The sequence below is a fragment of the Pan paniscus genome, chromosome 1 (genome assembly GCF_029289425.2).
Source record: "Pan paniscus chromosome 1, NHGRI_mPanPan1-v2.0_pri, whole genome shotgun sequence".
Taxonomy (NCBI): Eukaryota; Metazoa; Chordata; class Mammalia; order Primates; family Hominidae; genus Pan; species Pan paniscus.
The window spans coordinates 198996242-199140420 of NC_073249.2; the positions used below are offsets into that span (position 1 = coordinate 198996242).

At 43.5% G+C, this 144179-nt stretch overlaps 3 protein-coding genes, 2 non-coding genes and 1 pseudogene across 8 annotated transcripts; all 6 read right to left on the reverse strand.

Moving 5' to 3' along the window:
- Positions 1 to 4126: 4126 nt before the first annotated feature.
- Positions 4127 to 24936, reverse strand: PPP1R8 (protein phosphatase 1 regulatory subunit 8). Its single transcript, XM_034959331.3, has 7 exons — positions 24781 to 24936; positions 22854 to 22914; positions 16816 to 16969; positions 14430 to 14650; positions 12334 to 12478; positions 8581 to 8645; positions 4127 to 5562 (listed from the first exon to the last, which is right to left on the reverse strand). The coding sequence occupies exons 1-7, from the start codon at positions 24834 to 24836 to the stop codon at positions 5209 to 5211; spliced, it is 1056 nt and encodes a 351-aa protein (XP_034815222.1). The 5' UTR covers positions 24837 to 24936; the 3' UTR covers positions 4127 to 5208.
- LOC112438485 (small Cajal body-specific RNA 1) lies at positions 21104 to 21269 on the reverse strand. Its single transcript, XR_003026906.1, has one exon. It is a non-coding gene; the product is annotated as a small Cajal body-specific RNA 1 (non-coding RNA).
- A 5419-nt stretch (positions 24937 to 30355) lies between the features above and the next one.
- LOC112438335 (U6 spliceosomal RNA) lies at positions 30356 to 30461 on the reverse strand. The gene has a single exon (XR_003026782.1). It is a non-coding gene; the product is annotated as a U6 spliceosomal RNA (small nuclear RNA).
- A 232-nt stretch (positions 30462 to 30693) lies between these two features.
- STX12 (syntaxin 12) lies at positions 30694 to 81758 on the reverse strand. The gene is made up of 9 exons (XM_003828077.6): positions 81460 to 81758; positions 65252 to 65321; positions 61411 to 61510; positions 53198 to 53335; positions 44732 to 44775; positions 42739 to 42844; positions 37074 to 37146; positions 35264 to 35346; positions 30694 to 32760 (listed from the first exon to the last, which is right to left on the reverse strand). The coding sequence occupies exons 1-9, from the start codon at positions 81575 to 81577 to the stop codon at positions 32662 to 32664; spliced, it is 831 nt and encodes a 276-aa protein (XP_003828125.1). The 5' UTR covers positions 81578 to 81758; the 3' UTR covers positions 30694 to 32661.
- Positions 81759 to 91762: 10004 nt separating this feature from the next.
- Positions 91763 to 130246, reverse strand: FAM76A (family with sequence similarity 76 member A). Of its 4 annotated transcripts, XM_055096183.2 has the most exons (10): positions 128715 to 128930; positions 127331 to 127395; positions 124546 to 124647; positions 122225 to 122279; positions 120706 to 120858; positions 110095 to 110252; positions 105734 to 105820; positions 99558 to 99693; positions 95250 to 95351; positions 91763 to 94374 (listed from the first exon to the last, which is right to left on the reverse strand). In XM_055096183.2, the coding sequence occupies exons 1-10, from the start codon at positions 128793 to 128795 to the stop codon at positions 94288 to 94290; spliced, it is 1026 nt and encodes a 341-aa protein (XP_054952158.1). In that variant the 5' UTR covers positions 128796 to 128930; the 3' UTR covers positions 91763 to 94287. The 4 variants fall into 4 exon arrangements, with proteins under 4 accessions (XP_054952158.1, XP_034815204.1, XP_054952159.1 ...); XM_034959313.3 differs by lacking the exon at positions 124546 to 124647 and having other exon boundaries at positions 128715 to 130246; XM_055096184.2 differs by lacking the exon at positions 105734 to 105820.
- Positions 112344 to 118926, reverse strand: LOC129393549 (ribulose-phosphate 3-epimerase-like; annotated as a pseudogene).
- Positions 130247 to 144179: the final 13933 nt, after the last annotated feature.

Sequence of the window (144179 nt, forward strand, 5' to 3'; positions counted from 1 at the left end):
AGTAGTATTTGAAGCCCCACATACCACAAAGGGGACAGAGATAGAGACAGAGGGGACAGGAACTCGAGAAGGAAAAAAACTCAGGGAACAAAATCCAGAGCCTGTCACAGATGTGGAAAGAGCAGGGGAGGAGCCTGGGCTGGAGACTCCCCTGCACCGTCCCTGCTCCAAAACCTCAGGGCCGGGCTAGAATCCCCACTGCATGGCTTGCCAGGGCTGTGACCTGGGTCTGTGTACCCTGAGCCTCAAGTTCCCCATCTGTAAAATGTGGACACTGCCAACCTCCTCTCAGGGCTGTGCCCGGGGGAATTAAGGAGGTAAGTCACATAAAGTGCCCGGCAGTGAGCCAGATTATCTTCCCTCCCTCTCTCATCTCATGCCTCACAGCCCTGAAGGTCTTTCAAAAGTGGGCACAGGGCCCAGCCTGCTGGCAGAGGCTGGAACTGCACCCATGCCCCTGTTAAAGGTAGAAGCTTCAGCATCCAATTCCCTCCAGGGAACAGGCAATGGTTTTATTCCCTCTCCACAGAGAACATCCAAACTCCACAGGCATTCAAGGACCTTCCCTCCACCCCAGCATATGCCAGACTTTAGTCCACTCTGCCCCATCTGTGCTCCCACAGTAGCCCCTGCGTGGAGCACCCTCCCCTCCACCATGTGGAGACATCCAATGTCATGCTCTTTGAAGCCCCCCCTCCCCTCCCACAGGCAGAACTAACGGAGAACTCTCTTCAGTCTTTTTTTTTTTTTTTTTTTTTTTGTGATAGAGTCTCGCAGTGTCACCCAGGCTGGAGTGCAGTGGCACGATCTTGCTCACTGCAACCTCTGCCTCCCGAGTAGCTGGCATTACAGGTGTGCGCCACCATGCCTGGGTAATTTTTGTATTTTTAGTAGAGATGGGGGTTTCGCCATGTTGGCCAGGCTAGTCTCGAACTCCTAACCTCAGGTGATCCGCCCGCCTTGGCCTCCCAAAGTGCTGGCATTACAGGTGTGAGCCACTGAGCCCAGCCATCTTCAGTCTTCTTGAAACACCTGGACTTTTCTCTAGATCTGCTAAGCTGTGAGAAAGAGAGCACTAGAACACCTGCTTGTCTCCCTGCGTGGAGAGATTCATGAGAGGCCAGGGACCCCCTTATTCACCTGCTACCCCATGGATTTTCTATCATCTGAACCTGACCATTCACTGCCCGGGCTGAGACCTTCCCAAGGAAGCCTCCCCTGCTCTAGGTGAGGGTGTGTGTGATGTCAGTTTCTCTGCATTTTCCAAAATATCTACCTGAGCATGTCTTTTTTTTTTTTTTTTTTTTTTTTAAGAAAAATATCCTTCAGTGCCTTCCTGGTAATTCCCTAGCAAAGCTTACAGGGTAGGCTCTCCTCCCCGCTCCCACTCACCAGCCACCCCCATCCCATGTCCTCTTTCCACACCCCTCTCATGGTGGCCCCTCTGCTGGGAAAACCATGGTCCACATGCCTCAGGTAATAAATTCCTATTGCTATTCTCGCCGGCTCCATCCTTCCACTCGAGCTGTCAAGGGTCTAGACAGCATCTGAGTGCATGGCTGTCTCCCTCTAGGTGAGCCTCTTGTAGTAGCTGGGGTAGCAGGGGTGGTGCACTTCCATAGGCCCAAGTCATAGACGTCTGATCCATCCAAGTTGAATGAAGCAAGTCCTCACTGCCATAGTTTGCTCATTTGCAAAATGAAGGGTCTAGACAGAACCTCCCAGGTCTCTTTTGACTCTGAAATTCTGACCTATATTTAGTAGTGAGCATATTTTAGGCAAACGGTCATCAAACAGCTGATCCTGGGCCAGGATCCCCTGGGGAACGGGCTGTTCAGTCAGTAGATGTCTTTCTCCACAGGATTTACCACCGTCTCCCACCCTGGGGAGGGGAACATGGGTCTACCTTCCCTTCTTAGCAGGTGGCCCATCAGTGGGCACAGGATTTCGGGGAAACCAGCAGTCAATTCTCATCCGGGCTGGGCCTGTGTCCCAAGATAGGGACAGGCTGTGTCCCTCAGCAGCACTGTGCTCACATGAGTATGAGGCCACTGCTGATCCTGGTAGTGAACAGAAGGGGCTCATCCATCTGTATTGTCATCCAGAGCTAATTAGGGTAAGAGGCAGTTGAGCCCCATCTTGGAGTGCTTATCTCTGAGGGCACCTAAAACATAATTGGAATCAGAAGTATGGCGCCAGCTAAGCCAGGTTTCCACACATACATGCCTCCCCAGTTCTGCTTCCGCTTAACTGGGCCCTTAAAGTACATGAAATATCAGCCGGGGGCCGTGGCTCACGCCTGTAATCCCAGCACTTTGGGAGGCTGAGGCAGGCAGATCACCTGAGGTCAGGAGTTTGAGACCAGCCTGGCCAACATGGCAAAACCCCACCTCTACTAAAAACACAAAAATTAGCTGGGCATGGTGGCTGGTGCCTGTAGTCCCAGCTACTTGGGAGGTTGAGGCAGGAGAATCGCTTGAACCAGGAAGCGGAGGTTGCAGTGAGCCGAGATCGCACCACTGCACTTCAGCCTGGGGGACACAGTGAGACTTTTGTCTCAAAAAAAAAAAAAAATCCTTGCAGGTATGTATATTCTGTTGTGCCTTCTTTGAAATGCCAATCCAAGTTTCACTCTGCAACTCAGATTCTGAAAGCAAGAATGCATGGTGGCTCAGTGGCTCACGTCTGTAATCCCAGCACTTTGGGAGGCCGACGCAGGTGGATCACGAGGTCAGGAGTTTAAGACCAGCCTGGCCAATACAGTGAAACCCCACCTCTACTAAAAATACAAAAATTAGCCAGATGTGGTGGTGCGTACCTGTAATCCCAGGTACTTAGGAGGCCGAGGCAGGAGAATTGCTTGAACCTGGGAGGCGGAGGTTGCAGTGAGTCGAGACCGTGCCACTGTGCTCCAGCCTGGGTGACAGAGCAAGACTCTGTCTCAAAAAAAAAAAAAAAAGAAAAAGAAAAAAAAAATGCATGGCATAACCTTCTCATCAGGAAGGACTTTATCTCAGCTATATCTAACATACTTTAACACACTTCCAGTAAGTTGTTCAGTTTGGACATCTTTTAAAGAACTACAAAACAGGCCAGACTCGGTGGCTCACGCCTGTAATCCCAGCACTCTGGGAGGCCAAGGCAGTTGGATCACCTGAGGTCCGAAGTTCGAGACCAGCCCGGCCAACATGGTGAAACCCCGTCTCCACTAAAAATACAAAAACTAAAGGGTGTGCCACCTATGGACCAAGCATGTCCCCACCTTAAACTCTGGATTCAGACTAGAGTTTCAATCCTGTCTTCAGTACAGGGGGCTCATAGGGAAGTTTGTTTAGTCTCAGTCTCAGTTTTCTCATCTATAAAATGGGGATAAAAACAGAATTCCTCCTGGGGCTATGAGAACTAGATGACGTGCTGTAAATGGATACATGGTAGGTAGGTAGGCAGGTGCTTAGTGATTGTTCACCACTACCAACAGTACCATCTTCACTAAAACGAGAGGAAGGTATTGTCCTGATGAGGACACTCATTTTTACAGACCCTGTGGGGAACTCAACTCTTTGCACAGCTGATGTTATGAATTTCTGTTCTTCGGAAGGTTGCTCCTCCTCCGAGTCTGCACTTGACCCAAGGATCTGGAACCTAGCTGGCATCTTCATCTCAAAGCCACATGCAAGTCTCACAAACACAGTATACTTACCGCAAATAAGATTCTGTATGCAGGCATATTCCTTCAATTCAAATTCTTGCTGAAATCCCTCCTAAACTTACTTACCTTTAGCTTCCGTTTGCTCCTGTGTCACCAAGCTATGGCTCAAATGCACAGAGCTCTAACCGCAGGGTGGGTGATAGGGCTTATGCAAACGCCCTAAAGCCCCGTCTCCCGTTATGAGGTCTCCTGATGAAGGGCACCAAGCACTTCCGAACCAACGCTGCTTTGTGAGGCTTCAGTCTGGGGACTAGATTCTCTCATTAGAATTTCCACACTCATTTAGGGCATCTTTATTTGTAATATAATGGGGATGGAGCATTGCCTCCCAAGCCCAGTGACTGTGCCTTTAGCAAACATTTCCAGATGGCAGTGGCAATCAGTGACTGAGAGACAAATTCACAGCCTGCACCCAAATGACAAAAGTTACGTTTAATTTACAATGTAATAAAGGTTACAGGTAAAAAGCTACACATAAAGCATGAAAAGGCCTATTACACAAATGTACAAATCTCTGTACAAAGCTTGTATCAATGTTTCCTAACTTTGTCTCCTATGTTTGTTAGCCAGGTCTAGTCTTGGAGCTCTAAATAACAAGAGCTCTCAATTGAGGGGGGAAAGAGCCTCCAAACTGACATCTAAAAATTCCTCTTAGAGACACCAGTTACTTCCAAACAAATCTTTTCCTTTTTCATTTGAATTACCCCAACTGGTCATATCCTTTGAAAACTGCCGTCATAATACACTTAAAAGTAATGCCTTGGAGTAGAGGACAGTACTCTGGAATTAAATAAGAAACTTCAGCAGGAGGAGTGCTCAGGTTTGACAAGAAAAACAGGTAAATTTCAAACAATACTGTAAGTTAAAACTATAAACCTGTGTCTATGGCACCAGTCACAGATGAAGGAAAATCGAAATGTTTTCATTCCAACAGGAAGGACAAAAGAGAAAAGCCTAACTACTGGACCTCAAAACCACTGACCCAAGGAAACATTTTTTAGTTTAAACCTCAGCTTAACTGCAGAATTCTAAGCCTTCTTTTTGATCGAACTGAGATCTATGGCAACCCTTCTGCTACCCGGGACTTGGAAGGATAGTGAATATAAATTAGGCTCTGGACCCCCAAGGCTGGTGATGCTACTGTAACCTCTACAGCTCTGGATTCAACCTGAGGGCCTGGGATATGTGACTTTACATAAAAATGATCCTAGAAAGCGGGAGAAAGAAAGGAGGTAGTGGAAGGCCTAGGAAAGAGCCAGGGCAGTCTATTGAAAAGGATATAAGAAGCCTTTCTCTACACTGCAAGTGTTGTGAAGACAGGTCTTTATGGGCTATTTCAACCCCACCCCCAACTGTCATATTACATGGTTAGGGTGCCAGGAGGCATTCTGAAAGACGATACCGCACACATGGAAAGTTTTTCTCCCTAGTTCATCAGCTCCCCATCACCCTTCCACCCCATTCCCACCCAACCCCACCCTTCTCCATGACCAAAAATATCAAATCAGCAAGGAAGGTGTGGGCTTCTTGCCTGGCCAAGCCTCTTTTGCATATTTCTTCTTCTTGGGTTCATTTACAGCTTCAGGGTTATAGACTGCAGGGTTTGGTGCAGGGTTCATGTTCACTGCTGATGGCACAACAGGAGTCAAGTCCACATCAGGGGCAAGGTTTGGGTATGGCATGGGCAAGCCACCGATGAGTGCTGTCCCATGGATGCCATGCGGCTGGGAGCCTGCTTCACTGTGTGTGGGGGGCAGGCCCCCGTAGAGTCCTCCGCTGAAGGCAAAGTTCTGCATGCGCCTGCTCCCTGATTCCTCCAGGCCCAGGGAGCCAGGGCCCTCCACACGCTTCTTCTACAGTTCACGATGAGGAGAGGGGAGAGATTGGAGAGAGAAGACAAGAGGTGAGGCCCAAGAGTGGTTAGCTTTTTCTATTCCAGCCTTAAAAAAATGGCTTTTGGGAAAGCTTCCTAACTTCTAGCCTGTTCTCCTTTCCAGACAACCTATTTCATGATGTTGAAATCTTACGGTTTGAAGAGACCTTTCCAGTCATCTACGATGGTTCCCAAACACTGCTCCATAACAAAGTTTTCACCATCCTACGTCAGCCAAGAAGGATGGTGTTGTGAGTTTTACATAAAGTAAAACATATCAATTTTAATGACCATTCTTTATCCTAAAGTTACATAGCTCACTTTCTTATTTCATATTAAAATGCCCTTTTAGGAGGAACACATGAGATCAGGAGTCTGAGACCAGCCTGGCCAACATGGCAAAACCCCATCTCTACTAAAAATACAAAAACTAGCCAGGCGTGGTGGCAGGTGCCTGTAATCACAGCTACTCGGGAGGCTGAGGCACAAGAATCACTTGAGGCAGAGTTTGCAATGAGCTGAGATGGTGCCACTGCACTGCAGCCTGGGTGACAGAGTAAGACTCTGTCTCAAAAATAAAAAACATTAAAAAAAAATTCCTTTTAGGAAATGGAAATGATAAAAGATGGCAATAGATATTTTACCCTTTTTTGAGGGGGAAAAATGTGGTATGTCCGTGTTTGGTGTGCAATTTTTTTTTTTTTTTTTTTTTTTTTGAGACAGAGTTTCGCTCTTGTTGCCCAGGCTGGAGTGTAATGGCTCGATCTCAGCTCACACCAACTTCTGCCTCCTGGGTTCAAGCCATTCTCCTGCCTCAGCCTCCGGAGTAGCTGGGATTACAGGCATGCACCACCACGCCTGGCTAATTTTGCATTTTTAGTAGAGACAGGGTTTCTCCATGTTGGTCAGGCTGGTCTTGAACTCCGGACCTCAGGTGATCAGCCCGCCTCGGCCTCCCAAAGTGCTGGGATTACAGGCGTGAGCCAGCACACCCGACCTGGTGTCCAATTTTTAAACATTAATCTGAGAGCAAAACCAATCTACAGTGAAGAAAATATTTACTGGCTGCCTGGGCCTGGGAGTGGGCTGCTGCAAAGGGCTACGAGGCAACTTTTTGGAGTGAGAGAAATCTTCTCTATCTTGATTATGGTGGTGGTTACACATATATTTGCCAAAACTATACACGTAAATATGTAGATTTTATTATATGTAAATTATACTGCAATAAAATTGACATAAAACTATACACCTGTTGATTTTGTACTTTAATGACAAGAAAACATTCCAAAGGAATAACAAACAAAAGAAAAAGCTCAAGGGGCATTATGGAGTCCCACAGAAAAACATCTACTTTTCCATACTAGACTAAAGCTCATGAAACATCCTGCTCACTCCTATACTCCTTTTGGATTAAACAAAGTCTAAGCAGGAACTCTGACAGATCTTACTTAGTCTAATATATTTTAGAGATTTTTTTTTTATAAAAAGTAAAACTTTCTATATCATCTCTAACCAGCATTTTCTAATCACCTTCTGAATATTAACAGGGATCTCACTACTCTTAAGGGGAAGTTTGTTGCTGTTTGGACAGTTCTAGCTATCTGATAGTTCTTCCACATGCTGAACGATCGGAGCATCTCTGTAACTTCTACCCCTTGGTTCTTCAACATACAATCTTTTTTATTTAGATGGAGTCTCGCTGACGACCAGGCTGGAGTGCAGTGGTGTGATCTCGGCTCACTGCAAGCTCTGCCCCCCGGGTTCACGCCATTCTCCTGCCTCAGCCTCCTGAGTAGCTGGGACTATAGGCGCCCACCACCACGCCCAACTAATTTTTTTTTGTATTTTCAGTAGAGACGGGGTTTCACCATGTTCACCAGGATGGTCTCGATCTCCTGACCTTGTAATCTGCCCACCTCGGCCTCCCAAAGTGCTGGGATTACAGGCGTGAGCCACCGCACCCAGCCAACATACTTATCTTTAAACTTAATCCACACCTGGGCTGACATTCCTATCTGTGCCATTGCCACTCATAAAATAAAGGCATGGCAAACTGTGTGGTATTGCAATAATGCATCTCCTCCACCTAATAGCTTACTTTGAGTCCGAAGAGAAAGGCCAAAAGAAGGTGGGCCTCTCTCTGCACCCCTCTGGAAAATGAATTTACAGATTCACATTGCACATTATTTACATGAAACATCAAGCTGGCTAGTTATCTACAGCCTTTCTGTGGTACTCCAGGATTCCCTAAACATAGATTTCATTTCCACAGAATGAGAAATGGGAGAGGAGCATGTTATGTATTTTAAAATTAAGCACTCACTCAACAGCACATAAAGAGCAGGTTTTTTTTTTTTGAGATGGAGTCTTGCTCTGTCACCAGGCTGGAGTGCAGTGGCACCATCTCAGCTCACTGCAACTTCCACCTCCCCGGTTCCAGCGATTCTCCCACCTCAACCTCCCAATTAGCTGAGACTACAGGAATGCGCCACCACACCCAGCTAATTTTTGTATGTTTAGTAGAGACAGGGTTTCAACATGTTGGCCAGGATGGTCTCAATCTCTTCTTTTTTTTTTTTTTTTGAGACAGAGTCTTGCTCTGTTGCCCAGGCTGTAGTGCAATGGTGCGATCTCAGCTCACTGCAACCTCCGCCTCCCAGGTTCAAGCGATTCTCCTGCCTCAGCCTCCCGAGTAGCTGGGATTACAGAGACCTACCACCACGCCTGGCTAATTTTTGTATTTTTAGTAGAGACAGGGTTTCACCATGTTGGCCAGGTTGGTCTCGAACTCCTGACCTCAGGTGATCTGCCTGCCTTGGCCTCCCAAAGTGCTGGGATTACAAGTGTGAGCCACTGTGCCTGGCCTCGATTTCTTGACCCTCTTGATCTGCCTGCCTCAGCCTCCCAAAGTGCTTGGATTACAGGCAAAAGCCAACGCGCCTGGCCTAAAGAGCAGGTTTTAAAACACAGACTGTATGGCATTTCATGTGCTTCCTACCTTGACTGGGACCACTGCAGTTTGCACCATGTTCCTGAATCGACCAACTGAGGGATCCACATCCTCTGCAAAAAGAGAAGAGGGCAGGGTTGGGTTGGTACTTTACTGGGAGGAATAAGGGTACAGGAGTCACTGCAAACAAACCATCACAACAACTCATATTAAAATTGTAAAACACAGAGAGTGCTTCCTGGGTGCTGGGCATTGTGCTAAATCCTCACAAAGACCCTGTGATGTAGGTACTACCACAATCAACATTTAGTAGATGAGAAAGCAAACTGAGGCTTGGAGGAGCAAAGTGACTGGCCCAGTTGCTCTGGTGGAGAGTACAGGAGCCAGGACTTGAGTCCAAGTAGTTCAAAACAGGCCTGTGATCTGCACCACTGTGCTGTGCTGCCCTCCCCCAAGTTCTTTCCCATTCTGTATAACTCCCTCTTTTGAGGGGAAAGAAAAGAAGAGTAGACATTATCAGTTCCATATCAGTGACAAAACAATGACATGTCAAGAGGTCACATATCAAATGCCTTGCTAATGCCTGCTTATTAGCAAAAAAACGGATTTTGGTTTCAAAGCCAGGGCTTCAAACTGAACCTGGCCTTTTGACTTGAACGGCCTGAACTGTATATAAGCAAGACTTGCACTAAAGGCTCTGATGCCCCCGTCTACACAGGAAATGAAGAGCAAGATACTGTCCCACCCTTGAATTCACAGTCACAGAGCCAGATAGGCTACAACACAGAGGTGCTTCAAGAGAAGTGCACAACAGTGTTTCTGGAGCACAGAGGGGATGACTGGGCTGGATCACCAAGGATGGTGGAGTTTTCTCACTGAAGGTTGAATGTGACTGGAAACAGGCAGAGGCACCAACTTATGTACCACTACTAGAGAAAACTACTCCAAGCCCCAGTTAACTTAATATAGTGATAGAGAAGGAATCATTTCCCTAACAGATGTTGTCATCTTATTTTCAATGAGGTTGCTTGTTATTGAAAGAAACACTCCTGGCCGGGCGCGGTGGCTCACGCCTGGAATCCCAGCACTTTGGGAGGCCGAGGTGGGCAGATCATGAGGTCAGGAGGTCGACACCATCCTGGCTAACATGGTGAAACTCCGTCTCTACTAAAAAATACAAAAAATTAGCCGGGTGTGGTGGCGTGCACCTGTAGTCCCAGCTACTCGGGACGCTGAGGCAGGAGAATGGCGTGAACCCGGGAGGTGGAGCTTGCAGTGAGCCGAGATCGCGCCACTGCACTCCAGCCTGGGCGACAGAAGGAGACTCCGTCTCAAAAAAAAAAAAAAAAGAAAGAAAGAAAGAAAGAAAGAAAGAAAAACTCCCAGAAATCCCTTTGGAAAACAAAGAATCACTATTTAATTTGAGTAATTATAATTAGCCCCTGGTTTATTTGCTTTAAGTCTGGATTTTCACATATTAGGATCCATGTCTTTAAAGAGGACACTCTGGTATTATATTCACCATCAATCTATGCTCAATGAACAAATGGCTTCTATATAGACGAGAAAGGACAAAAATATCCAAGCTGATTAAGAAAGAGACAATGTCTCTAAAAAGGTATCCCAAACTTCTCTCATGGCCCCTCTGGTTTCAGAGCCTGTGCTTTTAACCACTATGCTATACTGCCTGAACACATTTCCCTAAGAAAGCTCGAGGGCACTAATTTTCTTTCTTTCTTTTTTTTTTTTGAAACGGAGTCTTGCTCTGTCGCCCAGGCTGGAGTGCAGTGGCACCATCTCGGCTCACTGCAAGCTCCGCTTCCCAGGTTCACGCCATTCTCCTGCCTCAGCCTCCCAAGTAGCTGGGACTACATGCGCCCGCCACCACACCCAGCTAATTTTTTGTATTTTTAGTAGAGATGGGGTTTCACCGTGTTAGCCAGCATGGTCTTGATCTCCTGACCTCGTGATCCGCCCACCTCGGCCTCCCAAAGTGCTGGGATTATAGGGGTGAGCCACCGTGCCCGGCCGAGGGCACTAATTTTCAGTGAGAAAAACAGTCTGATCAGATCCTCGCTCCTGAAAGAGACTTAAGAAATTTGTCAGTCCGGGCATGGTGGCTCACGCCTGTAATCCCAGCACTTTGGGAGGCCAAGGCAGGCGGATCACGAGGGCAGGAGATCGAGACCATCCTGCCTAACACGGTGAAACCCCGTCTCTACTAAAGAAAATACAAAAAAAAAAAAAAAAATTAGTCGGGCATGGTGGCTGGCACCTGTAGTCCCAGCTACTCGGGAGGCTGAGGCAGGAGAATGGCGTGAACCCAGGAGGCGGAGGTTGCAGTGAACTGAGATCGTGCCACTGCACTCCAGCACTCCAGCCTGGGCGACAGAGCGAGACTCTGTCTCAAAAAAAAAAAAAAGAAAGAAATTTGTCTAGTCCAGTGGTTCCCAAATTGCTGGCTGTTGTACAAACAGGAGCTCATTAAAAAATATAAATTTTGGGCTGGGCGCGGTAGCTCACGCCTGTAATCCTAGCACTTTGGGAGGTTGAGGGCAGATCACCTGAGGTCAGGAGTTCAAAACCAGCCTGGCCAACATGGTGAAACCCCGTCTCTACTAAAAATACAAAAAAATTAGCCAGGTGTGGTGGCAGAAGCCTATAATCCCAGCTACTTGGGAGGCTGAGGCAGGAGAATCACTTGAACCCAGGAGGCAGAGGTTGCATGAGCCGAAGTTGCGTCACTGCACTCCAGCCTGGGTGACAGAATGAGACTCCGTCTCAAAAAATAAATAAATAAAAATAAAAAATAAAAAATAAAAATTTCAGCCAGGCATGGGGACTCATGCCTGTAATCCCAGTGCTTTGGGAGACTGAGGCAGGAGGATCGCTTAAGCCCAGGAGGTCAAGACCAGCCTGGGCAACATGATGAAACCCCATTTCTACAAAACATATGACAATTAGCTGAGCGTGGTGACGTGCACCTGTTGTCCCAGATACTCAGGAGGTTGAGGTGGGAGGATCACCTGAGCCTGGGTGGTCAAGGCTGTAGTGAGCCGTGACTGTGCCACTGCACTCTAGCCTGGGCGACAGAATGAGATCGTGTCTCACACACGCACAAAAAAGAAAAATTAAAAAATATATAAATTTCTAGGTCCAACCCTGGAAACTCTTTTTTGGAGACAGTCTCACTCTGTCACCCAGGTGGGAGTGCAGTGGCACAATCTCGGCTCACTGCAACCTCTGCCTCCCAGGTTTAAGCGATTCTCCTGCCTCAGCTTCCCGAGTAGCTGGGACTGCAGGTGTGTGCCACCATGCCTGGCTGATTTTTGTATTTTTTGTAGAGACAGGGTTCTGCCATGTTGGCCACCCTGGTCTTGAAATCCTGGCCTCAAGCAATCCACCAACTTCAACCTTCCAAAGTGCTGGGATTATAGGCATGAGCCACTATGCCTGACCAACCACAGCTTTTTCTTTCTTTTTTTTTGTCACCTAGGCAGGAGTGCAATGGCGCAATCCCGGCTCACTGCAGCTTCTGCCTCCTGGGTTCAAGCAATTCTCCTGCCTTAACCTCCCAAGTAGCTGGGACTACAGGCGAGCACCACCATGCCCAGCTAATTTTTGTATTTTTTTTTTTAATAGAGATGGGGTTTCACCTTGTTGGCCAGGCTAGTCTTGAACTCTTGACCTTAAGTGATCCACCCTCCTCGGCCTCCCAAATTGCTAGGACTACAGGCGTGAGCCACCGCGCCCGGGCCAACCACAGCTTTTTCATCAGAATAAACTAGCAAGATACCTCACCTGGGTTGATGATCTCATCATCCTCACTGAATGTCACCCGTGAGTTCTTCCTCTTCCTCTTTGGTCTTTGAATGTCCAGATTTCCCTCCTCAATGGTAAGGGTAGAAATCCGCTTGTTGTGGGCAGTGTTGAACTCTGTTAGGTTCTAGGCCAGGGTTCATACAGAAAAGACAGGAGTCAGTACAAAGGGAATCTGATGGAGAAAATCATACTAAATAAAGGTCAGGAAGGCATGAGGGGCTAATCTTGACCTCCAAAGGGAGTTGAGACGCTTCTGCATTTAGAGAAGATTCATACTGTCCCGAGACTACGAATACTAACAAGTCTCAAGTCTCATTAGAAAGAATGTGGAACATCCTCATTGACTAGCGGGGCAGTGATATTTAAGAGGTAAAGGGCCTTGAGCTGACAACAGGTCATCTGTGCAAATATCCTTGAGTTGTGTTTTTTGTTGTTGCTGAAGAAAGGCTATCATGTCTTCATGCCCACAATAAGCTGAGAATTAAAAGGAAATGTGGCTGGAAGAAATGCCAAGAATTGTTTTTAAGTAACAAAATTGAGATGAAAAAGGACAACTGGCTGCTTCCTTCCTAGTAGCTTTCTCCTTCAAAATTAAGGACACTGCTAGTGCACTTAATTTTTGGCGTTAATATTTTGTCATGCCCCATCCTGTGTCTGGCCCCAATTCTATTCATAACTATCTCAATAATTAACTTGGCCTTAGCTCAGTTGCTTGCCTCTTCCCAATCCACTGAAATTATTCCTTTCTGGTACAAACCACAAGTTTGAGATATTCTAAATGTCTTAAGAATGAAGATCCAGGGAGTACCTAACATACTGAACTAAAAGCCATGGAAGTATAGCAGCAGCCTGGATAAGGTGGCCTAAAGGGGAAATGGGCAACAGCAAGGTCCCTGGCTATGAAGCCACTTCTTCAAAACAAAACGACTTCTTAATTGTACAATTTCTCTTTTTTTTTTTTTTTTTTGAGACGGAGTTTCGCTCTTGTTGCCCAGGCTGGAGTGCAACTGCGCGATCTTGGCTCACCACAACCTCCACCTCCCGGGTTCAAGTGACTCTCCTGCCTCAGCCTCCTGAGTAGCTGGGATTACAGGCATGCACCACCACACCCAGCTAATTTTTTGTATTTTTAGTAGAGATGGGGTTTCTCCATGTTGGCCAGGCTGGTCTCGAACTCCTGACCTCAGGTGATCCGCCCACCTCGGCCTCCCGAAGTGCTGGGGTTACAAACATGAGCCACTGTGCCCGGCCTAAATTGTACAATTTCAATCGTGCTTTTCTTCCTAAGAGCCAGGAAACTGCCTTGGTGTACAGGAATAGTAAATGCAGGTGGGTGGTTAAGGACATGATTGCATTTGGTCTATTTGAACAGACCAATCACACCAGTGCAGTGACAGCTATGTAAAGGACTATAGCCACACCAAACTACTGGGGTCAGCTTCAAAAAAGGAAAACTTCTAGCACCTTCAAATTAAATCTTATAAAATTCATGGCCCTCAGGACAGCGAGGCCCATGGAAGAACAAAAGCAGTCTGGCTCTATTCAGAAGATTCCTGGGCTGTTCAGATAGCACCAAAAAAAGCTACATGAATGAATGAAAATGTCAGTCTCTCTAAGCCAGTGCTGTCTGACAGAACTTTCTGTGAGGATGAAAACATTCTCTCTTTGCACTAGCCAACATAGCAGCCACTAGCCATATGTGACTACATAATACTTGATATATTGTTAGTGGCTACCATATTGGACAGCATTAGCTCTAAGCAGTCAAGGGACAGAGAAATGTAGCTTCCAGTCTTAGCTTCTAACAGCCAGTGAAGGTGCACAAAACAGCTCAAGGAGACTAGTGGCTGGGACTCAGCCTCCTTGTTAGGCCTGGTGATACACAACCAAATCCATACAATGTGGCTCTCCGAGAGCTGTCACAGCTGGCCACACCAGATTGCCAAAGGCCCATTACTGGACTCAAGAGAACCCCCTGCTGCTAAGTCACTGGCATTTCCAGCTACATAGAACAGCTATATACTCCAAAAACCAAGGTCCCCAAAGACAAAACAATGACACAAACAGGGAATTACATCAAGCTCAGTTTCCTCCTCTGGAAGCCCCAGTAAGCCCTTGAGTTCATCATCCTCTCCACCCATCTTCTCATCTCCTTTCACAGCCGATGGCAATGTCTGAGGCTTCTCGCGCAGAGTGTATGCCCTTGTGGATGCGCCAAATGAGACCGTGGAATCGATGGGAATTTGCTGAGGCTTGTGAGGTTCCAACCGAATGTGACCCAAGAAAGTGCCGTGTGCTGGGAATAACCAAATCAGGAACGTAAGGGGGAAAACAAAAACAACCTGAGTTTTAGAAGGAAGAGTATCATCGCCAACTCTCTTATCAGGTCAGCTTCCCCCCAGCACATCAGTTTTGCTTTTTTGTCTGTTTTTAATTTATTTAAAAAATGCCATAGTCAGGATCATGGTCAGAAACTCCAGCTTTTTAAAAAATGAAAATGGCACTGGGTCCACCACATCCATCATGTGTTACAGTGAGAAGGAAACTCCCTCACTGAGCCTTGAATCTCCTCGGTGGGTTTCTTATATCCTCAGACCTGTTGTTCCCCCAGATAACAAATACCACTGCCCGTTCTCTGCTGCCATACAGGCTTGGCTCCATTCTGGGTCAAATAAGAATGGCTCCAACCCAGCAGAAGCCACGCCTCCCAAAGCAGGAGCTGGACATCACTGTAGTTTTCCCTCTCCAGCTCCAAGTCAAAAGAATATAGAAATTGCTGGCCTGGTGGCAGTTATGCTTAGGTTTTCCCCAGGACAAGAAAGAGCTTGGCTGAAACAGGTGCAATATCAATGCCAAAGCAAGCCAAAATCCTACTACAGATTCTGAATATTTTCCCCTGTTGGCATTCTGCATGTTATAAAATGGGAGAGAAAAGATAAGTATTTGCGAGACAAAGCTCTCCAAGACCCTTATATAAGCAGATTAGGGTGATGTGTGAGTGTATGTTTCTGCGTATGGTAGTAGGAGAGTGGTGGAGTCCAACATGATATGCCCAGGAAGCAGGACCCTTTACATTTTACACTGTATTCACACATGGGCAAAATGAACAAACTTCAGGGCCCCATGCAGTTAAATCTCAATTGCATTTCTGTGGATTATCTTAGGCGAAGTTTAAACTCTTATTAATTGGTGTATGCTTATGGATACTTCAATTAATTAATACTTATGGAGTATTTTATTTTTATTTTTTTGAGGTACAGCTTGCTTCGTCACCCAGACTGGAGTACAGTCATGCGATAATGGCTCGCTGCAACCTCCACCTCCTGGGCCCAAATGATCCTCCCACTTAAGCCTCCCAAGCAGCTGGGACCATAGCGCACTCCACAATACAGGGCTACTTTTTATATTTTTTTGTAGAGACGCGGGTCTCATTACATTGCTCATGCTGGTCTTGAACTCCTGGGCTTGAGAGATTCACTGACATCGGCCTCCCAAAGTGCTGGGATTACAGGTGTGAGTCACCATGCCTGGCCTTGCTTATGGAATTAAAACTGGTATTATTCATAGTCAAAGCAAAACAGAGATGGGATAAAGAACCAGAATAATGAAATTTTCCTCAAGACAATCATTCTTAAAATGCCCTATATTGCTGCTCTATTACATCAATGGAGCTAATCATGGCTTCTGCTGAAACAGAATCACAATTTATTATGGTCCTATAAACACTTGAACACACATGGTCCCTAGTTCCTGGGTGCCTTTTTCCTTGTCTTTATTTTTTTGAGACAGAATCTTGCTGTGTTGCCCAGGCTAGAGTGCAGTGGCACCATCTCAGCTCACTGAATCCTTCCACTCCTGGGTTCAAGCGATTCTCCTGCCTCAGCCTCCCGAGAAGCTGGAATTACAGGCGCCCGCGGCCACACCCAGCTAATTTTTGTATTTTTGGTAGAGGCGAGGTTTCACCATATTGGCCAGGCTGGTCTCAAACTCCTGGCCTCAAATGATTCGCCCACCTCGGCCTCCCAAAGTGCTGGGATTACAGGAGTGAGCCACTGCACCAAGCTCTTTTTTGTTTGTTTGTTTGTTTTTAAGAAATGGGGTCTTGTTCTGTCACCTGGACTGGAGTGCAGTGGTGTGATCATAGCTCACTGCAGTCTTGAACTCCTGGGCTCAAGTGATCCTCCCGCCTCAGCTTCCTGAGTAGCTACAGATGTGAGCCCCCACATCCAGCTTATGTTTGCTTATTGATTCCTCCAGGACAGTGCTCCCCAAACCCCTCTTCTCTCCACAGTCAGTTAGCAATTATCTCAGGAAAATAGAAAAATCACAGAAATAGAGAAGGGTGGATTTAAAAACCAAACATTAACTTTTTCCATAAAACGTAATTTCCAAACTAAAGAACCCAAAGAGTATTTTCATACTGCCTAAAGGTAACATGTGAATTGGGAGGGAGTTACTTACTACTGTTGAGATCTATCAGGAAAACTCTCTTCAGATGCTTGTGGTAGACAAGTGCAGCATGGACCCGAGAGCAAGACTGGTGGTCAATGGTAAAGTCACACAAATCGGGGTTTCTCCCAAATAAGTAATACTTCTTCTCATCAATAATCAGTTTCTAAATAAATATTAAATTAAATATTACTTAAATCTTGTTTCAACAGCATTTACCAAAAACTCTCCCAAATAGAGAATCTTGAGTAGATAAAATTCCTTTCCATTAGATTGAGTAAAAACTCCATCTCCTTGCATCAAAAAAAGAAAAATAAATCCTTTCCAAGGAGAAAAAAATATCTCCCATTATTCTTCAACATAAAGTACTCAGAATAATTTACTAAAATAACATTTTTTGGAGAATGGATGGTAATTCATCTCCTCAATGTAGTGTTTGTCTAGTGTTGGTATGAAAATAACTTTTCTTTCTCTTTTTTGTTTCTGAGATGGAGTCTCGCTCTGTTGCCCAGGCTGGAGTACAGTTGCATGATCTTGGCTCACTGCAACCTCCGCCTCCTGGGTTCAAACAATTCTCCTGCCTCAGCCTCCTGAGGAGCTGGGACTACAGGCGTGCACCACCACATTCAGCTAATTTTTTTTTTTTTTTTTTTGAGACGGAGTCCCACACTGTCACCCAGGTTGGAGTGCAATGGTGCAATCTTGGCTCACTGCAACCTCCACCTCCTGCATTCAAGCAATTCTCCTGCCTCAGCCTCCCAAGTAGCTGGGATTACAGGCACGCACCACCATGCCCGGCTAATTTTTTGTATCTTTAGTAGAGACGGGGTTTTACCATGTTGGCCAGGCTGGTCTCGAACTCCTGACCTTATGATCCGCCCATCTCGGCCTCCCAAAGTGCTGGGATTACAGGCGTGAGCCACCGAGCCCGGCCTACTTTTTGTACTTTTTAGTAAAGACAGGGTTTCATCATACTGGCCAGGTTGGTCTTGAACTCCTGACCTCATGATCTGCCCACCTCAGCCTCCTAAAGTGCTGGGATTACAGGTGTGAGCCACCACGGCTGGCCAACTTCTTTTTTTTTTTTTTGAGACTAAGTCTCGCTCTGTCGCCCAGTCTGGAGTGCAGTGGTGCGATCTCGGCTCACTGCAACCTCCGCCTCCCGTGTTCAAGAGATTCTCCTGTCTCAGCCTCCCAAGTAGCTGGGATTACAGGCGCCCGCCACCACGCCCAGCTAATTTTTTGTATTTTTGGTAGGGTTTCACCGTGTTAGCCAGGATGGTTTCGTTCTCCTGACCTCGTGATCTGCCCTCCTCAGCCTCCCAAAGTGCTGGGATTACAAGCGTGAGCCACCCGCTGCGCCCGGCCCAACTTTTCTTAATTCTATTAGATATAAGTGGCCTGCCCTCAAGACAGTAACAATTCTTTTTTTTTTTTTTTTGAGACGAGTCTCTGTCACCCAGGCTGGAGTGCAGTGGCGTGATCTCGGCTCACTACAAGCTCTGCCTCCCGGGTTCAAACCATTCTCCTGCCTCAGCCTCCCCAGTAGCTGGGACTACAGGCGTGTGCCACCACGCCCAGCTAATTTTTTGTATTTTTAGAAGAGACAGGGTTTCACCGTGTTAGCCAGGATGGTCTTGATCTCCTGACCTCATGATCCACCCACCTCGGACTCCCAAAGTGCTGGGATTACAGGGGTGAGCCACCGTGCCTGGCCTGAGATCAACAATTGTATGAAGAGTGGCTGTCTTCTGAAAAAAGGTTCTGCTGGATCTTAATTTTAGATCAATTAGGAAACAAGAAGCACAATGCATGTCTATAAAGTAACAAGATTGCTTTTAGCCTAGTGAAACCGAAAAAAATTGTAATAAGATTGCTTCTCAGAAAATAAACATTCAAATGTATATTTGGGAAAGGAATTAAGTGTAAACACCTATTTCTATTCTAATCATGCTGCCATAGTCCCAAAGTATTTTTGTTTGTTTTTGAGACAGTCTCAAAACAAACAAGTTTCACCATGTTGCCCAGGCTGGTCTCGAACTCCTGACCTCAGGTGAATGGCCAGCCTCAACCTCCCAAAGTGCTGGGATTACCGGTGTTAGCCACCGTGCTAGACCTGAGCTAAATTTAGCTTTATAAAAAACTTGCTGGCGGGGTGCAGTGGCTCACACCTGTAATCCCAGCACTTTGGGAGGCCGAGGCAGGCAGATCACAAGGTCAGGAGATCAAAACCATCCTGGCTAACACAGTGAAACCCCGTCTCTACTAAAAATACAAAAAAGAAATTAGCCGGGCGTGGTGGCAGGTGCCTGTAGTCCCAGCTACTCGGGAGGCTGAGGCAGGAGAATGGCATGAGCCCAGGAGGCAGAGCTTGCAGTGAGCTGAGATCGGCCACTGCACTCCAGCCTGGGCGACAGAGCAAGACTCTATCTCGAAAACAAAAACAAACAAAAAAATAAAAATAAAAAACTTGCTATACCTGTCCTTATATTTCTTTTAATCCTGGATCAGTAAAGCCTTTGCCACAGATCAGTTATAAACTGGACTGTTATAGATGAAGGACTCTAGATGAATTATTGCTAAAGCTTCTTCCAGTGCTAGTGGTCTAGTAATCTAGTGGGAGCACTTGAGGAATAACTCTCATTTGGGTATGTTGTGTTTTTCCTTTAAACATGAGGTCTCATTAAACTCTAGTTCACATTTCACACTATACTCCTAAAATCCCTGAGAAAATATAGCATAAAGCTGAGTAGAGTATAGTCAAGTTAGTACCCGGCTGGGAATCAAGAAGCTTATATTTCATTCCTGGCTAAGTCCTTTAACTCACAATGGGCTACTATTCTCCCCTTACAAAACCAAAAGTTACACCTCATGCAAGCACACTTTCAGCACTGATTACAGTAACAACTGCTAGGCGCTTCTATGCCACACACTATGCTATGAGTTTTACGTTATATCATTTCATCCTCACAACCACCCTATGAGGTGGGTAATACTATTCTCTTCCTATTTTTATAAATGACAAAATTGAGGCATAAAGAAATTAACATACTCAAGTTCACACAGTTAGATACTTGTGGGCCGGGTTAGAAATTCAGATTTGTCTGGCTTCAGAGTCTAAGCTGTTTTAACCACATTATATATTTTCTTCATTCTAGTTACATCAAAAAATGCACCATATGGCAAGGAATATTTTAAGGAGAGAATAAGTACTGTGGGTCACACTCTTTTCCTTAAACAATCACTTAGCCAGTTTCTTTCAAGCTCAGCCTTAAGGTTCAATTAATTCAGGCTAGCTTGGATATGTGGGTCACCTCTGGGAAACCCTATCTGGCAGTGCCCATCTGCTGCTGGAAGAGCTTGTTCTGGGCCCACACTACTATGGAGAACCAAGATTCAACAACAGCCTGACAGCTCAGTCAGTCACCTTCATGTCTGCTTTGACCCAAGGTTTTTAAGACTTGAGTTAAAAATAAGACATTATTTCAGGATTAAGAGAGAGCCCAGAAATTTCAACAACTTGTTCTCTCTAGGTAATAGCTATTTGGGCTGAATCTCATTGCACTTCTCATTCATATTTATGTGCACATGGATTATGCTGTCACAAACTTAAATTTGCTAACCACAGTGCTCACAGATTGTGCTGAACGAACATGAAAGACCACCAGCTCTTGGGTTCTAAAATAACAATGACTAAATTTCTATGAATCTAGGGTGCCAAAAGACATACTAGAGATTTAGGGATTTCTTTGAGAGGAAAAAAAAAGAGGGCCTCCAAATTAAATGTACACATTCAGTATTAAAGGCACCCCAATTACAGAAATGTTAAAATTAATGAATTTTTTTTTTGAGATGGAGTCTTGCTTTGTTGCCCAGGCTGCAGTGCAGTGGTGCAATCTCCACTCACTGCAAACTCTGCCTCCTGGGTTCAAGCGATTCTCCTGCCTCAGCCTCCCAAGTAGCTGGGATTATAGGCGTGTGCCACTGCACCTGGCTAATTTTTTTACTTTTAGTAGAGACGGGGTTTTGCCATGCTGGCCAGCCTGGTCTTGAACTCCTGACCTCAGGTGATCTGCCCGCCTCGGCCTCCCAAAGTGGTGGGAGGCCAGGTGCGAGCCGCCACCGCGCCTGGCCAAAATGTATGGAATTTTAACAGAAAACAGTATGTCTTAGAACCAAGGAAATGTGTTAGATGTTGAACAATGTGCTGCTTCTGTCCAAGTGAATGAAATAATGCACTGGCTTTCAACAGTCACTAAAGCCGTAGCTTCTTGACTAGCTATGGCCAGTACCGCTATCCAGTTGTGCCTCTGAGTTATAACTCAGAGTGTATCTTTACACACTGGGCTTAAAAGACTCATGGCTTTTGTTTTAATATTGCACTTCTTAAACCCAGCTATCACAACACATCACAAGCCTTTGTCACAAGGCTAGGATATAGACAGCTCGGTTAGTATCAAGTGCTGATCAAGTTTAAATCTAAAAATAAGCACATCTCAGGTCTACGCCTCTCAAGAATACAGTGATGTCTAAGGATTGTAACTTGACAACTTTGTGGCAACTCAGCACACTTAACAACATCGAAAGAGAACGTTATCAGCTAATAGACACCAATGATCAGAGGAGTGTCTGGCAAGTTAGAGTGTTTTGAAAACGTAATACCAATTATTCCACAAAGGAATGTGATGTTATCATTAAGACTAGGCAACCCTGTCTGTTTCTTCCTGTTGCAAACTAAAGATTTGCTAAATTCTAGTAATAAAACAGATCCCTATATGTCTTCAAGCTTTGTGCTATTTAGCAACAAATATTTTGTAACTGTGGAACAATCTATAGCAAAAAAGGTTTTACAGATATTTTAGCTAAATTATTTCTTTGAATAATCTTGAGGTTTTAAATCTTTAAGAGAGAAGAACCCATGACAAAGGGGCTCTCTGTGACTGGCTGAGTCCATGACGTATTCATAACAGGAGAAATCATTAAAACTCGTGCATGCCTTAATACTTTGCAAAATACCTGGTTATCTCTACAACATCTCAAAAGTGACAACAATATATTTACAGAGTAACCTTCAAAAGATCTCAGATAGCTTTTCAATCTAGCAACCATGGAACTGCAACATTTTTATTAAATACCAAAAAACCACAATGAAAAAACTGCATTCAACAATGGGGCCTTGAACCTAAATTCTAGCTGAGCAAGCAAATATAAAATTGGTCTAATACAGGGAGACTCACAGCTACATGGTCATAGTGGGCTTAATATCCATCTCTTGGTAAATAAATAATACCGTAAGGATTATAAAAAATTTACGCAAACTAATAGCTAATAAAAACTCATGTTCTCTTGAACTCCTATGTGGTGTTCTCTCTAGAGGCTTGTATAAAAGCTGGAATTCTGCTAAACTTTTATAGTACTTAATTCAAGTATAATTATGTAATTTTTTGGTGTGATTCTGTCTCTCCCACTGGATGATTTGAGGAGAGAAATCATGTTGGTTTTGCTTACTGCTGCAATCTGTATGCCAAGCACAGTAACTGGCACATAGTAAACACTCAATACATGTTTTGAAAGAATCAATTAATGAATTTCACCACAATTCCATTATCTTTTTGAGTAAATGTCTTAGTTTACCATACTTCTTATAAGGAGTTGGGCTTGAATCTCTTAAAATTAACTTAGAAGTTAAACTCAATATATATCATTCACTTTCTTCAGTTACTGCATACCTTGCACGGTTTACACAACTCCATGTACTCAGGGAGAGGGAATTAACCAAACTAACAGGGCTTCCAGTTTGACTGGGGCCCACAGGACCCATGACCTATTAAAACCCTTCATTTGAGAGAAGTCACAAAAAATTGAGTGTCTGTGGTAGACATAAGCTTTAAATGTGTGATGTCACCATGTGCTTTTAACAGAAAAAAAAATCAGGATGAAAGAAAGTAGCATTGCTGGAAAACAAAGCACAGGAGAGGGGGTGGAAAAGTGAGTCACTGGCAAAAATCTTTAGTGTGGTGGGCAAAAAAGTAAGACATGTATTTCCATACCTCAATTAGTTTGTCTCCTTTGACTACATCCAGATGTAAACCGGGAGGGGGCTTACCTGCCCTGAAAAATAAAAATAGAAAAAAGCATTTTCAGGATGAGTTTATAAATGCTATTTACAACCATTGTCCCATTCAACACTGCAGCTCTCCTACCAGCCTATAATTAGTTCATGTTCAAGCAGAAATGTCATCCACTTCACTGTTATTACAGCTCCATTCTACGTTTGACACTTACTTCCCTAGTGATTCAATTGCTCTGCAACAGATTTTAGTAGATCTGTATTTAGAGCAGCACCAAGAAACCTATATTTTAACACTGGATCTTCACCTCAGAGAAAGAACTGCATACAGAGTGCAAGTACGATAGCTGGGGTGGTCTAGTCACCTGGAGTTTGAATCTGAAATCTACCCCTACTCCAATATCATATAAAGATCGAATAAATTAGTTGCTGTTTGGGGCTGATCAAGATTAGTCTCATCACAGAGTAAGCAAAGAGTACTGTCCTGAGCTCTGAAACCAAATCAGAGGTGCATAATTAGGGAACTAGGGCAATTCAAAATCATGCCCCATGAAACCAGGTACCAAATGAATATGTTACCCTTGAAACAGGTCTTTCTACAACAGCATGATTAGGGGACGTTTCCTATATATCCTACAGCCATACCATTCAAGGGAGACTCACATATGTCAAAGCACCTAACGGTGCCTGGTACCTACCAGATCCTAAGGAAAGGGTAGGTGATCTCAAAAACAGTGCTTTCTAACTATGTTTGCTGTCTCGGCCCAAATTTGAAATCAATACAGCGAGGGATCAAAATGGATACAGAATTTGTAGACTGAAGCAACTATTACAAAAGTGCAAAGCGATCCAGAAAATAGCCACACATTTGCTTGCTTTTTGGGTTTGCTAATTTGAAGTTAGAAAAAAGAACCACCTCACTAGAACCTTTAGATTTGCACATGAAAAAACGTATCCTTGTCTAGCTAACTGAAGATGCAACACAGTCATCTCACAATCCTGCCCCAACCCCTCCTCTATGGAAAGGACAATGCACCGGACAAAAGGCCATTTTGTCCAGGAAAAAGGAGGAATGTTACATCCAAAACATACTTTCTGAATTCCTACTATGTGCCTGACTCAGGCCTAGGAGCTGGGAATACAAAGATGCAGTCTTTGCCCTTGAGGATGGCAATACAACGGGAGACAGAGACAAGCAACAAACAATACAATGCGATGAGCTACAGCAGAAAAAAACTCTTCATTCAGAAGCGTTTCCTTGTAAGATAATTCATATTTATTCAACTTGTACCCTACTCAAAGACCAAATTAAATTATTTCATTATTCCCAAGAACTTTCGAAGGGATAAAAAGGGTTCATGCCAACCATTACTAATGCCTACTAGTGCCACAGACTGGGAGCTCCCTGAGGGCAGGGATGGCGCTAACCTACCCTCGTGTTCTCTGTGGCAGACAGACAAGTGCCGCACGAGGGATGCAGCAACCACAGAGGGATGCCGGGCTTGGAGGTAGGGTTGGGGCCGGGGCTGGCTCGAGCGCGCTCGGGACGTACAGGAAGGGGCCAGATGCGATGCTCCACGAGAGCACCAGGCACTCAGTCAAGAGTTGGGCGTAAGTTCGGGCCAAGGCCTCGAAGCGCTCCGGCAACTGGCTAATCGCTCAAAGGGGCTGCCTAAGTGAGCGCCTTTGAGCCCCCAACCCCGGGTTTCTTCAGTTCCTGGGCCTGGGCTCCAGGCTCTCGGTTCTTCAACACGTCGCCCGGCCCGGTGCAGCAAACAGTTTTTCCTCAACCATTCCAGGGTTTCTGAGCCGTTCGGCTCGCAGCAGAAAAGTAAAAAAAGAGCCGCCCTTCCAGCCCAGGATAGCTCCGGCCGGGCCACTCTAGCCCTGGCCGCCCCGCCACTCACCAGGTTGGGCAGTCGAACAGCGGGAGGCTAGAGCCGGAGTTCGCGGCTGCCGCCATCTTGCGTCTCCCCCTCCCATTTGGCGCGCCCGAAGCACGACGGGAAACTGGAAGACCGAGACGGGAAAAGCGGCATCCCAGCAGCCTGTGCGTACGCACGCTCACGCACGCCCGTACGGGGGGCGGTGCCTCTAGTGGGGACAGAGGAGCTTTGGGGATTTTTTTTTTCAGCGTTTGTGCGAGTTGGCCGTCTCTGGAAGTCTCCAGTGGTCAGGGTTTTCCTTGGCCAGGAGGTGTCAAAGGAAAAGGGGCTTTGTAGGGGGGGAGTCAGTCTTTCCCTACGTCCTCCTGCAAACGCTTCTTGGCTCTAAAATCTTGGGACTAAGCCGTGCGCGATGGCTCACGTCTGTAATCCCAGCACTTTCGGAGGCTGAGGCGGGCGGATCACTTGAGGTCGGTAGTTTGAGACCAGCCTGACCAACATGGTGAAACCCCGTCTCTACTAAAAATACAAAAATTAGTCGAGCGTAGTGGCACATGCCTGTAATCCCAGCTACTTGGGAAGCTAAGGCAGGAGAATCGCTTGCACCCAGGAGGCAGAGGTTGCAGTGAGCCGAGATCGCGCCATTGCACTCCAGCCTGGGCAACAGAGTGAGACTCCGCCTCAAAAAAAAAAAAGGAAAGAAAGAAAAAATCTGGGGACTACATCCTCCTCCAGAGTTTAGGTTAAGACCGTCAGCCTTTTGCCCTCAAAGCGGAGAAGCTAAAGGGCAAAACTCGGAGATTGGAGTGATTGTTGTTTCTCCTCATCCAGCCCTTCTCCAAAAAGTGGCACCCTACTCACTTTTTTCTAATTCACGTTTAGGCCTGTAGATTATCAGGGAATCTGCATTAGGGGTCACCTAGTCTGTTTATGAAAACTCTGGACAAGCAGGAGCCAGGAGCAGGTCCAGTCAGAAAGCAGGGGTCCAAATCATCACTGTGCTTGGCTCAAACGGTTAATTTTTTTAAAAAGGATTTTTTGCTTTTGGTTATAGTGCAAGGAAGCATAAGGATTGCTCGCTTGCCCTAGATCACCAGCTGGCTTTAAGAGACCATTAGCAGGGCCTCTGGTTTTAATGGCATTGTCTGTTCAGCAGTTACCTGGGCAAGTATGTATTTTATATGGATCATCTCACTTAATCCTGACAACACTCTTGAGTTAGGTATTATTATAATTCCAGAGGAGAGGCTCAGAGAGATTGAGTTGCCCAGCTTCACCCTAGAACAAGTGGTGAGTGGGATCAAAAACCTAAACCTATATGATGCTGAAGGCCATGCTCATGAATCACTATTCTCTCTTACACTTTGATGTTGGTATAATTATATTTATTATTAGCATGCAACTGATGCCCCCTTTTTCACTTTTGTAGACGCGTTGGGAGGATTATCTGACCAGTTTTTCCTTTTTTAAATAAATCAATTGCGAAGTTCCTGTTCATCCAGAAAGAGGCACTGCTCAGCAAGTTGAGGAATCTATGACGAAAGTAGTTCTTTTCTTGCTTCCATGCTACTGGTTCTGTAGAAAATCAGCCTATTCAAAAGATTTTTGCCCTTGATGAAGTCTCCAGCCCTCAAGATTTAACTGCAATAATAACTTAGAAGGAGTGAGAAGATCAAAAAAGTAACTGCAATATAACATTAACTTGGATTTTAAGATTATCAACTCTTAGGTAGACTGGAGAAACACCTTTTCCTCTGGCCTTTAAAGCACGATAAACTTATCCAGCAAGGATGGCGACTAATCAGATCACTTATCAAATGGCCTGTTAATATCTTCCTTTTCAGCCTTGTGATTCCAAAGTAAGACTAGGCTGATTGGAAAAATTCAAATTCTAAACTTGGTTTCAAGAAAACAGAAATAATCCTATGTCCCTCTCTTCTGAATACAGGGCATAATTTTTTAGAAGGAATTAGTCCCAAAAGTTTTTGAGTCTAACAGAAAAGAAGAAGATACTTTTACCTACAGAAATTGTGTGGGCCTTTGAGGTTCTATGCTCCTTTTAGGCATAACGTGGTGTTGAAGCCATTTCCAGTTAGCAGTGACCTGATAGCATCTTATGGCAACTTTGTATTTCAACTTCTCAGCTTGTGTGATCCTTCTATTGCTGACTATAGACCCAGGAAATCTAAAAGCTACATCTTACCTTTCTAATTCTTTACTCCTTGGCCATGTTCTGTTTCTAGCACAGTAGATATTCACACGTGGCACCTTATGCTTACCTAGGCCCTCATAAAGCAAAATGCTCTTTGTTTGGGCACCAATGATGTCAGTATAGACCAGCAAACTAGAGGGCAGCAATCTAGGTCCTTAACCTTTTAAAATAGACTGATGTACTAGCTGCCTTTGGATTTTGGTATCTCAATAAAGAGATTATTAGTATGTTGGCCTTTGATAGATTTCCTTAGAATAAGATCTAAAGACATTAGGAGCATATTGAGGTCAGAAAACTTTAAAAAGTTTTTAAATTATTATGTTTTGAGACGAATCTTACTCTGTCACCTAGGCTGGAGTGCAGTGGCAGGATTTCGGCTCACTGCAGCCTCCACCTCCCAGGTCCAAGCAATTCTCCTGTCTCACCTTCCCAAGTAGCTGGGATTACAGGCATGTGCCACCATACACGGGGTTGCACCATGTTGGTGAGGCTGGTCTCGAACTCCCGACTTCAGGTGATCCGCCTGCCTCAGCTTCCCAAAGTGCTGGGATTACAGGTGTGAGCCACTGTGCCCTGCCAGAAAAAGTCTTGCTTTTGTCTCCCAGGCTGGAATGCAATGGTGTGATTTCAGCTTACTGCAACCTCCACCCGCCAGGTTCAAGTGATTCTCCTGCCTCAGCCTCCCGAGTAGCTGGGATTACAGGCACACACCACCACACCTGACTGATTTTTGTATTCTTATTTATTATTTTATCATTTTTTTCTTTTTGAGATGGAGTTTCGCTCTTGTCGCCCAGGCTGGAGTGCAATGACACAAACTTGGCTCACTGCAACCTCCACCTCTCAGGTGTAAGCGATTCTCCTGCCTCAGCCTCCCGAGTAACTCGGATTCCAGGTGCCTGCTATCATGCCCAGCTAATTTTTCTATTTTTAGTGGAGACAGGGTTTCATCATGTTGGCCAGGCTGGTCTCAAACTCCTGACCTCAGATGATCCACCTGCCTCGGCCTCCCAAAGTGCTAGGATTATGCTGGGATTACAGGCACGAACCACCATATCCGGCCTAGTTTTTGTATTGTTAGTAGAGACAGGGTTTCACCACGTTGGCCAGGCTGGTCTCGAACTCCTGACCTCAGGTGATCCACCCGCCTCAGTCTCCCAAAGTGCTGGGATTACAGGCATGAGTCACTGTGCCCGGCCCTAACTATGCTTTGAAAAGCGGGGAAGCAGCAGGTGATTCCCAGACTTAGGGAACAGGATGGACTGAGATCTGAGGTGGGCTCTGGTCTGCAATTAGTGACCAAAAGCAAAAGCTACGTTCCCATGACGAGGACAGTCTCTGAATAGAAAAAAAAAACAAAAAAAAAAAACAAAAAACTTAATAGAGGTGGCTCAGAATGTTTTACTTTGCGTAGACTGAACAGTAATTTCATTTTGATATTTTGCACTGCGGTGGGTGAACCCTCCCATCCCTACCCCTTAGCAAAACACACACACACACACTCCCCTGGGAGTATCTGTCTAGCATCTAGCAAGTTCTTATTCTGGAACATTCCCAGATTAAGTAGCCACAGTAACATTTCTACTTTACCTTATACCTTATACAGTATCATAGTTTTTTATTTTTCCTTTTTTTTTTTTTTTTTTTTTTGAGACAGAGCCTCTGTTGCCCAGGCTGGAGTGCAGTGGTGCTATCTTGGCTCAATGCAACCCCCCATCTCCTGGGTTCAAGCAAAGCTCATGCCTCAGCCTCCTGAGTAGCTGAGATTAACAGGCGTGCGCCACCATGCCTGGCTAATTTTTATAATTTTAGTAGAGGCAGAGTTTCACCATGTTGTCCAGGCTGGTCTTGAACTCCTGGCCTCAAGTGATCCACCCGCCTCGGCCTCTCAAAGTGCTGGGATTATAGCCGTGAGCCACTGCGCCCAGCCCATAGTTTTATTAATAACTCATTGGAAGAGAGAATGCTAGATCTACCCAGTACTCCTAGGATATTTCATAAAGGAAGTAGAAAAGGGGATGATGGCTCACGCCTGTAATCCCAGCACTTTGGGAGGCCGAGGCAGGTGGATTACGAGGCCAGGAGATCAAGACCATCCTAACAAACACAGTGAAACCCTGTCTCTACTAAAAATACAAAAAATTAGCTAGGCATGGTGGCGGGCGCCTGTAGTCCCAGCTACTCGGGAGGCTGAGGCAGGAGAATGGCGTGAACCCAGGAGGTGGAGCTTGCAGTGAGCCGAGTCACGCCACTGCACTCCAGCCTGGGCAACAGAGCGAGACTCCATCTCAAAAAACAAAAAAAAAAAAAAGAAAAGGGGATGAGAAAATGAAAGGAAGATAGAGGTAAAAATACAATTTGTATGTTCACACTAAACTGCCGTGGGTCCTTATAATCAAAAAATTTCGTAGCTGGAAAAGAGCTACCAAGAAAACTTGGGGCCTAAAGGTTAAGTTACTTTTTCTTTTTTCCCCTGAGACAGAGTCTTGCTCTGTTGCCCAGACTTAGAGTGCAGTGGCATGATCTTGGCTTACTGCAACCTCCACCTCCTGGGTTCAAGCAATTCTCTTGCCTCAGCCTCCCAAGTAGCTGGGATTACAGGTGTGTGCCACCACGCCTGGCTAATTTTTGTATTTTTAGTAGAGATGGGGTTTCACCATGTTGGCCAGACTGGTCTTTAACTTCTGACCTCGTGATTCACCCGCCTCAGCCTCCCAAAGTGCTGGGATTACAGGCATGAGCCACCGCGCCCGGCCATAAGTGACTTTTTCAAATACCCTCAGCAAGTTAACGGCAGAGCTAAGGTCTTTTGTACCCCAGTCTAGTTTCTGACATCCAAACCAATGCTTCTCAACCACAGTTACAGGTAAGAATTACCTGGGGCCTTTAAAAATCCCTATGCCCAAGCTATACTCCAGACTAAATTAAAATCTTGGAGTTGTGGGACTGAGGTATCAGTATTTATTTTTTATTTTTTAGCAAGAAGAGGAGCACAGAGAATATTTTTTTTAAAATATAGAGCACTTCGGCCAGGCGCCAGTGGCTCAGGCCTGTAATTGCAGCACTTTGGGAAGCCGAGGTGGGCGGATCACTTGAGGTCAGGAGTTCCAGACCAGCCTGGCTAACATGGTGAAACCCCATCTCTACTAAAAATATATTTTAAAAAATGAGTCAGGCATCGTGGTGAGCACCTGTAATCCCAGATACTTGGGAGGCTGAAGCATGAGAATTGCTTGAACCCAGGAGGTGGAGGTTGCAGTGAGCTGAGATTGTGCCACTGCACTCCAGCCTGGGCGACAGCGTGAGACCCTGTCTCCAAAAAAAAAAAAAAAAAAAAAAAAGTATATATATACATACACACAGAGAGAGAGACAGAGAGAGAGAGAGAGAGAGAGAGAATTCATGAATTTGCAAGTCATCCTGGTGCAGGGGCCATGCTAATCTTCTCTCTATTGTTCCCATTTTATATACGTGCTGCCAAAGTGGGCACTGTATTTTTTTAGTTTCTAATGTGAAGCCATGTTAAAAACTGCTGTCCTAGATTGTGATGCTCTCAATGATAATCAAGGCACAGATAAGGAGAATTCTGTGAATAGGTTTATTAAGACCACCTAGGAGAACCTCTTTGGCAACTACCACAAATTCTAGGCCATTTAAAATCCAGGCCAAGTTCATATTTGCTCTCCATGATCACCATTACAACAACCACAGGTCACACAGTATTACAGAACAAAAGCATGGTCACTTTATTTTACCCAAATGCAAATCGTTTTTCACAACCAAGACTTTTTTCTTTCCTACAATGTTACAAATGATGTATCCGAGTCCGACTGTAATTTGGAGTTAAATAGGGATCATAGAACCAAGGAATTATCTCTGAAGCTGCTCTTTGGGCCACTGTGCCACCCCAACAGCTCTATCCTGTTGTTCTTTTTTTAAATTAAAAAATCATTAAAAAAAAATGGAGATGGGGTCTTGCTATACTGCCCAGGCTGATCTTGAACTCTTGGGCTCAGACATACCGATATACTGATCCTCCCGCCTCAGCCTTCCAAAGTGTTGGGATTACAAGTGTGAGCCATTGCACTCAGCCATCTCTACACACTGTTTTTCAAGGAAAGGCAGCTACACCTATTCCGTCTCCAAACCAACCCTCACCTGGTGTCCAGTTTTCTTGGAAGTCTCAATTTTTCTCATGACAGCACATTACCTATACCTACCACATTAGGATGTTAACTCATAAAAACATACTACAAAAGCTTTAAAAAACATTTATTTGTATTAAGTAAGTACAATAGTGCAAAGAAACTTATGCATTTGGGCCCTTGTTTCCCTACTGTTCACATTAGTTTAGTTTAGAAGATTAAGTATAATAACAGAAGGAGAACAGAAGAAATGAATATAAATATACTCAGGGTAGCCAAATCCTCTAATTCACTAAAGGATGAAACAAAGTTGTTGGCCAGATTCACATTTATGTGGGAGCCTAAACAAATTATGTTCCCTTTAACTGTTCTAGGCCTGTGGAAAAGGGAAGTGGACAACATTTATATTACAAGACAGTAATTTTATTGAAACATCTTTTTTTGTCTAAAACTATGCATGGAGATATTAATCTCTTGTTTATAAATTAGGTTAAGTCTAACATCACTATTTGAAACCAGTGTTATTTACAAAAATGAACCTCTTCTTTGCTTTATTGTTGGTTCACAGGAATAATTTTAAACCAACCTCAATCTATCTTTAAAAATCTTCCTGCCTTCAAATGCCCAGCAACCCTTATAAGGTAGGGGGCAGCCCTTTGACAGCAACATTCATCATTCACCAGGAATGTAGAACCACAAGTGAACAACAACAACAACAAGATTAAATCATTCCCAACAATTCCTATTTGCTTTTCCAAAGCATGCTATGTCTAATTCTGCCTTTCTATGCAGACAGGTGGGAGAGGGAGCCCATAGAGTATATTAATGTTAATTAAATTAACTTCCTTTAAAAGCTAACAGGATGGCTTAGTGTGGATGAGGATGAACTGCTGTGGATGACACTAGCAGATAATGAAGTAAACTTTAAACCCAGATTAGTAACATGTACTCCAGTAACTGACCAGCTCAGATAGAGACTTCTCATTTACTCTGGATCACATGTACAATATTTTACCTTCCAATTAAATATAGTGCCAAAATCTTTCAAAATAGATAGAGAATAGGCTTCTTAGAAATTCAAATAAAAATGTTAAATAATAAAAACTGGTGGCCTATTATAGAGTTTCTGACAGACTCCAATATACTGGGTACCAGAAAGTAACTCTATCTCAGATGCTAGTGAAAAGGTAAATTTTGTATATACATAAAAGACAATATTACGAGACTGTAGTGTCATTTGTCAAAACAAGAATATCTAGAATGGAATTTTCAGTAAACACTTGGGATGAAGGGCAATCAGAATACAAGAGGAAGCAAAATCCACATAAGTTAATTCCTAATTTGAGAAATCAATAGAATCAATAAATTGATAAATACTGTCTCCATCGGTCACGAATTCCAAAGACTAGTTAGTAGTTAGTTTCTAACTAAATGATTACAGGATGTTCTGGTATATGCTGTCTTCTTGTGATCAGTTTGTTCTGGCAAGACTTCAACAAGCACTTGCCCTTGAAAACAGCTCAGCGGGAGAACGATCGGAGGCAATCACTTCGTTTTATAAACTAGCCAGATAATAAGTCCCAAGATTAGAATAATCACTGACAGGACAAGCACCAGGATACACATCTTCTTGCGAGATTTTTTCTGAGGAAAGAAATATGTAAACAAGACACTCATGAAACAAGTAAAATTTGTATGTGTAAGACTCTAAGAATGCTTCATAAATCTGCCTCCTTGTAATTAAAGATTAACTCTATCCATGCAAAATTATGCAGAGACTTTCCCAGAAATCTTAAGTCGGCAGCACTAGGTAGTAGTGCAAGTGTTTTTTGTTTGTTTGGTGTTTTTTTTTTTCTTGAGACAGAGAGTCTCACTCCGTCACCCAGGCTGGAGTGCCGTGGTGCGATCTTGGCTAACTGAAACCTCCACCTTCCAGGTTCAAGTGATTCTAATGTCTCAGCCTCCTGAGCAGCTGGAATTACAGGCGTGTGCCACTATGCCCAGCTAGTTTTTGTATTTTTAGTAGAGACGGGGTTTCACCAGTGTTGGCCAGGCTGATCTCGAACTCCTGACCTCAAGTGATCTACCTGCCTCGGCTTCCCAAAGGGCTGGGATTACAGGCGTGGGCCACCGCACCCAGCCGAGTAGTATAGGTTTCAAAGTTTTAATTCCAAGTCCCCACATACAATTTTGCAAAGGAGCTATACCTGTGCTGCCAGGCATTATTTGCAATAAAATAAGTTATTTGTGCATGTGTATTTTAATAACATTTTATAATACGTATAAAACTGTTATGTTCATTGTAAAAAAAAATACAGCAAGCGGAGGGAGAAAAAAAAATCACCCATAGATAATACCGTCAACATTTTTGTATTTCTTTCTGATTTGTTATCTATGTATATTATTTGACATAACTGGGATCACATTGTATGATGTTTGATGTTTTTCCTCACTTAATGTTTAGTATAAACATTTTTCTGTTTAAACTCTTCAGAAACATCTCTTAATTCCCATATGCAACAATGAGTGGATGTATATAATTTACTTAATTATTCCTTTACTGTTGGACACGAAATTAATCACCTAGTTTTTAAAGGAAACACTATTATTAAATACGAATTTCTTTACGAGCACTCCCAGGTAAAATACAGCTATCCCAGGAACACGGAAAACAACTGAAATGCTATTTCTTTCTTTCTTTTTTTTTTTTAATTATACTTTAAGTTTTAGGGTACATGTGCACAATGTGCAGGTTAGTTACATATGTATACATGTGCCATGCTGGTGCGCTGCACCCACTAACTCGTCATCTAGCATTAGGTATATCTCCCAATGCTATCCCTCCCCCCACCACACAACAGTCCCCAGAGTGTGATGTTCCCCTTCCTGTGTCCATGTGTTCTCATTGTTCAATTCCCACCTATGAGTGAGAATATGCGGTGTTTGGTTTTTTGTTCTTGCAATAGTTTACTGAGAATGATGATTTCCAATTTCATCCATGTCCCTACAAAGGACATGAACTCATCGTTTTTTATGGCTGCATAGTATTCCATGGTGTATATGTGCCACATTTTCTTAATCCAGTCTATCACTGTTGGACATTTGGGTTGGTTCCAAGTCTTTGCTATTGTGAATAATGCCGCAATAAACATACGTGTGCATGTGTCTTTATAGCAGCACGATTTATAGTCCTTTGGGTATATACCCAGTAATGGGATGGCTGGGTCAAATGGTATTTCTAGTTCTAGATCCCTGAGGAATCGCCACACTGATTACCATTCAGGACATAGGCATGGGCAAGGACTTCATGTCTGAAACACCAAAAGCAATGGCAACAAAAGCCAAAACTGACAAATGGGATCTAATTAAACTAAAGAGCTTCTGCACAGCAAAAGAAACTACCATCAGAGTGAACAGGCAACCTACAAAATGGGAGAAAATTTTCGCAACCTGCTCATCTGACAAAGGGCTAATATCCAGAATCTACAATGAACTCAAACAAATTTACAAGAAAAAAACAAACAACCCCATCAAAAAGTGGGCGAAGGACATGAAATGCTATTTATTTCTAAAAAGCCATGCAACACCAAATTGAAGGGAAGTGAGAAAGACTTCATTCACATTATTTGTACACTGAGATAAAGACTTGGATAAGTAAAAAAACCAGAGTTTCAACTAACATGTAGAAGGATTTCACTTTACAGGAACAGTTCCAGAATGATTATCCTTATTTATTCATATATAAATAGCAGTCGAAGTTGATTCTATGTCCATCCTCTATGGCAACACTCAACATAAAGTATCTATGAAGTCTTCTACTTTAACTATACTTCTTACTATCCTAATTGAAATACATTCAGCTGTTCAGGATATAAAACAGCCTCATAGCAGATTTAGGTATCACATTAGTGTATAGGGTTAGCTTTGCAGTTACTAGCCTTCTGATAAGTTTATTCAAGGTGTGACTATTTTTTGTAGATCTATCTGCAAAGGAAAATAATAAAAATGGAACTGGGACTGCAATTATGACTACTTTCTTTTAGCTTAAACCTAAGCAAAGGCTGTAGCTGTTCTCAATATGTCAATGTACTCTGATGGCCTAAAAAGTCTGCAACACAGAGTGACTTTCTTTGGTACCCGCTTTTACCTGATAGTAAGCAGCTCGCTGTAACTGTTCAGTGGCTCTTTCGACGTGCACCTCTGAGCTTTCCACATTGGCTTCTATGCTATCTGCAAAAGGAAGGACAGAGGATGTTTTAACACACTCAGATGTTTTAAGACTGCAAATTGAACAGATTTCTGATGTTACACGTCCTGGTTTCACTACCACTATCCAAACTATCCAGCCATGAAATCGAGTTACTACCTTGGTAAGAGACTAGCCCTATTCTTTGGAGAAAAAACAATGAATTTTTGAGGGCTATGAAGTATTTAACTTACCCATAAATGATTCATAAAAAATTATGTAGATACACATAGAGAAAGAGAGAAAGAATACATAATAAAGCAAATGGGGTAGAATGTTAACAAGAGGTAAATCTGGGTAAAGGGTATAAAGAAGGTCCTTGTAATATTTTTATTTTTGCTACTTTTTTTTTTTTTTTTTTTTTTTAAGAGACGGGATCTCACTCTGTCACCTAGACTGGAGTGCAGTGGTACAATAATAGTTCACTGTAGCCTCCAACTCCTGGGCTCAAGTGATCTTCCCACCTCAGCCTCCTGAGTAGCTAGGACTACAGGTGCATGTTACTATGCCTGGCTAATTTTTTGGTAAAGACAGGGTCTTACTATGTTGCCTAGGCTAGTCTTGAACTCCTGGCTTCAAGTGATCCTCCCACCTCAGCCTCCCAAAGTGCTGGGATTACAGGCGTGAGCAACCATGCCCAGCCTATTTTTGCAACTTTTAATAAACTTGAAATTATTTCCACATAGAAAGCTTTAAAAAAAGAGTTACTGGCCAGGCGTGGTGGCTCACGCCTGTAATCCCACCACCTGGGAGGCCAAGGCGGGCAGATCACCTGAGGTCGAGAGTTCAAGACCAGCCTGACCAACATGGAGAAACCCCGTCTCTACTAAAACTACAAAATTAGCGGGCGTGGTGGCACATGCTTGTAATCCCAGCTACTCAGGAGGCTGAGGCAGCAGAATTGTTTGAACCCAGGAGGCGGAGGTTGTGGTGAGCCAAGATCGCACCATCGCACTCCAGCCTGGGCAACAACAGCAAAACTCCATCTCAAAAAAAAAAAAAGGGTTACTAACCCCATAATTTTGCAAGTTTGTTGAGATAAAAGCTGGGAAGCTGAGAGCTATTTCTCTAAACAAAGATGTACAAAGAAGTCAATGGGACTGAGTATTCATGAGGCCTCATTTAACTTCTACATTTGATAACATAAGAAAATTGCTATGAAAAATAAATTTGGTAATTTTTAAAATGGCATTCCTAAACATACTTTAACTCTATAGCTGATATGACTAACTCCATTTTTTTTTTTTTTTAATTGAGACGAAGTCTCATTCTGTCACCCAGGCTGGAATACAGTGGCACAATCTCGGCTCACTGCAACCTCCACCTCCTGGGTTCAAGGGATTCTCCTGCCTCAGCCTCCCGAGTAGCTGGGACTACAGGTGCGTGCCACCAGGCCTAGCTAATTTTTTGTATTTTTAGTAGAGACGGGTTTCACCATGTTAGCCAGGATGGTCTCCATCTCCTGACCTCATGATCTGCCCGCTTGGGCTTCCCAAAGTGCTGGGATTACAGGCCTGAGCCACCACGCCTAGCCTAACTCCTTTTTCTTTCTTTCTTTCTTTTTTAAGAGACAAATTCTCATTATGTTGCCCAGGTTGGCTTCAAACTCCTAGATGGTGCTTCAGCCTCAGCCTTCTGAGTAGCTGGGATTACAGATGCATGCCAAATACTATCAACTCACCTTGAGGTTAAAGGTATCAATAATACATACCAATCAGATCACCCTGGTCATGGATCATCATGGCCAAATCTTTAAATATCTGATTGACATCCAAAATGTCAGCCTAAGGAAGACAAAAAACAATTAACTAACATTAAGCAACATGTTAGAAGATTTGTTTCCCTCACGTACCTAAAGTTTTAGCTATTAACACGTGTGTTTTTAAGGCTCTATAAAGCATGCTTTCTCCATGCATAAACAGAAAATAATCTATTGCTGCCTACCCAATATTGTAAAACAGAAGGCACATAAACTCACCCTTCAAGCAACATTAATGGGACATGCTACACGAGAACCAGTAAGAGCGCCCAAGTCCAAACAGTACAGCAGAAGGCTGGAGTGCTGATATAGACAAATTCTTGGTGTGATAGCCCTATGTGGAGACTGCTAGGCCTTGTGACAAAAGCCTGTTGAGTTCCTCCCGATGACAACCACTGGGACTTTGGACTACAGAATTTAAATGTTTATACAAGATCATGCTATCTGAGGAATGCAAGGAGGAGCTACAAGTAAGGAGCCTCTTTTCCCCTGGGATTGACTCTGGAACTGTGTGAGGAGTTGCTGGATTCTGTCATCACTGGACAATGCCCTATGGTAACTCCCAACTGACTGACAAAAAGCTGATGGTCTGTGGATAGCAGTTCCAAAGTGAATGGACTACAACCTATTTACTGCTCTGATCAAAGAAGGTAAACACAAATCAGCTCAGTGGGCTGAACTGCAGCTTGTTTTCCTAACAGCAGTGGAAGAATTTAACACTGGCAAAATCCCCTATATTTGGGTCTTTCTCCCTCCCTCCCTCCTTCTCTCCCTCCCTTTCTTTTTTCTTCCTTTTCTTTCCTTCCTTCTTTCCTTCCTTCCTTCCTCCCTCCCTCTCTTTCCTTCCTTCTCTCCCTCTCCCTTCCCTTCCCTTTCCTTCCCTCCCTCCCTTCCTTCTTTCTCCTCTCTCTTTCCTTCCTTCTTTCTCCTCTTTCCTTCCTTCTTTCTCCTCTCTCTTTCTTTTTTTTTTGAGACAGAGTCTTGCTCTGTCACCCAGGCTGGAGTGCAGTGGCACAATCTCATCTCACTGCAACCTCCACCTCCCGGATTCAAGCAATTCACCTGCCTCAGCCTCCTGAGTAGCTGGGATTACAGGCCCGTGCCACCACGCCCGGATAATTTTTGTATTTTTAGTAGAGACGGGGTTTCACCATGTTGGCCAGGCTGGTCTTGAACTCCTGACATCGTGATCCACCACCTTGGCCTCCCAAAGTGCTGGGATTACAGGCGTGAGTCACTGTGCCTGGCCTCCCTCCCTCCCTCCCTTCTCTCTCTATCCCTCCCTCCCTCCCTTCCTTCCTGATCCGCCTGCCTCGGCCTCCCAAAATGCTGGGATTACAGGCATGATCCACCGCGCCCAGCCTCCCTCCCTTCTTTCTTTTTATTTATTTTTATTTATTACTGGTTTTTTTGAGACAGAGTCTTGCTCTGTCATCCAGGCTGGAGTGCAGTGGCACAATCTCAACTCCCTGCAACCTCCATCCCCTGGGTTTGAGTGATTCTCCTGCTTCATCCTCCCCAGTAGATGGGATTACAGTCGTGCACCACCACACCCGGCTATTTTTTTTTTTCTGAGGTGGAGTTTCGCTCTTGTTGCTAGGCTGGAGTGCAATGGTGCAATCTCAGCTCACTGCAACTTCTGCCTCCTGGGTTCAAGCAATTCTCCTGCCTCAGCCTCCCAGGTACCTGGGATTACAGGATGTACCACCATGCCTGGCTAATTCTTTATATTTAGTAGAGATGGGGTTTCACCATGTTGGTCAGGCTGGTCTCGAACTCCTGACCTCAGGTGATCCACCCACTTTGGCCTCCCAAAGTGCTGGGATTACAGGCGTGAGCTTGTACTGTGCCCGGCCCTAATTTTTGTATTTTTAGTAGAGACAGAGTTTCACCACATTGGCCAGGCTGGTCTCGAACTCCTGACCTCAACTGATCCGCCTGCCTCGGCCTCCCAAAGTGCTGGGATTACAGGTGTGAACCACCATGTCTGGCCTATATTTGAGTCTTTCTGACTCATGATCAGGCAGAAGAAAGACAATGGAAACCTGTCTTATTAAAGGGGTGCTCATATGGGGCATGACCCTATGGAAATTTGAGGGCAATTCCCTTCCAGGTTTGAAGGGTTATTGGAATCATAACCTGGCAAGCATTTCAATCACTTGCTAAGAGTCTACTATAGTGGACTATCTGCTAAAGCAAGTCTTGTCAGCATTTCAATTACTTGCTAAGAGTCTACCATAGTTGGGGTAGTCTGCTAGTTGCTGTGAATACAGCTAACTGGGGTGGACGTGGGGAATAAGTGCACAATAAAATAAATAAGAAGGAAGAGTACTATATAGGAAATGACTGAATTAATGGTATAGAAAGGTGTGGAGGAAAGGAAGACTCTGCAGAAGAGGTAAGACATGAGTTGTGCCTTAAAGCAAAGGAGAGGTCATATAAACAGAAAGGCAACTCAGTTAAAGAGCAAATAACCTAGCTTTGCCATAACATAGAATGTGTATGTCAGAGTTTGGAAATTACTAGATATGAAAATTGAACCTAGGCTAAGGAATTTGGACTCTCCTCTGTTGAATATGAAATGATCCATTATACCCTGGCATCCATTACATTTCTTTCCTTAGCTCCATATGTCTCACTCCACTTTGCTATAACAGTACCTTCGTCCCTTGGTATCCGTGGGGGATTGGTTCCAGGACTCCCTCCGTCTAAGTCACTGATATAAAATGGCATAGTATTTGCATATAACTTGTGCCCATTCTCTCCTATATTCTAAATCATCTCTATCTTACTTATATAATGTTACATTACTATTTTATACTACATTACTATTTTACATAGCACTTACATTGTATTAGTAATGTACTGAACTAATACAATGTGTTATATAAAATACTGTTACACTGTATTGGTTTTTACATTTGTATTATTTTTTATTGTTGTATTATTTTTTAGTTTTTTTTTAAATATTTTCAATCCACGGTTGCTTGAGTCTGAGGATGTGAAACCTAAATATATCGAGGGCCAACTGTATTTTTTTTTTTTTTTTTGAGACAGAGTCTCGCTCTGTTGCCAGGCTGGAGTGCAATTGCTCACTGCAACCTCCGCCTCCCAGGTTCAAGCATTTCTCCTGCCTCAGCCTCCCCAGTAGCTGGGATTATAGGCATGCACCACCACACCCGGCTAATTTTTTGTGTTTTTAGTAGACACGGGGTTTCACCATGTTGGTCAGGCTGGTCTTGAACTCCCGACCTCAGGTGAGCCACTCGCCTCAGCCTCCCAAAGTGCTGGGATTACAGGCATGAGCCACCGCGCCCGGCTAGTAATTTTTCTTTGAAGGAAGGATTATTATTATTATTTGAGACAGAGTCTTGCTCTGTTGCCCAGGCTGGATTGCAGTGGCACGATCATGGCTCACTGCAGCCTTGATCTCCTGGGCTCAAGTGATCCTTCTGCCTCAGGCTTCTGAGTAGCTGGGACCACAGGTACATGTTACAGCACCCGGTTAATTTTTTATTTTTTGTAGAGGTAAGGTCTTGCTACACTGCCCAGGCTGTCTTGAATTCCTGGGCTCAAGCAATCATCCTGCCTCAGCCTCCAACTTGCCGGGATTACAGGCATGAGCCATTGCACTTAGCCATATTTCTAATGTTAGACAATTAATTCAATTAGTAGTAGCAGTAGGTGAAAAAGAGTAAAGATATGACATTTTTGAAGGCAATAAAATAATCATAACTTAAGGATAAACTATCCCATCTAAAAACAGACAAGACCAGCCTGGCCAAAATGGCAAAACCTCGTCTCTACTAAAAATACAAAAATTAGCCAGGAGTGGTGGCAGGCACCTATAATCCTTGCTACTCAGGAGGCTGAGGCAGGAGAATTGCTTGAACCCAGGAGGTAGAGGTTGCAGTGAGCCAAGAACACGCCACTGCACTCCTGCCTGGGCGACAGAGTAAGACTCTGACTCAAAAAATAAATAATAAATAGATAAAAACAGACATTGATGGCCGTTAGGGCAGTGGGTCTCAACCCTGGCTGCATATTATAATCACCTGGGGGAACTTTTTAAAAAAATACCCATGCCCAGGGCCTCACGCCCAGAAATTATGATTTATTAGTTTGAACCATATAAAATAATGGATATTTGCCCATTTTTAACATATAATAAACAGGAATTTCACATTATCCCATCAAGTAATTAGTGGTGGATGAGAGCTGGGGCATTAAAAAAAAATCTTCTCCAGGTGATCCTCATGTGCACTCACAGTTCAGAACCACTGCTACAGATGGAGGCCAAGGAAGAGCTCAAAATTTCCCTCTCTCCTTTTCTCCTCCCCCGATCCCAGCAATGGCAGCCTTCTACCTTCGGAGAAAACTAAACTGGAGAAAACTCAGGTTTAAGGACATTTTAGCTGGGCACAGTGGTTCATGCCTGTAATCCCAGCACTTTGGGAGGCTGAAGCAGGCAGATCACTTGAGGTCAGAAGTTCAAGACCAGCCTGGCCAAAATGGCAAAACCCTGTCTGTACTAAAAATACAAAAATTAGCTGGGTGTGGTGGTGCGTACTTGTAGTCTCGGCTATTCAGGAGGCTGAGGCAGGAGAATCACTTGAACCCGGGAGAGGGAGGCTGCAGTAAGCTGAGATAGTGTCATTGCACTCCTGCCTGGGCGACAGAGCAAGACTTAGTCTCGGGAAAAAAAAAAAAAAAAAAAAGGGATATTTTATTAGTCACTGTGCAAAATTAAAGTTGAAAGCTCAGTTAGGTAAGAAAGGCCTACAGACTTCTCCCTCAACCTCCACCTCAAAAACTGTTCCTATTTCTCTGACTCACTGAAGGGATAAGATGTACAACTTGGGATTAGACTTTAGGATATACAAAAATGGAGCAAGACTTTTGGCCTGCCTTTATTCTGGGCTCTTCAGACTAAGCAAAGGGGCTCTCCATGGAGTCCTGCCTAACCCGGAGGTTGGCATTGAGATTTGAGGTCAAAGTTCTAATGAGCAATAAAATATCTGTCTGCCTTGTTCTGTTCTCCATGTACATTTCTCCAGGAGAAATAAGATGTGGTGATCCGTATAAGATGTGGTGATTGAGGAAAGGATTTGAGTACTCCTGGGCACCAAGGCCAATGCCATTATAACAGTAGTTCATGCCAGGAGCGGTGACTCATGCCTGTAATCCCAGCACTTTGGGAGGCCGATGAGGGTGGATCACCTGAGGTCGTGAGTTCAAGACCAGCCTGACCAACATGGAGAAACCCCGTCTCTACTAAAAATACAAAATTAGCTGGGCGTGGTGGCACATGCCTGTAATCCCAGCTACTCGAGAGTCTGAGGCAGGAGAATCGCTCGAACCCAGGAGGCAGAGGTTGCAGTGAGCCAAGATCGCACCATTGCACTCCAGCCTGGGCAACAAGAGCGAAATTCCATCCAAGAAAAAAAAAAACCGGTAGTTCAAACCCACCATGATTACACTGAGACAGAAAAAATACAAATCACACAATGACACATTTTATGCCTTTTCATAATCACTAAGAGAATTAAAGTGAACTAAGGAGTTCAGATACCTGCAGACACACTGAGTCAAACAAAAAACATGACCTGGCTCTCACCTCCAGCTGCCGAATTGCCGTTTCTCTTTCTTTAATAAGTTCCAAATCCTGCTCAGTGATGGCCACCTCATCCTCCTGGCTCTGCATCTGGTTCCACTCCTCATGGCTGCAGGGAAACAGGCACACTAGGTGATTTCTCCTCTCAAAGGCATAATGAGACATATCTCCAACATCTCTACTGCCAGCAGAACCTATGCAAAGACATTACCAGGGCTCCAGTCCTCTGCTATCAATAAAGTCTTGGAGGGCCACATTCTTCATATCCAGAAGCAAAGAGCTGATGATATCAGGAAAACAAAGACTCAGCTTCCATGGGCAAAGCTGACATGTGGCAGAATTATGACGGATGGGACTCCTGGCTGTTTCCATTTAGAGGTATACGCTGTAATCTCACTGGGGCTTGCCAGACAAGGAAAGTAGCCAGAGATTTGAACTCATTGAATTATGTTGCACCATCATCTTCCAGGGCACTCTCAAAGTGCAAGCTGCATTGGTACCTTCAGTACTAAGTGGGTGGAGAAGAGCAAGCTAAGTGACCTATCAGTGCTTTGCCAGTTAGTTCAACAGAATCACATCTCCTAGTTTTCCGAAATTTCCTTGGGGTTATGCTTTGGGTTAAATACCTCTTAACAGGCCAGGCGCGGTGGCTCATGCCTGTAATCCTAGCACTTTGGGAGGCTGAGGCAGGAGGACTGCTTGAGGCCAGGAGTTCAAGACCAACCTGGCTAACACAGCAAAATCCTCATCTCTATTAAAAAACAATCCATAAAAAACCCTCTTAACAGAAAGCTAGTGAAATGTTATAACACTTTAAAAAAAATTTTTTTTAGAAATGGGGGTCTTGCTTTGTTGCCCAGGCTGGTCTCAAACTCCTGGCTTTAAGCTATCCTCCTGCCTCAACCTGCCAAAGTGCTATGATTACAGGCTTGAGCCACCATGCCTGGCTTTTTTCTTTTTCTTTTTTTTTTTTTTTGAGACGGAGTTTCGCTCTTTCATCCAGGCCGGAGTGAAGTGGCGCTTACTTCACTCCGCCCCCCGGGTTCAAGAGATTCTCCTGCCTCAGCCTCGAGAGTAGCGGGGATTATAGGCGCCTGCCTGCCTCTACACTCAGCTCATTTTTGTATTTTAGTAGAGATGGGGTTTCACCATGTTGGCCAGGCTGGTCTCGAACTCCTGACCTCAGGTGATCCACCCGCCTCGGCCTCCCAAAGTGCTGGGATTACAGGCTTGAGCCACCATGCCCCACCGCCTCTTTATTTTCAAGCATTTAAAAGGAAAACATATTACTTATTATACGAGATATAAAACACTTTAAAATTCCATTATTATGTGTTTTCCCATCAGTATCATAAATCATACTTCACCTCTACAAAGTTTAAATAACGTCCTCTTCATGCTAGAGATACAAAACTAAGTAAGACAGAGTCCCCAAGCCTTTGAGGTGCTCATAGTGTAGTGGGGAGGGATGGATGTGTATCTATGCTAAAACATATCAAGTTCTGAACTAATACCACAAATACACTTCCATGCGATTAGTTTGGAGAAGTTAAGAACATCATTCAGATACAAATTGTCTGGTTTCCCTCTTAATACTCCTAGAAGGATGAGTTGCTTCCATTTTATAAATGAGTAGAGACCCAAGAACTCTGATGGGTTTAAATCTGCATTAGAGGTAAGATGACTTAGACTTCCTAATCTGTAGACATGTAGGTTCATACTTATTCCTAGGGAGTCAAGCTCTCTGCTTAACACATAGACATCAATGGTTTCTTGGAAGTTTTTATTCACCTTGAAATTACTCCTTCCAATAACTCAAAGAGCTTGGAAAAGCCCACGGTTTTGCCTTTTTAATTTTATTCTGTGGATTATGTTATCCACTCCAGGTGCCCCCTTATTTTTGCCCTCTATTTTTTCATTGATTTTTAAAATTAAAATATAACGAGATAGATTCCCATCTCAACTATCCAGCAGGTTGTATGAATAATTCTATTACCTGTCAAATGAGACCAGCTGCTCCTCTCTTTGCCTCTCTTCTGCCTAGAAAGTAGATGGTATTATTGCTGCTGTCATCCAGAAACACATCACAGACACACAAAACAAGGGCTTCCTTAGCACAGTATAAAGAAGCAACATCCTTTGACACCCACAGAATCTGTAAGATTACATAGGACTCTGGCAATCTGTCTCAACTAAGAAGTGGGTGTAAAGTGGTTGAAGAAAATCTGCATTCCAGTTTGAGTCCTGAACAGAAACCATACTGAACAGGGTGGAGAATAATATGCGTAGGAGAAAGGGCTAAAAATAAAAATAACAACAATAAAATATTTTAAAATTTAGGGGGAGGTAGATAAACTTGCAAGAATACAAAATTTCAGAACATGTAAACATTTTTTAAATGGACATAGCACAGTAGGCACTAAAGCAGATTCACTTCAAAAATCAGTCTAATGTAAATGGTGTTACCTTTTTTTCTCCTAAGGTTTTTTTGATTTTTACTGATGTGTGGTCAAAAGTATATGAGATCTGGCCGGGCGCAGTGGCTCACGCCTGTAATCCCAGCACTTTGGGAGGCTGAGGTGGGCAGATCACAAGGTCAGGAGTTCAAGACCAGCCTGGCCAATATGGTGAAACCCCGTCTCTACTAAAAATACAAAAAAAATTAGCTGGACGTGGTGGCGGGCACCTGTAGTCCCAGCTACTCAGGAGGCTAAGGTAGGAGAATTGAATCTGGGAGGCGGAGGCTGCAGTAAGCTGAGATTGCGCCACTGCACTCCAGCCTGGACAACAGAGCAAGACTCCATCTCAAAAAAAAAAAAAAAAAAAAAGAGTATATGAGATCTTTGAGAACGTTGCTAATCAATCTATTATCAATATATATTAAACTCTGGAGAGATGGGATTTGGCATAAATACACATAAACTAACCTTTCCTTTTTTTTTTTGAGATGGAATCTTACTCTGTCGCTGAGGCTGGAGTGCAGTGGAACGATCTCAGCTCACTACCACCTCTGCCTCCCAGGTTCAAGCGATTCCTCTGCCTCAGCCTCCTGAGTAGCTGGGACTACAGGTGCACGCCACCACGCCCGGCTAATTTTTGTATTTTTAGTAGAGACGGGGTTTCACCATATTGGCCAGGCTGCTCTCAAACTCCTGACCTCGTGATCCGCCTGCCTCGGCCTCCCAAAGTGTTGGGATTACAGGCGTGAGCCACAGCGCCCAGCCCACTAACCTTTATTTTCAAGAAGGCTGCTTCAAATCGTGGCAGATTTTGATCTAACAGAACTTACTGGGAATCTATTATTCTGTATATTATTTTGTTTAATTCTTACAATAACTCTGATTTATCATAGTCTCCTCTTTGGCATATAATAACGTTTTTGAAAAATAGTCTTTCCAATGGTAATTTATCTAATACTATTGAATTAAGAAAGTTAGGCAAGCATATAGTGTTACTTTAAAAGGGAATTTACCAGGATTTTTGGCATTTGGTGAAAGACTAGCAATCGAATCTTTCAGGTGTTACTGTTTGATGAGGAAAAAGTATGCTTTGTAATCAAGCTGTAAGAATAAATATCATTATTATTAAAAAATCAGTCTAATGGATGTATTACTTTTATAATTTAAAAACAGGCTGGGTGCGGTGGCTCACGCCTGTAATCCCAATCCCAGCACTTTGAGAGGCCGAGGTGGGCAGATCACTTTGAGGTCAGGAGTTTGTGACCAGCCTGGCCAACATGGTGAAACCCCGTCTCTACTAAAATACAAAAATTAGCCAGGCATGGTGGTGGGTGCCTGTAATCCCAGCTACTCGAGAGGCTAAGGCAGGAGAATTGCTTGAACCTAGAAGGCAGAGGTTGCAGTGAGCCAAGATCGTGCCACTGCACTACAGCCTGAGTGACAGAGTGAGACTCCCTCTCAGAATAAATAAATAAATAAATAAATAAATAAATAAATAAATAAATAACAAAGCAAAAATGGTAAAAATCAATGTATTTTCATTTTTAAAAAGCTTATCCTTTTTATAATAGCAATACAGGACAAGCAAAATGAAAAGAATTTCAAATTTCTTCTATCCACTCAGAGGAACACTGTGGGTTTTTGGTTTTTTTTTCTTTTTACTTTATCTTTTTCCCCAGATCAAGAAATAACATTGCCAGAGTCCCAAAAGCCTACTCATGTGCCCTTCTCCAATCACAACTCCATCCCTCCCTTTTAAAGTATCTATTATCTTGACTTTGTGAAAATCATTTTCTTGCATTTTAAGAACAGTGAGCTATATTCTTATTCAATATAATTTTGCCTGTTTTTGAACTTTACATAAATGGAATTATACTGTTTATATTCTTTAGTGCTTTTTTTGAATCATTCCAGATTATGCCAGATCCATCTCTGATACTGAATGTAACTGTGGTTCAATCATTTTCTTTGCTGTATGATATTATAGTATATGAACATAACACAATTTATCCATTCTACTGTTGACAGACATCTGGATGTTTCCAATTTTTGACTACTACAAACAATGCTGCTATGCACATTCTTGTACATACATCCTGGTATAACACATACAGGTTTCTCTAGGGTAGAATTGCTGGATCACAAGGTCTGCATGTGTTCTGAAGATACAGCCAAAATGTTTTCCAAAGTAGTTGTTCTAACTTATACCACCGGCCAGATAAAAAAGTTCCTGTTGCATCATATCCATAATGACAACTCCCAGTGTTCACAGAATTTTAAACTTCTGCCCTCCTGGTGGGCATGAAATAGTATTTCATTGTTATTTTAATCTGTAATTTCACCATTACTAAAGAAGCTGAGTACCTTTTCACTTGTTTGACCATTACTCAAAATAATACTAACGTGTTTATTTGCTCCATGAGTGTAAATATCAACAGGATGGAGCAAAAGCAATGGTGGGGGACTGGTGGCGGGGAAGTGGGGATGGTTAATGGGCACAAAAAATAGGAAGAATGAATAGGACCTAGTATTTGATAGCACAAATGGGTGACTATAGTCAATAATAATTTAATTACATATTCAAAAATAACTAAAAGAGTATAATTGAATTGTCTGTAACATAAAGGATAAATGCTTGAGGGGACAGACACCCCATTTACCATGGTGTAATTATTACACATTACATGACTGTGTGAAAGTATCTCATGTACCTCATAAATATATACACCTACCATGTGCCCACAAAAATTAAAAATTAAAAAAAGGCAATGGTAGTGATATGGTTTGGCTCTATGTCCCCACTCAAATCTCGTCTCGAATTGTAATCCCCACGTGCGAAGGGAGGGACCTGGTGGGAAGTGATTGGATCATGGGGGTGTTAGTGTTCACGTGTTAGTGAGGGAGTTCTCATGAGATCCGGTTGTTTGGTAAGTGTCTGGTATTTCCCCTGCACTCTCTTTCTCTCTCTCCTGCCACCATGTAAGACATGCCTTGCTTCCCCTTAGCTTTCTACCACGGTTGTAAGTTTCCTGAGGCCTATCCAGCCATGCAGAACTGTGAGTCAATTAAACCTCTTTTATTTATAAAGTATCCAGTCTCAGGTAGTATCTTTATAGCAGTGTGAAAACGGACTAATACAGATAGATAAAATGGCTCAAGGCAGTGGCACCGAATTGCACTAGTATTATTGTATTCTTCATCACCACACACTCACCGTATTTTAAAAGCCAATGTATTCTTGAAGCCATACAAATTATTAATTAAACCTTGACCCCTCAATACATATCTTTCTACTATTCTGTATTGTGAAATGGGAAGTGCACATAAAGTACTTCTGCTGCATAAAGAAATACAATGTCTGTCTCTAGGAAAAGCACTTGTGTAATGGAACTGCAGGCTGAACTAGCCACTTTTTTTAGGGAATACCATTTTTACTTATTCAATATAGTTTTATAAGAACTTACTAAAAACTTATTTAAAAGCTTTAAAACTTTCATAAACTTATACATATAAACTTTTCAGATGGGTATTTGGCAGACAACTTGTTGAAAATAAGTATGAGCCTGTCACTTCAAGGAAAACAACAGAGGGTGTTTGTTGCCAATGACAAAAATGTAGCTTTCAAGTAAAAATAAAAATAAAATTTCGGAAGACTTGTATCTACCATTGTAAGAGTTTTCCAATATTTAAATACTTTTCTGGTGAAACTGATGGAAATATGTATTTTTTTATATTGTAAAATGAAATGTATCGACATTTGGAAGAGCTGCATAACTCAGGGAACAAATACTATCCAAATGATAAATACATGATGCTATAAAAATCATGCATGGATAAAAGATCCAATCAAAGTATAATATAGACCAACAGATGTTAATGTAACAGAGTATGAAGTCATTATAATGGTTTTAGATTGTACAATGCAACTAACTTTTGTCAAGTTTTGATGTAGTATCAAAGAAGAGTATCAACAAGGTTATAAAAATATTCCTTTTCCAATTGTATATTTCTGCTAGCTTGGATTTTCTTCAGATACTTCAACCAGAACAATCTATCATAATAGACTGAATACAGAAGCAGATATAATCCTAGACAAAAAAAGCTGAGAGAGTTCATCACCACTAGACCTGCCTCACAAGAAGTGCTAAAGGGAGTTCTTCAAGCTGAATGAAAAGCATAATAATTAGTAACATGAAAACATATGAAAGTATAACATTCACTGGTAAAAGTAAGTAAATAGTCAAATTCAGAATATTCTAATACTGTAATGGTGTTATATAAATCACTTACATCTTTAGTATGGAGGTTAAAAAACAAAAGCAGCTATGAAAATCTAGCTGCCTTCTGGTAAGCCAGACATTAAAATAAAAAAAATTTGCAAAAATGAAAATAATGCTACTCTGCCCACTAATTTTTTTTCTTGGAAACACAATTTTTTAAAATGAAAAATCTAATTTAATTCCTTCTTTCCCCATGTGCATAAAAAATCTAATTTATATTCATGTTAATATGTAATAAGTGTATTATTTGTAAATGAATAAACAAACATCTAAAATTTTTCTCAGTTTTAATTTCTAATACAGTATACATCAATAGCTATGACTCATATAAACAAAACTTCTTTGGGGTCTGATATGGTTTGGCTCTGTGTCCCCACCCAAATCTCACCTTGAATTGTAATAATCCCCACGTGTCAAGGGCGAGACCAGATGGAGAAAACTGAAGCATGGGGACAGTTTTCCCCTTGTTCTCGTGATAGTGACTGAGTTCTCACAACATCTGATGGTTTTATAAGGGGCTTCCCCCTTCTCTCAGCACTCATTCTCTCTCCTGCTGTCCTGTGAAGAGGTGTCTTCTACCATGACTGTAAGTTTCCTGAGGCCTCCCAGCCATGTGGAACTGTGAGTCAACAAAACCTCTTTCCTATATAAATTAAATACTTCAATATACATTAAAGTAAATTACCCAGTCTCTGGCAGTTCTTTCTTTCCTTTTTTTTTTTTGAGATGGAGTCTCACTCTGTTGCCCAAGCTGGAGTGCAGCGGTGCGGTCTCAGCTCATGGCAATCTCCGCCTCCCGGGTTGAAGCGAGTCTCCTGCCTCAGCGTCCTGAGTAGCTGGGATTATGGGCACCTGCCACCATGCCCGACTAATTTTTTATATTTTTAGCAGCGATGGGGTTTCACCATGTTGGCCAGGCTGGTCTTGAACTCCTGACCTTGTGATCTGCCCGCCTCAGCCTCCCAAAGTGCTGGGATTACAGGCGTGAGCCACCATGCCCAGCTTCGGGCAGTTCTTTATAGCAGAGTGAGAACAGACTAATACAGGTCCTTAGTAATTTTTTTTTTTTTTAAGATTCAAGAAGATAACTTAATGATATATTTTTTTTGAGACGGAATTTCACTCTTTTTGCCCAGGCTGGAGTGCAATGGTGCAATCTCGGCTCACTGCAACCTCCACCTCCCAGGTTCAAGTGATTCTCCTGCCTCAGCCTCCCAAGTAGCTGGGATTACAGGCATGCGCCACCATGCGCGGCTAATTTTGTATTTTTTCATAGAGACAGGGTTTCTCCATGTTGGCCAGGCTGGTCTCGAACTCCTGACCTCAGGTGATCCATCCGCCTCGGCCTCCCAAAGTGCTGGGATTACAGGCATGAGCCACTGCGCCCGGCCACAGAATTTAATGATTTTTAAGAGTGTAATGGGTTCCTGAGATTAAAAAGTTTGACAACTTTTGTTCTATTGAGTTGTATCTTTCTTTTTCATATTGATTCATGGGAATTCTGGGGGTTTTTTTGTTTTGTTTTTTGTTTTTTGAGATGCAGTCTTGTTCTGTTTCCCAGGCTGGAGTGCAGTGGCACAATCTCAGCTCACTGCAACCTCTGTCTCCCTGGTTCAAGCGATTCTCCTGCCTCAGCCTCCAGAGTAGCTGGGATTACAGGCACGCGCTACCGCGCCCAGCTAATTTTGTATTTTTAGTAGAGACGGGGTTTCACCATGTTGGCCAGGCTGGTCTTGAACTCCTGACCTTGTGATCTGCCCACCTTGGCCTCCCAAAGTGCTGGGATTACAGGTGTGAGCCACCACGCCTGGCCGAATTCTTTATATATTCTAAATGCTAGTCCTTTGCTCTTAAATATATATAGCAATGTCTTCTCCCTGTCTGTGACTAGTCTTTTCACATCTTTACCACTTTTTTTGTTCTTCATTTCTTTCTGCTTTTCAGACTTTCCATCTGAGATCACTTTCCTTCCATCTGAAATATATTATTTAGAATTTCCTTCAATAAGATGTGCTGACAGAAAACTCTCTTTTGATTGAAAATGTCTTTAATTAGCCCTCATTCTGACATATATTTTCACTGGGTTTAGAATCCTAGGTAGGCAGTTATTGTCCTTCATCAACATTCAAGATAGCACTCTACTGGCTTCCACTGTTGTTGAGAAGTCAACTGTCAATCTAACTATCGTATCTTTGAAGGTATTCTAATGTTTCTCTAGCTATCTTTATGATTTTTCTCTTTGTCTCTGGTCTGAAGTTTGTCTTTGATGTATCTAGATTAGAGATTTTATTTATCCTGCTTGGGATTTGTTAGGCTTCTTGAAACTGCAGGCTAGTGTTTTTAATCAGTTCTAGAATATTATCAGTCATTATTTCTTCAAATATCACCTCTGTTCTATGTTTGTCCTATTCTCACTCTATAACTCCACTTAAAACTACGTTAGATCTTTTCTCTCCATTCTCCATTTCTCATAATCTTTCTTCCGTATTTAACCTCTTAACCCCCTATGCTACATGCTGGATAATATATTCTAACCAATTTTTTAGTTAAACCACCCATCCACTAAGTTTTTAAATTTCTGTATTATATCTTTCCATTTTAGAAATCCTTTTGACACTTTTTCAAATCTTTGTGTAGTTTCCTGCAGAGGTTTTCAGCCTTTTATGTCTTTAAACACAATAAGTATAGTTGTCTTATAATTCTAATATAAAAAGTCTTTGTAGGTATATTTCACTTCATTGTTGTTTCTACTAATTCTTGTTCAGAGTAATTTGTTTCTTTGCACACATGGTTATTTTTAGTGACTGGTACTTACTGCCCTAGAAAAATTATTTGAGAGTATTATTTCAGGGCTAGGGTAAAGGTGTCTTTCTACAGAAGGAATTTGTGTTTGCTTCTATCCCACACATACGTGGCTCTCCCAGTCCAGGACCACTGAACCATTCAGGTAGGATGAATTTGAGCAGAAAATCTGCCTGAAGAAGGTTACTTTGTGGTAACCTTGTCTAGATTTCTCCTCCCTCCTGCCCTCCTCCTCCATCTGCTCAGTTCAGTGCTACTGCAATCTTTTTGCAATCTGCCGGGGGATAGGAGAGCTTACTTTTGACTTAATGTTCTAAGGATATAGTCTCTTAGGGCCCAGTTTAATTTGAGTTGTACCTTCTTTTATATTCTCTCTCTTGCATGGACCTTTGGCTTTGACTTTTATCCTCCTCATGCCATGAGGATATCAAAACTGAAGTTCAAGTTTGCCTTCAGTAAAGACATTCAATGCAAAAGCAGTTTCAGTATTCTGCTGACCTCTCAGGCTTTACCTTAATATTTTCATAATCTTTGATACTTTTGAGAAGTTGGATTTTTAAAATCCAGTATTTGAAAATCCTTTTCAAAAACAGAGGGCTAGTCCAAATAAACTAGCCTGTTATATTCCAGGAAACAGATTCATTATTTTTATTTTCAAGTTTTTAACGTTAAAACCAATATATCAAAATGAAAAAGAAAATTAGACATAGTTCTTCCTCCTATATCTCTTAACCCTCATTCAGATTCCTTTCTAGGCTTTGATCACGTGCATATATATTTTTTACATAGGTTACACCAACCTGCCACTTTCACAGCAGCTAACTTACATGTTTATTGGTCAAAGAGAAAAAGAAAAAAACCCACAAACTTGGAAAAGAACATTCTGATATTGCAAAGGTCTTCTTTTGGGAATCAACTTACAGAAAGACGAGATCCAGCTCTTGCTCTGGCAATACTCTCCTTTTCCTTTTCAGATACCCTTCTCTGCACAGCCTGGAAATTGTTTAAGGCTGCAGAGAAGTCATTCATGAGGCGTTCCTTCTGAAGTCTCTGCTGGCGCTAAGGAAATCAAGCAAGAACTTGAGATTTCATATTAACCCAGAATCATTTGGTTTTAATTTCCCTTAAAAGTAAAATTATACCCCTTAAAGATTTCCAACTAGGAAAATTATTATGAAATAGTCTCTTCTTTAAATTAATAAATTTGCTCTTTGCTAGCTCAAGTCCCTGGTTAATACTATAGACCAAGTCAGAATTTTTCTTCTTTCATTCTGACAAACCTGGAACTGGGTTGCATTTAACTTCTTCTTCTTTTTTTTTTTTTCTTTTTATTGAGACGGAGTCTTGCTCTGTCGCCCAGGCTGGAGCACAGTGGCGTGATCTCAGCTCACTGCCAACCTCTGCCGCCCATGTTCAAGCGATTCTTGTGCCTCAGCCTCCTGAGGAGCTGGGATTACAGGCACCCACCACCATACCTGGCTAATTTTTTATTGTATTTTTAGTACAGATGGGGTTTCGCCATGTTGGCCGGGCTATTGTAGAACTCCTCACCTCAGGTGATCTGCCCGCCTCGGCCTCCCAAAGTGCTGGGATTACAGGCGTGAGTCACTATGCCCAGCCTGTATTTAACTTCTAAAGTAATCTCCAAAGAACTGCAATTCAGAATTTTGGTGCCCTGGAGAATATAAAAGAGAATAAATACCTCTGGACTCCAATTGAATCCAAACAGAGTTGGGTTTTAGCTAAAATGTTAAAACCCTATTCATCTATATTGAATTCACAGCTTCCCTGTAAACTATAGAAGCATTTCACAGGCTTTTAGTGGTTTAAAATCTTTGAGACTTGATAAGTACTTCATTTATCTACAGACTACCTCCACTAAGCTTGTTACTTCTATGTCTCAAAAAACACATGCTGAGGTTGAGCACAGTGGCTTATGCCTATAGTCCTAGTATTTTGGGAGGCTGAGGCAGGAGGATCACTTGAGCCTAGGAGTTCAAGACCAGCCTGAGCAACATGACAAAATCCTATCTCTACAAAAAATAAAAAAATTAGCCGGGCGTGGTGGTACACATCAGCTACTCAGAGGCTGGGGCAGGAGGATCATTTGACCCCGGAAGGTTGAGGCTGCAGTGAGCTGAAATCATGCCATGTACTCCAGCCTCAGCAATAGAGTGAAACTCTGTCTGAAAAAACAAAACACACACACACACACACACACACACACACACACACACACAACCACATACTGACAGCATTGTCCTGTTCTATGAACACAGAAGTAAAAACTCACCCCTGACCTCAAACAGCTATTTGTAAATAAAGGATATAGACAGACAAGTAACAAAGTTATTATAAATAACTGCTATATCCAATTGGTACTATAGGAGTTCAGAGGGCAGGAATAATCAGTAAGAACTCAAGCGGTCAAGAAAGGCCTCAAGAGAAGGTGGACAGTGAAGTAAGAGGAAGGCATGAATAAGCAGAAAGAAGGGGTAAGGCAAATCCAAGCAAGAGAATAGTGTGAGCAAAGGCATGGTGGCAGAACTTGAAGAGGATCTCTAGACAGACCGTTTGGTTGGAACTACACGTTTAGTAATGAGAGTAGCTAAAATACAAAATTGGAAAGTTAAGAAAGGGGCCAACCACAGCAGGTTTTAAATGCCAAGCTAGGCCGGGCGCAGTAGCGCATGCCTGTAATCCCAGCACTTTGGAAGGCCAAGGTGGGTGGATCACTTGAGGGCAGGAATTATTCAAGACCATCCTGGCCAACATGGTGAAACCCCATCTCTACTAAAAATAGAAAAAATTACCTAGACATGGTGGCAGGCACCTGTAATCCCAGCTACTTGAGAGGCTGAGGCAGGAGAATTGCTTGAACCAGGAGGTGGAGCTTGCAGTGAGCTGAGATCGTGCCATTGCACTCCAGCCTGGGCAACACATGTGAAACTCCATCTCAAAAAACAAAACAAAACGCCAAGCTATTGGGAGGATGAGGCAGGCAGATCACCAGGCCAGGAGATGGAGACCATCTGGCTAACATGGTGAAACCGTGTCTCTACTAAAAATACAAAAAATTAGCCAGGCGTGGTGGCATGCGCCTGTAGTCCTTTGCCACTTGGGAGGCTGAGGCAGGAGAACTGCTTAAACCTGGAAGGTGGAGGTTGCAGTGAGCTGAGATCGCGCCACTGCACTCCAGACTGAGCAAAAGAGCCAGGTTCTGTCTCAAAAAAAAAAAAAAAAAAAAAAAACCAAGCTAATGAGTTTGGGGTTCAACCTCTAAAGAACAAAGAGCAATGAAGATTTTTGAGCAAGAAACATCATGGGTACAAAATAGTAACTTAGAAAAATTAGTCTGTGATGAGACCTGGGTCACCGTTTACACAAAGGTGGAATGGAAAAAAGAAACAAGTCAAACAGAACACTAATTCAGTAGTCTAGGTTTAAGGTTAGGAGGATACAGTATCAGTAATAAAATCATAAAGAAATGAATTTAAGAAACATTTTGACTGGTGGTGGGGAAAGAGAGATAAAGTCAAGAATGACTGAAATTTCAAACCTGGAAGAGTGATGGTAATACTAAAAGCAAATTTAGATGAGCAACCTTTTTCTTCTGAGATTTTTATTTTTGCATAAACAAAATTATAACAATAACGGGGAGGACATCATTCCCTAACCTCACCATGCAAAAATATTATCATAACTTTTAAATACATCGTAAACATTTTCCATGTTACCATACTCTTCACAATTATGTTTTTGTTTTTTTTTTTTGAGACAGGGTCTTGCTCTGTCACCCAAGCTGGGGTGCAGTGGTGTGATCTCAGCTCACTGCAGCCCCAACCTCCCAGACTCAAATGATCCTCTCACCTCAGCCACCTGAGTAGCTGGGACTACAGATGTGTACCACGATGCCTGGCTAATTTTTTTTTTTTTTTTTTTTGAGACCGAGTCTCGCTCTGTCATCCAGTCTGGAGTGCAGTGTCACGATTTTTTTTTTTTTTTTTTTTTGAGATGGAGTCTCACTCTGTCACCCAGGCTGGAGTGCAGTGGCGCGATTTTTTTTTTTTTTTTTTTTTTTGAGAGGGAGTCTCGCTCTGTTACCCCGGCTGGAGTGCAATGGCACAATCTCAGCTCACTGCAACCTCCGCCTCCTGGGTTCAAGCAATTCTCCTGCCTCAGTCTCCCGAGTAGTTGGGATTATAGGTGGCCACCATCACGCCTGGCTAATTTTTGTATTTTTAGTAGAGATGGGGTTTTGCCATGTTGGTCAGGCTGGTCTCAAACTCCTGACCTCAGGTGATCCGCCCACCTCGGCCTCCCAAAGTGCTGGGATTATAGGCATGAGCCACCGTGCCTGGCTAATTTTTGTAGAGATGTTGCCCAGGCTGGGTCTCAAACTCCTGTACTCAAGCAATCCACCCGCCTCAGCCTCCCAAAGTTCTGGGATTACAGGTGTGAACCACTGTGCCCGGCCATGATCTTTAATCGCTTACATATATTCCATCAAGTTGACCTAAATTTTATGTAAATACTCCTTCTAGATTTTTCACAGTTATTAAATATTATAAAGTAAGCCCCAATGTAATGGCTAATATTTATATAGTGCTTAAATTGTACCAGTACTACTGTAAGTGCTTTACATAATAATTCATTTATCTATACAATGACCTATAAATTAGGCATTATTATAGTCCCAACTTTACACATCAGAAAACCAAAGCACCACAGAGGCTATGTAATTTGCCCAGGATCACACAGTAAGTGACAAAGATGGATTTAAATCCAGGAAATTTGGCTCCAGAGTATATAGACTGTGTATGTATGTGTTTGTGTGTGTGTGTGTGTGTGTGTGTGTGTGTGTGTGTGTGTGTGTGTGTGTGTGTGTTTACCTTCAGAATTTTTTTTCCCCTTAGGGCTAATTAGCATGAGTGAGAATATTAGGTCAAAAGGCACAAACTTTTCTGTGATGTTAAGTATTGTCAATGAACTTAGTTAAGGGGTTTGGGTGAAACATGAGAAACTCAGTATAAGACAAGTTTTATATGAAGGTAGTTTATTTCAGGAGGAGATGTCAGAACATGAATTGAAGATATGGGCCACGCACTTAGAGGTGAAGGGGTTAGATTGGAAAAAGATCTGAGGTCATGATCATAAAGGTGAAAGGGAGGTCATAAAAGCAAGTGACTCCTAAGGAGAAAGCATAGAGTGAAATAATTCGAGGATCAATGGCACAACCTTGGGGCATGCCCACTCTTAGGAGGATATGAAGTCCGGGAAGGAGGCTGACTCAACCTGGGGATCTCCAGAGTTGGAGGACACAATGAAAGAGAATCATGGCAAGAAGAAAGTTTCAGGGCAGACGGGATAGGCAAGAGGATCAAAGGAAACAGAAAAAAAGTGAATAGGCCAGGCATGGTAGCTCACACCTGTAATCCCAGAACTTTGGAAGGCTGAGGCAGGCGGATCACTTGAGGTCAGGAGTTCAAGACCAACCTGGCCAACGTGGCAAAACCCTGTCTCTGCTAATAATACAAAAATTAGCATGGTGGTGTGCGTCTGTAGTCCCTGCTACTTGGGAGTCTGAGGCAGCAGAATCGCTCGAACCTGGGAGGCAAAGGTTGCAGTGAGCCTTTGCTCACTGGAGTGCAGATCATGCCACTGATCTGGTTGGAGTGCAGATCACGCCACTGCACTCCAGCCTGGGTGACACAGTGAAACTGTGTCTCAAAAAAAAAAAAAGTGAATAAAAACTCTTTATGGCCAGGTGCGGTGGCTCATGCCTGTAATCCCAGCACTTTGGGAGGCCAAGGCTGGCAGATCACCTGAGGTCGGGAGTTCGAGACCAGCCTGACCAACATGGAGAAACCCCATCTCTACTAAAAATGCAAAATTAGCTGGGCGTGGTGGCACATGCCTATAATCCCAGCTACTCGGGAGGCTGAGGCAGGAGAATTGCTTAAACCTGGGAGGTGGAAGTTGTGGTGAGCCGAGATTGCACCATTTGCGCAGTCCAGCCTGGGCAACAAGAGCGAAACTCTGTCCCAAAAAAAAAAAAAAACTCTTTACAAAGGGCCTGGTATGGCAGTTCATGCCTGTAATTCCAGCACTTTGGGAGGCTGAGGAGAGAGGATTGCTTGAGCCCAGGAGTTTGAGACCAGCCTGGGCAACATAGCAAGACTCTGTCTCTATAAAACATTTAAAAAGTAGCTGGGTGTGGTGGCACATGCCTTTGGTCCTAGCTACTCGAGAAGCTAAGGTGGGAGGATCACTTGAGCCTGGGAGGTTGAGGCTACAGTGATACAGCGAGCCACGACTGCGCCACTCCACTGCGCCTCAGCCCGGATAACTGAGTGAGACCCTGTCTCAAACAAACGAACAAAAAACCTCAAAAGCCACTGGACTGGGTAACTAGATCATTGATGATAGTATATAAGTATGGAAAAAAACTGAAAGTAGGAGTATGGTTTGATGTATAAGATAGTAATGAAAAGATGGGTGATGGGGCTAAGATTAATTAGATGAGAAAAGAGTAGAAAGACAAAAGGATACAGAGCATAACAAGAGGAGGGGAATCAAGGAATTATATTTCACCAGAGAGAGTATGTTTGTAGATCTAGTTCGTGTTCTTAATGATCCAAGATAATGGAAAGGAACAACAGCATGCATAATCCAAAAATAACTTCTATTTGGTTTTAGAAGATGTTTGATGAATTTTGTTTTGGTAGCAGATTTGATTTTCTATTTATATTTTGCTTAGGCTACTACTTAACTCTTAAATACTTTCACTACTCTGCATTAGACCCTTCAACTCCTTTTTTGTTACTATGAAAACTATCTACAAGTGTGTATTCCCTAAGTGCATGGTTAGGAGGAAGAAATGGGTAACTTGGCAGCAGTTTGGAGATATTGGATGGCAAGGGGGAAATGGCCCATAACTGAAACATCAGCATGAGTAATAATTAGAATAAACAGCCCGTATATAGACAACCAAAGGGTAACTACTTTGTAGCAGGATGACAAAGCATCTTGTCCTCCTCTCTCTTCTGCAAGTGGGGGCCAAAACTCCAGATATGCTACATGGAACAGTTTATCAGGTTAAACTAGTGATTTTCAATTTTTTTTTGACAGAGATTTACAATAAGAATTTGACAACATGGGCCAGGTGTGGTGGCTCAGGCCTGTAATCCCAGCACTTTGGGAGGTCTAGCCGGGCAGATCACCTGAGGTCAGGAGTTCGAAACCAGCCTGGCCAACATGGCAAAACCCCATCTCTACTAAAAATACAAAAATTAGCTGGGCGTGGTAGTGGGTGCCTGCAATCCCAGCAACTTGGGAAGCTGAGGCAGGAGAATCGCTTGAACCTGGGAGGCGGAGGTTGCAGTAAGCCAAGATTATCCCACTGCACTCCAGCCTGGGCGACAAAGCAAGACTCTGTCTCAAATAAAAAAAAAAAAAAAGAATTTGACATCATGATCCATCCATCCATACACATATGTATGTATGAAACAACAGTTCCATATAACAATATTTACCATTATTACATAGTATAGACTCTGATACTTCTACTCTAAGTTTTTTAAAATGCTGATCTCAATACACTAAAATGACTTCATGTTCCACTAGCCACAACCCATACTTTGAAAAACAACCCAGGACTGGGAAGTTGAAAGGCTTTGTCTTCAGAGCCATCAGATATAGGACATTATCATTTAAAAAGTTCAATCATAAAAAACGATATAAAGGTCAGGCACAGTGGCTCATGTCTATAATCCCAGTACTTTGGAAGGCCAAGGAAGGAGGATCACTTGAGCCCAGGAGTTTGAGACTAGCCTGGAAAACATAGCAAGACCTCATCTCTACAAAAAATTTAAAAATTTAGCTGCGTGTGGTGGTGCGCACTTGTGGTTCCAGCTACTCAGGAGGCTGAGTTGGGAGGATCCCTTGAGCCCAGGAGTTCAAGGTTGCAGTGAGCTATGATTGCCACTGCGCTCAGCCTGGGTGACAGAGTAATACCCTATCTCAAAAATAAAATAAAATTTAAAAAGCAATACAAGTTAAGTGCCCCCACGAATGGTATAGAAGCTAAAAGCAAAACAGGATCATAATAGGAAGGTAGACGGAGAAAGTTTTTTTTACTGGAGACCTGAGGTAGATCATGAATGACAAGTCAAGCCACAATGAAGGAGGGGCACATCTGACTTCAGGAATGTGGCATATTAAGGGAACAATGAATCTCAGTAAAAACTGTGTGTTTCTAAAGGATTTAAATGGCCACTGAAGAAAATGACTTGAAAAGAGAACCCTTTTTCCCCGAGCAGTTCCTTAACCTGAGTGAGACCTGTGAATAATTCATGACAGAACATGAAGGTAACTGCAAAACATGAAAGAAAGATGTTTCATTAAAATGTAAAGATAATGGATACAAAACAAACTAGGAAGCCTGGGCATGGGGCTCACGCTTGTAATCCCAACACTTTGGGAGGCTGAGGTGGGAGGATTGCTTGAAGTCACAAGCTCAATACCAGCATGGGAAACAAAGCAAGACCATGTCTGTACAAAAAAATTGTTAAAATTAGCTGGGTGTGGTGGCACATGCCTGTAGTTGCAGCTACTCAGGAGGCTGAGGGGAGGGGACTGCTTGAGCCCAGAAGTGGGAGGCTGCAGTGAGCTATGATTGCAACACTGCGCTCTACCGTGGGTGACAGAGGGAGACCCTGTCTCCAAAACGACAACAACAATAAAAATAATAATAATTTAAAAAAAAAAAAACTAGGAGAAAGGAGGAAGCCTACAAACATAAAACTGCTAGCCAAACCCCAAAGAGATGCAAATGTTGAGATTTCTCTTCAGTTAACTCCATCTTATTAATATATTAATAATGTTAATAATAGCAGCAGCCACCACATATTGATTACCTACCAGACGCAGACACTTTGCCACATCTGGTGCGTACATTCTTTCTATTGCCCCGACAGTCACATATCCCCCACTTGATGGATAAGAAACTGAGGTGCAGAGGAGGTCTATCTATCTAGCACCAAAGGTCAACTTATTTTTTTTTTGTTCTACACACTGCCTTTCTACTAACACAAAGTCCTTTCCTATTAATAAACAAAACAGAAAATACCAACCTGTTCTGAAGTAGATAAGGGAAGGGGCAAGGACCCTAATTCTTTCAGCAATTCATTTGTTTCCTTGGCGAGCTGATTTGTGGAGTGTTGTAACTGTTGCCTAAGAGAGAAAAGATATGTTTCAGGATGTTGTCACTTCTTGAGAAGGTTATACACAGAACCACTTTGTTCTCAGAGTGTCTCATAACGTAGGGAATGAAGGGCCATTTGAAGAAATGAGTCCCTAGATGCCCAGGTTCACAACAAAATTCCAGAAATATTACCCAGGCAAACCCACTTCAAGGTATCTTCACTGAGCAGAAAGAATCTGCTTCAATAGCCTGCTGAAGAAAGCACAGATCAGGAATTTTAACTCTTTGGGAAGAGAAGAAAAGCATATCAGCAGTTCTGATAAAAATATAAAAAGAACAATTGCCGCCCACACCTAAATCAAGTAGTTTAAACATACTGAACTCTCTTATTGTCCAGGAGTTGACTGCCACAGTCCACTAACTAGAATCTAGGCACAGACAGTTAGATGAAATGTGCATTAAAAGCGTAGCTTCCTACCTACCCTAGGGAACAACCTCCAAACATCTAATCCCATGCTCTTGCTTTAAAAAGCTGGCTCTTTTCTAGCCTTATCCTTGGCTTCCTACCTGCTCTTTATACCTGACTTTCTGGCTCTTCCCTCCAAAACAAAGAAGCCTTACCTGTTAAAAATACAAAAGGAGTAGGGAGGAAGGGGAATTGAAGAGGAAAGAATATGTAGTATATTAAGTGGAACTTAAAGTAGTAGAAATACAAAAAGTACTCTTTTCATTTGTGGTTTCCTCTACTATCCAGCCATTTCTACAAAGGCTTTCTGAGACGACAGTGAAACCACATGCTATGATCTGAATGTTAGTGTCCCTGCAAAATTCATATGTTAAAATCCTAATTCCCGAGGTGATAATATTAGGAGATGGGGTCCTTTGGAGGGTGATTAGATCATGGAAATAAAGTTGTTGTTTATAAACTACTCAGTTTATGGTATTTTGTTATAGTAGCCCAAATGGGCTAACACACCACACTACTAATTATTAATGGTTTTTTTGTACTGCAAATGGGCCTCCAGGATTTAAAAAAAAGGAGTCAAAAGCAAGAGGTACCCAATCAGTGGCTTGAACATCCCAGGCAGTACAAAATATCCAGAGATATTTCACATTTCCCTGGAAAAAGCTCACAATAATAGTCATTCTCTCACCTCACACTGTCTAGGGTAGGAAACAAAAAATATTGCTTGATATATATATACATATATATGTATATACATATAGATACATATATATGTATATACATATATAGATAGATATATATTATATATATTTATATACTATATATTTTATATATATTTATATACTATATTTATATTTTATATATATTATAGATATATTTATATACTATATTTATATTTTATATATATTTATATACTATATTTATATTATATATATAATATATATATATATATTTTTTGAGATGGAGTCTTGCTGTGTCGCCAGGCTGGAGTGCTGTGGCGCGATCTTGGCTCACTCCAACCTTCGCCTCCCGGGTTCAAGTGATTCTCCTGCCTCAGCCTCCCAAGCAGCTGTGACTACAGGCGCAAGCCACCACGCACAGCTAATTTTTGTATTTTATTTTTTTGAGACAGAGTCTTGCTCTGTCACCTAGGCTGGAGTGCAGTGATGTGATCTCAGCTCACTGCAACCTCCGCCTCCCAGGTTCAAGCGATTCCCCTGCCTCAGCCTCCCAAGTAGCTGGGACTACAGGCACGTGCCACCACGCCTGGCTAATTTTTTGTATTTTTAGTAGAGACAGGGTTTCACTGTGTTAGCCAGGATGGTCTTGATCTCCTGACCTCATGACCCACCCACCTCGGCCTCCCAGAGTGCTGGGATTACAGGCGTGAGCCACTGCTCCCGGCTTGCTCAGTACATTTTAAAGATGAAGAATAGCACTAAAAGCAGAAATGGAGCAGAAAAGGATGTGATAAAAAGAATCAGGAGTCCCTACTATCAGTCTACTATTCTCTCCCTCAGGCTCCCATTGGGCCGTTCTGATTACATATGCAGTAGTCCCTCAGTATCCATGGGGGATTGGTTCCAGGGCCTCCTGCCAAGTCCTTAATATAAAATTGTATAACATTTGCCTAGAACCTATGCATATCCTTCCATATACTTTATTTATTTATTTATTTTGAGACGGAGTTTCGCTCTTGTCACCCAGGCTGGAGTGCAATGGCACAATCTCGGCTCACTGCAACCTCCGCCTCCCAGGTTCAAGTGATTCTCCTACCTCAGCCTCCCAAGTAGCCGGGATTACAGGCACGCGCCACCATGCCCAGCTAATTTTTGTATTTTTAGTAGAGATGGAGTTTCACCATGTTGGTCAGGCTGGTCTTGAACTCCCGACCTCGGGTGATCTGCCCACCTCAGCCTCCCAAAGCGCTGGGATTACAGGTGTGAGCCACCACACCCGGCCCATATATTTTATTTTTTATTTTTATTTTTATTTTTTTGAGACAGAGTTTCACTCTTGTTGCCTAGGCTGGAGTGCAATGGTGCGATCTTGGCTCACCGCAACCTCCGCCTCCTGGGTTCAAGCTATTTTCCTGCCTCAGCCTCCTGAGTAGCTGGGATTACAGGTGCCTGCCACACACCCAGCTGATTTTTGTATTATTAGTAGAGACAGGGTTTCATCATGTTGGCCAGGCTGGTCTTGAACTCCTGACCTCAGGTGATCTGCCCGCCTCAGCCTCCCAAAGTGCTGGGATTACAGGCATGAGCCACTGCACCCAGCACCCCCTTCCATATACTTTAAATCATCTCTAGATTACATTACTTAATACTTAGAGGTGAAGCCAGCTGGACTTCTGGGTTGGGTGAGGACTCTGAGAAATTTTCTGTCTCACAGGAGGATTGTAAAATGCACCAATCAGCACTCTGTAGCTAGGATTGTAAAACGCACCAATCAGCAATCTGTGGCTAGCTAGAGGTTTGTAAAATGGACCAATCAGTGCTCTGTAAAATGGACCAATCAGCAGGACATGGGTGGGGACAAATAAGGGAATAAAAGCTGGCCACGCCAGCCAGCAGCAGCAACCTGCTCAGATCCTCTTCCACGCTGTGGAAGCTTTGTTGTTTTGCTCTTCACAGTAAATCTTGCTGCTGCTCACTCTTTGGGTCCGCACCACCTTAAAGAGCTGTAACACTCACCACGAAGGTCCACGGCTTCATTGTTGAAGTCAGCGAGACCAAGAACCCACCAGAAGGAACTAACTCCGGACACAATACAATGTAAATACTATGTAAATAATTGTTCTACTATATTGTTTCAGTAATGACAAGGAAAAAAGTCTGTACATCTTCAGTAGAGACCTTCCTTTTTTTTTCTGAATATTTTCTATCTGTGGTTGGTTGAACCCACAGGTGCAGAACCTATGGATATGGAAGGCCGACTGTAGCTGGAAATCCAGTTAGACTAGATCATGAGGAGTCCTACGCCAACAAGGAAGCTCATTTAGGCAGAGTTGTGAGCAGAATATAGTTTAATAGTGGTACGAATTCCCTTTTCTACTTCCCTAAATTGTTCTGCTAAACTGCCCAAGAGGAGAAAGAACCAGAGTTCAAAGACTTTGAAAGGCAACGGAAATTACAATCCATTAATATACTTTGTTGCCCCTCTTTTAGATCCAGCTCTTATCTCATGACCCACTGCCTCTCATTATGACTTCCCAGACCTGAAACCTAAGCTGCTGTCTGGCAAGGACACTGTGTCCTCAAATGGCCCTCACAAAACCCAACCTTGTCAGGAAGTTACTCACAGATTTTCCTGTAGCTTGCTTGAGTCCTGCTTAGTTCCTAGCTGGCTCATCAAATTCTTTATCTGAGCAGCTGGGGAGATAGAAGAAAAAGATTTATTTAAAAGAAAAATACATTCATCATGAGTACCCTACTTCTAAGATCCCTGGTCTCTTCCCATTCAGAATAAGTATTAATACATGCAACTAATAGAGACCATGCTATGATCAAAACCTTGACACACACATTCCTCCAAAAACTAATTACAAGGTTCACCTTTCTCCTATAGAGTAACTGTGTCACAAAGTAGAAGGTGGTAGTTTTATCATCCCCCCAAAATTTGCTAGTTTTCCTAGATCTCCTATTGCAATGGTTAAAAATTTCAACACCTTTAGAAGGGCCTCTAGGCCAGATATCAATTTGCAACAATAAAAAAAAAATCAAATCAAATACAATAATTTTTCTATAGCAAACATTTTTGGAAAGACAATGTATACTTATTACTAATAATGGGTTACCACCAATTGAGCACCTCTAAGTGCCAGGCACTATATACTAAGAGCTTTGTATACACTCTGTTATTAATTTTCACAACAGCAATCTCCAGTAGATGTACTTTTTTATTTATTTATTTATTTATTTGAGATGGAGTCTCACTCTGTCACCCAGGCTGGAGTGCAGTGGCACGATCTCAGCTCACGCAAGCTCCACCTCCTGGGTTCATGCCATTCTCCTGCCTCAGCCTCCTGAGTAGCTGGGACTACAGGCGCCTGCCACCACGCCCGATTAATTTTTTTGTATTATTAGTAGAGACGGGTTTTCACCATGTTAGCCAGGATGGTCTGGATTTCCTGACCTTGTGATCCACTCGCCTCGGCCTCCCAAAGTCCTGGGATTACAGTCGTGAGCCACCACGCCTGGCCTTAGTAGATATACTTCCATTTTGCAGGTAAGGAAGTGTATTTAGAGAGGTTAAGTATCTTATACAAGCATATACAATTAATAAGTAGCAGAGCAAAAATTCAATGCCCAGTACATCAGATTCCAATGGCTATGTTCTTTCAACTGTGCTGTCTATACCATAATACAGTCAAACATATGGTTTTGTTCAGCCTTCTCTACCTTTTCCTAGATATTTGCTAAGACTAGGAATGGTCATGTTTGAATCCTGGATGTTTAACTCCTATCCTAGACCAAGAAAGCAGAGGTCCAGAGGAACTGATCATCTATCAATAAGGAGGAACACTCTAACGCCAGCCTGCCTGGGACTCTGAACACTCCTGTCCCTTACTGATTTCTGTAACAATAGAGCCCTTCATTTATTTTATGCCTTGCTTTCTATTTTCTTTTTCTGGTTACTGGGGAGGGTGGGGGAGATTTATTCATTCATAGAGGTTGGAAGTTAGTTATATGATTTCTTGTTTGCTTGCTTGTTTTCCAAGAGCATTCACTGTCTTCTATTACAAGTAGCTGGAGTACAGAACATATGAATAGAGTACTCATTGCCCAGAAGTAACACACTTACCATCAAGTTTCAACAGAACTTCAAGAAATAACATAACACAATAAGTATAAGGCTCTTCCAGCCATTCAGCTTTCTTTGTGAGAGCCCTTTCTATCCTCTCTGGATTAATGCCAGTTTCACTTGTGAAACACCAGCCTGCTAAATGACTGGTTCAGTGGAAGAAAATGAGGAGACCAATGTATATTGTATAATTTGTGAATATTATAGAAACAGTATACATATAATGCTCCCATGTCCAACAAGAAAGAACCTTCACTTATTAGAATTTTGAAATTTAAAAATTAATTGTTCCAAATTTACTTTTTGGTAATGGTACTCTTTAAAATAACAATATTTGGGGGACACAGTCATAATCTTGTCCCTAATTTGGTCACCAAGATCAGTAAAAAAGTAAGCTAAAATTTATTGAGTACCAGTTACCTTACAATACCAATGACATGCTAATAGTCCCTAAATCTTTTTTTTTTTTTTTGATACAGAGTCTCACTCTGTCGGCCAGGCTGGAGTGCAGTGGCATGATCTCGGCTCACTGCAACCTCCGACCCCAAGGCTCAACCAATTCTCCTGCCTCAGCCTCCCAAGTAGCTGGGATTACAGGCGTGTGCCACCACACCTGGCTAATTTTTGTATTTTTAGTAGAGATGGGGTTTCACCATGTTGGTCAGGCTGGTCTCAAACTCCTGACCTCAGGTAATCCACCCGCCTCGGCCTCCCGAAGTGCTGGGATTGCAGGGTTGAGCCACTGCACCCAGCCAGTAGTCCTTAAATCTGATAAGAAGCAACGATTAGGCAAAAATCTAACTTATTGCTCGGTGCTTCTATTCCTAAACAGAAATGGAACAACTCAGTCCTTAGTAGTAAGTACACGTTATTTCTCCCTAGCCAAAATTACTGCATTGTTGGGGATACAAAGCAAACATTTCCAGAGTCAAGTATATATAGGCTGGTAGCACTTCAGATTATGATTTCATCTTATTTTGAGACCATATTTTCCTAACAAAAATGTGATTCCAGTTTTATAACAGAAATATAGGATTCACTTAATTCAAATTTTGCCTTTTGACAAGACTTCTCTAAAAGATATCTATTCTACTAAGTGAGGAACCACTATAGCTCAGTGGTTCCATGGTTCCAATTATAAGCACTATAATTACTGCATTCTGCTAAGATAGCATTATGTGTGACAACCACTTTTCTTCATCACTAACATGTGGTATGTCCTTCTTATCTAAGTCAAATGGGAATCAGGATACAACTAAAGCTATTAACTGGACAGCCATAAAAATAATTTATGAAAGAGGGCATGAATTTTCATTTACTGAGCATCTACTATGAGGTACTAGACACTGGGCTTGACAAGCATTAACTTATTTGACTCCAACAATCCTTTAAGTAAGTATTATTATTCCATTGTTGCATATGAGCACAATGAGGCTCCTGAGAGTTACAGAACTCATTCATTCATTCATTCATTCAGAGTAGAGTATCTACTCTACACTATTCCATGTCCTAGAAGACACTTGCCTTCGAGAGTCTTCTAAGGAAAAGAGATAAACAATAAACATATCAGGTAGTAAAAAATGGTATAAAGAGAAATAAATTCAGGTAAAAGCTGAGGTGACAGTGGTGGGCAGAGGATACTAGTTATACAGAGTGGTCAGAGTATAAAAAGAAATAAATTCAGTTAAGAGCTGAAGTGACAGTGGTGGGCAGAGGATACTAGTTATATAGAGTGGTCAGAGAGACCTCTCTGATAAGGTGACACTGAGCTGAGATCCAAAGTGAAAGATCAAGCCACACAGCTATCTTGGGGAGAAGCATTCTAGGAGAAGAGAGTAATCAGTACAAAGTCCCCAAAGCAAGGGTACTTGATGTGATGGAGGCCAGGGTGGCTAGAGCAGAGTGAGCAAGAGACAGCAGAGAGGTGGCCAAGGAGGTAGTAGGGACCCAGATTGTATAGGGCCTTGCAAACAATTATGAGGACTTTGAATTTTAATGAAATGGGAAATCACTGGTAGGTTTTGAACAGAGTGTCATTACAACCAGAATTTAAACCCAGGGCTAACTGCAGTGGAATGTGCCACATTACAGTCTCTCAAAAGGCTGACTCTTACAGGAAAAAGAATGTAGTCACACAGGGCAGGCCTAGATTTCCCAGTGTTCCACTTAGCCCCACCCTACTTATCTGATACCTAAGTTAATAGGTCTCTGCTCCAGATAGGCTGATGTCCTTCCTTTAACCTGCTCCCTTCTCCAGCTCCCTGGCACCTATGGGAACACTCCTCTGTACTCACTAGAGTTCAGCAGAGTGCCAGGCACCCAGGTGATACATAATCGATTACCGATTAATTGAGTTAGCCTCCCTTTTCCATTCTGGCAAGCTCTTTGAGGCAGAAGATATGAATGAAGAATATAAGCTAGGAATAATGAGGCCTGAAATCTAAGCCAGACTTGACGACTAACTAGATGCAGGGCACTAAGCAAGTCATTTCATTTGACTGGGTCTCTTTTTCACCAATTATAGATAATATTCAGATTTCACTGACATTTACTGAATACTTAAACTATTTGTGTAAGGTTTTTATTTTATCTCATTAAATCCTTACAACTATGTAAGAACTAAATGATCTCTAAGTACTCCCACCACTGCTCAATTCCAAAATTCAATAACAGTGAAATAGCTCCAGTTGCAGAATTATGCTGTGTAACCAAGGAGTACTTTTGCAACCTGAAAGTTTGGCTTAGAAAGGTTCCACCTGTGACTTTCTTAACTTCATAAATGCAAGGTACAAACAGGACTGGACTGACTATATCCCTCTAGAAGGCAGGGACTGCATTCTACTCATTTTTGTGTATGTATAACTCCTCCCAACACACACACGCCCATCCAGAAAATGGTTGAATATATGATAACGTGTAAACGTAGATCTGACAAAAAAAGTCAAGGAAATAGGTCTTTTCTTATTGAATGTCTTTAAAAAGTAGAGCATTCCTTAGAAACTTTAGAAGTATGCCAAAGTATCAAGTTATTAACCATCTATCAAAATTTATTAAATAAGCTACAGAGCTATGGGAATTTTATAGAATATGAAAAAAATCAATTAATAATCAGCTGTTCTCTGCATATTCTCAGTGGAGAAATCTTCTTCATCTAGACTTTTCTGATTTCCTTTGTTGGGATGACCTAAATTTGGGGGGTGGAAAGATAGGGAGGGGTTGAGGAAGTGGGGGTGTTGGGAATATTATAGGGTCATTTGCTAGCTAAGCACCAGAATTAATCTAAGCCTTAACACTTTCTAAATTCCTAAATATTAAGATATTTTCTTTAAAGTTTCCAGCCAGACTCAGGTATCAGATACCCTAAAACTCAAATCATAAGGACAACAGTGTCGTAGTTTACTGGAACCCAGAGAAGCAGGACTTTTTGTATATTGCCCTCTATAATCACCAACATCAGGGATTTGTTCAAAACTAGTAACTCAATGACTCATGTATTTTACATCTAAGAGATGTATCTTTCAGTAAACCTAAAGCACACAAAGGAATAACGTGTTTACAGATACATTTATTTGCCCTTGAGCATACTTAAAATATCAAAAAGAAAAGTGAGGCCAGGCACAGTGGCTCACACCTACAATCCCAACAATTTGGGAGGCCAAGGTGGGCAGATCACTTGAGGCCAGGGGTTCAAGACCAGCCTGGGCAACACAGTGAAAACCGCCTCTACAAAAAATTTAAAAATTAGCCAAGCATGGTGGCGCATGCTTGTAGTCCTGGCTACTCAAGAGGCTGAGAGAAGAGGATCGCTCAAGCCCAGAAGTTTGAGGCTGCAGTGAGCTATGATCATGCCACTGCACTCCAGCCTAAGCAACAGAGCAAGACTCTGTCTCAAAATAAATAGACAAATGAATAAAAATTTAAAAAGTAAAGTGACACTTTTTTTTTTTTGAGACAGAGTTTCGCTCTTGTTGCCCAGGCTGGAGTGCAATGGTGTGATCTCAGCTCACCGCAACCTCTGCCTCCCAGGTTCAAGCGATTCTCCTGCCTCAGCCTCCCGAGTAGCTGAGATTATAGGCATGTGCCACCATGCCCGGCTAATTTTTTCTATTTTTAGTAGAGATGGGGTTTCTCCATGTTGGTCAGCCTGGTCTCAAACTCCCGACCTCAGATGATCTGCCTGCCTCAGCCTCCCAAAGTGCTGGGATTATAGGCATGAGCCACCACGCTTGGCCAAGTGATGCTTTTTGGAAATATTTTTACCAGGATGAGTTGAATCTTCTGGCTAACTTGGTTAATGAGAAAACTCCTTTTCCAAGCATTCTAGTAAATGAAGGTTTTATGTTAGACCGATGTGCTACAACTTTTTGGAGGAAAATAATTGGGTATTTCCTATGAAATGTTACATAATCCTAGAAACCAGATGACTAGGCCAAAGGTAAAGACAAGTCCTTCAGTTCTGTGTAAGCAATTTTGTTCTTTTTAAAACTAGGACTCAGCTGGGCGTGGTGGCTCACACCTGTAATCCCAGCACTTTGGTAGGCCAAGGTGGGTGGATCACCTGAGGTCAGGAGTTTTGAGACAAGGCTGGCCAACATGGTGAAACCCCGTCTCTACTAAAAATACAAAAATTAGCCAGGCATGATGGCACATGCCTATAGTCTCAGCTACTCAGAAGGCTGAGGCAGGAGAATTGCTTGAACCCGGGAGCGGAGGTTGCAGTAAGCTGAGATCGTGCCACTGCACTCCAGCCTCGGCAACAGAGCGCGACTCCATCTCAAAAAAAAAACAAAAAACAAAAAACAAACAACTAGGACTCAATTTCTCCTATCGCTGACCTCTCATTTTAAAAAAGCATATCCTGGCTAAAACTTTTAAAAGAGTATGAAGCAAATCAATTTGTTATACATTACAGCTAACATCCACACTAGGAACTACTCTAAACTGAAAATTCTTTTTGTGCTTTAAGCTGATATCGGCAGAATCTGAATCTCCAAATGAACCTTCATCCAAAGCAAAGTCAAATCAAAGTCAAATTATATTGAAAGTAACTATCATCAGAGGTGGGAAAAAGATTTCTCTTCATTTGACAGGATCGAATGCTCTAAGTCAGTATTTTAAACAAATTCAACAACAAAAAAACATTATTTACACCAAATGAGAAAATGATAGCCTATGTGGTGATTATGAAAATGAAGTCATCTCAGTGTTTTACTCTGAAAATTAGGTTTACATTCTGTTTTTATATCACTACAATGAAAATTACCTTTTTTAAAAAATGTTTTATTTTTTTGAGACAGAGCTTTGCTTTCTTTGCCCAGGTTGGAGTGCAATGGCACGGTCTCAGCTCACTGCAACCTCCACCTCCTGGGTTCAAGTGATTCTCCTGTCTCAGCTTCCCAAGTAGCTGGGATTACAGGTGCCCACCACCATGCCGGGCTAATTTGTATATTTTTAGTAAACAGGGTTTCACCATGTTAGCGAGGCTGGTCTCGAACTCCTGACCTGAGGTGATCTGCCCACCCTGCCCTCCCAAAGTGCTGGAATTACAGGTGTGAGTCACCGTGTCCATCAACCTGACTTTAAAAAATAGCCACTGTACCATAACAGTAAAGTTCTAGACTAAAGTGAAAATGGATACTAAATATCAAAGGTATAATTTTCCTTTAACCATACCAGTTTCAGAATATGCAATGGTTAAGAGCATAGCTCTGAATTAAGACCGCCTATATGGCCAGGCATGGTGGTTCAAGTTTGTAACCCCAGCACTTTGGGAGGCCAAGGTGGGAGGATCACTTGAACCCAGGAGTTTGACACCAGCCTGGGCAACAAAGTGAGCCCGTCGCTACAAAAAATTAAAAAATTACTTGGACGTGGTGGTGCGTGCCTGTAGTCCTAGCTACTCGGAAGGTGGAGGTGGGGGGATCCCTTGAGTTCAAGGTTGCAGTGACCTATGACGGCACCACTGTACTACTGGCACATCCTGGGTGACAGAGCAAGACCCTTTCTCAAAAAAACAAAAAACAAAAAACCACTGCTTATGCCTATGCTTGTCGTGGTCCCGCTACTTCCAAGCAAAGTGATCTTGAGTAAAAGGCTCCACTCCTCTATGCCTTAGTTTCTTTGCCTAAAAAATGAGAATAAGAGAATCTTCATATGGTTGTTGTGAGGATGAAATGAGATGATATGAAGCTAAATTTAGAACAATGGCACATAAAAGCACTCAATTAAAGATAGCTATTATTATCAAACTCAAGACCAAGAAAAATGTACTTAGCAGTAATAAAATCAATTAAGTACATATTGAATGCCAACTATATATGCATTGTTGTTCCAGGCACTGTGACTAAAGACAAATGTATAATGCATGGTCTCCACAAAACTAACAGTGATCTCTCTGCTTGGGGTGACAATGTCAAAAAGCTTGAATTAATTAAAGAATATATAATATAAGTGCGTGCTAAACTGTGAGGGAAAATTGCTTGTATTATAAATTCAAAGGAAATACACCAAAATGAGAGCTAACATTTCTTAAGCACTTACTATGTAGCAGGGACTGTAGATGAATTATCTCATTTAATCATCACAACCCTATGAAATAGGTATTATTAACTCCATTTTAACAATAAGAAAACTGAGAAATAGGTAAAGCAATGTGTTTACACAGCTAGTAAGAAGCAGATCTAGGATTCAAATCCTGGCAATATGACTCCTGAGCCTGCCTACCTAACTATTAAACTATTGCGGGGCAAGGGATTCAACAAGTATTAATAATGTCACCACTGGGGCTGGTCGTGGTGGCTCACACCTATAATCCCAGCACTTTGGGAGGCTGCAGTGGGCAAATCGCCTGAGGTCAGGAGTTCGAGACCAGCTTGGTCAACATGGTGAAACCCTGTCTCTACTAAAAATACAAAAATTAGCTGGGCGTGGTGGCACAAGCCTGTAATCCCAGCTACTCAGGAGGCTGAGGCATGAGAATTGCTTAACCCCGGGAGGCAGAGGTTGCAGTGAGCTGAGATTGCGCCACTGTACTCCAGCCTGAGTGACAGAGCAAGACTCCATCTCAAAATAATAAAAATAATAATAATGTCACCATTTATTGAACGCCTGCTATGTGCTAGGCAGTATACCAGACACTTTCAAACATCCCCCCTTTTTTTTTTTGAGACAGGGTCTCACTCTGTCACCCAGACTGGAGTGCAGTGACGTGATCTCGGCTCACTGCTACCTCTGCTTCCCAGGCTCAAGCGATCAGCGATTTGCCCATCTCAGTCTCCCAAGTAGCTGGGACTACAGGTGTGTGCCACCACACCCAGCTAATTTTTGTATTTTTGGTAGAGCCAGGGTTTCGCCAAGTTGCCCAGGCTGGTCTCAAATTTCTGAGCTCAAGAGATCCACTCGCCTCAGCCTCCCCAAGTGCTGGGATTACAGGTGTGAGCCACTGCGCCCAGCCTCAAACATCCCCTTTTAATAATTTCACTCATTTTATAAATGGGGTTACACACGGCAGGGAAAATAACCTGCTCGAGGTTAATACATGGAAGAGGAGGGATTCAGTCACAGATCTGCTGACCCCGGAGAGTCCATGATCTTTCTGACCTCACTTTGTCTTTCAAAAGCAAAGGAAGGCTGGGCGCCTGTAATCCCAGCACTCTGGGAGGGCAAGGCAGGCAGATCACCTGAGGTCAGGAGTTCAAGACCAGCCTGGCCAACATGGTGAAACCCTGTCTCTACTAAAAATACAAAACTTAGTCGGGCATGTGGTGCACGCCTGTAATCCCAGCTACTGGGGAGGCTGAGGCAGGAGAATTGCTTGAATCTGGGAGGCGGAAGTTGCAATGAGCCTGATCGCCCCACTGCACTCCAGCCTGGGAAACAGAGCAAGACTCCGTCTCAAAAAAAAAAAAAAAAAAAAAAAAAAAAAGCAAAGAAAAACTTAATTGCTATCAGCAGCAGGACTTATGCACAACTGAGAGGATTTGTATAATTTAGATAGCCAATGAGGTAGGGAGAGAAAAGATACTAAAAAAAGGAGGAACCAAAGGGCGGACGCAGTGACTCACACTTGTAATCCCAGCACTTTGGGAGGCCGAGGCGGGCGGATCACCTGAGGTCAGGAGTTCAAGACTAGCCTGACCAACATGGAGAAACCCTGTCTCTACTAAAAATACAAAATTAGCCAGGCGTGGTGGTACACGCCTGTAATCCCAGCTACTCGGGAGGCTGAGGCTGGAGGATCGCTTGAACCTGGGAGGCAGAGGTTGCGGTGAGCCGAGATCGCACCACTGCATTGCAGCCTGGGCTGTTAACAACAGCGAAACTCTCTCTCTCTCTAAAAAAAAAAAAAAAAAAAAAAAAAGGAGGAACCAAATGAGCAAAATATAAACTGAAAGATAGAGTTGAGAAACATAAAGAAAATAGCCTTCCTAGCAAAGAGTAAGGAAGAGTAGAAAATATAGCTAATTTGGGTTAAGATCGCAGGGAGTGAAAGCAAGGTGAAATATTAAGATCTGATTCAGGCCAGGCACGGTGGCTCATGCCTGTAATCCCAGCACTTTGGGAGGCCGAGGCAGGTGGATCATCTGAGGTCAGGAGTTCGAGACCAGCCTGGCTAACATGGTGAAACCCTGTCTCTATAAAAATACAAAAATTAGCTGGGCGTGGTGGCAGGTCCTGTAATCCCAGCAACTCGGGAGGCTGAGGCAGGAGAACTGCTTGAACCCAGGAAGTGGAGGTTACAGTGAGCCAAGATTGTGCCATGGCACTCCAGCCTGGGCGACAGAGTGAGACTCGGCTCAAAAAAAAACAAAACAAAAAAAACCATCTGATTCAATAGACAACAGAGAGCCACTTTAGGCTCTTGAGGAAGTGAGCAGTATAATAAAAACAGGACTTTAGACATAGTGATAGCACTATCAGTATAAACTAGAATGGGGCGAGACCATAATCAGAGACACTATGAATATGCTGTTGAAATACAGATGTTGAGCTGATGAATACTTAAGAGGATAGCAAAGAAACATAAAAAATAAGGGGCAAACATGAAAATAACTTTGAAAGTAGAACCCCAAGGATTTCATAATAATCAATTTTAAATGTTCAACTCTTCTTGCTTTGGGAGACTGAGGTGGGAGGATGGTTTGAGGTCAGGAATTCAAGACCAGCCTGGGCAACACAGCGAGACCCCCGTCTCTAAAAAACTTTTACAACCTGCCAGGCGCAGTGGCATATGCCTGTAGTCCTAGCTACTTGGGAGACTCAAGTAAGAGGATCGCTAAAGCCCAAGAGTTTGAGGTTACAGTGGACTACGATTGCACACTGCATTCCAGCCTGGGTGACAGAGTGAGACCTCCACTCCTCTTATTTTGTTAGTAAACAAGATCACATCAATTAGCAAAATAAAGAACAGAAATGCTGTTCTTTTTTTTTTTTTTTTCCTAAGACGGAATCTCGCTCTGTTGCCCAGGCTGGAGTGCAGTGGAGCGATCTTGGTCTTGGTTTACTGCAACCTGCACCTCCCCAGTTCAGGCGATTCTCCTACCTCAGCCTCCCGAGCAGCTAGGACTACAGTCGCCTGCCATCACACCCGGCTTACTTTTTGATTTTTAGTAGAGGCAGAGTTTCGCCATGTTGGCCAGGCTGGTCTCGAATGCCTGACCTCAGGTGATCCGATCGCCTCGGCCTCCCAAAGTGCTGGGATTACAGGCGTGAGACACCTCGCCCAGTCAGAAATGCTGTTCTTTAATCCCTTCAGAGTTAACTTTGAGGCTAATAGGTTTTCAGCTATATCTGCCTCAGCAATACTTGCCCAGACACTTTGTTCCACAGTAAGTCAAATATTTTTCCTCTGTACCCAACACATACTGATAATCACCACTTGTACCAGGCAGTCAACCTTAGCTGTACCTGTAACAACCCACGCAGTGAGCTGCCTTATCTCAGGCTGATGTGCTCAGCAATTCCAACCCCACATCTGTGGCTGAACAGTTTAGAAAAAAGAATAACTATTCTCTCAGACTTTTAATGGGTACAAGTCCTTGCAGGGCTGTATGGGTGTGTGGGTAATATATATGTCTGAGAGCTCATATTCTAAGGGTATATTTGGGTGTGCTGGCCTCTTGGAGAGGTTTGGGGATAGGCACTAGCTTGATAACTGAGTAGATGCAACGTCATTCCATCAATTTCAGATTTCCCATTTCTCACCAAACAATTCCAAAGGAAGAATTTCTTTCTTTTTTTTTTTTTTGAGACTGAGTCTCGCTCTGTCATCCAGGCCAGAGTGCAGTGGCGCAATCTCGGCTCACCGCAACCTCCGCCTCCCGGATTCAAGCAATTCTCCTGCCTCAGCCTCCCAAGTAGCTGGGATTACAGGCGTGCACCATCACGCCTGGCTAATTTTTTTGTATTTTTAGTAAAGACAGGGTTTCACCATATTGGCCAGGCTGGTCTCAAACTCCTGACCTTATGATCCGCCTGCCTCAGCCTCCCAAAGTGCTGGGATTACAGACGTGAGTCACCGTGTCCGGCCTGGAAGAATCTCAACTCATACTGCCTAGGGTCATAGGATATGGTATGTACTACACAGTACAAGGGGAAAGAGGCAGGAAGAGTTCCAAAATGGTAGAAATGCCTCATTCATTCAAATCAATTCGATACAATTTATTATGCATCAAGATCCTATATAATGTGATCCCTGGTTACCTCTCTGACCTCTTTTCCTATTCTGCCTCCCTTTTCTAACTGTACTCCAGCCAAACTAGCCTCCTTGCTCTTCTTTGAACACACCAAAGTCCTTGCTCTTGCCCTCTACCTAGAATGCCTTTCCCAGCTACTCACACAGCTCTTGCTCATTTCATTCAAATGTCTACTCACTCAAATGTCAGCTCCTCAGAGATGCCTTCCTTGATCAACTAAAATAATGCACCCACCCTCCCTCTTCCCTGACTCTCTACCCACTTACCCTGCTTTTTCTTCATAGCATTTATTATTACTTGACATTATTTATATGTGTATGTACGTATGTGTGTATACATACTCCCCCCGCACACAGAAACACACATATACACACAATCAGGGGAGGGATTTTATCTCTTGTTCTGCTTCACCCCAGCACACAGCAGGTGCTCCAGGAATATTTGTTGCATAGTGGATCAATGAATCTTTCATATGTTTGGGACTGAGATAAGTACTGGAAATATAAAGATGAATAAGTCATGTCCCTTGACTCAAAGGAGCTAACAATCTGGCAGAGGAGATGAACACACCACGAGAAGAGAAAGCACCACGGCTTCAGGTATTTCCCCCACAGAGTGTCCTCTGGAGAGTGAAAAAACAAGTTATTTGCATACTTGTAAACCTGAAGTGTTAACTGCTATAGCACTGTTATTGATTTATTTATTTTTAATTTATTTATTTAGAGACAAAGTATTGATCTGCCACCCAGGCTGCAGTACAGTGGCATAATCACAGCTCACTGCAGCCTCCAACTCCTGGGCTCAAGAGATTCTCCAGCCTCAGCCTCCTGAGTAGCTAGGACTACAGGCACATGCTACCATGTCTGGCTAATTTTTAAATTTTTTTTTGTAGAGATGGGGTCTCACTGTGTTGTCCAGGCTAGTGTCAAACTCCTGGCCTCAAGTAATCCTCCCTCCTTGGCCTCCTAAAGTGCTGGGATTACAGGTGTGAGCCACTGAGCACAGCCCAGAACTGTAATATTAATAAAAATAAAAAGACAAATTGCTGGTCATAAGAGACCTAGTTTCAAATTCAGATATTGTCATTTGTTAGCAGGGCAATTATTTAACCTTTCTTAGTTTGTTTCCTAATACATAACATGGAAATGATACTGGTGCTTCAGAGTTGTTATAAAATAAGATAATGTATGTAAAGCACTTTTCATACTGCCTGGAACACAGTATGTACTCAAATGTTAGCTATTAATATTACTAACAGTTGACTTAAATGATCCCCTGAGGCCCAATGCCCAATAAATAGCTAAATCTTACCAATTCTATCACCAAGGAAACCTCTCCTATCCTTTCTTTTCATTTTCACAGCCCTAACTGGTATCTCTGATTCCAGTCTCTCCCTTTGAATTCAATTCGCACTTTCCTAAATAACTAAATCCAAGCCCCTTAGCTTAGCATTTAACATCCTTCATGTTTGGGCCACAATTCACCTTTCAATCCTTTTTTTCCCACTACTTTCTGGAATCCACCACTCTAGCCAAATTAAATTACTCTTCTAGATATACTCTATGCTTCCCCACTATGATGCCTGTTCATTTTATTCCCTCCTGGAATGCTCTTCTCCTCTTTACCTTCGAAGGTCCAAATCTTTCCATCCTCTTTCCAGACATAACTCAAATGCCATAATGCCTTCTCAATTAAAAACAATCTCTCTCTTCCCAGAATACCTGCATGTTATTTACATGTCTTCTATAGCACCAATCCCTTTCAACTTTATATTTTGGTTATGAACTCTGCAGGTTCCCTGTTGAAAGATCCATGCCAGTTCTTATACTTACTACATACTCAAATAAATATATGTTGAAGGCCAGGCATGATGATTCATGCCTGTAATCCTGGCCTATTCGGAGGCCAAGGTGGGTGGATCACTTGAGCACAGGAGTTCGAGACCAGACTGGACAACATGGTGAAACTCCATCTCTACAAAAAATATAAAAATTAGCCGGGCGTGGTGGTGCACACCTGTAGTCCCAGCTACTTGTAGGGCTGAGGCAGGAGGACTGCTTGAGCCAGGGAGGTTGAGGCTGCAGTGAGCTGAGATCATGCCACTGCATACCAGCCTGGGTGACAGAGTGAGACCCTGTCTCAAAATAAAAATTTAAATTTAAATTTAAAACTGTATGTCGGATCTACCTTTGGGAGTATTCTGGTTTTATATATATATAAAATACACATGAAGATGGATAGATGGATACATGTTGAATGAATATTTCGCAAATAGATATTAAAATTAGATTTGCTTCAACAAGAAAATTTCAGCCTTGAACTAGAATTTTCTGATCTAACCTGTATTACAGCTCCTTCACAAAAGGAAACTGGAACAAAAAGTACTATACTTTCTAACCAGTGGTCATATTCATTTTTTTAACTTCTGGATTTTAACAGGCCACATATTCTTCCTTTCACTTCCAGAGTCTCAATCCCTTTTGATCAGAAACTTTCTACTTCTCAAATTCTACAATATACATTTAGATTTAAAAGCAAAGTGAGCCTGGGCAACATAGTGAGACCCCATCCCTACAAAAAATTTAAAAATTAGCCTGGCACGGTAGATGCATCCTTGTAGTCCTCGCTACTCAGCAAGCTGATCAGGAATTCAAGGTTATAGTGAGCTAGGATTGTACCACTTCACTCAGATCACTGCATTCTGCCTGGGTGACAGAAGTAGGCTCTGTCTCGAAAAAATAAATTAAAAATATTTAATTTTTTTAAATCAAAAAAATTAGGCTGGGCACAGTGGCTCACGCCTGTAATCCCAGCACTTTGGGAGGCTAAAGTGGGAGAAGTGCTTGTGCCCAGGGGTTTGAGACCAGCCTGGCCAACATAGCAAGACTTCATCTCTACAAAAAAGAAAAATTTTTAAAAGTTTAAAAACGAAAGCAAAGTGACACTCTTTAAAATATAGAATATAATTGTAATTCAGGACTAACTAGTTCTACCTATTAACAGAGTACGCCAAGCTCACAAAACAATAATAAACAACAAGGATGATGACCACCATTCTTTCCAAGTAAAGCTGCTGCTGATCTCCTGTTTATAAGGCTCCAAGATGATTTTCAAGCACAAGAAACACCCTGTATTTGACTCATTCAGCTACAGTTTCACTCAGACCCTAATGGGGAGGAGGGAGTTTTAAGACAAGCAATAGCATTCTGAATTCCACCAACAACTCTACCATGCCTTACTTGCTATGTGGTTGTGGCTAAGTGTCTTAGCTTCCCTGTGTACCAGATTTGTTCAAGAGCAGCTAAGTAGGGAAGGAAAACAAAAGCCTCATCTGCCTGAAATCCAAAAATACACCCCAATTACTTGTTAAAAAAGACAAAATAATGTAAATTGAAATGCTGTTGGTGAATTCTCTTTATTAAAACGAAGTCATCCCACCTTTCAAATACCAGTCATTGTGTCTGATTTCCGAATTCATTACAGGAAGAACTGTGTATGAAGTCACCCAAACACATGCACTCTCCACTTCCCTTAATTGAAAGTTGCTGATTTCCGAGGAGCCAGGGGCTGAGCAGAATGTAAACCTAAAGGCTAAATCAGTAAACAACCCCATCCAAACTGGTCTAAGAGGAAAGCGAGGTGGGTGGGGAGGAAGGTGGGTGACAGGAGAAACTCGGCTGACCACTGCGCCAAGTCAACGCACTCACAGCTCTCGAGGTGACACACACTCCCCTTCCCACCCTCGGGCTGTCAAGTCGGCTGTTTTGGTCCCAGCACCGTGGGGGCAGAACTCCAGAGAAGCAGCTCAAGCTTCAGCTGGGGCCGGGGACCCTCGGGCAACCCGGGCCTGACAGATTGGGGGATGGCAGCCCACCGCCCCCAGGGTGGACAGCCCGAGACAGCCCCAGGTGTGGCCTCGGCCGTAGCCCCAGCCGGGCCCTGCGTCCCGGCAGCCTCACCCAGGCCTGTCCCCGGGACAGCTCCCGCCCCCCAGCTCGGTACCCCGGCTCACTGGCTTGGCTGATCCGCTGGATGTTGCCGCTGCACGTCTGGATGATGCTGCTGAAGTCCCGGAGCTGGGGCCCCGAGGGCCCCGGGTTCCGGTACATGTCTAAGGGACCGTATGACATGACGAGGAGCTGAGACCTGCTCGCTCTACACCGCTCTCCTACCGGAAGCAGCCGCCAGCCGGGACCCGCAGGCTGACGGAGAAACTGGGAAGAGCAAGGGCGGGGAAGGAGCTAAGGCTGCGTGCGCACTAGCCCCGCCCTCACGCGGCGCGCACGCGTCCTCCTCCCCCCCGGTCCAAAGTGCGCAGGCGCCGCTGGGACTGGAGCTGGGACTGGAGCTGGGACTGTAGCTTAGAGACAGGACTCCCCGAGGCTTGGGGATGCAGGGCGGGGAGATGACGTCACCTAGTTGGGGCTGAGATTGGATGAGCTTGGGTGGAGGTGTTGTTTCTCGCCAGGGCACAGTGACAAGAGGCAAGAATTTTCGATTTGCATAAAACTGTACCAGATGATCTCAGCCCTTACATCCTATTCTGTTCTGAGAATTCAGGCCCAAATATGGGAGAATTCAACGTTGAAACTCAGACCCGGAACCAAATCGTAACCCGAAATTCCTCTCTACTTCCATCCCCAGGGCTTTGGTAGTGTTTGGGGTTTCCAAACCACTTTCATTTCTCCCTCCACCCCTCTTCTAATCTAAACAATAAAATAATGTTTATTGAGCACATACTATGTGAATCCTCACCGCAATTCACTTGTTCATAAGATTTTTCACAGCAGGGGACGATGCTCTATCTATATTTTTATCATTAGAATAGATAACGGGAGTCGGTTTTTTAAATGTTGAAGTAAAGTAATTCATCAAAGTAAGCATTATTATTTTCCCTCTTACCGATGAGAAAATTAAGACCAGCGAGGTTAGTTCGCCTTGCTGAAATTTGACTGCAAAACCCAAACGCTAAGCTGACTCTCTCCTCACCTCGCTACTTCTCTAAAATTCATTCTCGTCTAAATCTCTCCCAAATAGCTCGTTCATCTATATCCCAAGCCGGGATATGTTGGAGAACTAGATTCCTAAAATTTAAAAATCGTTCCCTTAAGTAATTTGGAATGCATGACCTCAATGTTCCCACAGAAAACTGCATTTTTGTAAGCCTGTGTTAAAAGGAAAGACATAGGATTTTGGTTTGGGAGGAGATCAAGATAGTGAGAAGTGAAGGGGAACTGGCTGCATTTCCTGTGTTCTACACCCCACTCCACCCCACCCCAGCCTGCTTTGTAGTCTTTGGAAAATGCAAAGACAGAAAGCTGCTTGCCTGGATGAAAGGAGACCCAAAGTAAATGAGCCTGTATGTGGCCTTAGGATTTTTTCTTTATTTTATTTTTTTTGAGACAGGGTCCCGCTCTGTCACGCAGGTTGGAGTGCAGTGGCGCGATCTCTGCTCACTGCATCCTCCTTCTCCTGGGCTCAGGAGGTCCTACCACCTAACCTCTGAGTAGCTAGGATTACAGGCGTGCGCCACCACGCCCAGCTAATTTTTATATTTTTTGTAGTGTTGGGGTTTGGCCATGTTGTCCAGGCTGGTCTCAAACTCCTGGGCTCAAGCAATCCACCCACCAGCCTTAGGATTTTTTAAGGGTGACTATCTCTATTTTTCTTTGGAGAATTTATGAGAGCATTTTTTTTCCCTGTCTCTAGAAAGAGACGGATGACATTTGGGGACTCTTGTTTTGGTTATTTTATTTTATTTTATTTTTGAGACGGAATCTTGCTCTGTTGCCCAGGCTGGAGTGCAATGGCGCAATCTCGGCTCAATGCAACCTCCGCCTCCTGGGTTCAAGCGATTCTCCTGCCTCAGCCTCCCGAGTAGCTGGAATTACAGGCGTGTACCACCACGCCCGGGTACTTTTTGTATTTTTAGTAGAGATGGGGTTTGACCATGTTGGCCAGGCTGGTCTCGAACTCCTGACCTCAGGTGATCCACCCACCTTGGCTTCCCAAAGTGTTGGGATTACAGGCGTGAGCCACCGCACCCGGCCTGTTTTGGTTATTATTATAAAACCTTACCGTTTCTTCGAATCTGTAGTTTTATGTCAAATCTTATAGCAAGTCATGTAAATTGCACTTTTTTACCTATATAATAGTACTGATGATTTTTTTCATTTACATTTGACACTATTTAAAGTGAAGTTCAGTAAAGGTATTTTTCTTTTAGGAATTAAAAATATTGTTTTCTTTCTCCATGTAAAATAAAAGTGGTTTTTAGGCTGGGTGCGGTGGCTCACAACTGGAATTCCAGCACTTTGGGAGGATGAGGCAGGCTGATCATTGCTTGAGCTCAGGAGTTCGAGACCAGCCTGGGCAAAATGGCAAAACCCTATCTCTGCCAAAAATACAAAAATTAGCTGGGCATAGTGGCCTGAGCCTGTAGTCTCAGCTACTCGGGAGGCTGAGGCAGGAGTGTAGCTTAAGCCTGGGAGGCAGAGGTTGCAGTGAGCACCTGTCATAGCAGTAAATCTGTGCCTTGCAAATACTGGATGTCAAACAAACATTTATTGAATTAACACATGAATAATAAAAATAATAATTTTATCATTGCTTAAATGCCTGTTAGGTGCCAGGCAGTATGAACACATTTTGTGTACGTTATCAGTAATCTCCAAGATAAAGCCCATCTGATAAAGACCACCTGTAGTCAGACAAAGTTAAGTTTATTAACTTGCTGCTGCAAGGGAAACTGCACACCAAAAGAATCATGGAGCATGTCACAAAACACAGGAAGACAGTGAGTTATTCCAGGATTTGGGGGAAAGAAATGTAGATAAATTTTTAAAGAAGCAGTGTTTTGATAGCCCCCAAACACACCAGGCTATGTGTAAAGGGATTATCATCAGGCCCCAGCTAACAAGATCCTGTTTCCTTGGAAACCATGATGCCAAGATAAATGTGGAATGTTGTGTCTGGAAACCCCTTATCTGAAGCTCTGCACCTGCGTTAGAAATTGAGGCTGCTCTTCTGCATCAAAGTAACTGATCCTCCAGGTAAGAGTGGTATATTCCATTCTTACTGATAATTTGAGCAACAAATTTTCTAAAAATCTATGGCTTTAAAGAAAATGTCTCTCAGCTCTACATGCTTTTGTTAATTAACGAAAGTAGTCTTCATGGGTTTGCACCCATCAAGGCGATATTAGCTCCTTGGTACGGATAAAGAAACTAGAGATTCTGGGTACTTGCCTAATGTCATACAGCTGTTAAGTGACAGAGCCAGGATTCCCATGCACCTTCTGACCCAGCAATTCTACTCCTAACTATATACCCAACTATATGTGTTCCAAAAATCAGGTATAGTTCATAGGACCATTTTTAGGACCAAGCAGCATTTTTCTATACTTATTTACTTTTTGTTTTTTTTTTTTTTTGGAGACAGGCTGGAGTGCAGTGACGTGATCTCGACTCACTGCAGCCTCAATCTCCCTGGCTCAAGCCATCTTCCTACCTCAGGCCTCCAAGTAGCTGGGACTACAGGCACGCACCACCACACCTGGCTAATTTTTGTACTTTTTGTTGAGATGTGGTCTTGCCATGTTGCCCAGGCTGGTCTCAAACTCCTGGGCTCAAGCAATTCACCCACCTCGGCCTCCCAAAGTGCTGGGATTACAGGAGTGAGCTATGACACCCAGCCCTTACATTTAATTTTTATTGAGTTATAATTGATATACAATCGAATGCACAGATAGTAAGTGTTCAGCTCAATGGATTTTGACACTTGTACACACCCATGTAACTGCCACACCCAAATCAAGAGATAGAACATTTTTATCATCACCCCAGAAAGTTTCCTTGACTTATGCTCCTTTTTAATCCATTTCCCTCATCACTGGAAGTTACTTACTGATTTTTTTTTTTTTTTGAGATGGAGTCTCACTCTGTCACCCAGGCTGGAGTGCAGTGGCACGATCTTGGCTCACTGTAACCTCCACCTCGTGATTCAAGCGATTCTCCTGCCTCAGCCTCCCGAGTAGCTGTGAATATGGGCATGCGCCACCATGTCCAGCTAATTTTTTTTGTATTTTTAGTAGAGACAGGGTTTCACCATGTTAGTCAGGCTGGTCTCGAATGATCCACCCGCCTCGGCCTCTCAAATGATCCGCCTGGCTCAGCCTCTCAAAGTGCTGGGATTACAGGCATGAGCCACACTGCACCTGGCCTTTACTTTCTGATTTTTATCACTACAGATTAGCATTGTCTGCTCTTGGACTTCATATTTTATATATTCTTTAGTGTTTGGCTTTTTTCAATTAACACAATGTTTTTGAGATTTATCCATGATGTCACATATATCAGTAGTTTGGTCTTTTTTTATTACTCATTAGTATTTCCTCATATAAATATACTTACAGTTTGATTATCCATTCTCTTATTGATGGTTGTTTGCATTGTTTCCAATTTGGTGTTATTATGAAGTTCATAGCAGTATTTATTTTTACTAGTTCCAAACTGTAAACAACTCGAATATCCATCAACAGAGGTTTGTATAAACAGATATTATAAAGCACAAAAATAAATGGCCTACTGCTGTGTGAACAACATAGGTGACCTCTTCCCAACAATGCATAGCTAAAGAAGCCAGACACAAATTAGCTAGGCACAGTGGTGCACGCCTGTAGTCCTAGCTACCTGAGAGATCAAGGTGAGAGGATCCTTGAGGCCAGGAGGTCAAGGCTGCAGTGAGCTATGATTGCACCACTGGCACTCCAGCCTGGGCGACAGAGCGAGACCCTGTCTCTTAAAAAAAAAAAAAAAAAAAAAAAAAAAAAAAGGAGAAGAGGAAGCTAGACATAAAATGAGTACAATCTGTATCATTTCATCTTTATTAAGTTCAAAACTGGCCAAATTAAATCTATGTTATTAAAAGTCAGAATAGGGCCAAGTGCAGTGGCTCATATCTGCAATCCCAGCACTTTGGGAGGCCAAAAGGATGGATCACTTGAGCTCAGGAGATCAAGACTACCCTGGACAACATGGTGAAACCCTGTCTCTACAAAAAATACAAAAATTAGCTGGGCATGGTGGCACAGGCCTGTAATCCCAGCTACTTGGGAGGCTGAGGTGGGAGGATGGCTTGCACCCGGGAGGCAGAGGTTGCAGTAAGCCAAGATCATGAAGTATCACTATTACTATCAGTATGGTGAGCTTCCTGGGGACTGGCAGGGAGGAGTTAATGGGGAAATTCACTTAGGTTGCAAATAATACTGTATTAAAATTAGCATTCATCATATATTGCTGGTGGGGATGCAAAATGGTACAGTCACTTTGGAAAATAGTTTTACAGTCTCTTATACAGTTAAGAATAAATTTACCATACAACCCAGCAATTCAGCAGCTCCATTGCTATATATTTACCCAAGAATAATAAAAACACATTTCTATTAAAAGACCTGTATGCAAATGTTTACGGCAGCTTTATTCGTAATAACCAAAAACTGGAAGCAGCTCAAGTGTCCATCAACTGCTGAAGAGATAAACTGTGGTACATCCATACAGTGGAAAACTATTCAGCTATAAAAAGAAACTACCGAGACATGGAATAAATTACTGAGACATGCAAAAACATGGATGAATCTCAAACACATACACTAAGTGAAAAAAGTCAGATGCAAAAGGCCATATCCTATATGATTTTATTTATATGACATTCTCTTTTTTTTTTTGAGATGGAGTTTCACTCTTGTCGCCCAGGCTGGAGTGCAATGGCATAATCTCGGCTCACTGCAACCTCTGCCTCCCAAGCTCAAGCGATTCTCCTGCCTCAGCCTCCCGAGTAGCTGGGATTACAGGCATGTGCCACCATGCCTGGCTCATTTTGTATTTTTAGTAGAGATGGGGTTTCGCCATGTTGGTCAGGCTGGTCTTCAACTCCTGGCCTCACGTGATCCGCCCACCTTGGCCTCCCAAAGTGCTGGGATTATAGGCGTGAGCCACCGCACCTGGCTACATGACATTCTTGAAAAGGCAAAGCTGTAGGAATATAAATCAGATTAGTGGTTGCATAAAGGCTGGTGTGGAGGGAAGGGCACCAAAGGACACAAGGGAACTTTTGGGGTTGATGAATATGTTCCATATCTTGATTATGGTGGTGATTACACAGCTGCATACACTTGTCAAAACTCATTGTGCACTGAGGGTTATTTTTGTGTATGCCAATTTTATACACACACACAGAGACACACATACTTAAATGACACTCTAGAAATCAACGCAATAAAGTGGCATATATGAGGTGGGTAATGTGGAGTTGAAAAAGAGGTATAAAAGTTGTGGGTTGCAATAATGGTCTGATGGCCTAGAAGTGACATAGGACTAAAGTGACTTCGGAAGCAAAAAAACAAGTAAACATACATGTTCATTCTAATTTATCCCTCTATCACCTTCCTTCTTAGGAAACATAAAATGTTGATTCTGTAGAAGTCATAGATGATAATAGCTTACAAAATTGAGTGCACACTATGTACCAAGCACTGTTCTAAAGACTTCTACATGTAGCTGGGCATAGTGGCTTGTGCCTGTAGTCCCAGCTTCTCGGGAAGCTGAGGTAGGAAGATTGCTTGAGTCTAAGAGTTCGAGGCTGCAGTGAACTGTGATCACGCCACTGCACTCTAGCTTGAGCAACAGAGTGAGATCTGAGTCTTTTTTTTTTTTTTTTTGAGACAGAGTCTCCCTCTGTCACCAGGCTGGAGTGCAGTGGTGCGATCTGGGCTCACTGCAACCTCCGACTCTCTGGTTCAAGCGATTCTCCTGCCTCAGGTTCCTGAGTAGCTGGGATCACAGGCACATGCCACCACGTCCAGCTAATTTTTGTATTTTTAGTAGAGATGGGGTTTCACCATGTTGTACAGGATGGTCTCAATCTCCTGCCCTCGTGATCCGCCTGCCTCAGCCTCCTAAAGCGCTGGGATTACAGGCATGAAACGCCGCGCCTGGCTGAGATCTGACTCTGAAAAAAAAAAAAAAAGAGAGACTTCTATATGTATTATTTAATCCTCACAACAACTCTAAGGTAAGTAGAAACAGGAAGTCTCTACTTCAGGCAGCCTGACATCATAGCACCACACAGTCTCACTTTTCAAGTAGGGTTGATAATTTGCTGGAAGTACAGCCTGGCAAGCCCTGGTAGTCGGAGAAGTCATGGATTCCAGTAATAGCTAAGAAGTATGAACTACTTTTCCCCAAAAGGTAATTTTTATTGCTATCTTCAAAATCCAGAGGTTCACACAGTCGTTACTCAATCCTATTGGCCAAAAAATGTGGTAGCTAGCCTCCAAGGTGGACCCTCAATATCATCTTCTGGTATTAATGCACCTGGACAGTCTCTTCCCACATTGAAGTGTCAGTCACTTGACCTCTGTAACCAATAGGATATTGCAGAAATGATGGAGTGTGATGTCTGAAGGTAGGACATAAAGGACATTACAGCTTGCTCTCTCCGATCTGGTTTAGTTCCAAAACCCATTCCCTCTGTGGCAGGTTGTATTTTATAAGATGGTCAGCACAATAGCCTCCACCTCATATTCTCTTCTACTTTGTTGTCCTCTGTCTAGTGAAATGGCTGTATATGCAAAGTGACCTCCAAATGCCGAAGGAGCTGAGGAGCCAAAGGAGGAGGCAGACAAATCCAATTTGTCAGTATTGGTTGATTGACTGAGGGAACTTACACACAGAAGCATAGTCTTGGGCAGCCACAAGACAGGTAGATTTCTGTGCTGTTACTCCCCAGACCCAAAGCTTATATACCATAGTGAATAGGTATACATGTTCTAGGAAGCCAGTTAATTAAAGGCAATCCTCCAGTGCAGGCAAAAGTGCCATGTGCATCATAGACTATAATTTGTGCAATTAACATCAAGGCTGACATGTTCTTACACCAGGGACAGTAAATAAAATAGCAAGCAGCTAATTTTTGTATTTTTAGTAGAGATGAGGTTTCGCCGTGTTGGCCAGGCTGGTCTTGAACTCCTGACCTCGTGATCTGCCCACCTCGGCCTCCCAAAGTACTGGGATTACAGGCATGAGCCACCGCTCCTGGCCTGTTTATACTATTTTCTTACCCTGCAGTGGTTTTAAAGGCTGAGTAAATGAGTCAATTAAGAAAATTCACACAATAAAGGTAGTCATAAATATAGCCTACAAAATAGGTGGGGCATGGTGGCTCACGCCTGTAATCCCAGTACTTTGGGAGGCCGAGGTAGGTGGATTGCTTGAGGCCAGGAGTTCGAGACCAGCCTGGCCAACATGGTGAAACCCTGTCTCTACTAAAAATAGAAAAATTAGCCAGCTGTGGTGGCGGGTGCCTGTAGTCCCAGCTACTCGGGAAGCTAAGGCAGGAGAATCACTTGAATCCGGGAGGCAGAGGTTGCAGTGAGCTGAGATTGCACCACTGCACTCCAGCCTGGGTGACAGAGCGAGACTCCATCTCAAAAAACCAAAAACCAAAAACCAAAACCAAAAACAAAAACAGGCCTGGCACAGTGGCTCATGCCTGAAATCCTAGCACTTTGGGAGGCCAAGGCAGGTGGATCACCTGAGGTCAGAAGTTTGAGACCAGCCTGGCCAACATGGTATAACCCTGTCTCTACTAAAAATACAAAAATTAGCTGAGCATGGTGGTGCATGCCTATAATCCCAGCTACTCAGGAGGGTGAGGCACGATAATCGCTTGAACCCAGCAGGCAGAGGTTGCAGTGAGCCGAGATCGCACCACTGCACTTGAGCCTGGGTGACAGAGAGTCTGTCTCAAAAAAAAAAAAAAAAAAAAAACAAAGAAAAAAAAAACAAAAACAACCATAGCCTACAAAATAAAAGTATCTTCAACTTATTCTGAGAAAATTAGCTTTGAGTTTATAGAATGACCAGGATGTAATAGTGAGTGTCTGAAATGCACTTCTCATTTTAAAACCTGCTGGCTCTAGGGTTTCAAAGGGATGCATTCCTCCCCTTCTGAGATGACATTTCAAAAAGCTTTCACTCATACTTCATGCAGATTCATTCTGTATTATATTTTGAATAATAATAATAAAAATCAAGGAACATTTGGCTGAGCGAGGTGGCTCACACCTGGGTTATCCCAGCAATTTGGGAGGCCAAGGCGAGAGGATCACTTGAGTCCAGGAGTTCAAGACCAGTCTGGGCAACGTACTGAAACCTCATCTCTACAAAAAATAAACAAAATTAGCCAGGAATGGTGGTACATGCCTGTAGTCCAAGCTACTTGGAAGGCTGAGGTGGAATGATCAATTGAGCCTGGGAGGTCAAAGGGGCAGTGAGCTGAGATCGCACCACTGTACTCTGGCCTAAGTGACAGAGAGACTGTCTCAAAAAATTTTTTTGGCCAGGCGCAGTGGCTCACGCCTGTAATCCCAGCACTTTGGGAGGCTGAGGCGGGCGTATTACCTGAGGTCAGGAGTTCGACACCAGCCTGGCCAACATGGTGAAATCCCGTCTCTACTAAAAATACAAAAAAATTAGCTGAATGTGTTGGTGCGCACCTGTAGTTTCAGCTACTTGGGAGGCTGAGGCTGGAGAATCACTTGATCCCAGAAGGCAGAGGTTGCAGTGAGCCGAGATCATGCCACTGCACTCCAGCCTGGGTGACAGAGCATGACTCCATTTAAAAAAACAAAAGTTTTTTTTAAATCAAGGAACAATGGTAGTGTGGTGGGGTCCAATATTCCACTAAATGGAAGCCCCATAAGTACAATAACTTGGTTTTGTCACTGCTGTAACCGCGCTGCCTAGCACAGTGCCTATCACAACATGAGCACTTACACTGGGTAAATAGAATCACCAAGAGGCCGGGTGTGGTAGCTCATGCCTGTAATCCTAGCACTTTGGGAGGCTGATGAGGTGGGTGGATGGCTTGAGTCCAGGAGTTGGAGACCAGCCTGGATGGCAAAACCATATCTTCACAAAAAATACAAAAATTAGCTGGGTATGGTGGTGTGCATCTGTAGTCCCAGCTACTTGGGAGGCTGAGGTGGGAGAATCCCCAGGAAGTCGGGGCTGCAGTGATCTACTTGCCACTGTACTCCAGCCTGGATGACTGAGTGAGACTCTGTCTCAAAACAGTCATAGAAGAGAGAAAGAATGAGTTTATTCTCTAATGGACAGGAAATTCCCAATTAGCAGTGAGGCTTTTAATTTTTTAAGTCTATAAGCAAGACAAACTTTTCTAGGCTGAAGGGCTGAAGGGGATAACGGGGTATGTCTACTGGTAAATCAGCAAGAAATAAAAACAAAATCCAACAGTTACACTTGAGTCAATATGAATTTTTATTAACACACATTTGTCAAAGTCTGTACAAACCAAAACATTCCTGTGTTTTAAAATGTCCATTATTACAAACATACAAAGAAACAAAAGGTGTTACCAAAAGTTAGCTACTCAATTTCATGGTAAAACAGTGTCATGATTTTTAAAAATCAAAATTTCAAGACTGAGGTTTCTTCTTTCCCTTTTTGGAACTTATGGAAAGTTAGAAAATGTGTGAATTTGCTTTATATTAAATGCCAAGACCTTAAAAAAAGATTTAGTATAAAACTAAGTATGTTTTTATATTGTCATACATCATGTAACAGAATTTCAGTCCTTAAAATTTAAAAAAAAAACACCATGACTGTCATTTCCCCCTAATTTTTCTCCCATAGTCAATGCAAATGCATCTGAAAAATATTATGACAGTTTATCTTTACCTAAAAGCTTCTCATTCAAAAACTTTACAAAACTATTTAGCACTGCCATTTCCCTTGCTTAGAAGGGAAAATTATATCCCCTAGTAGGGTGATATATAAGCGACATGGTCCACTGTATCCCTTATCAGAAGGAAACCACCATTTCCACATCTCTGTCCAATTATGTGTAGGACTCCATTTATGAGAATGCTATCACAAATTATAGAGCATTTGCTTCCAGGAAACGCCTAGAAGTTAAATTTAGTACTATAATTTTTTGGTAGACTGAGGTACAAATATTATCTGCCCTCATTATTATTTCTAACTCTAGTACCCCCTGCATAAATGATTCTAGGGTAGTTGGTTTTGTTGTTTCATGGCACACATGACACACCCTAATTCCTTTCACAAACATCACATAGAGGACCTGAGAGTATGCCTAGAAGTGTAAATCTATCCCCTTTCCTGGAAAAGTAAATCCATATTCCTACAGGGTTAAGAAGGGAAGATAGGCAGGGCATACATAACTCTGGTTGAGGCAAAGCGCTTCTGAGAAGCACCTGTTTTCAATACATATCCATGAAAAGCAGGGAGTGTATGGGCTCGGGTGGGTAAGGAGTGGGGAGAAGGTATAGTGATACCACTTTTCCCAGACTCAAGAGTCCTTACTAGAGCAGCTCATGCTGACCCCAAAAATGCTCTGTAGTTCAAATATTATTCCTTTTTTTTTTTTTTTTTGAGACGGAGTCTCACTCCATTGCCCAGGCTGCAGTGCAGTGTTGCGATTTCAGCTCATTGCAACCTCTGCCTCCCGGGATTCGAGCAGTTCTCCTGCCTCAGCCTCCTGGGTAGCTGGGATTACAGGTGCATGCCACCAGGCCTGGCTAATTTTTGTATTTTTTTTAGTACAGATGGGGTTTTACCATGTTGGCCAGGATGGTCTCAAACTCCTAACCTCAAATGATCCACCCGCCTTGGCCTCCCAAATTGCTGGTATTACAGGTGTGAGCCACCGCACCCGACCATATTATTCCATTTTTAATCTGTTCATTCATGTAAAAAAAAGTTCTCTGACAGCAGCCCAGTATGACAACTGATATAAGCAAATAAAGGATTTTATTTTTTAAAGAAGTGGCAGTGTGAGAATTTAAAATCAATCACATAAAACAATCAGGAAAGGGGTGGGGAGAGAAGTGTCCAGTACAACCTGGACAACCTTGCTTTCTGCCCTTACTTAAAAAGACAGATGCTTCAAATCTTTGCTACCTCCCTTAAGTATCTCCATAAATGCTCTTCCAAGAAATCCTCCAAAAGGCACTTAGCTCCATACTTATGCATTGAATTGTTTCACCTTAGCAATCAGTTTTTAAGACTCCAAGGTAACAAGAAAGAAAAGATCTGATTCTTTTACTAAAAGCTAGTGAATAGGACTTTTTTTTTCAAGAGGCATCACTTTTACAAGAACTAGCTAGACTACCATTATTCCTTTATCAAGAAAAAGTTTCTTTTTTAAAAAATAAATAAAACTCTGGCTATACATAGTACAAAGTTCATACATAATACATCTGGAAAAAAACCCAAGAGTATACCCTGAAGCAAAAGGTTTATTGGAGAGAGAAAGCCTCTTCCATTATACCAAGTCTGAAGATGGCAGTTTTCAAAGTTCAGAGGGTGGCAGTGATATATAATTAATGCCAAACTGTTTGCTCATGGGTATGGCAGGATGCAATGATGGACCAAAAAAAAAAAAAACAACAAATCATTCTGCACATTACACTGAGCAGTGACCACCACAAAAAAAAAAAAGAAAAAAGAAAAAAAAAGAATAGAACCAAAATAGAGAGAAGAGGAAGAAGAAAAAGAAAAGTCCTAATAGTGAGAGAAAGAGAGCGAGCTTGAAATCCCAAACACTCAAGCATGCAGTCTAACACAGCACAAACCAGGTGTTTCCATTCAGCCCACTGCAATCGCACAAAGAAGGATAACTGTAATAAAATAGAGATTTCTTAAGAAAGCTTGCAATTCCCACAGAACAGCCAGGTCTCCAACCCTAACCCTGGACAACTCCATTTGCTGTTGCTAGGGAGCCTCCTTGAGGTCTGTCATGGAGAGGTTATAGCTCCTGACTTCTCTGACTTCTTGCTCTTGGACAAAGCAGCTGCCTGCTTCAGGAGCTCTCGGTTTTTGGCCTAAAGAAAAAAAAGATCAGTGTAAGAAGGATGTTTCAAACAGGATATAATCTATTTTTCATGCAGAATAAGTGCAGATGCTAAGGCAGACAATGTGGAGGGTCAGAAAGAGATGAACAATTCTAGAGGTGGAAAACAACAGGAAGCTCTAGGGCTTGAAACTTGGTTCAGGAGAAAAAAGTATTTGCCAGAGGTTAATCAGTGTACCTCAATCTCTTGGGACCCACTGTTACAAAGGGATGCTTTATGCAATACAAACTGTGAAGTGACTTCATGAGCTGGATAAACAGAATCTACAATTCAGACATCTGGAATCACATCTGGTTTATTCAAAAATCAAAGAACATACTTAATAATTCTACTGTTTTTGAGGGGAAAAGATCAGAACACATCCAAGAGTGAAAGAATACAAAGTATCTACAGGCTGGGCATGGTGGCTCACGCCTGTAATCCTAGCACTTTGTGAGGTTGAGGTGGGAGGATTGCTTGAAGCCAGGAGTTCAAGACTAGCCCAGGCAATATAGCGAGAGCCCATCTCTACAGAAAAATTAAAAAATAAATTAGTGGGGTATGGTGGTATATGGCTGTGGTCTTCGCTACTTGGAAGGTTGAGGTGGGAGGATCACCTGAGCCTGGGAGGTTGAGGCTGCAGTAAGCCATGATCGTGCCACTGCCCTGCAGCCTAGGCAACAGAGAACCTGTCTCAAAAACAAACAAACAAACAAACAAACAAAAAACTAAAAGGGGGATTAACATGATTTGTTAATACTTTGAGAAAAAAAAGAAATCTAAGAGATGATCACTTAAAATACAATCAGCTAGGTATACCAGGTAGGTACACAATTTTAGCACATAAAATAAGCAGAGTCAGTCACCTGCAGTTGTTCTGTGACTTCTTTGTGGGTTTTCTCCATCTGGTTCATTTTGGCTCTCATCTGCGATTCCTGGTACTGAAAATCAGCCTTCAACTCTGTAATCTGAGGGAAAGAAGGCAGAGTAACCAGAAGAAATTTCTGTGCAATAAAAAAAAATTGCCTTCAGAGAGCTAAATGGTCACCCAAATTAATGAAATCCAGGGCTCTCCTGCAGATCCGTATCTAAATCAAAACCAGGGAATTCCACACCCTCTTTTTCTCTAAAGCTTTCCTGAAAATTACACAAAGTCCTGAACTAACATTTCTGAATATTTGAGAATAATAGTTGCTACCAATTACTGAACTTTTACTATGTTGCAGAAAAAGTGATTATATTACTTCAGTAGATCTTTATGATAACATTGTGAGAGTAGTAGTCCCATTTTATAGAGGAGAAAACTGATCTTTAGAAAGGGTTAAGGAATGTGGCCAAGATCATATACAGAGTTAGCAAGGGGCAGAGCTAGATTTCAAACCCCAGACCCCCTTCTGTTGACTGCTCTTCAAGGAAATTCTAAATCAGAGGTGATGTGTGAGCTGAGCTTTGAGATGTATTAACAATAGGCACATAAGGTGAGCAGGAGGGCAACCAAGCAGAGAACAGTATAGGCACAGGCAGATAAATGTGAGATAACAGAGATTATTTGAATGGCTGATGAGGTTGGAGAGATGGGCAGGCATTATGCTAAAGAGCCTGTATTCCAAGCTTCCTGAAAGCTTTGGGAAACAATCTGCTTTTGCTCCTTTAAAAACCCTAACTCTGGGCCAGGAGTGGTGGCTCATGCCTGTAATCCCAGCACTTTGGGAGGCCAAAAGGGCGGAATACTTGAGCTCAGGAGTTTGAGACCAACATGGGCAACATGGTGAAACCCCATGTCTACAAAAAAAAAAAAAAAAAAAAAACAACGAAAATTAAAATAGCTGGGTGTGGTGGTGTGCGCCTACAGTCCCAGCTATTTAGAGGACGGAGATGGGAGGATCGCTTGAGCCAGGGAGGTTGAGTTTACAGTGAGCTGAGATTGCACCACTGCCCAACAGCCTGGGCAACAGAGCAAGACCCTGTCTCAAAAAAATAAAAATAATAAATAAATAAAAACTATCTCTGCAAAGCAGTAGAAACAAGTGTTCATCTTGTCCCTGTTTTACAAAAATCCTTTTATGTGCCATTCTGATCTAGTCCATGGAGAGAATATACTTGGGCTATTTTCACTTGACAGTCATGTAGTTATGTGGATAGAATACAGATCTCTTCCCATGAATTTCCACCTTCCTAGCAGGAGAAAGCATAGCACAGTAGAAAGAACAGTAGAGTCAGAAAGACTTCCAGTCCCTTGTTCCACCATTTACTAGCTGTGTGGTTTGACATATTAACCTCTTTGGGTCTGTTTCCTCATCTGTAAAATGAGGTAGAAATTAGATGAATGCAAGTAAGGAATTTACATCAATGTCTTAGCTATTCAGAATGAATCACAGCATTCTGAACTTGGCAGAAAACAACATAAAGAGCCAGGGGAGGAGATCAGAAACCCCTAAGAAGAAAAATACTGGAGGCATTCTTCATCTATGAAATGATTCTAACAATTCCCACCTCAAAGGCTTTTTTTTTTTTTGAGATGGAGTCTTGCTCTGTAGCCCAGGCTGGAGTGCAGTGGCGCGATCTCGGCTCACTGCAAGCTCCGCCTCACCGGTTCACACCATTCTCCTGCCTCAGCCTCCCGAGTAGCTGGGACTACAGGCGCCCGCCACCACGCCCGGCTAATTTTTTTTGTATTTTTAGTAGAGACAGGGTTTCACTGTGTTAGCCAGGATGGTCTTGATCTCCTGCCCTCGTGATCCACCCGCCTCGGCCTCCCAAAGTGCTGGGATTACAGGCATGAGCCACCAAGCCCGGCCTCAAAGGCTTATTATAAGAATAAATGGGCCAGGCATGGTAGCTCATGCCTGTAATCCCAGCACTTTGGGAGGCCAAGGTGGGCGGGTCACTTGAGGTCAGGAGTTCAAGACCAGCCCGGCCAACATGGTGAGACCCCCATCTCTATGAAAAATACAAAAATTAGCTGGCTGTGGTGCCACATGCCTGTAATCCGAGCTACTCGGGAGGCTGAGGCAGGAGAATCACTTGAACCCAGGGAGGCAGAGGTTGCAGTGAGCAGAGATTGCACCACTGCACTCCAGCTTGGGTGACAGAGCAAGACCCTGTCTCAATCAAAAACAAAAACAAAAATCAGCCAGGTGTGGTGGTGCACGCCTGTAGTCCCAGCTAGCTATTCAGGAGGCTGAGGCACAAGAATCACTTAAACCCAGGAGTCAGAGGTTGCAGTGAACTATTGCACCACTGCACTCCAGCCTGGGTGACAGAGCAAGACTCTGTCTCAAAAAAAAAAAAAAAAAAAAAAAAAAGAATAAATGAGTTAATACATATAAAGCACTTAAAACAGAGCTAGGCACGAAGTTAGCATCCAATAAAAGTTAGCTATTATTATTATAATATTAAGGCAAAATGAGATATTCTTTTTTGTTTGTTTTTGGAGACAGGGTCTGGCTCTGTCACCCACAGGCTGGAGTGCAGTGGTATGATCACTGCTCACCACAGCCTTGACCTCCCAGGCTAAGGTGATCCTCCCACCTTAGCCTCCCAAGTAGCTGGGACCATAGGTGCACACCATCAAGCCCTGCTAATTTTTGTATTTTTTGCAGAGATGAGGTTTCACCAATGGCCCAGGCTGGTCTTGAATTCCTGGGCTCAAGCAATCTGCCTGCTTCAGCCTCCCAAAGTGTTGGGATTACAGGTGTGAGCCAGTGTGCCCAGCCTAAAAATGAGATACTATTTAGAAAACCTGAAAACAAGATAACAGACATGAATCAGAGTAAGAATGTAAAAATGGAAGACAACTTCACACCATAATAAGACTGGTCTTATTCTGAAGATATTAATGTGAAGATATTAGAAATATAAGATAGAAGATATTCTGATGTGAAAATAAAATATTAACACTGAGGCCGGGCACAGTGGCTCACACCTGTAATCCCAACACTTTGGGAGGATGAGGCAGGCAGATCACTTCAGATCAGGAGTTCAAGACCAGCCTGTCCAACATGGCGAAACCCCATCTCTACTGAAAATAGAAAAATTAGCCAGGCATGGTGGCAGGCACCTGTAATCCCAGCTACTTGGGAGGTTGAGGTAGGAGAATCTCTTGAACTCAGGAGGCAGAGGTTGCAGTGAGCCTGGGTGACAGAGACTCTGTCTCAAAAAACAAAAAAAGAAAAAAAAGAGTATTAATACTGAAGATAAACTAAGATATTAAAATATTAACATATTAAAGATGGGTCACTTAGTAAGAGTTGTCAGCAGTGGAAGCACAGTGACATAAGAGTCATGGCAGAAGGCCCACATGAACGCTGTTCAGGGAAGAGGAAGAAATGTCCCATGAACTTTGAGTATTATTGTCCCACAGACATGGCCATCCCCATGAGAAGAGAAAGAGACATTAGGTTCTTTTAGCCGGACAGCACTGAACATTCCAGTTACATAACTACCTCCTCTCGTCCCAACTCTATGCTTATTCAGCACCTTCTGATTACAGCCTCTCCAGGTAGCTCATGCCAAGAACTGTGTACTGTTACATGCTCCGCTGTGAACTGAGATGTGAACACTGGTTTTTTTATACATTGTCTCTGTAAGCTCAGTTAACAAATGTCCTCTCTGCGGCCAGGGGCAATGGCTCACATTTGTAATCCTAGCACTTTGGGAGGCTGAAATGGAAGGATCACTTAAGACCAGGAGTTCAAGACCAGTCTGGGCAACATAATAAGACCATGTCTCTACAAAAAATTTTTAAAATTGGCCGGGTACAGTGGCACATGCCTGTAGTCCAAGCTACTAAGTGGGCTGAGATGGGAGGATTGCCTGAGCCTGGAAGTTAGAGGCTGCAGTAGCCATGATTGTGCCACTGCACTCCAGCCAGGGTGACACAGCTGAGACCCTGTCTCAAAAACAAAACAAAACAAAACAAAACAAAAAACAAAATGTCCTCTTTGAGAAGTGGAAGCTGCAAGTGCTGAGAAAAATCAGTTTTTTGAGCCCAACTGACTGGAGTAATGCCATCCCAAAAGTCATCTTGGCAGACAGCCAGCCTCTCCCCAGGATATCCCAACCTTGACATAGGCTCTCAACAAACATCAGTTAAAAAGGGTTATTATCATGTCCCATACCACATATCTCACCCTCGCATCATTCTGGTCAGAGAGGAATTAACTAAACCATACCTTCTTCTCTTTCTCTAAAATCATTTGATCCTTTTGATGCAACATCTTCTTCAGGGTAGCCACTTCTTCCTTCAGTTGGGCAATGATGACAAAGTGGTCAGTGCCTGGTGAGTCCAGAGCCAGGTCTGGGGAGAAGCTAAATTTAAAAATCAGGGGAAAATATTTTAACTTGGATGGATAAACTTTTCTCTACCTGAGGATGCATCCTAGACCACTTGTCTGCAAGCTCCTAAAGGGCAGGAATCCTAGCATCAAGCACATTGCACCACACACGCTGGGCTCAACGGCACTTGCTGAGCTTAACTGCAGAGGTAAGGTGGCCATCAGATAACTCTACGAACCAAAGCCACAACCTGGCAGCATCCCTGCAGCATCTTCTCTCACATTTAGGACTGAAATAAATGCCACATCCCAAGAGCTAAGGATACTGTTTCAGGTTCCTTAAAGATCCCCAGTGATGTACTAGAAAAACCATCCTAATTTTTGTGATTAGATAAATTCCTTAGAATTCCAGATAAATTATAAACTGTGAGCTCATGCATTTTTCTTTAATGCTCCCCTCAGAGCTCGTCTTTCAGGTCCTTGTCTTCTGTCCCAAAGCACCGCAATGCAGTCAGTGTATCTGCCGAGAAGCTGCTGGATTCCCACCCAGGAGCAGTCAGTTCTTTTTCAAAAAAGATGAAACAGGAATGAAGCCAGCTTCCCCTACACTACAAATGGCCTGCAGATTGTCATTTCCAATATCAGGAATTCTGTAACATTGCTTTAGTAAAGGAACAAAGAGGTGGCAAACTCCAGAGTCACACAACAACTTGGGCTTTTAACAGATTCCTCCCAATAACAGCATTACAGCACTCTATTTTGTCAAAGTGCCAGGTGGACTCCATGTCCTTTTAGCAGAGCCTCTTAAGAAGGGGCAGTTTTAGGCCGGGCGCGGTGGCTCACGCCTATAATCCCAGCACTTTGGGAGGCCAAGGCAGGCGGATCACCTGAGGTCAGGAGTTTGAGACCAGTCTGACCAACATGGAGAAACCCCATCTCTACTAAAAATAAAAAATTAGCCGGGTGTGGTGGCGCATGCCTGTAATCCCAGCTACTTGGGAGGCTGAGACAGGACAATTGCTTGAACCTGGGAGGCGGAGGTTGCAGTGAGCCAAGATTGCGCCATTGCACTCCAGCCTGGGCAACAAGAGCAAAACTCCGTCTCAAAAAAAAAAAAAAAAAAAAAAAGAAGGGATAGTTTCAGGAAATCTGCAAAACCCCAAAATTATATGTACAATTTTGTCTATACATATAATGGGTGGTTTTTAGAGTGAGGATCCATAGCTTTCAATGGCCAGTCAGAAGTGCCTCAGACTCAAAGCAAGTTAAGGAATCACTGCCAAGAGGGTCAAATCCTGTTCTCTAGAGAGTTCCCAAAGAACGCTCTTTACTTTTCCCAGGACAATCTTTAAAGTAAAACACAAACCTGTTTTTCCTAAGCAGACACTGGAATACTCATTCTCAACTCCCTATATATAGCAACGACTCACTGTTCTTATATCCTAAACCACATCTAATAGCCAACATTTCTCTACACAGGAAGAAACTCCAAATAGCAAGCCTAACCAGTGGACAAACTACCTCACAGTTACCAAGTCAAACATTTCTATGGCTAGGACTGGAAGACATAAATAATCGACAAGAATATTCCTACCCTCCTCTCAGTTTACATGAAGCATATGAGAAGACCGTCAGAGGAAGAATGAATCAATGCTCTCATAACTAATGAATGGATGGAATTACTGCATAACAAAAATAAATGCAAAATCATAAAACAAGGTGTGCAGGAGAAAGTACTGAAAGGACCTATTACAGTCTCCACTAGTTTCAGATCTGGAAGCACCCTTAGAGCTGCAGTCTCACATCTGTTTCAATACCTGCTAAGGACCTGTCTTTCTTCAACTGAATAGAGTCTATTTAAACCCATAACTAGAGTAATGAGCTAATGTAAGTAACTTTTTGTTGTCCCCAAGCCTCTTAATGCCCTACCCTTCCTGCTTCTTGTGAGAGGATTCCCCCCATACCAATAAATAGTTGACAACACCCATCCTTTCTATCCTGTGTTAGGGACTGACCTCACTAACTCTCTTTTTTCTTTTTTTCTTTTTGAGACAGAGTTTCACTCTTGTTGCCTAGGCTGGAGTGCAATGGCATGATCTCGGCTCACCACAACCTCCAGCTCACCACAACCTCTGCCTCCTGGGTTCAAGTGATTCTCCCACCTTAGCCTCTCGAGTAGCTGGGATTACAGGCATGCGCCACCATGCCTGGCTAATTTTTGTGTTTTTAGTAGAGACGGGGTTTCTCCATGTTGGTCAGGCTGGTCTCGAACTCCCGACCTCAGGTGATCCACCCACCTTGGCCTCCCAAAGTGCTGGGATTACAGGCGTGAGCCACCGTGCCCAGCCCTCACTAACTCTCTAATTCCTGGTTCAGTAAGAACTACTAGAAATGAAAAAAGATGGCTAGGGTAACAAGGCAGAAAAACCAGTCTCTTTCCTAATGGCTCCAAAGACAGGGAACTACTACTTCTCCAGAAAAATTGTCTTTTACAAAAGCTCGTACTGTAAGAACAATTTTCTTGGGTTGAGCCAAAACCTGCCTCTCTATAACCCTATATATTGGTCCTGAGTCAGTCCTCAAAGGCTATACAGATTAAGTCTAATCTTTCAGGCACATTTCAGACGGAGAATAAAATGAAACTACGAGTTAAAAAAAAGAATGTCCTTTAGAAACAATAAACCACAAGCTGTGCCTGAGTGCCACCAGCTGTTGTGGCTGCTTTTTTGATTGCCTATGGAACAATAAACAAACATGATTAAAAAGTAGCCAGTGTATTTTCTAGAGGAAGGAAAACTAGAAATTAACTTAGATTTTCCTAAAATTGAAAAGTTTTTGTTATAATTTCAACAAACAAATTAGGACATATTGAGACAGAGACTGTGGATTTTGTAGGATACTTAGAAAAAAAAGACTAAAGCATCTTATAAAGCCATTTTTGAAAGCTAAAATGTGTTCTGTCTAAAAAAAATGGAAGGCTAATGGATAAAGAAAAAGGAGGGAAAATAATCAAACATACCTCAATATTAAATAAGAGAAGAGAATGTGGTAGTATAGAAAGGTCAATGAAAAACCATTAGGCAGCAACTTGCAGAAAATATGGGGAATAAAAATAAAAGAATAAGAGCATAAATTTAAAAGTATATGAATATTTTAGGGGCTGGGTCTGGTGGCTCATGCCTATAATCCCAGCATGTTGGGAGGCCAAAGCAGGAGGATCACTTGAGGCCAGGAGTTCGAGACCCCATCTACAAAAAAAAATTAGCCGAGTGTGGTGGCATGTGCCTGTAGTCCCAGCTACTTGGGAGGCTGGGGTGGGAGGATCGTTTGAGTCCAGGAGGTCGAGGCTGCAGTGAGCCATAATTGCGCCACTGCACTCCAGCCTGGGTGACACAGTGAGACCTTGTCTCAAAAGAAAAAAAAACAAAAAAAGCCAGGCATAGTGGCTCATTCCTGTAATCCCAGCACTTTGGGAGGCCAACATAGGAGGATCACTTGAGCCCAGGAGTTCAGGACTGGCCTGAGTAACATAGTGAAACCCTATTTCTACAACAAGTACAAAAATTAGGCGGGCATGGTGGTGCACGTCTATAGTCCCAGCTATTTGGGAGGCTTAGGTGGAAGGATCACCTGAGCCTAGGAGGTCGAGGCTGCAGTGAGCCAAGATCGTGCCACTGCATTCCAGCCTGGGCAACAGGGTGAGACCCTGTCTCAAAAAAAAAGAAAAAAGAAAAAGAAATGGGTAGCCAGTGAAATTTTGGTTTGGATGACATTAAAAAAGGACTGTCAAAAAAAATGTCAGAATGCTTTTTTCAAAGCAAAGTAAATGCAGGGAAAAAAAACCCACAACAAGTAAAGAGGACAGCAAAGTGGAATTTATCTTGTGCTATGAACATTTAAAAAAAAGAAATGCAAACAAGTAGAATAGAATGTTAAAAATGCTAATGCAGGAACATTTCAAATGGGTATGAAAATAGTTTTTGTGACAGCAGAAAACATTTCCAAATTTTCAAATTATAAATTACTTAGAAAAATAAATTAGCATGTCATTTTAAGGAAAAAGTTATCTCCCCTACCTTTTCTTTTGAGACAGAGTCTCACTGCCTAAGCTCAACTGCAGTGGCGCAATCATGGCTCACTGCAGCCTCAACTTCCCCAGGCTCAGGTGATCCTCCCACCACAGCCTCCTGAGTAGCTAGAATTACAGGCACACGCCACCATGCCCAGCTAATCTTTAGAGATGGGGTTTCATCATATTGCCCAGGCTGGTCTCAAACTCCTGGGTGATTCACCAGCCTTGGCCTCCCAAAGTGCTGGGATTACAAGTGTGAACGACTGCGCCTGGTCAAAATGATCATTTAATATCTTTTCTGGAGGACACCATGAAAGACCATGTACCTATGTCAAGGATCAGCTTTCTACTTGAGGAAAACAGCATTGCTGATGACTGGATGCAATAAAACACTGAACAGAAAACTTGAGTTTTTAGCTTGGTGTATCCATAGCAATGGACAGCAAGAATAGTGGCAGTATCTCAAGAACAAAATAAGCTAATAGAAAGTGAACATTAAGGACTGGTTGGTTAAACTGGAAGATATGAACGAGCTTTTTCCAGGTCATTCAAACACAGCCTGGATCATAAATGAGCACAAAACAGAAATGAATCTAAAGCCATAGGTCTTGGCTTAGGCCTTTATAAAGCAGGGCGTTCAAAAAGTTCATTCCTTGAAGTAGTTTTTGCAGGGTCACATGCCCTGGCAGAGGTGATGGACAACCTGTGCCACATCTCTTTCTTCACAATGGCCAGAATAGCTTCTGAGAGAACAGTAAAGCTGGCCGGAAAGATGATCTTTATGGTTCCTCCCCCCATGTAATCTGACTACCTGAATTAAGCATTCCAGAAGGTTCAATTCAAGAAGTTTAAAAATCAATGAAACTAGTTCTAAAAACCTTGTAGAGTCTGAAAGCAAGTTAACAAAAAAGGCAATGGGAAAGAATGTTTTGTATCCCTCTAAATAAACAAAATCAGTCCTGGTAAGCCTATATGCTGGTCTGCTCCTATATCCACTACTGGCTGGGAAAGAGAACTGTGAATGGGAGGAGTTTTCAGGATGGAGATGATTTCAAAGATCTTAGGAAGAGGTGGTTTCACTTCAGGATGCCCAGGCCTGGAGGAACAGAAAAATGGTTGGTCCCAACACTTTGTTGAGAAGCAGCCCACTGTATCAACACAGATGGGACACTCTGGATATTAGGACCCAAGCAGCTCACAAGAGGAAGTACCACTGATGAGGGGAGAGGAAAGTGAGGACTAAAAGTATGCATTTAGACTGGCTTGAAATGAAACAAAAATATGCAAATGCATCTCATTCTCTCCTGATCCAGAATCTGCACTGGGCTGGCTTTCTGAATGTTAAGGAAGTGTGGATCCTCCCAAATTTGGCAACATTGCCTTAATCCCAACCTGTCTTTACCTCTCAAGATCAACTCCTCTCCTGCCTGCAGGAAGATATGGGCAGAGATCACAAAGAAAAGCATCCAGCTCTGGACTTCTTAGAATTAGTGTAGGGGAAGCTGGGCAAGGTGGCTCATGCCTGTAATCCCAGCACTTTGGGAGGCCGAGGTGGGCAGGTCACTTGAGGCCAGGAGTTCAAGTCAACATGGTGAAACCCTGTCTCTACTAAATGTACAAAAATTAGCTGGACATGGTGGTGCCCCTGTAATTCCAACTACTCGGGAGACTGAGGCATGAGAATTGCTCGAACCCAGGAGACAGAAGTTGCAGTGAGCCAAAATCGCGCCACTGCACTCCAGCCTGAGTGACAGAGTGAGACTGTCTCTTAAAAAAAAATTATAATTTAGTGGACTGCAGAATTCAATTGCTATTAAATCAAGTTACGAGTTCTTATCTTTTAATGACAAGATTAGATTTATAAACAAATATCAGTACTGCTTACTTATAAGATTCACTGACAGCCACAGACTAATTCCAAGGCAGACCCTAAATGTATTCCTGTTTCAGGAACTGTGTATGCATTTCAAATGTGTGCGCACACATACTCCAACTGGCTCACCTGTCTCCATTAGTTGTGATTGACTCAAACTTGGACTTTTTCTTTGGGATTTCATTTTGAATTGAAGATGTAGAAAGTGTTTTCTGGCTTTTAATGGCAAAAATAGAGAGACACACATTAGAAATCAAAGATTAACAAAACATCACAATGAAAGTCTGTCAAATAGACCAATGTTAAGACAGCAGCTCTTCTATGCAAGAGCTAATAATTCTTGATTAATAAAGAATCTACCAAGGTGATGATTTTGTAGGCCTGGATGGATGGGTAGCTAGTTTCCACAGGATCAAAAAAAAAATTCTTGGCCTTAATTAATTAAATATTACCTGCTTTATTAATAACCATGAGAACAAATATCAATAAAACTTCAATAAGAGGCCGGGCGCGGTGGCTCACGCCTGTAATCCCAGCACTTTGGGAGGCTGAGGCGGGCGGATCACGAGGTCAGGAGATTGAGACCATCCTGGCTAACACGGTGAAACCCCATCTCCACTAAAAATACAAAAAATTAGCCGGGCGAGGTGGCGGGCGCCTGTAGTCCCAGCTACGCGGGAGGCTGAGGCAGGAGAATGGCTTGAACCCCGGGGGGCGGAGCCTGCAGTGAGCCGAAATCAATCCACTGCACTCCAGCGTGAGCCGAGATCAATCCACTGCACTCCCAGCAATCCACTGCACTCCAGCCTGGCGAGACTCCGCCTCAAAAAAAAAAAAAACTTTAATAAGAAGTATAATCTGTCTTCTAGTTTAAAAAGTTCTTTTGGCTGAGCGCGGTGGCTCACGCCTGTAATCCCAGCACTTTGGGAGGCCGAGGTGGATGGATCACGAGGTCAGGAGATCGACACCATCCTGGCTAACACGGTAAAACCCCGTCTCTACTAAAAATATAAAAATTAGCCGGGTGTGGTAGCGGGCACCTGTAGTCCCAGCTACTTGGGAGGCTGAGGCAGGAGAATGGCGTGAACCCGGGAGGCAGAGCTTGCAGTGAGCCGAGACTGTGCCCCTGCACTCCAGCCTGGGCGACAGAGCGAGACTCCGTCTCAAAAAAAAAAAAAAAAACTTCTTTTACATTCACTGTCTCACATGCATCTTATAATTCTGGGAGGTATAGATAAGTTATTATTTCTACTGTACAGAAATAGCTCAAGATCAACTTATCTACCAAGGCACATATAGCTAGTTAGAAGTAAAGCTGGGACTAGAAACCAGGTCAATATATTTGAACTTCTAGTCTAGTTTTATTTTTATTTTTATTTTTTTGAGATGGAGTCTCACTCTGTCACCCAAGCTGGAGTGCAGTGGCACGATCCTGGTTCACTGCAACCTCCGCCTCCTGGCTTCAAGTGATCCTTACACCTCAGCCTCCCGAATAGCTGGGACTACAGGTGCGCACCAGCCACCACACCCAGTTAATTTTTTATTTTTTGGTAGAGACGGGTTTCACCATGTGAGCCAAGCTAGTCTCGAACTCCTGACCTCAAGTGATCCACCTGCCTCGGCCTCCCAAAGTGCTGGGATTACAGGTGTGAGCCACCACACCCGGCCAGTCTAGTTCTTCACTATATTTGTGTTAACCTACTGGTATCTCAGTCAAACTACAAGACTAAAAATCAGTTTTAGCCCCAATAAGTTCACTCAAAACTGGTCTTGAAACAAAAGCTGGAAGTCTGTCTCTGCTGTGCAATCCTTTCACTTTGATGGGTGTTCAACAGCCAAGTTCAAAGGATTCCTCAGACCTTTTCTTACTTGACCTCTCTTCAGCATTTGATACCACTGATACTGCATCCTTCTTCAAATGTTCTCCTCGTTTGGTCATCCCACTTTTGTGACAGCTGCTTCTTAGTTCCTAATCCTTAAATACTGAATGCTTTTAGAGTTCCATTCTCAGCCCTGAATCTGAATTACATCATTTAAGAGCATGATTTTAACAACTACCTATCATAAGTGGTTGGAAATGGTGTTAACTATATCACCTGCATTAGAATCATCTGGGATGTTTATAAAATAATGTAGATTCCTGGACTCTATCCTAGGTCCTACTGAATTAAATTCTGGGGTGGGACTGCTGCAGGAATCTGCTTTTTAATTTTTTTTTAATTTTAGAGAGAGTGCCTTGCTCTGTTGCCCAGGCTGGAGTGCAATGGCATAATCATGGCTCACAGCAAGCCTCAAACTCCAAGGCTTAAAGCGATCCTCCTATCTCAGCCACCCAAGTAGCTGGGACTACAGGTGTGTGCCACTACACCTGGCTAATATTGTTTTTTGTAGAGATGGGGTCTCATTATGTTGTTCCTGCTAGTCTCAAACTCCTGGCATCAAGCAACCCTCCCACCTCGGCCTCCCAGAGCGTTGGGTTTATGGGTGTAAGCCAGCCAATGTATCTGGCCGGAATCTGTATTTTCAAATAATCCCTACCCCCAGTGATTCTTTTTATTGTTGCTGTTTCTTTTTGAGATAGAGTCTCGCTCTGTCACCGAGCATGGAGTGCGGTGGCACGATCTCAACTTACTGCAACCTCCGCCTCCTGGGTTCAAGCGATTCTCCTGCCTCAGCCTCCTAAGTAGCTGAGATTACAGGCACGCAACACCACACCTGGCCACTTTTTGTATTTTTTGTTTTAGTAGAAACAGGGTTTCACCATGTTGGTCAGGCTGGTCTCGAACTCTTGACCTCGTGATGCGCCCGCCTTGGCCTCCCAAAGTGCTGGCATTACGGGTGTGAGCCACCGCGCCCAGCTAGATTCTTATGTGCTACCTATGGCCCATGTCCAAACCTCTCTTCTAAGTTCTAGGCTAAGCTCCTAAAAGTAATTCTTCATGCTTCAAACTCAACTTTCCAAAACTAGACCCATTTTCTCCCCTTCCTACATTCTCTCTCAGTTAAGGCTCTATCTATTCACCCAAATAAGAAACCCAGGAATTATCCTTTACTTACTCAGCTCTTGCCCATGTGTCTGTTCATCAGATTATCTGTTTCTCATAATTCTCCATCCAAAACATCTTCCTGAATCAGCCTTTTCAATCTTCCACTGCCACTGCCTCAGGTGAGGTTCTTGTTTTAACATCTCTTACCCAAACTCTTAGAAAAAAGCCTTTAATTAGCCCCCAGTCCCTTTTTCCTCCAATGCATTCTCCACACTAGTAGTCAGGGTTAATTTTTTAAATGAAGATTTGGTCTCTCCTCTGCAAAGATCCCTTCAATAGCTTCCCACTAACACCCTGACCTCAGGATCAAGTTTCCATTCCTTACCAGGATGCAGGACCCCTTTTTCCTTCCATTCCCCAGCTCCCAGCCAAAAGCCCCAGCAATATAAAAGGACTTACAATTCTCCAGGGTTCCATTTGGTCTCATGCCCTCCATGCCTTTGCAAATGCTATTCTCTCAGCCTAGAATGCCTCTGCCCATTCCTTCCCTGAGGATTCCAACTCGTCCTAAGATCTAGCTCTAATGCCAGCTCTTCTCCAAGCCTGCTTGCCTGACTTCTCAAGGCAGTTAATTACTACCCTCATGTCTGCATTCTTGACACGTTTCCACTGTGGTACCTGTTACATTATACTAAGATCATCTGTTTATAAGTCTGTCTTTCCTACCAGACTGCATACTCTTGGAGAGCAGCATGACTTGTATTCAGCTCTTCATTCCCACCAGCATCCCTGACCCGTGAGAATACTTAATGCTTGCTGATTAAACAAAGTCATAATGGTAATAACAAAACAAACAAACAAAAAAACCTGAAATGTATTGAATATTTTCTATATGCCAGTTATAAAAACAATCACTGTGCATGTACTGTCTAATTTATCTTCACAACAACCCCATGAGGTAATACTATCACTTCCCTCATTTTACAGATGAGAAAACTTGCCCAAGATCCCTGCAGAGAACCTGGCAGAGCCAGCATTCCATCCAGAGCCAGAACCATTAACAATACTAGATACTCTGAAAGGACGCTTAAAACAACAATGAAAAGACATCTTTTTGACTAGGTGCCACCAGGACAAACCTAGGACATCTATCAGCCTCCTGGCTAAATATGCATTGAAAAAGCTGTATCTCTCAGAAAGTGAAATGTCCAATTTTCTGGAGAGAGAATCCACTCTAAGGGTGAGAACACTACAAACGAAGTTCCACAAACATTTCAGACACAATACAAAGTCAGGAAATCCTGACACTTTATGGAAATCTCTCTGGTCCTTGGAAGATATATGAACTATAAAATATGACAAATGAGCTTCCTCCTACAGACTAGTACCTACAGAGAATATAGAAAATGTATATGAGATGGTAGTATGTACCATGATGGTTATGTGAGCATTACATCTGACCTACCAGCACTTCTAGTCCTATCTCATGTGTCTTGAGGTTACCTGTTATAATGGCCACCACCACTCAGGCGACTATACTGCTCCTTCTCCTGGTGGCCAGCACGAGAAGAGCTACTCAGGTGTTTCCTCTGCTCTTTGGTCTTCTGAAGGACCCGTTTGTATGAAAGTGTGCACAGCCAGCACAGCAATTTCCCATCTACCTGAAAGACAAGGAGACAAAGATAAAGAAGAGGGAATTTAGCGCAGTGGCTGCAAACGTGGTATTGGGAGCTAGAATCTTTGGGTTCAGTCCCAGTTCTGAAACTTATGTGCTGTGACTTTGGGCATGTCACAGGGGGCTGCTACAAGGATCTAGTGACATAATGTAGGTAAAGCACTTAACATAGTGCCAGGCACATAAAAGTTGCTTAATAAATTTCAGCTGCCGGGCCGGGCGCGGTGGCTCATGCCTGTAATCCCAGCACTTTGGGAGGCCAAGGTGGGTAGATCACGAGGTCAGGAGATTGAGACCATCCTGGCCAACGTGGTGAAACCCCGTCTCTACTAAAAATACAAAAATTAGCCAGGCATGGTGTCGTGCACCTGTAGTCCCAGCTACTCAGGAGGCTGAGGCAGAAGAATCGCTTGAACCCAGGAGGCGGAGGTTGTGGTGAGCCGAGATCGCGCCATGGCACTCTAGCCTGGCAACAGAGCGTGACTCCATCTCAAAATAAATAAATAAATTAAATTAAATAAATAAATTTCAGCTGCTAATTTTATGTATTTTTGTTTTGTTTCTCTTCAAGTTAGCAAACACAGACGAGTAAAATTCTCACAAGACCACGGTTCTCATTAAGGAAAACTCAGCAGGGAGAAGAGAAGACAGAAGATGAATTATAAAATTCACATTTACAGTTTTTTGGATTTTTTTTTTTTTTTAGTGATAGGATCTCACTCACCCAGACTGGAATGCAGTGGTGTGATTGTAGTACACTACAACCTTAAACTTCTGGGCTCAAGCAATCCTCCTGCCTCAGCATCCTGAGTAGCCAGGACTACAGGTACATGCCACCATGCTCACCTAATCAGGTGTTGGTTTTTTTTTTCCCCCCCAAACAGGGTCTTACTCTGTTGCCCAGACTGGAGAGCAGTGGTATGATCTCAGCTCACTGCAACCTCCACCTCCTGGGCTCAGGCAATCCTCCCACCTCAGCCTACCGAATAGCTGGAACTACAGGTGTGCACCACCATGTGTGGCTAATTTTTGTATTTTTTTGTAGAGACAGGGTTTCACCATGTTGCCCAGGCTGGTCTTGAACTCCTGAGGTCAAGTGATCTCCTGTCTTGGCCTCCCAAAGTGCTGAACTTACAGGCGTGAGCCACTGCACCTGGCCATTTTTTAAAAAATGACAAAATTTGTATATATTTATTGTGTAAAACATGTTTTGAGATATGTACACTTCAGGAGGCTGAGGCAGGTGGACTGCGTGAGCCCAAGAGTTCGAAACTACTCTGGGCAATGTGGCAAAACCCACCTACAAAAAGAAACACAACAAAAATTAGCCAGGTGTGGTGGTGCATGCCTGTAGTCCCAGCTACTAGGGAGGCTGAGGTGGGAGAATCACTTGAGCCTGGGAGGTCAAGGCTGCCATGAGCTGTAAGCATGCCACTGTACTACAGTCTTGGTGACAGAGCGAGACCCTTTCTCAAAAATGAATAAATAAATATTTTTTAAAAATGTATGCATTGTGGAATGGCTAAATCAAGCTAATTAACACGCATTACCTCATATAATTTTTGTTTGTTTGTTTTTGAGACAGTCTTGCTGTGTTGCCCAGGCTGGAGTTGCAGTGGCACAGTCTCAGCTCACTGCAACCTCCATCTCCTGGGTTCAAGCAATTCTCCTACCTCAGCCTCCCAAGTAGCTGGGATTACAAGCGCCTGCCACCACACCCAGCTAATTTTTTTTTGTATTTTTAGTAGAGACGGAGTTTCACCACGATGGCCAGGCTGGTCTCGAACCCCTGACCTCGTGATCTGCCCGCCTCGGCCTCCCAAAGTGCTGGGATTACAGGTGTGAGCCACTGCACCTCGCCCAGTTGTGTTTTTGTTTGTTTTTTTTTGTGGTGAGAACATTTAAAATCTACTCTCTTAACAATTTTCAAGAGTACATTTTATTAACTATAATCACCATGTTGTACAATGGATCTCTTCAACTTATTCCTCCTATGTAACTGAAATCCTTTGGCCAACATCTCCCCAAACCCACCCTCCTATACCTCAGTTTTAATACTTTATAAATGGTTCACAAAGTGGTATGCTGGATACCATCTCTCAGATGGAAAGACGGTCCCCAGAGAAAGAACAATGAGTGAACAGCTTCCTGGGCCCAGTCCCTCGTGGTGGCCTGCCATGGCACTGTTTGAATTAGAAAAAGTTGACTCCTTTGAGCAAAAGTAACTCTGCACCATGGAGAAGGGCCCAAAGCTAGGAAAGCATAATGTGGCTTCTGCCACCCTCTGAAGCTGTGGTGTCTCTGTGCAGCATTCAGACTGAAAAACCACTGGAGGACACACTAGGACAGGTGACAGGGCAGCAGGGCTGGCTGGAATTTCTCAGGTTAGACAGGGAGTATGCTGATACATTACGGAATTTTACAGTTTTCATTTCTTATTTCTGAAATTAGATCTTGTGCCTCATCTTGAACATGGGTAGGCCACGTCATCATTTACCTGAAGTGTTTTATTTCATTGGCAAAAGCCTCTTTGCTCCCCATCCCCCAACCCATCAGTAAGTCCATCAGTCTGAATCTACTCACTTCTTTCTAACTCCACTGCTTCCATTTTACTAAAGACATACTCATCTCTCACTGCTGTGAGAGCTGCCCAAATGCTCACCCTACCTCCAATAAGCTATTTCCCCATAGCCGCCAAAGGGTTTCTTAAATGTAAATGATTACATCCTCTCTTTTTTTTTTTTTTTTTTGAGATAGAGTCTCACTTTGTCACCCAGGCTGGAGCACAGAGACACTGTGTTGACTCACTGCAACCTTCGTCTCCTGGCTTCAAGCAATTCTCCTGCCTCAGCCTCCCAAGTAGCTGGGATTACAGGCGCCCATCACCACGCCTGGCTAATTTTTTTATATTTTTAGTAGAGATGGGGTTTCACCACGTTGGCCAGGCTGGTCTCTAACTCCTGACCTCAGGTGATCCACCCACCTTGGCCTTTCAAAGTGCTGGGATTACAGGTGTAAGCCACCGTTGCCTGGCCTGTTTTTCTATTTCTCTCTACTGTAAAATGGAAAAAAAAATTTTTTTATAGTGTAGCTAATATGCCCTCCTTAGGCATTAAGACACATTTCTGTTTGTAACCTTAATGCAGCCATATTTTTACTCTTTATGAAAAATCAAGTGGGCGCAGTGGCTCACACCTGTAATCCCAGCACTTTGGAAGGCTGAGGTAGGCAGATTGCTTGAGACCATGGTGAAACCTTGTCTCGACAAAAAGTACAAAGATTAGCTGGGCGTGGTGGCACATGCCTGTAGTCCTAGCTACTCGGAAGGATCGCCTGAACCTGGGAGGCTGAGGCTGTAGTGAGTCTAGATTGTACTACTTGTACTCCAGCCTGGATGACAGAGTGAGACTCTGCCTCAAAAAAAAAAAAAAAAAAAAAAAAAATCAAATCTCCCAATAAAAACTGGGTATTTCACCACATGAATTGTTGTTGTTTTTTTTTTTTGAGACGGAGTTTCGCTCTTGTTGCCCAGGCTGGAGTGTAATGGCGTGATCTCGGCTCACTGCAACCTCCGCCTCCCAGGTTCAAGCAATTCTCCTGCCTCAGCCTCATGAGTAGCTGGGATTATAGGATTATAGGCATGCACCACCACGCCCGGCTAATTTTGTATTTTAGTAGAGATGGGGTTTCTCCATGTTGAGGCTGGTCTCGAGCTCCTGACCTCAGGTGATCCTCCCTCCTCGGCCTCCCAAAGTGCTGGGATTACAGGCGTGAGCCACCACACCCGGGCCCCACATGAATTGTTAAATTGCTTCACTAAAAATGTAGTTAGACATGCCAATTTGTAACCTCTTAGAATATTCTGCACAATCAATTTTAATCATTAGAATGAATAATTGCTCAGAAAAGCAGTATTGCCTCAGCTGCAATATGATTTGGTAGTCAATATTCCTGTTTTCTGGTAAAAAGGAGATCTCACGAGCAGCAACATTGGGCTCCTTGTGGTCTCACTGATCAAGAGAATGTTTTTGAGTGGCTTCTGAACATATACTTCTTAACAAGTCAATCACAGATCTGGGGTCCTCACTCGTCATAACAACGCTTCCAGACATAATCATGTTAGCTCCTGCCTCTGCACACTTGTGGACAGTGTCAGGACCTACTCCACCATCGACCTCTTATCCAAAGATGGGAACTGGGTCCTCAACCAGTGAATGTTTGGCACCATATCATCCATGAATTTCTGCCTTCCAAACCCAGGTTCCACTGTGATAACCAAGGCCGTATCTATTTGATTAGTCCATGGTGCCAAATACTCAACTGTAGTTCCTGGTTTGATGGTAAGGCCAACCTTCATCCCATTCTCCCAAATGTCTTCAATCAAAGCCTCTGAGTACTTAGTAGCCTCAAGATGAAAGGTGTACTGACTGGCTTCTGCTATAGCTATTGATTTTACCCACTGTTCCAGCTTGGACACCATCACATGTATGTCAAAGAAAAGGTCCTGGACTAGCTGCTTTTGAAAGCTTTCTACCACAGGATAACCAAAGGTGACGTTGGGAACAAAGTGCCCATCCATGACATCCAGGTGGACCCAGAGTCTAGAATACAGAGGCACTTGACCCCTAAACTGGCCAGGTTGCTGTTGAGGATGGGCGAGCCAATCTTGCAGCCTAAAGCCATAGCACTGGCTCCCAAGGGTAAGTTACCCTATGAGTCCATCTTCTCTCCTTAAAACCCAATGGTTTCTCATCATAGCTTAAAATTCAAACTCTGTACCATAGCCTATTTTTTTTTAACATTATCATTTATTTATTTATTGCTAACATGAATTCAAAGCAAGTATGCATTTTTGTGACAGGGTCTCACAATCTCGCCCAGGCTGGAGTGCAGTGGTGCAATCTTGGCTCACTGCAGCCTCGACTTCCCAGGCTCAGGTGAGCCTCCTACCTCAGCCTCCCAAGTAGCTGAGACTACAGGCGTGCACCACCACATCCCGCTAATTTTTTGTATTTTTTATAGAGACGGGCTTTTGCCATGTTGTCTAGGCTGGTCTCCAACTCCTGGGCTCAAGTGATCCACCTGCCTCGGCCTCCCAAAGTGCTACGATTACAGGTGTGAGCCACCACACCCTGCCATATGCAGTTTTTTTTTTATACTAGAACAAATCAGAAAATTGAGACATAATTGCCATCATCAAATCTTAATCCTTAGAGAAAAACATTTCCACGAGGTTGGCCTGAAGACACTAAGATTCTACCAGTTTTTGAGGCGTTCCATATTTAAGTAGTGTAGGCACTGTGGTTACTTCCAAGTTTTTTCTGAAGTCATTATTTGGATCTTTCCAATAAGGCTTTTCTTCTACTTGGCAGTAGGCCAACACACATCCTTCACTAACATGCTTCAGCCCCTGGTTCAGCATGCATACAACAGGGGCACCAGCTTTTCCTCCAGCATCCTTAGAACTGATAAAGTAGGTGAAAATGGTCTTGTCATTGTGGCGTTCCACAGCCCAGGTGAACTCCTCAAAGCTTCACACACACCTCCTTGTAGTGTAGTGGGCTATCTGCAGTGTGCCTCATGGCCTATGTTGACTTAAATATAGCCCCTTACCTGCCTCTATAACCTTGTTTCCTTCCTTTTCCCCAGGTTCACTCCATCTTCTTTCTGTTCTAATCATGTGCCAAGCTCATTCCTGCCTTAAGGATTTTCCATAGCTGGTCCTTCTTCCTGGAATTTTTGTCCTCCAGAGCTTCCCATGGCTACCACCTTTTCATCATCCTAGTTTCCACTCAAATGTTATTTCCTCAGAGGTTCTCCTGATTGCCCAATATAGGCTGACTTCCCAGTCACTCTCTGTCATGTACTTTATTTCTTTATAGCACTAATATCTAAAATTTATGTTAATTTATTTTTCTCCTCACCCTTTTCTCTTTCACACACATAAATGTAAGCTCTGTGAGAGTAAGGTCTTGTCTGTTCAGTTCATTAGTTTATTTCTAATACCTGGAACAGTGTCTGGTACATGATAGGCATTTAATTTTTTGTTAAGAAACGTTAACAATGAACTTGGAAACCAAACTTCAATCTGGTTCATTTCACGGTTATGGGATATGGCCTGAAAGTCTGTTTATTATTATTATTATTTTTTTTTTTTTTTTGAGACAGAGTCTTGCTCTGCCACCCAGGCTGGAGTGCAGGGGCGTGATCTTGGCTCACTGCAGGATTCAAGCTATTCTCCTGCCTCAGTCTCCCGAGTAGCTGGGATTACAGGCATGTGCCACCATGCCCGGCTTATTTTTGTATTTTTAGTAGAGACGGGGTTTCACCATGTTGGCCAGGCTGATCTCAAACTCCTGACCTTGTGATCCACCCTCCTCAGCCTTCTAAAGTGCTGGGATTACAGGCGTGAGCCACTACGCCTGGCCTATTATTATTTTTTTAGAGACAAAGTCTAACTATGTTACTCAGGCTGGACTCGAACTCCTGGGCTCAAGTGATCCTCCCACCTCAGCCTCTAGGGTAGCTGGAACTACCACAGGATGCCATCAGGCCTGGCTTGAAGACCTAATTTTATTTATTTTATAGATAGGGTCTCATTCTCTCACCCACATTGCAGTGCAGGGGTATAATTACAGCTCACTGGAGCCTCGTACTCCTAGGCTCAAGAGATCTTCCCACCTCAGCCTCCAAGTAGCTGGAACCACACATGCACCACCACGCCTGGCTAATTTTTTTTTTCTGTTTTTTTTTTTTTGTTGTTGTTGTTGTTGTTGTTTTGAGATGGAGTCTCACTCTGTTACCCAGCCTGGAGTGCAGAGGCACGATCTCAGCTCACTGCAACCTCTGCCTCCCAGGTTCAAGCGATTCTCCCACCTCAGCCTGCTGAGTAGCTGGGATTATAGGCACATGCCACCATGCCCGGCTAATTTTTGTATTTTTTGTAGAAACAGGGTTTCACCATGTTGGCCAGGCTGGTCTTAATCTCCCGACCTCAAGTGATCTGCCTGCCTTGGCCTCCCAAAGTGCTGGGATTACAGCCGTGAGCCAATGTGCCTGGCCAAGATTTTTGTATTTTTAATAGTGACAGGGTTTTGCCATGTTGCCCAGGCTGGTCTTGAACTCCTGGCCTCAAGCGATCCGCCCACTTCAGCCTCCCAAAGTGCTGGGATTACAGGCATGAGCTACTGCACCTGGCATTTAAGGCATAATTTTAAAACACCCTGTAAGACCTTCCCCAGGTAAGAGCTTTCATTAAAGGGTTTAAAACAATACAACTCTACTAAAAGAGAACAAACAATGAATATAAAAATTGCACATACATCCACAAGACATTTTTTTCAGATCTGTCTCTTAACAATAAACTTTAGAAATAAAAGAGCAGGCCAGGCACGGTGGCTCATGCTTGTAATCCTAGCACTTTGGGAGGCTGAGGCGGGTAGATCACCTGAGATCAGCAATTCGAGAGCAGCCTGACTAACATGGAGAAACCCTGCCTCTACTAAAAATACAAAATTAGCTGGGCATGGTGGCGCATGCCTGTAATCCCAGCTACTCGGGAGGCTGAGGCAGGAGAATTGCTTGAACCTGGGAGGTGGAGGTTGTGGTGAGCCGAGATCGTGCCATTGCACTCTAGCCTGGGCAACAACAACAGCGAAACTCCGTCTCAAACAACAACAACAACAAAAAGAAATAAAAGAGCACTGGCCAGACGTGGTGGCTCACATCTGTACTCCCAGCATTTTGGGAGGCCGAGGTGGGCTGATCACTTGAGGTCAGTAGTTTGAGGTCAGGAGTTCGAGACCAGCCTAGCCAACATGGTGAAACCCCATGTCTACTAAAAATACAAAAATTAAAAAAAGAATAAAAAAATAAAAAAATTAGCCAGGCGTGGTGGCGCGCACCTGTAATCCCAGCTGCTCTGGAGGCTGAGGTAGGAGAATTACTTGAACCTGGGAGGCAGAGGTTGTGGTGAGCTGAGGTCGTGCCACTGCACTCCAGCCTGGGTGATAGACTGAGACTCCATCTCAAAAAAATAAAATAAAATAGCATCCTCTGAGATTTAAACTATCAAAAACAAATCATCATAGATAACACTGAGTATTTTTCATGTACCAGATTCCGTTCTAAGAGTTTTACTAGTATCTTGACCTTTGTAACAGCACTGAGATCTGATCATCCCCTTTTACAGATGTGGAAACTGAGGCATTGATAGATTAACATGCCCAAAGTCACACAGTTAATAAGTGACAGACCTAAGATTTCAATCCACACATTCTGAGTCCAGATACACTCCCCTCTTTTCTTTTTTTTGAGATGAAGTCTCGCTCTGTTGCCCAGGCTAGAGTGCAGTGGTGTAATCTTGGCTCACTGCAACCTCTGCCTCCCGGGTTCAAGCAATTCTCCTGCCTCAGCCTCCCAAGTAGCTGGGATTACAGGTGTGCGCCACCATGCCCGGTTAATTTTTTTATATTTTTGGTAGAGACGGGGTTTCATCATGTTAGCCAGGCTGGTCTCAAACTCCTGACCTCGTGATCCATCCACTTCAGCCTCCCAAAGTGTTGGGATTACAGGCACGAGCCACCAGGCTTGGCCCAGATCCCCTACTCTTAATCCCTAAATTTAGCTCTCTCCTAAAGTTTATGAACATGTAGATGTCTAAAAATATCTAAATACTTGAGACAGGATTGTAATTTATAAAGCAGAAAGGTAATGAATTCTAGTATAACCAGATTAGTAAAAATGAACTATTCCAATCAGTAATAATACAGGAGCCATTTACTCAGTTATATTATGTGCCAGGTTCAATATTGTTTTATATACCTATCTGAATTACATTTCCCCATGTGTTTGTGAAGTAACTACTGTTATTCCCATGGAGAAAGATGAAGAAAGTGATGCATAATGCGGGTAAGTAGCCAGGGTCATTCAGCTAGCCCCAGGAGTCGGATGGGACCCAGGTTTGGGGGACTGCTGCTTGTGCTACCTCCTGATTACTATTCTTCAATATCTTGATACAGGGAAGAGGTGTCCTGGTTGGCAGGCAGGATTATCCTGGTCAATGGAAAGTTATATCCTTCCATTGTAAGTTAATGAATTTGGTAAGCAAGAGTCAGCCCTTGAGCCCAAGCACCTCTTAAAAGCACCTCTGGCCACTGAAAAAGAGTTTCTCAACTGCCATCTTTTATGCAACAAATACTTATTGAGCAGCTACTATGTGCCAGGCCACTGGAAATAAAGCAGAGAATGAGATGGACAAAGAGCTCACATTCTAGTCGGGGTGGACAAACATGTAACCAAATAAGCAAGACTAGTTTTCGATATGTGAGATGCTATGAAGACAATAAAATGGTATGATAAATAATGACTAAGGGAGTCAGTAAAAGGTCACTGTGAGCAGGTGGTACCTGAGCTGAAACCTGACATGAGGAGCCAGTTATGAGACTCTAGAGAAGGATGCATTAGGCACAAGGACAGACAGTGCAAAGGTCGGAGTGAGATCCGCATGTCAGACAGACTACAGGGTGGCCAGGATGGCTGGAGCAAGGTGAGAGGTAGAAAGTATGATGCAAGATGAGACTGAGAGCTGGGCATGGGCCTTGCAGGCCATAGAAGGGATGTGAGTTTTATTCTAAGCACAACTGGAAACCCGTGGAGGATTTTAAGCAAGAGAGTAATATGACCAAACTCTAAATCATTTTGATTCTATCAAGGTACACCCTTCCACATAGAGCTTCCCTCTAATGTAATCTTGTAATCTTGAATTTCAACAGATAAAAACATTTAAAGAGCCAACAGATAGAAACATTTAAAGAGCCTGATAGTAAAACTGGTAATGCCACTCCATCTTGCTTAAGTTACAATCTCTCCTTTACAGAATTCCATAGAATTCTGCCAATCACCATTTCACTTACGTGATCACTGTAATTCAATTCTCGTGAAATGTTAGAATATAATGGTCCACATTTTATGAATGAAGAAAACAAAATATGAATATCTTCTTTAAGGTCAATAATAGAACCAGGAAAGAAACTGAGAAATCTTTCTTTGTTAAATGTGTGTTTTTTTGTTTTTTTGAGATAGAGTCTTGCTCTGTCACTCAGGCTGGAGTGCAGTGGCATGATCTCAGCTCACTGCAACCTCTGCCTCCCGGGTTCAAGTGATTCTTCTGCCCCAGCCTCCTGAGTAGCTGGGACTACAGGCGCATGCCACCACGCCTGGCTAATTTTTTGTATTTTTAGTAGAGACGCGGTTTCACCATGTTAGCCATGATAGTCTTGATCTCCTGACCTCATGATCCACTAGCCTCGGCCTCCCAAACTGCTGGGATTACAGGCATGAGCCACCACGTCCGGCCTATTAAATGTGTTTTTAACACAGTTAGTCCACCTTAATTTCTCTGAAAGGAAAAAAAGAAATCAAGAAAAACAGAGATTTACCTTCTTTCTATCATCTTTCCTGTCAAATGCACACTGCTGCTTGCACTGTTCACAAGAATAGGGTGGTCCATACTTCTTTTCTGAATTTGTGCAGCGCTGGCATTTATTCCCAATAAATGCCGCAATTATGTTGCAATACTGACAAGGTTTGGGCTTAAAAGGGGAAAAAAGAGTCAAGTAAGTATTACTTTCATAAAATACACTGCATTTAAAAAAGCAATAATTCCTACTTTGTAGTTCATTAGTCATGGTACAAATGTATTGCCAACTTCATAAATCTGCTTTTATATTGACCAAATGAAGCCCAGTTCTTTTTTATTGTTGTTGTTTTTGTTTTTTGAGTCTCGCTCTGTTGCCCAGGCTGGAGTGCAGTGGCGCAATCTCAGCTCAATGCAACCTCCACCTCCCGGGTTAAAGCAATTCTTCCTGCCTCAGCCTCCGGAGTAGCTGGGATTACAGGTGCCTGCCACTATGCCCAGCTAATTTTTATATTATTTCCTAGAGATGGGGTTTCACCATGTTGGCCAGGCTGGTCTAGAACTCCTGACCTCAGGTGATCCGCCTGCCTCAGCCTCCCAATGTGCTGGGATTATAGGTGTGAGCCACCACGCCCGGCCATGAAGCCCAATTCTTAATACTATGTGAAGTGTTTTTCTGCACAGGACTATTGATTTTTAAATAAATAAATAAACAAATAACAAAAACCCATTAGTATGTATGCAGAGACTTCTATGAGACATGCAACAGAACCAGCTCTTTGGAGAAACCAGCAAGGGCTTCCAAATTTCTGAAAAGGCCTCTTTGCTATTATCAGTACATAAACATGTTGGGAGAATGCTTACAAGCACATAACATCCTGAACTGTAACACTAAGAGAAAAAGAGAATCATTCATCAAAATGACTAGTCAACTGTTACCAAACAAAGGGGTCAAAGTTATAAAAATTCATCTTGCCGGGTGCAGTGGCTCACGCCTGTGATCCCAGCGCTTTGGGAGGCTGAGGTGGGCAGATCACTTGAGTTCAGGAGTCCAAGACCAGCCTGACCAACATGGTGAAACCCCATCTCTACTAAAATACAAAAATTAGCCAGGTGTGGTGGCATGTGCCTGTAGTCCCAGCTACTCAGGAGGCTGAGGCAGGAGAATCACTTGAACCCAGGAGGTGGAGGTTGCAGTGAACTTGATCGCCATTCCACTCCAGCCTGGGTGACAGACCAAGACTCAGTCACAAAAAAAAAAAAAAAAAAAAAAAAAATTTCATCTTTCCCTTTCTCTTTCCATACTGGTCACTGAAGCCTCTCAATGAAAATTATAATCATAATCCTGGCAGTGTGACCATAAACACAGAGTTCCTTAACAATAAGCATTAGCTAAATGTGAAAGCTGAAATCAGTACCAGATATATTACACATAACCATTTATTCTAATAAAAATATTGTAATGGCATTAGTAGGCCACAGAAGGTAAGGTTCCACAAGACCCTAGTACCCACTGTTAGGTTTGAAAATATCCTACTTACCGTTCCATACAACTGCACGTTCTGAGCACATTTCTTGCATATTGTATTGGTTTTACTGTTAAGGAAGAAAGAGACACAGGCTTTTCTTAGAATATCTGAAAACTGATACCTCCTTAAGCCCAAGGAATTTGCTCATTGCTAAGGGCCAAAGTGAGATATGGTCTGGATGCTTGGTTAACACTAGTTTGAGTACCTTTCTAATAACTCTTTTATTTTTATTCAATATTTTTGAGACAGAGTCTCACTCTGTTCCCCAGGCTGGAGTGCAGTGGTGCAATCTGCTCACTATAACCTCTGCCTCCCAAGTTCAAGCGATTCTCACGCCTCAGCCTCCCAAGTAGCTGGAATCATAGGCGCGCACCACCACACCCAACTAATTTTTATATTTTTGATAGAGACAAGGTTTCGCCATGTTGGCCAGGCTGGTCTCAAACTCCTGACCTCAAGCGATCCATCTGCCTTGGCCTCCCAAACTGATGGGATTACAGATGTGAGACACTACACCTAGCCTCTAATAACTCTTTTAATTATTATGTGGCTGGGCGTGGTGGCTCACGCCTATAATCCCAGCACTTTGGGAGGCTGAGGGGGGTGGATCACCTGAGGTCAGGAGTCCGAGACCAGCCTGGCCAACATGGTGAAACTCCATCTCTACTAAAAATACAAAAATTAGCCAGGTGTGGTGGCGCATGCCTGTAATCTCAGCTACTTGGGAGGCTGAGACAAGAGAATCACTTGAACCCGGGAGGCGGAGGTTGCAGTAAGCCGAGACCTCACCACTGCACTCCAGCCTGGGCAACAAAAGCAAAACTCCGTCTCAAAAAAACAAGTGAGGCTTTGGCTAAAATGGAGAGTGAGTTATTTCTGATTATGACATCCCCAAGTATCACTAAATAAAATTATCAGATACAGAAAACACCCTCAAAATATTATACTAAAATGGACTAGCAGGAAAAAAAAAATAAATTCTCCTTAATTCGGATGAATAGTTGGGAAATTTGAGGTGACAAATAAAGTATGTGTGTCTGGAATATAAACTCAGAGATTCTATCTTTGCTAACCTTACTCTGTGCTCTCCTTCATAAGTAAAGGCATATGAAAACACCAGAGGTGAGGAAAAAGACACTATGATCAAATATTTTGTCAATATTTAGGCCGGGCACGGTAGCTCATGCCTGTAATCCCAGCACTTGGGAGGCCAAGGCAGGTAGATCACCTGAGGTCAGGAGTTTGAGACCAGCCTGGCCAACATGGTGAAACCATGTCTTTACTAAAAATTCAAAAAAATTAGCCAGGCATGGTGGTGTGTGCCTGTAATCCCAGCTACTCAGGGGGCTGAGGCAGAAGAATCGCTTGAACCTGGGAGATGGAAGTTGCAGTGAGCCAAGATTGTGCCATTGCACTCCAGCCTGGGCAACAGCAAAACTGTGTCTCGAAAAAAAAAAAAAAAAAAAATTTCTGATTTCTCTAAGAGTTAAGCACTGACAAAAATAAAAACATCCTTTGCCTTGTGAAGATCCAGAGGTCCTATTACCTAAATGTGTGAATTAATAAAGCTGCCCGGGGGAAAAATCATCTTCAAATAAAAGTCTAACTCTTCACATGAGGAGGTAAAAATGAATGTCTTATGTATAAGAACAATTTCAACAGTACTTTGGGGCTAAAAACTAATAAATCACATAAAAATCTTAAGGCCAGGCACAGTGGCTCATGCCTGTAATCCCAGCACTTTAGGAGGCTCAGCCTGGGAGTTCAAGGTTTCAGTGGGCTACAATTGTGCCACCGCACTCCAGCCTGAGTGACAGAGTGAGACCCTGTCATACACACACACAAAAAACTCATCTATTCTCTGCTTTGTGATCATTTTCCCATATAATTCCTGTGAAAGTGACTATAAAGTTAAAATAGACAAAAGAAAAACCTCAGAGTAGAAAATATTTAAATTATAAATTATTTTTCAGGGCAATTTTCTGTTACTTTTAAAAGACAGTAAAATAAGTGAAGGACATTCAAAGAAATCTCTAGAAAGAGGATTACCATCAATGATTCTGTGATGTAGAATAGCATTTTGATTTACGCCTAGATTTACTACTGAAGGAATGGGGTAGATGTCAATATATACATATGTTCCTAACATGTTAAAAAACATGCAAAGAAAAACTAACTCTAGGCTGGGCGCGGTGGCTCATGCCTGTAATCCCAGCACTTTGGGAGGCCGAGGCAGGCAGACCACCGGAGGTCCGGAGTTTGAGACCAGCCTGATTAACAAGGAGAAACCCCATCTCTACTAAAAATACAAAATTAGTTGGGTGCGGTGGTACATGCCTGTAATCCCAGCTACTCGGGAGGATGAGGCAGGAGAATCGCTTGAACCTGGGAGGTGGAGGTTGCAGTGAGCCAAGATCGCGCCATTGCACTCTAGCCTGGGCAACAAGAGCGAAACTCTGTCTCAACAACAACAACAAAAAAAAAAAAAAGAAAAAGAAAAGAAAAACTAACTCTATGATCCATCTTGAATTAATTTGTATGTATAGTGTAAATAAAGGGTCATAGTTCGTATCTCACCCCACATATGAATTAACTCAAGATGGACCACAGACCTAAATTTAAGAGCTAACATATAAAGCTTCTAGAGTATGATTCCACTAACATGAAGTCCCAGAATAGGCAAAACTAATTTATGGTGGAAATGAAAAGTAGAACAGGGGTTGCCTGGAGGAAGCAAGGGTGTGGGGATTGTCTAGGATGGGGCATGAGAGGACTCTATGGGGTGACAGTAACATTCTGTATTTTGATAGGGTTTGGGGCTACACAGATGTCTACGTTTGTAAAACTTGATGCATTTAAGATTTAAGCATGTTAGTGTAAGCCAATTTTGCCACACACACAAAAAAGGAGCTGCAAACAAATATTTAACTCTAAATAATGCTGTGCATGCTGAAGTGTTTAAGGGTCATGTATACTGATGTCTGCAACTTTAAATACATCAGAAATAAAATGAATTCATATAGTGATGGATAGAGATGAACAGATGGATAGGTGAATATATAGTAAAGTGTATATGATAGAATTTAAGTAGAGGGCATATGGGTGTTCACTAATTCTTTTAACCTTTTTTTTTTGTTTGAAAACATCCATGATAGGCTGGGTGTGGTCGGTCACGCCTGTAATCCCAGCACTTTGGGAGGCCGAGGCAGGCAGACTGGTTGAGCTCAAGAGTTCTAGACCAGCCTGGGCAACATGGCAAGACCCGTCTCTACTAAAGATACAAAAAAAAAAGCCAGGTGTGGTGATGCGCACCCCTGGTCCCAGCTATATGGGAGGCTGAGGTGGGAGGATCATTTGAGCCTGGAGAGGGGAGGTTGCAGTGAGCTGAGATCATCTCACTGCACTCCAGCTTGGGTGACAGAGAAAGACCCTGTCTCGTAAAAGAAAAAAAAAAAATCCATGATAAAATCTTGGAGAAGATAGTCTAAGAATTGAAATGACTAATTAAAAATAGGCTTCTAGGTCTAATGGATGAATTAACAAATAGATCCCACTCTCCTCAAGGCAGGATCACCTACACTCACAGAAGTTCCACAAGAATCAAACTTGGTACCAAAAAAAAATCACTTTGTTGCTATGGAAATGCCCCCTAAAGATGTCTGACCACTCATACCTGCATTTCACGCTTTTTTTTTTATTTTGAGACAGAGTTTCCCCGTCACCCAGGCTGGAGTGCAGTGGCACAATCTCAGCTCACTGCAACCTCCACCTCCTGGGTTCAAGCAATTCTCCTGCCTCAGCCTCCCAAGTAGCTGGGACTACAGGTGTGTGCCACCACACCCAGGTAATTTTTTTGTATTTTTAGTAGAGACTGGGTTTCATCATGTTAGCCAGGATGGTCTCGATCTCCTGACCTTGTGATCCACCTGCCTCAGCCTCCCAAAGTTTTGGGATTACAGGCATGAGCCACCGCACCCAGCCCATTTCACACTTTTAAAAATGAGATTTGCCCAGGTGTGGTGGCTCACGCCTGTAATTCCAACATCTTGAGAGGCTAACGAGGAAGGAATCACTTGGGCCCATGAGTAAGAGACCAGCCTGGGTAACATGGCAAAATCTTATCTCTACAAAAATAAAAAAATTAGCTGGGCGTGGTGGCACACACCTGTGGTCCCAGTTACTTGGTAGGCTGAGGTGGGAGGATCACTTGGGCCCGGGAGGTCCAGGCTGCAGTGAGCCATGACGGCTCCACTGCACTCCAACCTGACTGGCAGAGAGAGACTCTGTTTCAAACAAAAAAAGAGATTTGCCCAAGGAAAGTGTAATGTCAAGTGAGTTTCAAATGTGACTAGAGCTAACAAACTCTTATCAGGATTGTCACATTTCCAAAAGTATCTTCTTTGGGCTTATAAATTCTTCAATCTCTGTGTATGTACATATTGAAACATGAGGCTCATGTTTTACTGTTGTGGGATTGGTTTCTTCTTGTCAAAAAGATTATAATCACAATATAAAATGATCAAGGGTCTTAAAAAGAACTTTAAAAATTTAAGCTGGCTGGGCGTGGTGGCTCACGCCTGTAATCCCAGCACTTTGTGAGGCTGAGGTGGGTGGATCACGAGGTCAGGAGTTCAAGACCAACCTGGCCAAGATGGTGAAACCCCGTCTACTAAAAATACAAAAAAACTAGCCGGACGTGGTGGCAGACACCTGTAATCTCAGCTACTTGGGAGGCTGAGGCATAAGCATCGCTTGAACCTGGGAGGGAAGGGTTGCAGTGAGCTGAGATCATGCCACTGCATTCCAGCCTGGGTGACAGAGTGAGACTCCATCTCAAAAAAAAAAAAAAAAAAATTTAAGCAATCAATGGATAATAACTAGGAAACAATATATGTATTATATACCCTTCATTGTATATCTCACCCCACACACGAATTAACTCAAGATGGATCATAGACCTAAATATTTAGCAATTATAGTCTGTATATAATGTGATTGATTACAGATCTGTATTTTACAATGCAACTGATTATAGCATCTGTACATGAAATGCAATCAATTACAGATTTTAAGAGGAAAAAAGCCTATTAATATCTTTCATGGTCAACAAAACTCTACCTCTCCTGCTGGTACTCAGTCCTGCAGTAGGTGCACTTCACAACAGGGTGTGCAATCCGACATTCCTGAAATGAAATGAGGATATAATTTTAAAAGGCAGTCACAAATGGAAACAGCCTTCAGTAGGAAGCCGACCTGGGTACTATTTCTAGCATAGCTACTATGCTTGAGTGAGTCACTTAAACTTTCTGGGCCTTATTTTTCTCCTCTGTAATACTGGCATCACTTCCCTACTGTTGATGTGGGAGTTAAGTAAGAACTTATATGGATTATATGGAACTAGCCATAAATTGTAAAACAAACATATATATGAACAAGCCCCAGACTGGGAATCAGAAGCCCTGAATTCCAGGCCTGGTTCTTCTGCCACTGTGTGATTTTGCGGTTTACTTGTGAAATGAAAAGTGCTGGATTAAAATTATTATTTATATATACATAACTTCCTTAAAATCATATATACACATTTTGAGGCCAAAAAGGGCACTCAAGCACTTGCATTCCCCCAGACCTGGTATATAAAAACTGGCAAATGGAAAGTCATGACCATCTGAGGCAAAAGTGACAATTATGAGTTATCCAAATCAGAGACACAAACTCTGGATTACTGGATAACCTCAACATTATTCTTCAGCCAGTTTGGTGACTTTTTAACTGTTGCTTCACAGCACCTCTAGCCACTTAAAAAGTAAAAGTGGGATAAAGCAACTTAAAAGAAAAAGAGAAGTTGGACCTTCAGGAGTAAAAACTGATCAGCAGCTAGTCAGGGAAGACCGAAGACCACCAACTGGATGCTGAGAAGTGATCCCTCGGATCTGTGAGCCTGACTGTGGGGCTTTTTAAAACATAAAGCCTTGCTGCCTCCGATTCTGAGACTGGCCGAAAAGTGAGATGCTTTAAAAAAAAAAAAAAAAAAAAAATCAAGCCTTGCTACCTCCGATTCTGAAACTGGTCGAAAAGTGCCCGTGAGGAGCCCGAGTTCGACACATTCCTCCAAGGCAGCACCCAACTTTGGAGTTCAGTCCCAGGAGGGGCAGGAGGTCCCCACCAGGGAGACCGCGGCGGCGGGGGAGGCAGCGCAAAGGGATCCCGAGGGCGACCAGTCAGGGCAAGCAGGGGACCCGCTGTCCCTCCCCCGACCTCACGGGGTCCGAGAACAATCCCCACGGTTGCTAAGCACCCGGACACGCCGGCCGCGGGAGCCTGGACCGGGCCCCGGCTCCCGCACGTGCCCCGCCGGCCCCCAGCGGGGTGGGTGCGGCTCCTCAGCCTGGCGGGCCTGCCACACCCTGCTCCGGGGACCCCGCCGGGCGTCCCCACAGAATCTGGAGCTCCGGGCCGCGCCTCCTGCGTCCCCAGTTCCCGGCCGCCGCCCCAGCCCGCGCACCTTGCACAGCTGCTGCCCCTGAGACAGCGCCTCGAAGGGGAAGCGCTGGTGGCACTTGGTGCAGGCGTAGAGCGCCGCCATGTCCGGCCCGGGCCGCGCTCACCGACCCGCCGGCCCGGCCCGCCGATTTATCTGACAGTCTGAGGCACAACCCGGCGGCGGCTGCAGGCTGCTGGCTGCGGCAGGCGGGCGGGCGCAGGCGGGCCGGGGCGGACCCGGGCGGGCTGGGGCGGGCACGGCGACTCTAGACGCCCGCTCACTGGTGGGCTTTGACGTCGATCAAGTGGGAAGGGGCGGAACACGGAGCTTTCGCCCACTCTGATTCGGTCTAGCCTGGAGTACGCCACTGTGACGCTCCAGGCCGCGATTATGTAAAGCGCAGTCACGCGGGGGCGCCACCTGGAGGGTACAGGCTCCCGGCCGGGACCTCGGAAGAGCTTAGGCTCCGCCCTACTTGCTCAGCGTTCCCGCCCTCGCTCCGCCTCTCCACGGCCTCAGGCGCATCTGCGCTTCTCGCGATACCTTCGGGGATTTGTGATGTTTTGGTTTCCCTGGAACTGCCCTCTGGGAGCACGAGGGGTACAATTGGAACGAAGGCGGCGCACAGTTAACTGGAACCTCTGCAGCCGTCCAAGCCCAAAGAAGGTGGGGAGCTTGGGAAAGAAGTTCCTCATAATTTGAGCAGGAGGAGCCCGCCCAGCCTCGCTCAAAGGAGGAGAGGAGACTCTGAGGGACAATTTAGAAGTGTGTCCTCAATTTAAGACACCTAAATGGGGAACTGTGGGGCTGCGGGCCTTAGGAGAGAAAAGGAGAGCCCCAGAGAGAGCACCCCTATGCTGCGGAAGAGGGACTAAAGAGATGGCAGTCCTTCCAGGAGGGATTGGACAGATATTCAGGCGTCCGGTGGCCTGCAGGCCCCCATCAGAGTGGGCTGCAATTGGCCCAGGCCTGCTTCCTACTTTGTTTTCTCCGGTTTCACCCCCAGCTTCTCTCGCAAGCAACCACCTGGTGATTCCTGACGAGGCCTGACTTCCGGAAGGCAAGCCACGCCCTCCGGGCTCCTCTGCCTCTCTTTGGCTCCAGCTTGGCATGTATAGGAGCTGCCCAAGGAATGACAGACTTCTTGTTCTTGAGGTGTTGGCAAAGCTTCCTGCACTGCTGACCTATCCAAGTCCTGCCTTGTAGCTGCTCTTGGGCATAGGTTACTCTTGGCTCTGCCAACCACCCGTACAGGACTAATTGCAGTTTTACCTCAACGTGCGCTTTTTACAATTAAAAACTGACTTAATGGCTTCTATTTCCCTGCCTCAACAAAAAAATTTACTCTCTCTGAACCCAAATCTGGCTGCTTCCTTGTAGGGTCCCCCAAAGATGTGCATTAATCATTAGGATCAGAAAGCAAAGTTTCCAAATCACTGTTCCACAACTAACTACATGACCTTGGATCTATCAGTGAACTTCTCACGGCCTCGTTTTTCTCAATTGTACAATGAGGTCATTGTGAGAATCAAAACCAGTACATGAGTCGGGGCGGGATGGCTCACAACTGTAATCCCAGCACTTTGGGAGGCCGAGGCCAGAGGATCACTTGAGCCTTGGAATTTAAGACCAGCCTGGGTCGGCCGGACGCGGTGGCTCACGCCTTTAATCCCAGCACTTTGGGAGGCCGAGGCGGGTGAATCACCCGAGGATCACCTGAGGTCAGGAGTTCCAGACCAGCCTGACCAACGAGGTCAAACCCTGTCTCTACTAAAATACAAAAATTACCCGGGCGTGGTGGCAGGCGCCCGTAGTCCCAGCTACTCGGGAGGCTGAGACAAGAGAATTGCTTGAACCTGGGAGGCAGAGGATGCAGTGAGCCAAGATCACGCCACTGAATTCCAGCCTGGACGACGGGGCAAGACTCCGTCTCAAAAAAAAAACAAAAAACAAAGACCAGCCTGTGCAACACAGTGGGACCCCATTTCTACAAAAAAACTTTTTTTAAAATTAGCCGGGTGTGGTGGCACGAGCCTGTGGTTCCAGCTACTCAGGCGGCTGAGGCGGGAGGATCCCTTGAGCCTGGACAGTCGAGGCTGCCCTGAGCCATGATTATGCCACTGCACTCCAGCCTAGGTGACAGAGTGAGACCCTGTCTCAAAATATATATGCAAATACAAATAAAAACAGTACGTGGAGGAAAATGTGGGGAAATTGTTTAATGGGTAAGGGGCTTTTGGAGTGATGAAAATGTTTTGGAACTAGATAGAGGTAATGGTTGTTCAACATGGTGAACATACTTTTTTTTTTTTTTTTTTTTGAGACAGAGTCTGGCTCTGTCTCCCAGACTGGAGTGCAGTGGCGCAATCTTGGCACACTGCAACCTCCACCTCCCAGGGGTTCAGGTGATTCTCCTGCCTCAGCCTCCTGAGTAGCTGGGATTACAGGCGCGTGCCACCACTCCTGGATAACTTTTGTATTTTTAGTAGAGATGGATTTCACCATGTTGACCAGGCTGGTCTTGAACTCCTGACCTCAGAAGTTCCTGGATCAGGTGATCCGCCTGCCTCGGCCTCCTAAAGTGCTGGGACTACAGGCGTGAGCCACTGTGCCCGGCTTTTTTTTTTTTTCTTGTGACGGAGTCTTACTCTGTCACCCAGGCTGGAGTGCAGTGGTGCGATCTCAGCTCACTGCAACCTCCACCTCCCGGGTTCAAGCGATTCTCCTGCCTCAGCCTCCTGAGTAGCTGGAATTATAGGCATGCACCACCATGGCCGGCTAATTTTTGTATTCTTAGTAGAGATGGTTTTTGCCATGTTGGCCAGGCTGGTCTCGAGCTCCCGACCTCAAGTAATCTGCCCGCCTCAGCCTCCCAAAATCTGGGATTACAGGTGTGAGCCACCACGCCCAGCCTCAACATGGTGAATATACTAAATACCACTGAATTGTTCACTTTAAAATGCTTAATTTTATGTTATGTGAATTTCATTTCAAATTATTATTATTATTACTTTTTGAGAGAGGTTCTCACTCTCCCCCAGGATGGAGTGCAAAGGCTCAATCTTGGCTCCCTGCAGCCTCAACATCCCTGGGCTCAGGTGATACTCCAACCTCAGCTTCCTGAGAAGCTGGGACTACAGGCACACACTACCAAGTTCTTCACGGCAGGCTAATTTGTTTGTTTGTTTGTTTGTTTGAGACGTAGTCTCACTCTGTTGCCCAGGCTGGAGTACGGTGGCGTGATCTCGGCTCACTGCAACCTCCGCCTCGCAGGTTCAAGCAATTCACCTGCCTCAGCCTCCCGAGTAGCTGGGATTACAGGCATGCGTGACCATGCCCAGCTAATTTTTGTATTTTTAGTAGAGATGGGGCTTCACCATATTGACCAGGCTGGTCTTGAACTCCTGACCTCGTGATCTGCCTGCCTCGGCCTCCCGAAGTGCTGGGATTACAGGCGTGAGCCACCGCGCCTGGCCAATTTTTGTATTTTTTATAGAGGCGGAGTTTCACTGTATTGTCCAGGCTGCTCTCCAACTCCTAGGCTCAAGTGATCCTTCCACCTCAGCCTCCCAAAGTGCTAGGATTACAGTTGTGAACCACTGCATCTGGCCTCAAATTATGTTTTTTTTTTTAAAAAAAGAATGTAAGTGGCTGGGCGTGGTGGCTCACGCCTGTAATCCCAACACTTTGAGAGGCCGAGGGGGACAGATCACTTGAGGTCAGGAGTTTGAGACCAGCCTGGCCAACATGGTGAAACCCTATCTCTACTAAAAATACAGAAAATAGCTGGGCATCTGGTGAGTGCTTGTTATCCCAGCTACTCGGTAGACTGAGGCAGTAGAATTGCTTGAACCTGGGAGGCAGAAGTTGCAGTGAGCTGATATTGCGCCACACTGCACTCCAGCCTGGGCGACAGAGCCAGACTCCGTCTCAAACAAAAAGAAAAGAAAAGAAAAGAAAAATGCAAGCTCAGAGCCAGACTGTGTGACTGAATCCCAGCTCTACTACTTAGAAGCTGTATAATTCTGATCACATTAAAAACAAAACAAACAAGAAACAGTGCATGTAACTTGGCACACTAATATATGTTAGTATTGGAAGAAAAAACTGCATTTCTTCTAGAGAGATGCTGGTGCACTGAATCGTGTAAACACAGCCTCCCTTTTCACACACAAACCCTACAGTGGGGTAAGAGCCTCTCTTTGTTCCCACTGTCTTCAGTTTTGAGTTCCACTCTATTACCAGTTTTACAATTACCTATTGGTTTTCATCAGACTGTGGGCCATCATATCAAGGCCATCTCTATAACCCCTTCACAAAGCTAATTGAACCATTCATTCGATAAATATTTATTTTTTATTTAATTAATTAATTAATTCATTCATTTTTTTGAGAGGGAGTTTTGCTCTTGTTGTCCAGGCTGAAGTGCAATGGTGCAATCTCAGCTCACTGCAACCTCTGCCTCCTGGGTTCAAGGGATTCTCCTGCCTCAGCCTCCCAAGTAGCTGGGATTACAGACCTGTGCCACCACGCCCAGCTAATTTTTGTATTTTTCGTAGAAATATGGTTTGGATTTTTGTAGAGACTGGGGTTTCACTATGTTGGCCGGGCTGGTCTCGAACTCCTGACCTCAGGTGATCCGCCCACCTCAGCCTCCCAAAGTGCTGGGATTATAGGCATGAGCCACTGTGCTCAGCCTATTTATTTTTTTGAGACAGAATCTCCCTCTGTTCCCCAGGCTGGAGTGCAGTGGTGCAATCTCTGGCTCACTGCAACCTCCACCTCCTGGGTTCAAGCGATTCTCATGCCTCAGTCTTCCAAGTAACTGGGATTATAGACCCGCACCACCACACCTGGCTAATTTTTGTATTTTTAGTAGAAACATGGCTTGGCCATGTTGGCCAGGCTGGTCTCGAACTCCTGAGCTCAAGTGATCTGCCCCTGTCAGCCTCCCAAAGTGCTGGGATTACAGGCCTCAAGCATCCTCCAGCCTTGGCCTCCCAAAGCACTCAGATTACAGGTGAGCCAATATGCCTGGCCATATCATGCCTCCTTTTTTTTTTTTTTTTTCCCAAAAAGACAGGGTCTGGCTCTATCGTTCAGTCTGGAGTGTGCCCAGTCCATTCAATCAACAAATCTTTGTAGAGCATTTGTGCCAGGCTCTGGCTTAGGCACTGGGGATACACTGGTGTATAAAAAAGACATGAGGGCTGGGCACAGTGGCTCAAGCCTGTAATACTGACACTTTGGGAGGCTGAGGCAGAAGGATCGCTTGAGCCCAGGAGTTTGAGAGCAGCCTGGACAACACGGGAAAACCCTGTCTCTACAAAGAAAAAAAAATTAGGTGGTTGTGTTGGCGTGGGACTGTAGTCCCAGCTACTCAGAAAGCTGAGATGGGAGAATGGCTTGAACCAGGGAGGTGGTTACAGTGAGCTGAGATCACGCCACTGTACTCCAGCTTGAACTACAGAGACAGACCCGGTCTTAAAAAAAAGAAAAAAGGCATGATATGGCCAGGCATGGTGGCTTACCTGTAATCCAGTGCTTTGGGAGGCCGAAGTTGAAGGATTGCTGAGGCCAGGAGTTTGAGACCTGCCTGGGCAACATAGTGAGACCTTGTCTCTACAACTTGGTGCGCACCTGTAGTCTTAGCTACTGAAGAGGCTGAGGCGGGAGAATCACTTGAGCCCAGGAGTTAGAGGCTGCAGTGGGCTATGATTGCACCACTGCACTCCAGCCTCAGCAACAGAATGAGACCCTGCCTCTTTAAAAAAAAGAAAGAAAGAAAGAAAAGAAAAGGCATGATCCCAGCCCTTGTGAAGCCAACAATGTAATGGCAAAGATAGCTAAGAAGCAAGGACTGTGAATTAAAAGATACACCACAGGGACAGACAATGAGGAGAAGGCAGGGGGACTCATTTAGATAGAGCCAGTCAGGGAAAAAAACTCTCGGAGAAGATGCCAAGACCTGAAGGTCAAGAAGGACTTAGCCATGTGACTTAACCAAGAATGTTCTGGGCAGAAGAGAAGGGGAAGACTTTGAGATGAAATAGAACATCGCATGTTCAAGAAAAGGAGAAGAGGCCAGTATAGCTGAGGGTGAGTGAAGATGCCGCCAGGGACACCAGGGCCAAATGTGCAGAGCTGGTAAACCCTGCCATGGATATGGAGTTTGCTCAAAGTACAATGGGAAAGAAGCCAGTGACAGTTTTTAAGCAGGCAAATAACATGATTGGTTTATGGGGTTTTTTTAAGCTTTTTTTTCTTTTAGAGATGGGGTTTCTCCCTGTTGTCCAGGCTGCTCTTGAACTTCTGGGCTCAAGTGATCCTCCCACCTCAGCCTCCCAAAGTGCTGAGATGTACAGGTGTGAGCTACCATGCCCAGTCTGGATTTATATTTTTAAGATTTCTTTGGCTGCTAGGAGGAGAAAAGACAGCAGGGGGCCAGAGTAAAGGCAGAGAGATCATTTAGGAGGTTATTGCAGGCATCTAGATGAGAGGTGATGGTTAAAAGTTTGCAGTGGAAAGAAGTGGACAGATTCAACATATATTTTGGAGGTAAAATCAATAGGACTTAGGGATGGATTGAATTTGGGAGGTGGTGAGGGAAAGGAAGAAATTATGGTCAATGTGCTCAGCTATGTGTGTGGTGGTAGTATTTCCAGCAAAAGGGAAGACTAGAAGGACAGGTTTCAGAGACAAAACCAAGAATTTTGTTCTGACATGTTAATTTCTAGATGCCTGTGGGGCATCTGGGGGAGACATCATATAGGCAGCAGGCTCTATTCTGTGTATCTCTTAGAGGTGAGTTCTAGGATGAAGATACAGTTTTGTGGGGAATGTCAGCAGGTATGTGGTATTTAAATCCCTGGGACTGGATAATAGTATCTTGGAAGCCTAGAGAGAGAAGAGACAATGCCTCTTCTTCTTCTTTTCTTTCTTTCTTTCTTTTTTTTTTTTTTTGAGACGGAGTCTCACTCTATTGGCCAGGATGGAATGCAATGGCATGATCTTGGCTCACTGCAACCTCTGCCTCCTGGGTTCAAGTGATTCTCCTGCCTCAACCTCTCGAGTAGCTGGGACTACAGGCGTGCACCACCACGCCCGGCCAATTTTGTTGTATTTTTAGTAGACAGGGATTCATCACATTGGTCAGGCTGGTCTCGAACTCCTGACCATGATCCTCCCGCCTTGACCTCCCAAAGTGCTGGGATTACAGGCATGAGCCACCGCACCCAGCCGAAATAAAACTTTTTAAAAAACTAGATGTAATTTCTAATTTATTTATTCAATAAACATGCACTGAACATCTACTAAATATCAGGTACAGTGCTAGGTCCTGGAAGCACAACGATGAAATGACCAAGACCTTGTCCTCCTAGAGCTTCCATTCCTGGATGAAGGAGACAGATTATATATGAGCAAATACATGTATTTATTTATTTAAATAAATATAAATATTTACATATAAATAAATATGTTTATTTGAAATTGAATAATGCAATTTCAGGTGATGCTAAGTTCTGAAAAAATAAAGCAGGGAAAAGGAACATGGGATGATGGGAGTGGCTCTGTTTTATTTGTTTATTTTTTTAGATTCATGGGGTACATGTGCAGTTTGTTACAAGGGTATATTGCATGATGCTGAGGTATGGGCTTCTATTGTCCTGTCACCCATGTAGTGAACACAGTACCCAATAGGAAGATTTTTAGCCGTCATTCCCCTGTAATCCCAGCACTTTGGGAGGCTGAGGCAGGCAACTTGCTTGAGCTCAGGAGTTTGAGACCAGCCTGGGCAACATGACGAAACCCCATCTCAACCAATAATACAGAAAATTAGCTGGGCATGGTGGCATGTTTGCCTGTAGTCCCAGCTACTCAGGAGGCTGAGGCGGAAGGATGGCTTGAGCACAGGAGGTCAAAACTACAGTGAACCAAGATCACACCACTGCATTGTGGGTGACAGAGCAAGACCAGCCTGTGGGTGATAGAGCAAGACCCTGTCTCAAAAAAACCCAAAAAACTCTGTACCCATTTAGCAATAACTCTCCTTTCCCCTCTATGTCCAGCCTCCAGCCCCTGGTAACCTTTATTCTACTTTCTCTATGAATTTGCCTTCCTAGGTGACTGAAATCATAATGTTTGTCTCCTTGTGTCTGGGTTACTTCACTCAGCATGTTTTCAAGCTTTATCCATGTTGAAGCATGTATCAGAACTTCATTCCTTTTTATGGCTGGATAATATTCCGTTGTATATATAAACAGTTTGTTTATCTTTTAATCTGTTGATGGACATTTGGATTGGTCCCACCTGTCTTAGTCTGTTTTGTGTTGCTATAACAAAATACTTGAGACTGGTTAAATACTTGAGACTGGCTAAATTATAAAGAACAGACATTTATTTCTCAAAGTTCTGGAGGCTGAGAAGTCCAAGATCATGGTGCCAGCAGGTTGGATTGTCTGGTGAGGGCTGCAAAGCGGGGAAGGGGCTAGAAAATATTGGCAATCAGGGTTCAGGGCAACTTTAATTTTTTTTTTTTTTTTTTTTTTTGAGACTGGGTCTCGTTCTGTCACCTGCGCTGGAGTGCAGTGGTTCAATCATAGCTCACTGAAGCCTCAAACTCCTGGGCTCAAATGATCTATCTTCCTGCCTCAGCCTCCTGAGTAGCTAGGACTACAAGTGTGTGCCTGGTTGATTTTTGAATTAAATTGTTTGTTTTTTGTTGTTGAGTTATAGAAGTTCTTTATATATTCTGAATATTAATCCTTTGTCAGATAAATGATTTGCAAATATATCCCCCCATTTTGTGAGTTGTCTTTTCAAGCTCTTGATAATGTCCTTTGATGCATAAACATTTTAAATTTTAATTTAGTCTAATTTAATTTTTTTTTGCTTGTACTTTGGTGTTATAATTAAGAAACCATGGCTGGGCACAGTGGCTCATACCTGTAATCCCGGCACTTTGGGAAGCCGAGGCAGGCAGATCACCTGAGGTCAGGAGTTCGAGACCAGCCTAGCCAACGTGGCGAAACCCCGTCTTTATTAAAATTACAAAAATTAGCTAATTATGGTGGCGGAAGCCTGTAATCCCAGCTACTCAGGAGGCTGAGACAGGTGAATTGCTTGAACCCAGGAGGTGGAGGTTGCAGTGAGCAGAGATCATGCCACTGTACTTCCAGCCTGGGTGACAGAGACACCATCAAAAACAAAAACAAAAACAAAAACAAAAAACCCATTGCCAAATCCAAGATTATGAAGATGGGATCATTTTAAGACTAGAACTTACATGGCTGGTGAGGGATTGGATCTGGTATGAGCAGTGAAGAGGAATCGTGGATGCATCCTAGGTTTTTGGCATAAGCAACTGGGTAAACTAATAGAATTTACTGAGATGGGAAGAGCAGTAGAGGGACAGATTTGGAAGGGAAAAGCAAGGCTTCTGTTTTGGCCATGAAACTTTTGAAATGACTGTGAGATGAGTAGGCAGTTAGAGATACAAGCCTGGGGTGCAGAGCAGCAGTCAAAGCTGGAGGTGTAATTTGGAAGTCATGAATATTTTAGATTGTTTTACAAGCCATGAGATCACCTGGAGAGTGAGTGAAGGGAGAGAAGAGTTTTTCTTAGTCTGTTTTCTGCTGCTATTACAGAATAACACAGACTGAGTAATTTATAAACAATAGAGGCTTATTTGGCTCATGGTTATAGAGGCTGGGAAGTCCAAGAGCATGACACCAGCCTCTGGTGAGGGTCATCCCATGGCAGAAGATGCCATGATATAGTGAGAGAGGACAAGAGAGAGAGAAAAACGGGGCCAAACTGCTGTGACAATGGCAGTAAGCAATTAATGAGGGTGAAACCATGATGACCTAATCACCTCTTAAATGACCCACACCTTAATATCATCACAATTGCTATTAAATTTCAACCCAAGTTTTGGAGGGGACATTCAAACCAGAGTAAGTTTGAGTAAGTTCCTAAGAGAGACTTGAAACTCCAAACATTAGGAGATTGGGAACCGAGGATGGGGTGGCAGAAGGAGGGCTGGTAATCTGACAAATGAGATAGAAGGTATAATCAGTGAGGTAGGAAGAAAACTAGGGGAGTTTTGTGTCTGAGAAGCCAGGTGAAGGAAATAAATAATTGGCTGTGTTAAAGGTTGCTTAGAGCTTTGGTAGAATAGATGTGTTTGCTGACCTTGATAAGAGTGGTTTCACTGACTTGGCAGAAAGAAAAGCATGATTGGAATAGGTTTTAATTTTTGTCTTTAGATAGAATGGGGGTTGTGGGGATGAGAAAGAGAGAATGAGAAGTGTGGAAGTGGAGCCATTGAGTATAGAGAAAGTTTTAGAGGAATTTTGCTACAAAGGAAAACAGAAAAATGAGGCAATAGTTGAGGGGGGCTGTGAGGGTCAGGGGAAGGCTGGTTTGTTTGTTTTGAGACAGTCTCGCTCTGTTGCCCAAGATGAAGTGCAGTGGCATGATCTTGGCTCACTGCAACCTCTGCACCCTGGGTTCAATCAATTCTCCTTCCTCAGCCTCATGAGTAGCTGGGATTACAGGTGTGCGCTACCATGCCTGACTGATTTCTTTTGTTTGTTGTTGTTGTTGTTGCTTGTTTTGTTTTTGAGACAGAGTTTCGTTCTTGTTGCCCAGGCTGGAGTACAATGGCGCGATCTTGGCTCACCGCAACCTCCGCCTCCCGGGTTCAAGCAATTCTCCTGCCTCAGCCTCCCAAGTTAGCTGGGATTAGAGGCATGCGCCACCGTGCCCAGCTAATTTTGTATTTTTAGTAGAGATGGGGTTTCTCCATGTTGGTCAGGCTGGTCTCGAACTTCCGACCTCAGGTGATCCGCCTGTCTCGGCCTCCCAAAGTGCTGGGATTACAGGTGTGAGCCACCATACCTGGCCCTTTTTTTTGTATTTTTAGTAGAGACAGGGTTTCACCATGTTGGCCAGGCTGGTCTCGAATTCCTGACCTCAAGTGATCCACCTGCCTCAGCTTTCCAAAGTGCTGAGATTACAGGCTTGAGCCACCACGCCCGACCTGTTTGTTTTTATTAAGTGGGGGCTATTACAGTAAAGGGGGAAATTGTGCAAGAGAAAGAGGAAAAACTTGTGGGAGCAAAATCTTTGATAGGTGAGTGGGGATAGGATCCAGTGTATAAGTGAAAATTTGGTCTTAAACAGGGATAATTTAGGTTGTCCCACAGTCCCAGGGAATGTGTGTAGGAGGTGAAATGGAGTGGGTTAGGAGTATATAAGTCCTTTTTACTTTTTTTTTTGAGGCCGAGTCTTGTTCTGTCATCCAGGCTGGAGTGCAGTGCACAGTCATGGCTCACTGCAGCCTCAACTTCCTGGGCTCCAGTGATCCTCCCACCTCAGCCTCCTGAGTAGCTGGGACCATAAGCACACACCACCATGTCCAGCTAATTTTTGTATTTTTGGTAGAGATGGGGTTTTGCCATGTTGCCTAGGCTGGTCTCAAACTCCTGAGCTCAAGCAATCTGCCCACTTCAGACTGCCAAAGTGCTGGGATTACAGGTGTGAGCCACTGTGCCCAGCTTGTTTTATTTTGAGACAGGGTCTTGCTCTGTTGCGCAGGCTGGAGTGCAGTGGTGCAATCATGGCTCACTGTAGCCTCCAATTCCTGGACTCAGGTGATCGTCCCACCTCAGCTTCCTGAGTAGCTGGGAGTACAGGCGCATGCCACCATGCAAGGCTAATTTAAAATTTTTTGGTAGCAATAGGGTCTTACTAGATTGTCCAAGATGGTCTTGAACTCCTTGCCTCAAGTGATCCTCCCATCTCAGCCTCCCAAAGTGCTGGAATTACAGCATGAGCCACCATGCCTCACCCAGGAGTATCTAGTTTCTATCACGTGTCCACACCGACATCCTCCTTCCCATCTTGTGTAAGGTCATCTGTCCATGTGGTTTGCTGTTGTGTCTGCCTCATCTGGACCTCAAGACCTCTTCATATCTGTCAGCAATACATGCCACACCTATTCTGCTCAAGGCCATTGGGGAAAATGTTTTGCTGCTCCCTTTGCCACCCTTAAGCAGGAGTCATACTCTTCAACTGTTCCTTCTCTTCTTCTCCTGGACTATCTTGGGTGTGGGAACTCCATAAGGTTTGTCACCCAGTGTAAGGTTGGGCTGCTGTAACAAAGAAAATGAACAATCATTTACTGGCTGGAACAAGTTAGAAGTTTACTTTTGCCTTCTATCATTGTCTAAGGGCTAACGTTCCAGGTCTGCTGGTGGCTGTGGTCCATGTTGTCATCCAGGTAGCTGTAAGAATTAAAGAAAGAGGAAAGAAACACAAAAAGGTGGCTCTCCAGTCAAGACAGATTTATTTTAGAGAAAACAAACCTGAGAGGCACCTTCTGGCCGAGTTAGGTCAGAGACACTCTCTCTTACAGACTGTGAGTTTTTAAGGATTCAGGGTAGGAGAGTTTATCAGAGGCTTGGACTGCTTCTGTATCTCTTTGTTCTTATCTGGGAGGGAGAGTTATGTGTCTTGTTTCCATACATCTTTCTGCAGCGCAGACATATCCCCTGAGTCTGCTTTTAGCTTCCCTTAGTGCACCTGAAGGGAAAGGAATGTGCTTATTAAGGCCCACTGTTTTACTGGGGCCCATTGTGTGAGGGTGAAGTCTGGCAGTTACCCAAGAGACTTTTCCCCCACCTGCCTCTGTGCCCAAGCTGTTTTATCTGTGGTTTACTGTCTGCTCTTTCTGGCGGCTTGTAGTTAGAAGAGAAGTGATTTCCTTGAAATGCATGAGGCTAGAAAGGGAGTTGGAACTTAAAGGGGCGGCGTTTGTCCAAGATGACGGTACTCCTCCTCTGTCAATACCCACATTCCTTCCACTGTCTGCGTGGTTGAGCTAGGTCATGTGGGGTTCAGCTAGGAGGAACAGTAAAAGTCCTTGGACCTCTTCTCTCTTTCGACTCCTAGGTGATCTCCTAGGATGAGATCCTAGGTGATCTCGTCTAGTTCTTGGCTTTTCTATCACTGATGATTTTGAAATTTGTCTTTAATCTGGCCTCTCCTCTGAACTTGACATCCCCATTTGGAGGTCCATAGCCATCTCAAACTTGATTATGTCTAAAAATGGCCATTTCCTTCTGTTGTCCTCCCTCTTTCAGTGAATGACAGTTCCATTTTTCCAGTTGTTCAGGCAGAAAAGCTTGGTGTCATTTTTGACTCCTCTTTTTCTCTCATATCCCAGATCTGGCCTGTCAGTAAATGCTTTTGGCTCCATTGTCAAAATACTGGTATCTTTCTCTAGTTGAACTCCTGTTATCCAAACTCAGAAACCAAAGAGATGCAGACAAAATGTTTCAAATATCCCTCAGTATCTGAGCCCTTACTACTGCTATTATCCTTAGACCTAGGCCCTGTGTTTTAGAGGACACTGCATATCACAAACACACAAAAAATAAGGATCACGTGAGTGCCTCTGTCACCGGGATCTGAAGCTCAGGGCTGATTTAGCACAACCCGTTATCATAAACATCTGCTCCAGGACTTGCACCATTCAGGCCCCGGGGAATGCTTCTAAAATGTCTTGCCCTATGTTCTAGAAACAAAAATGGACTGTGTTGATTGCTATAAAGGTTTACAGGTTGTTATCACTGCCAACATCAGAGACAGACACCGCTTTGGAGTCTGGGAAGGGCAGAGAGGTAGAAACGCTTAGGTAAGAGAAAAGACAGGCCAGGCGCAGTGGCTCATGCCTGTAATCCCAGCACTTTGGGAGGCCAAGGCAGGTGTATCACCTGAGGTCAGAAGTTCGAGACCAGCCTGACCAACATGGAGAAACCCCGTCTCTACTGAAAATACAAAATTAGCCGGGTGTGGTGGCACAGGCCTGTAATCCCAGCTGCTAGGGAGGCTGAGGCAGGAGAATTGCTTGAACCTGGGAGGCAGAGGTTGCACTGAACCGAGATCACACCATTGCACTACAGCCTGGGCAACAAGAGTGAAACTCCATCTCAAAAAAAAAAAAAGAGAGAGAAAAGACAAATTAATTGATTCACCAAATCCTTTCTGATAGCATGAATGCAATTAATTATTGCATAATGGAGTATCATTTCCCAGAGGTACCCAGTGTCAATTTTCTTGCTTCTTTTTCAATTTCAATTACTTTTCCAAACTGGAGGTGTTTGCAGATTACTTTGGTATTCACAACAACAGTTAGACATGGCAGCATGGAATGTTTTCCAATGGAAGAAATCTTTTCTCATCTGTGTATGGATAGATCTACATGTAACAAGGGCAGAGCATGGTACAAATTCTTCCCATTGGCATTTAGATGGCTCTTGAACACTAAAATGGCACGGTTTTTTTTAATTAATAAGATTTGATTAAATTTTCAAAAAATAACAGCTTTAAATAATATTGATTTAAAACTTTTTAATGCCTATAATTTGTGTTTGTATTTTATTTTATTTTTTGAGACTGAGTCTCGCTCTGTCTCTAGGCTGGAGTGCAGTGGTACGATCACAGCTCACTGCAGCCTCGACCTCCTGGACTCAATTGATCCTCCCACCTCAGCTTCTTAAGTAGATGGGACTACAGGCGTGTACTACCAAGTCCAGCTAATTTTTGTATTTTTTTGTAAATACTGGGTTTTGCCACGTTGCCCAGGCTGGTCTCGAATCCCTAGGCTCAAATAATTCACTCGCCTCAGCTTCCCAAAGTGTTGATTACAGGCGAGAGTCACTGCACCTGGCCTATTTATTATTTTTATTTTTTTATTTTATTATTTTTTTGAGATGGAGTCTTGCTCTGTCGCCCAGGCTGGAGTGCAGTGGCCCAGTCTCGGCTCACTGCAAGCTCCTTCTCCTGAATTCACGCCATTCTCCTGCCTCAGCCTCCCAAGTAGCTGGGACTACAGATGCCCGCCACCATGCCCGGCTAATTTTTTGTATTTTTAGTAGAGATGGGGTTTCACCGTGTTAGCCAGGATGGTCTCGATCTCCTGACCTTGTGATCCACCCACCTCAGCCTCCCGAAGTGCTGGATTACAGGTGTGAGACACCACACCCGGCCTATTTATGTATTTATTTTAGAGACAGTGTCTCATTCTGTCACCTAGACTGGAATACAGTGGCACAATCATAGCTCACTGCAACCTGGAATTCCTGGGCTCAAATGATCCTCTTGCTTCACCCTCCAGAGTAACTGGAACCACAGGCGCAAGACACCACATCTATCTGCTTTTTAATTTTTAATAAATTATGTAAAATATTTTGGAGTAATTTTTAAAATATAGGCCAGGCAAAGTGGCTCTCTCCCGTAATCCCAGCACTTTGGGAGGCTGAGGTGGAAGGATTGCTTGAGGCCAGGAGTTGGAAAACAGCCTGGGCAACTTAGAAAGACCCTGTTGCTATAAAAAATAAAAATTTTTTTTAAAAATATAAAACATTTTAAGTTTTAATTTTCACATTTATTTTTATTTATTTTTTGATCAAAATATAT

Excerpts from the sequence above, each read along its gene's own strand:
- FAM76A (XM_055096183.2), bottom strand. The coding sequence starts at position 128,795 with ATGGCGGCGCTCTACGCCTGCACCAAGTGCCACCAGCGCTTCCCCTTC. Across the intron at positions 127,396-128,714 it reads AGGGGCAGCAGCTGTGCAAG|GAATGTCGGATTGCACACCC; the intron begins GTGCGCGGGCTG and ends ATTTCATTTCAG. Across the intron at positions 110,253-120,705 it reads GGAAAGATGATAGAAAGAAG|GTAGATGGGAAATTGCTGTG; the intron begins GTAAATCTCTGT and ends CTTGTCTTTCAG.
- STX12 (XM_003828077.6), bottom strand. The coding sequence starts at position 81,577 with ATGTCATACGGTCCCTTAGACATGTACCGGAACCCGGGGCCCTCGGGG. Across the intron at positions 61,511-65,251 it reads AGCAAGCTACAGGAAAATCT|GCAACAGTTACAACACTCCA; the intron begins GTGAGTAACTTC and ends TTTCTCTCTTAG. Across the intron at positions 53,336-61,410 it reads CCTTATCTACTTCAGAACAG|CGCCAGCAGAGACTTCAGAA; the intron begins GTTGGTATTTTC and ends TGATTTCCTTAG.
- PPP1R8 (XM_034959331.3), bottom strand. The coding sequence starts at position 24,836 with ATGGCGGCAGCCGCGAACTCCGGCTCTAGCCTCCCGCTGTTCGACTGC. Across the intron at positions 22,915-24,780 it reads CTGTTCGACTGCCCAACCTG|GGCAGGTAAGCCCCCTCCCG; the intron begins GTGAGTGGCGGG and ends TTTATTTTTCAG. Across the intron at positions 8,646-12,333 it reads TGATGAGATCATCAACCCAG|AGGATGTGGATCCCTCAGTT; the intron begins GTGAGGTATCTT and ends CTCTTTTTGCAG.